At 41.8% G+C, this 130,816-nt stretch overlaps 4 protein-coding genes and 1 long non-coding RNA gene across 9 annotated transcripts in view; 3 read left to right on the forward strand and 2 right to left on the reverse strand.

Annotated features, from left to right (window-relative positions):
• Window positions 1-19,633, forward strand: part of thrap3a (thyroid hormone receptor associated protein 3a) — a 21,459-nt gene extending 1,826 nt beyond the window's left edge. The window contains exons 1-11 of one of the 3 annotated variants that reach the window (XM_050046680.1): window positions 4,170-4,369; window positions 4,464-4,608; window positions 7,310-8,224; window positions 10,048-10,731; window positions 10,973-11,142; window positions 13,319-13,430; window positions 13,743-13,827; window positions 15,196-15,377; window positions 15,503-15,683; window positions 16,940-17,086; window positions 17,223-19,633. In XM_050046680.1, coding sequence (XP_049902637.1) covers window positions 4,487-4,608; window positions 7,310-8,224; window positions 10,048-10,731; window positions 10,973-11,142; window positions 13,319-13,430; window positions 13,743-13,827; window positions 15,196-15,377; window positions 15,503-15,683; window positions 16,940-17,086; window positions 17,223-17,462 — 2,838 coding nt within the window. In that variant the 5' untranslated portion in view covers window positions 4,170-4,369; window positions 4,464-4,486 and the 3' untranslated portion in view covers window positions 17,463-19,633. Of the gene's footprint in view, window positions 1-4,169; window positions 4,370-4,463; window positions 4,609-7,309; window positions 8,225-10,047; window positions 10,732-10,972; window positions 11,143-13,318; window positions 13,431-13,742; window positions 13,828-15,195; window positions 15,378-15,502; window positions 15,684-16,939; window positions 17,087-17,222 lie in introns of those variants that run through there. The other 2 variants (XM_050046681.1, XM_050046682.1) reach the window with 2 other exon arrangements.
• A 5,505-nt stretch (window positions 19,634-25,138) lies between these two features.
• Window positions 25,139-43,831, forward strand: sh3d21 (SH3 domain containing 21). Its single transcript, XM_050046690.1, has 17 exons — window positions 25,139-25,317; window positions 25,920-26,077; window positions 26,183-26,240; window positions 27,167-27,276; window positions 27,770-27,860; window positions 27,942-28,003; window positions 28,083-28,122; window positions 28,583-28,677; window positions 29,062-29,163; window positions 29,529-29,580; window positions 35,025-35,075; window positions 35,181-35,298; window positions 36,240-36,405; window positions 38,817-38,897; window positions 39,022-39,218; window positions 41,907-41,970; window positions 42,106-43,831. Exons 1-17 carry the CDS (start codon window positions 25,314-25,316, stop codon window positions 42,136-42,138), a joined length of 1,482 nt encoding a protein of 493 aa, XP_049902647.1. The 5' UTR covers window positions 25,139-25,313; the 3' UTR covers window positions 42,139-43,831.
• Window positions 43,832-51,865: 8,034 nt separating this feature from the next.
• On the reverse strand, window positions 51,866-67,511 carry eva1ba (eva-1 homolog Ba (C. elegans)). Of its 2 annotated transcripts, XM_050046695.1 has the most exons (4): window positions 67,226-67,511; window positions 54,569-54,732; window positions 53,006-53,100; window positions 51,866-52,899 (listed from the first exon to the last, which is right to left on the reverse strand). In XM_050046695.1, the coding sequence occupies exons 3-4, from the start codon at window positions 53,070-53,072 to the stop codon at window positions 52,475-52,477; spliced, it is 492 nt and encodes a 163-aa protein (XP_049902652.1). In that variant the 5' UTR covers window positions 53,073-53,100; window positions 54,569-54,732; window positions 67,226-67,511; the 3' UTR covers window positions 51,866-52,474. The 2 variants fall into 2 exon arrangements, with proteins under 2 accessions (XP_049902652.1, XP_049902654.1); XM_050046697.1 differs by lacking the exons at window positions 54,569-54,732; window positions 67,226-67,511 and adding an exon at window positions 53,262-53,919.
• On the forward strand, window positions 58,416-64,490 carry LOC126391766 (uncharacterized). Its single transcript, XR_007570114.1, has 3 exons — window positions 58,416-60,245; window positions 60,350-60,513; window positions 63,099-64,490. It is a non-coding gene; the product is annotated as an uncharacterized LOC126391766 (long non-coding RNA).
• A 44,396-nt stretch (window positions 67,512-111,907) lies between the features above and the next one.
• stk40 (serine/threonine kinase 40) lies at window positions 111,908-129,273 on the reverse strand. 2 transcript variants are annotated; one of them, XM_050046691.1, is made up of 11 exons: window positions 129,048-129,273; window positions 125,487-125,613; window positions 124,903-124,988; window positions 124,111-124,254; window positions 122,802-123,026; window positions 122,439-122,491; window positions 118,276-118,391; window positions 116,671-116,815; window positions 116,282-116,401; window positions 115,843-115,927; window positions 111,908-115,521 (listed from the first exon to the last, which is right to left on the reverse strand). In XM_050046691.1, the coding sequence occupies exons 2-11, from the start codon at window positions 125,602-125,604 to the stop codon at window positions 115,303-115,305; spliced, it is 1,311 nt and encodes a 436-aa protein (XP_049902648.1). In that variant the 5' UTR covers window positions 125,605-125,613; window positions 129,048-129,273; the 3' UTR covers window positions 111,908-115,302. The 2 variants fall into 2 exon arrangements, with proteins under 2 accessions (XP_049902648.1, XP_049902649.1); XM_050046692.1 differs by lacking the exon at window positions 129,048-129,273 and adding an exon at window positions 125,788-125,806.
• Window positions 129,274-130,816: the final 1,543 nt, after the last annotated feature.

Raw genomic sequence — 130,816 nt, forward strand, 5'->3', positions numbered from 1 at the left:
AGTTGGCTGCAAGTGGGATCGTGTTATCATTAAACTTGTGGCCGAGTTCAATGCCAGCCTGAGTGGTGTTCTGGTCTGTCACTGTAGGCAATTAACAAAGAAAAATGATGCAGGAAATCTGTGCATGAGGTCATCCATTTGTCTCTCTGGCAGCTACAGTAGCTCCCTTGGGACAAACAAAAGTCAGCTAATACTCATTCAGACATAACTGAATCAATCAGGCTGTTCAGAGGAAGTTTTTTTTTTTCACTTAATGGCGACGGAGGAAGCTGAGAGGTTTATCTGGTCTTGAACAGCTCTTCCAGTGGCTATCCATTAACTGCCACAGCATGTAAAGTATCTTGTGGGAACACTATGAGCGAATGCAGCATTTCAATAACCAAAGATTGTGCCAATGACAGTTGCTGTGGCTTTTCTGAAATAGCGAGCGGGGTGTCTCAGGGGCACATATAGATAGCAAATGTGATTCCAGCTGCCCCTGCGGCATCCAAGTCTTAATGATAGGGCTGTTGATTGAGCGGAGCGTTTCTTCACGTACGCTTTCAGCTATGTATCGAGTTGCCGGACCATTGTTGATCAGAGCTACTTTTGCTGTTACATGAAATAAACAGCTGATGAGGATTACACAGCTGTCACTCCCTACTCCAAGGGGGGCTCTTAATCATATGTGTGTGTGTGTGTGTGTGCCAGTGCTTGATCTTCTATCGATGTGAGGACCATTGTCAGTTTAACTCTGTTTCACTATTTAAAACAGATCTTCTCACCACACTCTGATTTGTTTTCTATTGCACAACCTGCTTTTCTGGTTCTGCATGCTGTTCCTGTAATACTGTGTTGTTCCGGGTAAAACTAGCACCAAGATTGTCCATTGAGAGACCAGTCAGAGAAGTTCAAGTTAATATTTTGTGAGGGACATTTGTCTTTGGTTGGTATAAATACTAATATCATCTATTTTAGGATGAGTCTGTTCATCTCTAAATCTTACACCGGATGATACAAGCATTAGATAATCAATAACAAGGAGATCCAGTGATAAAATTCCAGGAAAGATGTTGGTTTTCCTTGTGCTGCTGTGTAAGTACAGGATTTGGTACAGGGTTGACGAGTGTAATGATATTAATAGTTACGTAATTTCAGTGGTTAGTTCTCTGTTAGGATGTGGTAAAGGTGAGAAACCGAAGATGATTGTCATGTCGAAACGTAGGTAAATTATTAAAACATTTTTGTGTGTGTGTGGCTGCAACTGTGCGACTATCTCCCTCCACACAAATGTGTGTAAGCAGACATTAGGGCAAAGTGTTGGGCAGGCCACCCTAGGGGGCTCATGGTGGGGCATGGATGACCAGGGGCAAATACAGAGTGAAATGAAGGGGTGCTGATGCTATTTTGCTTACCTTTTTTATTCATTGCTTACCCAATTATTGATGAGGCGAGGGAGCATGAACTTTATTTGGCTTCTGAGGGTGGGCGTGACAGAAGATGTTTGAGAACCAGGTCCTCACAAGTATTCAAAGATAGGTGTGTGTGTGTGTCAGTAACTGCATTTGTGTGTGATTAAAGGCAGAGCTCAGCCCTGCCTTTTAGAGAGGCTGAAATCTCAGCGATTAGGCTGCCGACCACACAGTGTGGAGCCAGGACAGCTGCAGCTGGTTATCAATTGAGTGTTCAAAGAAAAGCTATCGAAACAGATCTCTTGCTAGTTTTCATAGTGAATACTAAACGCATACACACACTGTACTTTCAGACCTACTGCAACACTGTTTGGCTTGGAAACCTTGCTTTGCATACACTTTCTGCTGAAACTCAAAAGTTTCATAGAAACTGTTTCCAGCTATACAAAGACATCTGAAACACAGATTTGTTGGGTTTAATAAGTGCATTGCAGCTTTTACAACAAATGTAGAATAATCCATTACAATTAAAGTTTTCCAACCTCAAGGCCAAATTCCCAGAGCAAAATTAAGACGTTTGTTACAGTTTATTCATTTTACTGTTTGGCTACCACGTGCTGGAAAGGGCCACATGCCATTCTTGAAATGTGCCGAGTAAGCTAAATTGACGGTCTGTTGAGGCTGGACCTTCAGGAAATTATCCCCTGAAAGCCAAAAACAACATGCTGCCAGGAGTGAGGAGAGTGGGAAGTTCATAGAGCATGAGGAGGCGGCGGTGGGAAGATGGATCCATTTCAAACCTCTCCAAAATAGTAGCAAGGATGCACACTGGGACCACCGTGTGATAGCGTGCGCTGTTTTTGAAATCCCTGTCATGTGTAGTCGGCAATTTCCTCCTCGCAAAGTCCCTGAAGATGACTCTCATAACGAAAGATCAATTATTTGATCCCTGGCATTTACTGTGCTCCGAGGATCATATGTCGTAGATAATGCCTTGTGGACTTTGGAAAGAACTAGATGCTCCTACTATAGAGAGGAGTCGAGACGAAACTTTGAGGTGAAAAATATACTGAGTTTGAGTGGACTGAGCGCGCAGTCTAAAGTGAGCATCTCTCTGTTAACAGATCATTAACCACATGCAAATGTGAATGGTGAAGTGGCTACAGAGGAAATGCACTGTTTTCCCTTCTAGTGGGGTGAACTTAAAGTATTTAACTTTGTCAGATTAGTCAGGGGTGAGTTTAACAGTAGCCAAAGCTTTGCATCATTAATGCCAAGATATATGAAAACAATCAACCGACTAGATGAGACTAGTCTAAAATTTTCTATAAAGACTCGCTGGGGGGAGGCCCGCTCTGTCCGACAAGCAAATTGTGGTCTTCCATTACTTCCCTAAAATGATCAGCTCAGTCAGTTGTGCTAAATATATTATGTCAGATCTGTTCATACATTTACCTCTGACTTGTTGTAACAGTTGTTGGTGAATTTCACAAGTTTTAACTAAAGGGAATGTACTTACTTATACTTTTTTAAGTGCATGGGTGGGTTCACACTGAGAAGTATGGCAAAATACAGCAGACTATGAGCGCCCGCATGGTATATTCAGTCAAATAGCTGAGTGTGGAAAGTTGGACACTTCTCACCATCAGTGGTCGCCATCATTGCCAACATAACGAAAGGGGCAGGGTCCACTAGCACTTCTCAAACTTGTGAAATGAACACTAAAGCAATGTACAGTTATACATGTGTATTTTTCATTACTACTATGCTGTTGTTGGATATAAGCCATCCTTTTGCTTTTTGGGTTAATTATGCAATAATTTGGTACCTCAAACAATAATGCAGATACTAGCGTTAGCTTGCTAGCTAGCTAACAGCGGCAGATTTTATTATCAGGCACTGATGTGTTGTGGAGTAAGCTATACGACCAAAGCGTGACCAAGTTACGTCGCATGATCATGCATGATTAATTGTCATCTTCACTGTAGAAGATTGTAGTATTAGATTTGTGGTCAGATGCTTGACGGGCTGTATAATATTCGCAAAATGTGGCAGCTATCATTAACTCAGTAGATCAGTTGGTGAGAGGGCCAGCCAGTATCGGCCACGGACGTTCATAGAAACATGCCATGAAAGACTGTTCATTATACATAAATAAATAAATAGATAAGACACCAAGTGAGTAAGCAAGCAGATATAGCAAGCATACCTTGGCGAGTGGCAATCATTCGTCAAATGTTGGCATAAATGCTCCGCCCCAAAGCTGCCAGGTCATGCAATCATCATTTCCATTAAGTGTGCAATGTCCGTGATTGATTTGAGACAACACTACCTGGTCAGAATTCATGCACTACACAAGTTAGCACATAGTGTATGCAGCGTAAGCGTGCTAACAAAGGCATTCGATTTAAGACACAGCAATAGTGTAGATATTAAAGATACTGAATGTGTGGACAGGTGGTGAGGCTTAGAGAAGACATGCTGGCTCTCCCTTTTTTTGACCTTATTTGAAAACTGTCTTCTCTTGTGAGTAAAGTGACAGAACAACCATTTTTGCCACCATTTTTTTTATGGTTTTAGCTGATTAACTGTGTTCTGTAGTGGGAGTAAAGTACTGTATGGTATATCTTACTGATGAGTGTCTCTTGTATTTGTATTTTATGGTGGGCTCAACAGTAAAGTAGTCAGATGACTAACGTAAGCCTGCCCTCTATGCAAATGATCAGTGACTAAATAAAACTGGTTGTGTTTGGATGCCCTACTCTATTGCCTTCTTCCTTTTTCACAGCTGTTCTGTTTCTTCACTCAGCTTTTGTGTTAAGGCGGCTTTTGAAGTGACTCTCGGATGACTCATCTGTCGGATATTGTATTTCGTGGGTTTTTAAGTCTTGGCTCTTTTTAAATTTAGTTTTCCTATGTTCATTCAGTTGTTCGCTGAGATGACTAATATTCACTCTATGCATCCAGTGCCTGAACAGGTGATTGAATTGCCAATCATTTTTTATGGGCACTGTTTACCGTGTCAGATTTACCACAATCCTTACTCGGCTGTTCGACTCTTTTGTTTGGCAGTTTGAGGTGGGCTGGCCGCAGTGATGTCCAGATCCACGAAATCAGCCTCAAGGTCTCGGAGCCGCTCGAGGTCCCGGTCAAGATCCCGCTCCACCTCTCGCTCCAGGAGTCGCTCCAGATCCCGGTCCAGGAAGCGTCACTACCGGTACAGTCCCATGTTATAAACAATCCTCCTTTCCTTTCTGTTGGCTGTTTATTTTTGTGGTCTTGAGATCCACTGCCTCTATTGTTGAAGAGGCCTCTTTGTTGCCAGGCCAGACTTATCATAATTAGGTTTAATTGATTACTGAAAGTTAATATTCAGTTCATATGAATGGAGAATGCATTGACCCACTGCATGATTAAAGTATGAGTGATTGTGACCCAAGAAAGTCGGTTGTCATGACAAAAGAAAAAGTAGCAGCAGGTGCAGCAGGCAAAGTGTTGCCACGATATACACAGTCAGTTTTGATCATCCTGTGTTTCCTGGGAGGCTCCTTTTCCACTCAAACTCTATCTGGTGAATCTTATCTGAAAGGACTGACCATGCAATGTGCTGCTAAGATCTGACATGTAGAAAATATATATGCTAATGATTGTGCAGTGGGGATGTCAGGAAGCAGCTCTGTGTTCTGTTATAACCTGTGTCTCAGTTACATATTCGTTGGTTTCCATCTGCAAGACCTTGTCTTGTCTTGGACTTTTTGACTTTGGTTCTCATGAATTCACAAAGCTGGTGCAGTATTAATGGATTTGGGTCTGACTCAAGCTCTGGATTCGGCTTCTGTATCAAGAGGAAATTGATGTTTGGGAAAGAGTTCAGCTGCCGGTTTGAGAATTTACTTAAGTTAGCGTGAATGTTATTGCAGTTTGCACTCCCTGCGAAAATTTCCATATTAGTCGACTTCAGCGGGAGATGAAAATATTTTATCAAGTCTTAATAAAGAAGGCAGCGTTTTTTTTTGTTGGTTGCTTTGCTTAAATAGAAACGCCCTGGTTGTGGGGTTATCTGCTGGCCACGATGTGAAGAAAAAGTGAGGCTTCACTGTGATGGCTCTGCTTTTTCTGGCAAAATGACTGTGGCATGGCAATAAAAATGGCAGGGCAGCTCATTTCCTGGCAGTGTCGCAGCACGAATTAAAATTGGCTTAAAGAAGAGACATGGAAGGAATCTAATGGTGTGCTCTTCCTGAGTCCACCTTGCATGTGTGCAAATGGGGTTGTGGTCACACAGCCTGAACACACACATTTGCACAAGTTGTGTATAAACACAGATTCAAATTAAAAAAACCAAAAGACCAACACACACAGTTTATTTTATGTCTGTGCAAAACACCTTCAACATGTTGACAAGCCTGACGAATAAAAACAGACTAACTGTTCCAAGTTGGAGCTTATTTCTTCACCTCAGTTGTAAAAGGAGCCACAGATGCAGTAAAACACTCCCTCTGGATTTTCCTCAGTGACTAATCTCATGTTAAATAAGAGAGGTTATCGTGTATCTTGCTGAAATATTATGTTAAGACCACATTAAAATGTGGATATCTGCAGTATTTTAATGATAAAGTCAGAATATAGAGGTTGAACAGCCAGTGTAGCTGGCAAACATAGAGTCAAAGGATTGAAGTAGAAGTTTTTTTCCCCCTTCACACTGGTCCATGTGACTCCCTGCTCCAACAGAGTTGGCTAGAGGAGATGTAGTATCTGTAGCTCGCACTGTGAGTGTGCAGTGCTGCTCAGTGCGCTGCTTTCTTTACTCACTCTGTATTCCAATGCAAAAACACACTAGGTGAGTCCTGTGCTTTTTATTTGGCTTTAGCATGTTGTTGCATGTAGCGTGGAACTGCTTTGCTCGGTCCGTTTAGGACATTGTTCTGCAAGATACTGTAAGCTTTGTATGCATTTGAAAAAAATACTTCCACAATTCAGCCGTCTTTATATTATACATCACTAAAATTCTAACAGGGAACCTAGCGAAGCGGCTACTTTGCATTGACTGATAGTTGTAGAGATCTTGCTGTAGAGAAAACAGACCATTACAGAGACAATAAAGGACTTGTTTGATGTCTTACAGTAGATTTGCTACAATCACAATCTCAAAGCTGTCCGTGGAAAGCTGCAGATGCGTTGACATGTGGTTAGGCTTAAAAGGAGCATGTTGGGCTGATTAAAGCACTGTTCTGAAGAGGAGAACATATTGTATCATGCTTATGATCTTAAGACTGTGGACTGTGTTTAAGGTTCAGGCAAGAGAACTCAAGGCTTTGTATCAGAAGTGCAGCAGGGCCACCATGTGGCCTGATCCGACCCTGCAGCCTGGCCCGGCATCACACTGTGAAATCTCTGCTCCTCTCCCATGCAGTACACCTCCTGTGGCCTCCTTTATACTACCATATGTTTTGTCTATTCCAAATGATAAATGCATAACGGATGCAACTGCACGTCTATATATATCATGTGTTTTAGGGTTGTATGCATTTTCCATATGTTAGGTCAAATGGTTGAAGTCTGTTAAAGGAAATTGAGCAGACAGGTTTAAGTGGAAGTATATTGTTCCTGTAGTACTGGTATCATGATTATCTCTTCAGCTATAGAAGCATACAGTGCTCTACAATGTTCATTAACCTTTATTCCAGTAATAGCCAACATCACATCCTTTAAATACTATACAGGTTGTACTATATTCGTCTAGTGTCAGAAATGTTAAGTTTTAAATGTTGAGGCTGTGATTTGCAGTTTTAGCTAGTGTTCTATTAGATTCCATGTCATTCCTTGAAAACTCCCCAAAACTACATTTTAGTTTTGTGTATCAATGAGTTTTTGGAAGTGAAGCAATGTGCTTTCTTTCCCCTCGCTTTCATCTACAGCTCTAGGTCTCGGTCATGGTCAAGATCTCGTTCTCCACCTCATAACCGGGAGAAGAAATATCCAAGGGGATACCAGCAGAACAATCGTGAGTTCCGGGGCTGGCACCGCGGCTTCCGGAGGCCGTACAACTTTAGGGGCCGAGGGCGGGGCTACTTCCCACGTGGACGCTTCCAGCGTGGTGGTGGGGGTGGTGGCTATAACAACAACAACAACAACAACAACTTCCGCCCCAACTGGAAGAATTACAAGCAGTACCCTCAAAAACAGCAACAGCAGCAGAATTATTCACGAGGACGCTCTCACAACGTCCAGCAACGCTCAGGAAGTCCCCCTTGTGGTCACGCTCACCACTCTGACAGATCCTCCTCACCATTATCCAGACACTCGCAGCATTCTTCCTCTTCCTCACACTCCTCCTCTCCCAAATGCACGCCAGCCTTGTTGCTGACTAACCAAAACTCCAAAGATGTAAAAGAGGAGCTCTCAGCCTCCAAGGAGGTCCAAAAGGGAGGAGGAGGAGGAGGAGGAGGAGGAGGAGGGGGAGATGGAGAGGCAGTTGAGCTTGTCGGGGTGTTGGCAGGAGATGCCAAAGAAGCCACAAGCAGTGGGAAAACTGAAGGGAACTGGCAGGGCCTGACAGACTGCAGCAGCAGTCCAAAGAGAGCGAGTCCTCTGGCAAGCTCTGCTGTTACTGTTAATCAGAACAGCCAAACTACTAACCAGTCTAAAGAGTCCCCTAAAATCACAAATGACATCAGCAATGGCGCCCCCTCCTGGAAGACGGTGTCTAGTTCATCCACAACAAAAAAATCCTCACACGAAGGTCTAAATCCAATGCTGTCCAGCTTTGACTTCTTCTCCAACGAGGAATACCTGGATGGAGATAAAACAGCAATCTCCATCGCCTTCAGACAGTAAGACTGACTTTACTCTTTTTTTCTCAAATTAATTCTGACATTGTTTCAGCAAACTATGAAAGTTTTATAGCCAAACAGATAAAATGTTATGAATTATAGCCTGAATGCCTTTTTATTATTTTATTCTGGCATTTCCTTGGCTCTGTAATCGTTGGGTAGTCAAGTGTGGTTGTCATAACAGACTAAAACAATAATGTTGTCATTTAGGGGCATTCAAAATGTTTGCCCTGTCAAATAGCATTGTTTTATAGGTCCAGTGTGTAGGATTTAGTGGCATCTAGCAGTAAGGTTGCAGAACTGAAACTTTTCCTGCAGGAGAGCTACAGTGGCCGACAAGAGAAATTGATGCAAATGGCCTTATCTAGAGCCAGTTTAGCCCCGTTACCACCAAACACTTTCAGTATGGTACCTTTGGAACCAAAAGTGACCCTTCAGACATGGTACCTAGACCCTAGTGTTTCCACTGCAAACAGTACTCTTACATGTGGGCAGGGTTGTTGTCACTCACAGGTCCGCCCAGCACTATTGTCTATATTTCCTAGATTTCCATTACCAGTGACACAGATGGAAGTCTGCACCTTGTTTATCGTCCACAGAACGAGGCTGCACATTAACATTTTCAGGACAGAATAGAACAGGCTGCAGTGAGAGTCTCTCTCCATGGGATATTTAAAAATAGTGGGTTCATGCATTCAGTCCTTCTCAGTCAAGCTCAGGGGTTTAGTGTTGCTGGAGCCCGCAGGAACAATGCTCCACAATGCTCCACAATGCTTTTTTTCCCCTCCAAGTGAGGACTGGAATACCCCTGGTCGAAATAAATATATAAATACTTGAGGATCCACTCATTACCAAAAGTGTATGTCAAATAAAAACTAAAGTAATGGTCAAAGTTATCACAGTGAAATTTAAGGTGTGTTGATTAATTCACGTTGTGATCTCATGCATTGACTAACATTACAAGTTAGAATTCCACCAGTTTCTATGGGGTCAGATCAGTTTCATAATGAATGAACTCACGCAGGGTTTTTCACAAATGCACATGCTCTGGTTCGCAGTTGTATTTCGGACTCACTAATGCACATGATCTGTTTCGCAAATGCACACGCTCTGGTTCAAAAATATAATTTTTATGCAAACTTGTAATATAAATTCAGAAATGCACACACTATGCTTCACAAATATTATTTTGAGGCACACTTGTAATATAAATTCACAGATCATGCGAATCGCTGAATGTGCATTTACAAAATGCTTCTCATTTGTGAACCTCTCTACATTTGTGAGAGAAATCTGTGTGGTGAATTTTGAGACTCCCCTGACGTCGCAGGTCAACGAACGTCACCATTGGCTGATAAATCTGTCAATCAAATTTATGATTCTGATTGACAGATTCATCAGTTAATCAGGTGTGTTCGCTTTCAGCCAATCGTATGACTCCTTACATTTTCTCCACACTTTTAAACCAATCGCAGAGCTACTGTCATTCTAAATGAACAAAAACACCATGCATCAGATTTTCAGGTTAATATATACTCTCATGAAAACAATCTAGTTAGGAATATAATACCATTTCTGCCAACAGATACCCATAATCCTACGCACTGGAACTTAAATTGAAATTCCTTATGCTTTTATGTCTAATTTGGTTTTATAGATGAAATACTAATCTGACTCAATTGTTTTTTCTGTTTTAGAAAATCTTATTTGTCGAGGCTCTAATATGACATCTTGTCAGATAGTCTGTTGGCTTCATTACCGCAGTTGTCTCACAAGTTGCATGCCCAGTTAGATGCAGCTCTTTATCTCTTGTCATTGTTTAGGTTTTTGGAGGAGCAGCAAAATAAAAAAGCTAAAGCTTTGGAAAATGGCAAGAACACAGAAGCCAATGATGTGGATATGGAACAAGGAAAAGTGAATGGCAAAGCACCAGTGAATCACTCTGACTCGGTGTCAAGAAAGCACAAAGAGGACATTGATGGTGAAGTGTCTCTGAACAGCTTTTTGAAAGCGTCCCCTTTTCTGTCTGCTGACGGGGAGGAAGAGGAGGAGATGGTAATCAAGCCTCAGTCAAAGTCACTTCACAAAGACTGGCACAATGGAGACGAGTCCTTTAAGCCAAAGATCAAGGTCACTAACTCAGCCCGGGAACTGTTTGATGAACGTTTTGGCAAATGGCAGAATGTGTCTTACTCCCAGGTAGCTAACTGTGACCTTGACGCCATGGCAGAGGACATGTATCTCAGTCGTAAGCAGGATAAAGCAGCGGCCATTGCTGCTGCCCTCGCCAAGAGGGAGTTAGCAGGAAAATGTGAGGAACTGTCTCCAGACATGGGTGGTAAAGCCAGGAAGATTGCAAAATCTCCTTCCATCCCATCTGCTACACCACCACCAAGAAGGAACTCTGACAGAGAGCTCAGGGGAGAGGACTCGCCTTTCATGTCCTCAAGAAAACAGGAAACTAAATTAAATGTCAGAATGGATTTCCTCGGAGATAGCCTGATAAGGTGAGCATCATATAACGATTTCTGGTCCCAAACTGGGTCTTTCCTCATTTAGCAAGGAGTCATATCTGTACATCCAGCTGGAGACTTTGCAATAGTAGCTAACATATATAATGTGTTTCTGCAACAGTTTCCTTGTTTGAATGTTTGTTTCCTGTGATTAAAGAATATGTCTTTTGCTTTTATCCTTTTTCGATTTAAAAAGAAAGCAACAGACTAAAGATTTTGTTTTTGTCATTTTCAGCTCTGATATTTTAGCTGAGGAGCGACAGTTGTCTCAGGATCTTGTGCAGGCCTCTAAAAAGGATCAGGAGTTCCGCTCCATCTTTGATCATGTTAAGGCTGCTCAGATACAGAGGAGTCCCTCTGAGCTGTTTGCTCAGCACATTGTCACCATCGTTCACCACATTAAAGGTGAGTCTGCACCTCTTTGCTGTCCTCACATTATTAACAGCAGAGTGGAGTGATCTAGTAACAGCTTGTTTACAATCACATGATTATTATGACGTGTGAAGTTCAGATTGAGGGAAGGTAGTAGGCTTGATAAAGCCACATACTGTGGTGTTGGATGAACCTGCAGGCAGCAGGTATCATCAGAAAATTGAAACTCATGTTGAATGTGATCTATACAAAATGAAGAAAAGTGATTTTTCCCAGTAATGGACCAATTGGCACAGTGTGGACATGATCGTCATTACAAATGACCACGTCCTTCAGACCTCCGAACAATACTTATGTTTTACGGTGAGCCAATGAAAGCGTTCAAGAGTCTGGTGGACTTTGAGTATTTTGTGTGACAACTGAAACAACTGCCATCTTATTTTTATTTATTTTTTGGTCATGTGAGTGTGCTTGAGTATAATTGTCTTTTATTTTCAAATCTGTACATGGATGCACCGCTGGCTGATGTTACGAGCTAAGGTTAGCTAACTTCAGCTACCATTTTCTACCTACTAGGTCAACCGTTCTCAGAGGTCTGGTGAAAGAAGTTGTCACAGCACACTGTAATTGCATCCAACTCTTGCATGTTGGATGTTTAACGTGCATTATGCCGGGTTCACACTACATGACATTTTTGTCTGTTCTGACAGTCACTATGTCAGATTAGGCGACTATGGAGACCTAAAATCTTGCTGTGACACGGCTGACTGACATGAAAGACTACACCATTGGTCCACAACCAATCATCGCTGGTCGTCTTTCACATGCGTGACGTCATCACATTATTCTTGTCCTATTTTTATTGTTACTATTATTTCAGTCACTGTGGCTATTCATGATCCAGCCGAACTGTGATTGTAGTAATATAAAAAAGTGCCACCAGATGTCAGGAGCTACATTTGAAGTACCGCATGCAAACTACGCAAATCACTGAATCCTCCACAACAAGTTCCTGCAAATGTTTCACAATAAAAGCCTGTTCAATAAATGAAGGGATTCTCTCAACCACAGTTATAAGGGGCTTTTAATTTACGATACAAGTACTGAGTTTGAAATGACGGCGCAATGCATTAATTTTATCAAGGCAAACAGGAATGGATAAAAAGTAAAAATATAAAAATACAGAGAGAATGATAAATAACGGCCCGTTTCTAATGTAGTCTGTTTCACATGAAGCTGGTAGCCTCTGCAGTTGTGGTAAGTAAAAGCCCCGCCACTATTTTGTAATTTTCTTACTTTATGTCCGTCTCCATTCTAGAGATGTACCATTGTTTGCTAGCTTGATGCTAATGGAAGTACTCAGCAGGTTGACAAAGTGCCTCTGCTGTTTCACACCATCATTTCCCCCTTTTACTCTGTTGTGGTAACATCCCTAGAGGAAATTTCTAAAAGCCTGGGGTTTGTTTACATACAGTTGTCTACGGCAGCAGATCGCTCTGTGTTTCTATTGGTCAAAGTGACAGCAGTGACGGGAGAAGTCGTGAACGACAAAAAGAAAATCAGACATGCTGGACTTTATGTCAGGAAGTCGTGAGGCGTCCCAGGCACAGCGTCGATTGTCGTTTACTATGACACAGTACAAGAGATGAAACGATGGATTATCTCATTGCCGTTCACGATCCATGCCGACGCTGCGTCGATCTACAATCGGGCTGATATGGTGTAGTGTGTACCTGGCATTAATGTTAATCTTTGACTTTAGCCAATTTTGCTCCCACAGAGTGAAGAGGTTTTTGATCCACATCTTCTGGAGTTTTTTTTTTTCTTTTTCACATCTCCCCTTTCCGTACTATCCTTTTTTTAGGACTTAAAGTGGAAGTTGGAACATCTGTAAACAGGACAAATCATAGACATTAGTGAGGTGTTGTCAGTCTTTGCCTCCAGTTGCCTGCCCTCCATCTGGACAGTGCACCAATGTGTGACATCATATGCAAAGAAGCTGCAGTTTCTCTGCAAAAACATCATTATGTTTTTGAGGCGACTGTAAAACAAGCGAGGACTCACTCATGTTTTACCTCCTATATAAAATACAGGAATATGGCACATGGGAATATTCAGTTCAATGCAGCATCAGAGTGGGATGGAAAAATGACAAGACACCAGAAGCACTAACAACTTGAACAGCTGTTTTTCCTGTTTCCCTGCACAGCTCAGCACTTTCCGTCCTGTGGAATGACTCTAAACGAGCGATTCACCATGTACCAAAGACGAGCTGCTGAGAAGGAAATGATGAAGCCAAGAAAAAGCCCAGAGATACACAGGTAGAGTCGCCTATTGAGTGACCCTCTCACCTTCAGTGTGCTGTGGCTTCACCTCCTCTTTTAACAGCTTTCAGGTATTTTTCTCACCTTTCCTACCTGAAAATCAACAACAGACTATCTTGGCTTATTTGTTCTCATGCTCGGTGGAGGTCAGTTTTAATTTCCCACCATTTTTTTCTTTTCTTTTGTCTGTGTTGTGTCGTGCTCGCAGCTCAATGTAGCTCACAGTTTGTCGTTGTGGCACCTGTAACCGTGGTTGTTGCTGTACTCTGCATTTAATCATCTTGTCTTAACTGTGATTCTTTCTCACAGGCGAATTGATGTTTCACCAAGAGCTTTTAAGAAACACTCTCAACTTTTTGAGGCGATGAAAAGCTCAGAGGATGGCACTTACAAGGTGACTGAACATTTTGCAGTATGAAGTATGTGGGAAAAACAAACAACAGCAGACGAGTGAGCGAGCCAGATGCCTTTACACTGCACTCTCTGGAAGCCTTTGGCTTTCCTTGAAGGGAGATGCACAGTCTAAGAAATGAAAATGCAAAATAAGGCACTTTGACTTTGTTGTTTGTTATATATCGCCTTCACACATGGTGAATTGCTTAGACTGTGGGCACAAGCCTGACCAAGGCTAATGAATCATATAAGTTCAGAAATGGAAGCCACTGTGCCAAAGCTGTTCAAGGGACTCTAAACAAATGTCTTCGTAAGTATTCTTTACAAAAATAAGGAACGGAAATAACCAACAGCAAGCACTTTATGCACTTGTGCTTATATTTATGTGCTTAACTTTCTTAGTAAACCCTCATAGTGTTTCTTTATTGATGCGCATGGACACATATGGTCAAGCATTTGTAAAAAATGAGGCGCAAATACTACTTAAGTACATCAAACTGAGTAAATTAGCATGAACAGTCCTATCTTCTCTTTCTTCACTACTGTTAAAGAACCATACTAGTCGTTTTGCCAGTAGCTCCACAACTACGAAATGTGTTTACTGTATAGTAGGTACCAGCAACTATTCGCCCAAGCATACCTCACAGATTTTAGACAATATGATAATCAGCTTAGAGTGACTTGAAACTTGTTTGACATAGGAAATACATCACTGTGTACATTTAGGGATTGTTTCGAAAACACTTTAAGAGCCTGAAAGCACCACGTCTCTGACGCTCTGATGTTTGAAATGTGGGAATTGGCTGCTGGATGTCATGTGACATATGGAAGCCAATGTGAAATATGCTGGTGCTGTTTGTTGCTGTGGTGCAGCAGATTCTTGAAGCCCTGGAATGCTGGACTTTCCCACAAGCATTTGAACGCACCTGTGAGGAGGTTTTCAAAATGCAGCCTTCTGACCGCTGACCATGAAATCACACAAAATACAGCTAACATAATACTGACGGTGATGGATTGCCTATCTGAAACAAATTTTAAGTCGTTTCAAGTTGATTTTCTGAACATGTTTCAATAGCTGCTTTGAAGGCATCTAAAAACATATGCTTTGGAGAATGGTTCACATTTGAAGTTAATCCTAAAACATGCAAAACTACTGGTTTGGCCCTTTAAGTGCACTGGAAAATTCACTCCAGAATGGCTTGGTTTTATTCATGCCAGCTGGCTGTTACCTGGGCCCCCCCCCCCCTTTTTCATCCATGGACCTCGCTGTTTAATTTAAAGATCAGCTTGGCTGAAAGCAGACTGATAGCATCTTCATGCTAATCCAAAGTCTGTCCACGACGCTGTGTTCTGTTTTTGATTTGCTCAGGACGGCGGGGAAAAAATGAAGGGTGACCCAATGGACCTTCGTTTGGATATTGAGCGCCGTAAAAAATACTCCACCCATGACAGAGAATATGATCAAGATCGGGGAAGAGACATGGGAGATTCCCCAGATTGTAGTAGAGAGAGAACTGAGGAAAAGTTCTCCAAATGCCGTGAGAGATCAAAGTACGTGCAACTCCCCTGTGCTTGTTTCAAACTACCCACAAATGTGTTTGATGCTGTTGTTCATTTACCCTGCATGATTAACAGCTGTCCATGATGGATTCTGCATATACTCTTTCTCCTTTTAGGAAACATAAGAAAAAGCGCTCTCGCTCAACTTCGTCCTCATCTTCTTCGTCCTCTAAGTCCCAAAAAGAAGATTTGCCCCATGGCAAGTCTGATCCCAAAGATAAAGGCTTTAACAAGGCCCGACTGGGTCAGAGAGAGTCACCAGGACCGCCTGAAAGAGGAAGGCCACGTGGAGGATTTGTAAGTTAACACATGATGTTGGATTGACAGGGGAGCATAGTGTGGAGCAATGACTGTGTCAAGTTACGCTGAACAATTGAATTTCACAGTTTGTTGTGTGTCAGTGATTTCGCTGCTTTTTAGGGCCCGAAAGCGCCAGGGCCCATTGGTCGTAGGAATTTTTAAGAACATATATAAGATGGGGTTTTTTTTGTTTTGTTTTGTTTTAAAATCACCTGACAGGAAATCAGCCATCTTGAACTTTGTGAATTATTTTCATTGTACGAATATGTTTAAAGACTTAAAGATGCATACAGACTCACAAAACTTTGCAGCCATGTTCAAATGAAATAATTATATTAATTTGATGGTGCAAGGCTTGGGTGTGGCATGTCAGCTCTATAGAGCCCACCATTACTTTTAGCCTTTGAACACATTTTTGACACCCTCTGTATACATGAAATGCACAAAACTTGGCGCAAACATCAAAAGCTGTGAACATTGTGACAATATACAGTCATTAGGTTCACATGTGTAGCAGGAAGCAAAACGCCCCCTAAAGTGTGGGAGGCCTCAGTTGGGACAAAGTTGCTCTGTTAGTCACAAAATTTGGTATGCACATTATTCTCATTATTTTAGACATATTTCTCATTAGGTTTAATGAGCTCTGCCCAACCAGAAGTCGGCCATTTTAAATTATGTGAATTTTCCCTGTATTTTTGCGAACTTTTTCAAACACGTCCTACAAAGTTGGTCAGATTTGATTCAAATTTGGGTGGTGTAACACTCGCTAAAATACTTGATAGCTTGGCGGTCATTTCAGGTCATGTGATTTTTCTAAGAGGATTCAGTGGGTCCATTTAAAATTTGGGCAACAGAATCCTAAGAACTTCATAATGCCAAATTGTGAAGCTCTTGTGTTTTCGTGAAAACAAATCGAGAGGTGGGCAATTTGCATGTTGAGCCATGATTCACATAGCTGTTGTAACGTGACTTTACATAGTCTAACCTGTCCCAGTTTCACATGTTGGATAGGAGTCCAGCTCTGTAGACATCGACATGCCCATATTGACTCATAGTCACAGTGCCACCCACTGACAACAGGAAGTCAGCCATATGTGACAGAGATGATCTGACATTAAAATTACATGGTGTGGTTTCCACATGAAGGACAGCAAGATGACGTATGATTAGTGTGGACACAGGAAGAAGGTGCAAGGGCCCGTCCATTGCTGCTTGCAGCTTTAATTTTTTTCATGTCTTATGTCTAATTACAGCAAGTCCGAATTCGGGGAAGGGGCTGGAACAGAGGCAATTATCAGGGAAACTGCTCACAAAGTAACAACATGGCAAACATGGCAGTGCACCCAAAAAATGAGGACTGGGACCCAGAGTACACACCCAAAAGCAGAAAATACTACTTGGTAGGGTCGATCTATTTCCCATTTATGCCTCCCATCTCTGTTTGAATTAGCCTCATGTTGTCGTTCAGTCTAATCTAGCTCAAGTTAGTACTTCTGAAGTTGTTCTCTTGACACACCTCTGTCCTTTGTCTCTTAGCACGATGACAGAGAACGGGAGGTGGAGCACAAGTGGGTGGACAACCGAGGGCGAGGACGGGGAGGCTTCTCGCGTGGAAGGGCGCGATTCATGATCCGCAAAGCCACTGGGTGCCCCAACACCAATAGCCCCAAATGGGCGCATGACAAGTTCCAAATCAACGGGGAGCAAGGTGACGCCCGGGAAGAGGAGACAGAACAGGACCATAAAGACGGAGAAATGGATGGGGAGAATACTTGAGCAGTGAAGCAGTGAAATCTTAATATTCTTCTGTGTTGTTATGGCATCTGACTCAGTGATTTTATCCGCCACAGTGGATTCATAAATGCAGATTAAAACGTTTGAAGACTCTCATTATGCTTTACTTTCAGTGTAGGATACTCACTCTGACTTGACACAACTATTTTCCAATCAGGATAGAACCTATAACCAGTAGAAGCACTGTTTGAGGGTGAATTGCTGTTTCTCGTAAGAATTCAGATTTACGTCACATGCTTGTTTTGCTTTTTATGGTTAAGGGAAATTTTACACTTTTGTCACAGGAATGATCAAAAAAAATATTCACTTGTATTTTTAAGTAGTAACAAAAAAAAAATCACATCATAGATCAAATCAGCTTGTGCCTTATACTTGTGCAAATGAAGAAATATTGTGTGTGCAGGCTTGTTTTGAGCCTTTTCTTGTCTAGATTTAAAGCAATAAGTACACTGTAGTTCATGTTGACATAAAACGTCACTGTTTAACTAGTCCTACAAATGACCCTGATGTGACATGGGACCAAACTGTATGGGGTCAAAGCTTATTATGCTCTGCAGTCTTTCATTATACACCATCCAACAGATCTAAGATACTAGCTGGCAGCATAGGAGACTGTTATTATAAGGATAACTACCTGTACATTTAGTATGTTGCTCATTAAATATTTTGCCGTCAAAGATTTTTCTATGTTACAGTAGCTCTTTGCTTGATCTTGGTACCACTAATCAATATATAATATTGATAGTGATTGTATTCTGTTTTCTCCAGAGACATTCATTGAAGTTTTTGTACCTGGCTGGGCAGGATTTTGACTTTGTTTGTAAAGGACTTGCCATAGTTTTTGATGTGTTTTTTAATTGCTGTTCGCAAACTTGTCTCCTGTCAATGAGAATATAACCTCCTGAGACCCGAGCTTTTGTTTGGTGCGCATTTTTAATTTTTCTTAGCTATTTGGGATTAGATGGACATGGCGAGTGTAAAATACTCATCTTTAAACAGTAAGCAGTTTTGGAATAAAATCCTGTCCTCATATGGGGAAGATGGATTTTTGAAACTGTTTATTTCAATGCCTGAACGTTGTTGTGCAAAAAGAAAATTGCAGACAATGCAACATATGTTCAATGTTTTGTATTTCAATGGGTTAGGGGTCACTGTTCATGTCTGAAACTGTTCAAACCTGCTTATTTCAATGTCTGAACAAGTGCAAAAGTAAAATTGCAAATAACGCAGCATAAAAGCCTTGTGATTTGTTTGTCTTGTACCTCTATGAATTTTACTTGCTCCATACTCCAAGTTAGGACTGTCCTTTTTGTCTGTAGGAACAGTCTGTCACACTTAATTGGCCGATGTAAAATGCTGTGATAATATAATAATAAAGTCCCAATGTCCTCAAACGAGTACTTCCAAATTTACAGCATTTTAGCTCATTACTATTGCTACAACTGGTCAAACGTGTTGCCATATCAAACTACAAACATTATTAAGCATAAAAAAAAGTTTCAACCATTACATTTGATCAGGTGTTGTACCATGTCCACTCCTGTGTTGGGATCAGCTGCAGACTGACTCAGCAGAGATTGCTGCCATGTTGTTGTTGTTGTTTTTTTTTAACCAGGATTAGGATATGCCCTTACCACCACTAGATGGCACACTAAAGCGCCCAGGATTGAGCACAACAGGTCTAAGTTAAGCGAAATAAAATATAAGGTGGCGCAAACCTAATATGCAATGTCCACATATGAGGACACAAGGTCACAGGAGGTTAATCTGTTGCGTAAGCTGTGTTCAACTGTATCAAAAGGCTCAAAGTTACTATTTGTTTAGTCTGTAGTTGTAAGACAGAAATACAAGGCAGTTTGTAGAGCACGAATTACATATGTGTAAATCTAGAATAAGATTATAATGTCAGTGCATAGCTGGAACTATTTCAAGTCTAGGATTAGACATGTCTGTTTGACTAACCGCCAGTACAACTGAAAAACAATTGTTGTGCCTTGCTGTGCATCCGCTCGTCTTATTTGTACAATACAGACTGAGATTCACATTTGATTGTTTAAAGGTTACCTGCTTGGGACTGGGGAGTACTTTTTTTAAATAGGTGTTGTTACTGTTTTTTTCTTAGACTGTAAATTAAAGAGACACTGATTACCATACCAGTCGCCTTGATGTGTTCTTTTTATTGTAAGTTCTATTAAGGTATAAGAGCATTTCAGGTTTATCATTTGAAAAGCCACTTCATGGTAATGAATGTAGTTTTTCTTTTTATTTATTTTTTTATTTTTATGTGACACATGAGCTTCATTTATGTCCACAGCTAGCTGGACAGCTATGTCCAGTATAAAGATGGACGACATGACAGCTCTCCAAGACTAATGCCAAGACATTTGAATGTCCCCCTGGTGGCTGACTGCAGTATAGGTCATAAATCCCAACCCCTCCATGTTAAATGATGGGACAAGAGCCAAACTAAGAAATAGGGATGTCCTGATCTGATCTCAAGCATCAGAATCAGGCCTATCAAGGCATTTTTTAACTAATTGGGATCAGGTGTACTGAGTTATATAGAGGATCCAATCCTGTAACGTCAGCTGTCACACAGGTGTTTATATTCGCAGAGTGCAGTCATCTCCAACTCTCCGCTTTCTTTTTCTTCACTACTCAGCTAATGTGTGTGTTAGAGCAGGAGCTAAGCCCCACCTGCGGCAAAACACAACACAACATATACGACAGCAAAAAATCAGTATGACACTGTTTTTTTTTTGGTTTTTTTCTATCAAAAACTCGTTTGATTTCAGCTTACTGTAAAGGTCTCGTGTTTGTGGCGCATTGTGTTCATCCGCAGGTGGAGGAGAGACAGACAGTTGTGCAGAACAGAGGACAACCACACTCACCACGCCACTGCAAGTGCAACAAAAGCCCCCCGTTTTACATTTATGTAGCCTAATCTGCAAAAAAAGATGCACAGATAATAAAAATGAATACTAAATGAAATACTATTCATTCCGGTAACTCATGTAAAGGCTGCACTGAAGCAACAAACACTGGAGAATAGGCTACTCTCTTCAAGGGACAGATACATTCCCTCGAGACAGTGACAAGGCCAAAAGATTCAAGGGAGGGTTTGTTGTTGTTTTAGACTTACTTACTTAGTTTTGTCAAATAAATAAATAGATAAATAAACATTAGGGAACAGCTTGGATGCAAAGATTTTTTTCTTAATGCATTGGACAGCTTTTCAATTGTCAAGCATAGGCTCTACATTGGACTGGTTTATTAACTTGAATGTACTTGCAGTGTGCACTGTGCAGCTGTACTATCTAGGAACATAGAAGTATAGGATCGGGACTCAGTGTTGGCAGATACTCAGTGTTAAATTAACTGGATCCGGGGCAAAAACACTTGAGCAGGACATCCCTACTTTGTACTACATGAATGCGTCCCAGCTGCACAGCAAACACTACATGGTTAAGTCTTCTGATGATACTGCCATCTTGTTTTTCAGGACTAAAAAATCATTCACGCAGTTGCATATGCAACTATAAGATTCAGACCATTTTTGTTGGCCCTAATCAGTATTTTCTTAACCCTGCAGGATCACTCACCACAGCTGTGTTAAACATGTTACAGCTTAGGTTCATTCATGTACATAACTGTGCATGAGACAACAGCAAGAAGAGCCAAATGTCTGCACAGAGCTTGCTAGAGACTTCGACAAAGGTATTCAGAAGCATGCACACTGTGCAGCTCCTCTTTTTTTAATGCTGTAGTTCAGAGCATGTTGGGGTGTGGCGACTGATCCTGATTTGGTTACCACTCTGTTCAACAGAAGGCCAAGTTCACCTGCTTCAGAGCCTTGAAAGTCGTTGGAGTCTCCAGGTAGTCTTTAATTAAACGATTATCAGACAGATGATCTCAGAACCTGTGCATGTCCTCCACCCTGATTTGCAGTTTCCGCCCTCCCACATTTTTGGGCTACCTACTGTAAACATAAATTATATTGAAGAAAAAAAAAACTTTCTTACTCTGTCCACCAAGCCTCTAGTCCACAATGTCTTATTCTGTAAAAGCATTTTTATTGCATTGTACAATTTTGATTAGGAAATGGGGCAGTTTGGACCTAGCTCATACATATATATGTCTTTTATTAACAGCGGTAACTTAATGTATTATTTATGTATTTAATGTTTATTTGTATATAGGACAAGTATGTAGTATACATAAATGCCACACACCACATCATTTATGGCCTAAGCAAATTTGCAATGCCCGTCCCTAGTTGAGCCTTAGGATACAAAAGACTCAGCAACAAGAATAAAAGTAACAGTGCAAAGTACAGCCAACAATAAAAGTACAGACTGAACACATTAAACTGAAGACATAAAACTGCAATACATAATTAGCAACACAGAATAGGAAGCACTACATTATTCATGACTGCATTACTGAGTCCTCTTTTAAAGAGTTTAAAGTGATCTGAATCAGGATCCAATTTGAGCTCTGTAGGTGAAGAATTCCACGTGTTAAAGCTATTTATCCAAATGAGGATTTACACATGTGAACCTCACAATTCCCATCGGCTGCTCCACGTGTTACTGAGCCAGAAATTCTAAGTGGAACCATGAGGTCACTGAGCACCTGGGGAGCCTGATTGTGTGGGCCTTTATGGATAAGTCTGAAACTGGCAAAATTAATGAAACTATCAAAACTTTATTTAGTTTCTGAAGAACATGGCAATGATGTGCTGTTATCTGTTTCCTGTCCAAAATTTTAATTGTTTGATTGCATATCATCATAAGAGGCTTAGTTATTGTAGATGCTGCTGGTGACTAAGAGGTTACACAGAAACTTAAATGTGGAAAAAATCATAGCGTGCATGAAACTGTTTGTAGCGTGAAATGGGAGACGGCCTCTGATAAGTCTAAAAGTATGCAAATTTGTTTTTGCAACCCTGCTCACCATCTTAACATGTTTCTCAAACTTAAGTTGTGAATCTAATATGAGGCCGAGGTGTTTGACTTCTGAGACCCGTTTGATATGCTGTCCATTAATATTTAGTTTAACACAATAGCTTCTGTTGATGACCGAGCCCTGGCAGAAAAGCAAACTGACACCGTTTTCTAACATGTGAGATATGATTTTTCAAACCATGCTGATATGGACTGAAAGTGACATGATGGAAGCTGCCAGAGCAGTTTTAGCAGATACATGTATGACTGTTTTGTCCGCATACATCTTAAAACCTGCTCCAACACATGATTGTAGTAAGTCATTAATGTACAAGCTAAAAAGAAGCAGATCAAGAACAGAACCCTGAGGTACTGTTCTCATCTGTAAAAGAGAAGACTCCTCATTATTGATGATAACACACTGTTCTCGGTCAGACAGATACAACTGAAACCACTGTAACGTTTTGTTTGGAGAGTTTATGAATGAGGATATCATGATTTAAAGTATCAAAAGCTTTTTAAGGCCCAGAAAGACTGTTCCAACTACTTCAACTTTATCAAATTATAATTTGAGCTGTTCTATAAGAAAGCAGTTAGCAGTCTCTGTCCACAAAAAAACTTTTACATGACAAAAGGTCAACGTCCTATTCTACACAATGTTACAGAGTAGACTGAGAGCACTCCCTAACATTTATTAAGGAGTATGAGGAAGTACTTGAGTAATGTCTTGGCCTAGTGACCTAACATATTAACTTGAGCAATGGGAAGCAGGACAGAGCCTGAGTCAGGGGAAATCCAGTAAGGTCGTGACACATTTTGTCTCAGCACTTAAGACTCGCTGACTTTTTGTGTAAGAACAAAAGTAATTTAATAGTAAGTAACAGTAATTTTTACACAAAGTAACCTTATTTGTTTACTACCAATAGCAATGTTTCTAACTTCTCCAACTTGTATTAATGTCAGTACAAGCAGCTCCATTGTTACAAGCTGCCACAATACCAGGGTAAGTTACACACTAATAACCAGCTCCTACCAAGACCTAACTCACTAACCTGTAACGGTCAGATGTTTAGTGCGATAATACAAGTCTGATGTCTGAGCCAAGTGAGGATACATCTGAGACTCGAACTTTTGTTTAGTATGCATTTTTAATTTCTCCTAGCTATTTGGGATCAGTAGGACCCGATAAGTATAAAAAACTAAACATTGTCAATAATAATAAAGTCCCAATGTCCTTAAACAAAACGATAATAAAGTCCAAATGTCCCCAAATGAGACGACATTAGAGTCCCAATGTCCTCAACGAGACAATAATTAAGTGTCTTAGCTTGTTACAGTTGCAAAAATTGTTCAAATTTGTTGCCGTATCAAACTACAAACATTATTAACCACAAATTAACAAGTTTCAACCATAAAATGCAATCAGGTTTTGAATCTTGTCCACTTTTGTGTCAGGATCAGCTGCAGACTGACTTGGCAGAGATGGCTGCCATCTTATTTTTACAAGGACTAGTGTATTGTGCTCATACTACAACTAGATGGAACAAAAAAGTGTCCACGAGCGAGGACAACAGGTCTAAATTAAGTAGAATGAAGCATAAGGTCAAGTAAACCCAAAATGTGATGTCGTCATACGAGGACACAGGGTCTCAGGAGGATGTAATGCACCTACGTTTTGTCTTCTTTCCATGTTTATGTTCATGTTTTCCTGCATCTGTGAACTTATTATGTCAAACTCATCTATGTAAAATGGAATGAGTGCTGATACTGATGTGTCATTTAATCTTTAGCTCAACAAAAATACTTGGATTTTGAACTGAATGAAGATAAACTGCCTCACATTTTACCCAAGGACTACTCGCTAATCTAATACAAATTAAAAATAAAATAACTTTAACAGTATCCGGTACTGATCAAAATATAAACTTGCTTCCATACATGACTTTGATACCTGACAATCAGTCTTTTAGTGGTAACATCTGCACACTTCTTCACACAGCTATGTATGAAGGTTCATACAAGAACATTTGGTACAGGACAATTAGTTCATTCCTTCATGGTGAGAGTGGTGCTGTTATAACCACAGTCAGTCTCCCCTACAACAACTTCTGTCTCTATGTAAAAAATAAAATAAAAAAATAAAAACGGATGTTGTTACTGTTTTTGGCCACGTGTTATTTTGGTTTGTGAAATTCAGTCTTGCACTCCCTGGTTCTGCTTTCTATAACTGGCCAGCCACTCTGCCTCAAGGGGTGTACAGAAACAACATTACATACACACACACACACACACACACACACACACACATACATGCGTGCACACACACTAACACACACAAACAAACTCCTCCCAACAAACACACACACACACACACACACACACAAGGTACTGTGTTTGAATTTTTCAGTCTGTAGCTGTTTCACACCACACAGCATCAATGTGTATGACAGAGCGCAGCAGATCTGGGTTTAATATCATTGTTGCGCTTGTGAATACTGACTTTTATCTTTTATTATTTTTGTGATAAGCTACGTCGTCAGGCTCCGTTCTAAGTCTTACTCATTATATGCTTTGTTCTTTCACTATAAACCTGTCTTACCTGTTCTTCTCCCCCATTCCCTCCCCTCTCTCCTCGTCTCTCCTCCTCTCTCTCTCTCTCCACTGTATGACCCATCCTACTCCTTGCTGTCGACTTGCCGTGACTAGCCTCAGGAAAAGTTGCCCAATGTTAATGTTTGACAAGTAGGAAGAAGGGCCTTGGCTGCCATATCTCACTCAGTCTTAGACAACACAACCACACTCTTTCAGTTCTCTTTCTGCTCGGGAGCTTGTTGCTGCTTTGTGAAGGAATTACATCAAATCCGAGGGAGAAAGACAGAAAGACACCATGGGTGAGTCGGTGTTATTGCTGTTTCTTGTACACTGGTGGAATTTAAAAAAAAAAATGCTCTTGGTTGTCTGTTTGCTGAGATTCTGGAGATTTGATGGTAAAACAAAGTGTAAAGGTGAAATATCGAAAAGATTGAGTTGTTATGTGTCTTCCCAAAATGCTATTTATTTGATTTTAAGTATTTTAATGTGGCATGCATTTGAAAGTAAAGCATTGGTATGTGGATACCATTGCATGACTTAGCATCAATATGCATTTGCGTTTGCTGAAACATGAGGGTAATCTTATTTTTTCTATGTACCCAGAGATCTACTTCTATACTTTTCTGTACATTTGTTGATTTTTCTCCTCTGTTAAGCTCTTGAAACACTGCAGGACAACACTGACTTAAAAAACATATTTCTCCACTTGTAAGAAATGATTAAGGACAGAATAAGACTGTATGGTTTATCTGTCATACTGTACTGTACATTCGCACAGGGCACAGCCTCCACAACATAGAGGTTTGTCTTGGTTTTGAAATGTCAGGACACATCACTTGCAAACACTCCAGCCTTTGTGCAAAGAATTTAATTTTCTGCCCCATTTACATCGCCACTGCAGAGGTGCTGGTGCTGATCGACTTCGAGGGCACCATGGGAGACGAGATCACAGTGAGGACGGGGGATGTGGTCAAAAACGTCACCAAAGCCAGCGAGGAGGGATGGCTGGAGGGGGAGCTGAGGGGAAAGAGAGGCATCTTCCCTGCCAACTTTGTCAAGGTCTGCTAACACTTTATAGCCCAAAGCAGTGTGCTCTTACTATACTGTGTGTTTATGTTCATCCACGTGTGCTAAAATATGCCTCGTTTTGGCTTTTCATCACAGGAGGTGCCGGTGTATCTGATGGGAGACAGCAATAGGGAACCACGGAGCATTAGAAAAAGTACGATGCTAAGTATAAAGTCTCAGCACTTTGTCTTTTCTTCTCTGTTATCAGCCTCGGAAGCAGAAAATAGCCGAATAGCATGTGTAAGATTTCATTTTGGCACTCTGTCAAGTCCTGTAAATGTTGTTTTATTATTGCAGCATTATTGTAGCATTTTGGATCCAATATATCAGCCAATTATTCAAAACAAATTAACATTACAAAAACACAACAACCTAACTGTAACTCTAACCCTTACCCACAATGGAGTGAACTTTTGATTCATATCAGTTTCTTGGGAAATGGTACCAATTACTTCAAATGGTCCATACCTCAATTTGGATTGATGCTCCTTATTTGCATATAATTACACTATTTAAACTTGTATGTGTAAAAGATCCTGAGGTAATTGCCCTCTGGCGCTGTATGAGGCACATTATGTCAGTCAAGCAGATACAAAGAGTGATCATCCTACTGAAACATCTGCACATATTGCAACATGTGGCCCTTATCTCAGCTTGCAGCTTGAGCTGACTCAAAATAAACCATGAAAATATTTGACATTCAAAACAGGTAGTTTTTTTTTATTTTCATTCTCTTGGTCTGAAAACAGAAGTGTTAAACGTTGAGGCTGGTGTGGTGCATGCACTCAGCAAGACAGTGCAGCGAGCGAGCCGACTGTAAATGTATGTTTACCACATCCTCGCTGCACAAATCCTAATTACAATGTATGAAAAGGGAGCGGATAAAAACAAACTGCGTCTTTGAGGGATTAGACTTGTTAGAAGCGTCAAGTGCTTTGCAGTGTCAGCACTATCCTGTTGAGACTTGACCACTTCTGCCTCCGTATCAAGCTAAACACACTACTACTGAGCTCTGGCTTCTCAAAGTAGATTATAAACTTTACATCTTCGTGTTGATGTGGTGATTCTTTGTCTTTCCAGCGAAGAGGATGAAACAGACAAGGAAATGCGAGGTGGCGTACGCCTACAGCGCCATGAATGAAGATGAGCTGAGTCTGGTTGTTGGGGAGACGATAGAGATCATCAGAGAGGTAGAGTCCCCTCTTACCAAACAGTGACACTCTGCAAACGAGCTGTGATACCCTACTGTTCAGGCATCTTCCTGCTGGCTGATAAAGCTGCTCAGTAGCCAAAACCTTAGTATTGTATGTAAATCTGGGCGTTGGTTAAATGTTTGCTCTGCCAGTCTGCCCTCAGTAAACAAAGATTCTTTTTCATAAGTTATTCATTGATTGTTCGGGTCTTTCTCTCTCTTTATATCACGCTGCCAGGCTGACAAAGCATGTGTCCCAGACATATTACAGCTTGTGAACTGATCTGACTAGTTCTGAGAGTTCTCGCAGACGTTCATGCCAACATGTGATCACAGATCTGAAACAGATTAATTGTAATCTCTGGAATGTATACTGGGTGTTAAATGTTTTAGCTCGAGTGTTAATAAGCACAGTGTGTCTGTACTTTTTCTCTTAAATGTTTTCTCACATACTTTTTTGCCATCTCTCCTTGACATAATCTACATGACAGATTGAAGATGGATGGTGGATGGGGGTGAAATGTGGCAAAGTGGGAGCATTTCCGTCGAATTTCGTCAAAGAAATTTTTGTTTCGCCTAAAGGTCGGTGAAGCCAAATCCTTTTTCTGTTCATTTATTCTTAAAAAAACAGTTGTCGATAACACTCTTTTACTGCTTTTACAGAAGGCAAGTACAACGAGAGCAAGGCAAGACCCAAGCTGACTGACGCAGTCTTCAACAAGGAGGTACGTCATGCATAAATAACGTTTCTGAAACCTACGAATTGTTGACCTTTGACTTAATGTACTTTCTGTCCTCAAAAAGATATCTCAAAGGGCAAGTGTGAGGAACAAAGCAAAAAACGGTAAGTCATATAACAACCTGCTATAAAGCTTTGTTACTTCTCAAACTGTTTGCACATTTATGGACTGAACGCTTGAGTCGTTTCAGACACTTTCGCTTTTTGAACAGCATTTCAAAGGCAACTAGACGGGTTTATTTATACCCAGACATGCGGTTATTCCTGTAATTTTACCTGAAAGGTTCATGGGTGGAGTTTACTTTAAATACTTACATTAATGTGGCTTGATTAATCACTTCACAAAGGATTACATCAGAGTGAAATATCCCACAGGGATCAAGGTTTACAGCCTTTATCTCCAGTTCGTCACAACCTCCATCCGATTAGTATTGTAAAGGGTGTATACAAGGCTGATAAGATGAGTCATCATTGTTGAAACCTCTTAATCCCGTCACACTGTTCTGTAATACTCAGTTTCTATAAGGTTAGTAACCCTCTTATCTCTGAAACTATGTCTCCTCAGTGGCTGAGTGCTGCCAAGTCATGTTTGACTACAAGGCCAAAGCAGCAGATGAGCTGGATATGAAAAAAGGAGACGTTGTTGTGATACTGAACAAGGTCTGAGCACATTTTATTGTTATTTTTCTGGCATTGTTTCCAACATGTTTTCCCATGACGTAATGCTTTTAAAAGACTCCTTCGGATGCAGTTGCTTCTCTCACAAAGTGGTTGCAGGTGTATTATGGTGTTCTTCCAGCCAAACCAGTTGTGTCACTTTCAAGGAAATCATGTGTGCAAGGTGACGCGCATGTTTTAGTGACGTACATGTGGCAGTTGGCCAAATTATATTGTATCATAGAGGAGGAAAAAAAAAAAGATTTCCGAGATTGATAATAAGGCAGTCACGTCTTGCTTGACCGTTGGGTAACCTCTTGTGCAGCAATTTGCCGTCCCAGAGGACACTGGCATGTTTGAATGTGACTCTTTAATCTCCATCTGAAGGAAACAGAAGATGAAGGCTGGTGGGAGGGAGAGCTAAACGGACGCTGTGGCTTCTTTCCTGATAACTTTGTCATGGTGATACCACCAATGGACGGCCTGCAAGTGAGTGGACTAACACACAGTCTCAAGAATATCCTTGTTGGACTGCAACTTCTCCATATTCAAGATCTGACAACTGCATTTTGCTGCCATGAAACCATGGACGTGCTTTATAGTAATTAATATCTTCTATACTTTTTATTATTTTAAAATGCAAAGTAAACACTGCCACTTTATCTGTAGCTGGCTGGTATTTGTGTTACTTTAGCAGCCCGCGTGCAGTGAGTCAGGATCCTCTTTAACATCCTCTGTTTTGGAATTACTCACTGAAAATTCCCTGAGTGGAAAGAGTGTATAATTGAGATGCCTTTAATTCACAAGAGGACGTACTTGCCAATCTGTTGAGTTTTCCATTTCTCCTCCTCTAGTCTGGGACCGCAAACCAACGGCCTGCACGGACCATTAGGAAGAAACTGTCAGGTAAGAGAACAGCACGTTCAAAACAGATCAGACACAGCAGCACAGGAACAAGCACTGTTTGACATTTGAGCTAGACTTCATGTTTTAGAGCTTCTCTACTGACTCATGGCTTGTGGCTGCTGTTGTGTTCAGCCTGGCAGTGTGTTGACAGTTTGGACCGCGATGGATACTTTTTTGTTAGCAGCTGGAGAAATTGGCTGCAACGTTGGTTGGGTCATTTTCAGCATGTGGTGTAAAAGCAGCCAAAATGGTCCCCTGATCAGTGTCATTACTTCTGCTGAAGCAACTTGAAGCTGTTTCAGTATGATTCAGTGTGTCAGTTCACACCGTTGGCTAATGATACTTATGTTTGTGCCATTTTCATCAACTGCACTTGCATAACAGTTCTGACGTCTTAGTACTTGAGTTATTCCATTTTATGCTACTTTATATTTGTGCTCCATTAACTTAGGGGCCAATATTGTACTTTAACAGCTTTAGTTACTCTGCAGATTCAACTTATTATTACAAAATATTATCAACAAACAAAATATGACAACCTATTATAGATTCAGCTGGGGGGAAAAATAGATACAGCATAGTATCGCGATATTTTTGTGTGGCAATATCGGATCGTCACAGTGCCAAGTATCAATTTTTTATATTTTGTTATATAAATAATTAATATGGCAAATACAAATTATACTTTAAGTAGCCTACTAGAATAATTTAATCAATTGCTCTTTCAGTCCACTACATACATTTTACTGCAAAAAAAAAAAGGTGAATGGTGAACTGAAGTGAGATGAACTAAGTGAAAACTTTATCTTATTAGATAAAACAGATGTTGACAAAGTTTCCCTTCAGTGATATAATTTACAGTTTAAAAAAAAAGGTAATAAATCCCAATAGATTTTATCGCAACATTTCACAACAAATTTAAAATCGCAATAATATTGTATCGTGACTTAAGTATAATGATAATATTGTATCGTGGATCCTCTGGTGATTCCCACCCCTGATATTTAGTAGTAGGGCTGCAACTAACGATTATTTTCATTGTCGACTAATCTGTCGATTATTTCTTTGATTAGTCAACTAGTCATTTCATCGAAAAATTTGTTAAAATGTTGAAAAATGTCGGTCTGTCTCTCTCAAACTCCAAAATGATATCATCTAATGTCTTGTTTCGTACTCACGCCAAAGGGTTTTAGTTCATCGTCATGGGAGAGTGTGTAAAGCTGCCAATATTTGAACTTAAGAAGCTGCAGTAAGAGTATATTGGGGTACTTTTATAGTACTTTTATATGAAAAATGACTCCGATTAGTCGACTACTAAAACAGTCACCGATTATTTTAATAGTCGATTAGTCATCAATAGTCAACTAATCATTGCAGCCCTATTTAGTAGTTACAATTAACCCCACTTTCACCAGAAGCTACATTAAAGTAATGCTGACACATCAATGGGTCATTCTGCATGAGCGCTTTTTTTTTAAGTACACTTTGATTAACATAATACATATGTATTTTTACTTTACTGATTTTTTAAGACTTTTATTTGTGACAGAATATTTCCACACTGTTGTATTGCTAATAATATTTTAGTAGAAGATCTGAGTACTTCTCTCACCACTGCATCTAGTCAATGACACGTAACAGTTTGAAAATGAACTTTCTTAATGACTAGTGTGGAATCCACTGAGTTTGGCCTAAATAACTGAGTTTTTACACCCTGTTTATTCTTCATTACATGTAAGAAAAGACTATTTTTAATGTTTCCCATTCCTTACAAAACTTTAATCATAAATAAATGAATTTGAATTTCATATTTCAAGCTTGTTTGACACCAAACTGGTGTCCAAACTGTACCTTGTGTGATCTGAATCAGTTGGGGACTTTCTTACATATCATGTGGAGTGTCCATCAGTTAAAAGGTCCTGGGAGCAAATAACTAATAATGTCTATCTGAGATTTTGGGTGTAAAGATTGACTGCTCTCCAGCATGTATGCTACTTAATGATGATTCAGGGCAGAACTTTAATCACACTCAAAGGCAGCAGTGGTTATAAGCATGCAGTGCTGCTAAAAGATGTTATGTGGAAGCAACCACACTGTCTTTCTTTTCGCAGTGGAAACACTCTTTAATAGAGATTTTATCTGTGGAGCTCTCTGTTGCTAGGATTAAGGGGGCAGGTTACATTGTGCTTAAGGCACTCAATTTAGCTAGAAAATTAATTTCTTTTGTCTTTATTTTTACCCTATAGTGCACATTTGAAAACTTTTATAGTAGAATTTAGAGAAAGAGCCGTTGGGACAGGGACGGTCAGGGTTGAGGAATGATCAAAAGGTGCAGGTGTATATGTAGTGCCCCTTCTTTATGTGTGTTACTGTCTTTGACATGACAGTAGAGCTGTGTTTTATGAGGTATGATGTTATTGAGAGACGGACAGACAATTTTGTTTCAAATTTTCTCAAATTATTTGACTGTGTGTCATTGTCCTGATATCGACATGTGTTGTGATATTGACAGCAGGTATTGGTTAATGTGTACCTGCAAGTTGTGTCGAAAACAAAATTATGCAAACGCAAAAAAAAAATTAAATAGGAAAGACGATTTTCACCAAACATGCGGATGATCCGAACTCAAGAGTTGCGCCAACATGTCTCTGACTAAGAAAGCAAGCTGTCTGTGATATTGCCCGTTCAGATGTTATGACTACAAGTATTCACCCAGTCACCATGTTAGGTCGGCAGACGTTCTCTGTCCTGCAGTGCACGATGCACGACATCAGGTGCTGCCTCTCCGAGAATTCTCACAGAAAAACTGAACAGTTGAAAACACAATTCTGTTTTTAATCAAACCAGATAGACAGTATCGTCGAGCCCACAGTTTTAATTTAAAAAGAATTTGATCCACTTAAACAAACTTAATAAAATCTTACTATACTGCGTAAATGGAGATATGACCCACAATAACAAATTGTTGTTGTAATTATTGATACAGTATATTCTCAGTTATTGCAGCCAGTATGTTACTTTTTTTTAATTTGGTGATAAAAAAAGAGTGAAGGAACATTAATAGCATGTATAGCAAGAAGATGTAGAGGTTAAATCTGTGAGACACAAAGCAGGATGTGGCTTCCTGTCAAGTTTCAGCTGAGGAGTGTTGCGGGTCATGCAAATTGCAAATTCTGCAAATTTTTTTTTTACCATCAAATTCAGATTACAATATAAATTTAGATGTCTAACTCAGTTGGAAACTGAAAATGCATGCTTATCAAAACATCTGCTGTCAGTGAAACAGTCTTGTACAACATGCTCAGCTTTTCACAGATGTCACCTGAACTAACCGAACATCAACGCAGTCTCATGATTTGTGCTGCCACCACATTAAAGTCATTACAGTGTGTTTTTTTTTTTCCACACTATCGCACAGAAGAATTTCACAGGAAGTCTCAGACTATAGTGAGATGGGGGATGGTTAGACTGGTCATGTGACACAGTTCAGGAGTCTTGGAGGAAACAAGGGGGTGGAGGGGGGGGAGGTGGAGGAGAGCTCTGTCACAGGGATTTTCACAACCAGCACAAGAAGCAGCACTTGAGCTACTACTGCTGTGTGGATGGTTTGGCTGAGAGGGAATGTTGCACAATGCTTTGAACACTCAAGGTAGGCTTCCTGTGTTCGTTACTCATCTCTGGGTCTGAGCGTTATGCAAAGTATTGTGCTTGTTTTGGTGCTGTGCATTAGAGCAGTTTTACGTCTCAGATTTGTGTTTATATTTATTCAGCAGAGCTGTAACCAGGTCCCTCAGCCTCCTGTGTTTGAGATAAACACTTGACTTGCATGGCAAACAGGAGTCTCTCACATTAACTTCAGTTCACTGAGGATCATAATTCAAGCATCTATTCTTGCAGTCTCCACAGCAGAGTCCTCTCGAGGGCTGTCTTTCTTTTATTTTCTATGAGCTGAGGCAGAGTGACTGTCCCTGCTGAACTTGTTGAGACCCCTGGGAGCTGCAGTGCTGCTGGATACAGCTGTGACTGGGTCTGCTCCAGTGATGTGCACATCTTTGCCTTCCCATCCAACTGCTCATGAAATAGATAACGACTTAATTAAAAGACTAGTCGTATTTTTTCTCCGCCACATTTCTGGGGTAAACAAATACAATTCTTTGACTACTATAATACATCAGCTGCGTTATAGTTCACTCATGACAATGAAGACAATACTACATTAACACTAGTGTTGATGTCTATAGAAGGAGAATGAGTAGTGTGTTCCAGTGCTTACAGGAGATATAGACATATATTACAGGAGACGCTACACCTGCATTAGGTGCGAAAGCTATGTTGTATTTATCCAAGGCAGATTTGCTGAGTGTGCATGCTCTATTTTAGCAACAGCCTGCTCTATATTCATGCTGTTACACACAATGACAGCTGGGACTCGGCAGATTGAGAGTACCTTCAAAGTAGATGCTTAGGGAAACATTTTTTAAGCTGGCGGATGGACTCAAAGTGACAATATTTGCCTGATGGTGCAAAAGTGAGCACCAAAATCCGGAAACGAGTTAACATTTTCGCACCTCATCTTGGAGTCACTGGGTTTTTTTGAATGGTTAGATGCTTGAAATAAGGTCTGTGGTTGACACAAGCTTAAGAGACTTTCCCGTTTTGTTCTATAACATAAAATACATCAGTAAATACCTCACATTTTGAAGCTTTAATGCGTCTTTAAAAGGTGGTTGCTAACAAGTTGCCAAATGAGACTACAGAACGTAATCATCACATCAAACATGGCTTTACACCCTTGTTGTGGTGGCAATGTTAAGTCATGCGAGGGTGGCGTAGTTTCACACATAAACACACATTCAACATAAACTCTTCTTTGCCCCAGATTTTATTTTCTGTGAGTCCAAAATCGAGAGGAAATCTTTGGCTTTTTGGTGAGGGAACCAGAGCGACACAAACTTCCGCGTCAACCTACAAAAAATGTCATCCCTGCAGCACTCCATGGGATGCCACTGCTTTCTGTGTGCAGCAAATGAAATAAATGAATAAAGCAATATTGGGCAAATGTCCGGCCTACCTCTGCATCCTTCTGTTTGTCAGCTCGGGTAGTTACCAGCTACGCTCCTCCTAGTGGTTGCTTTTAATGTACCCCGGGTTTTAACAGATGCTTGGAGATGGAACAATCTTCAAAAAGATCTAAAATTAGAAACACTTATATCCATTGATGATTTTATTTGTATTTTTATTTGTTGCCTTGTAATTGGCTGCTCCCTTGGCCGGATCTCTCTTGTAAAAGAGATTTTCAATTTCCACGAGGCTTCCTGGTTAAATAAAGGTTAAATAGAAAATAAAAAATACTACTACTTTATATTTTGTCCAAAGTGCAGCTGTGCTATTTACACATCAAATGCAACTTTGTGGTAACAGTTCACTCACTGCTGCTTTTTCAGTAAAGACAGAAGTCTCAGCGATGGAGAAAGGTGGTCCAGCAAAGACAAAAGGTACAAACAGCAATCGCTTTCATCATAAATCAGAACATTATTATATAACACTCCTTTGGAAAGATAAATAGTGTTGTGGAGTAACATTCTGAATTTGCTTTACAGATGATAAACCAGAGGTTAAGGACCTGAGAAGCAACCCCCCAACCAAAGTCAAGTTGCCAACACTCAACAAGCCCACCCCGCCTCCAGTCAAAGACAAACCCACCAAGGTTTTACCCAAGTGAGTGATGCCAAAGCACCTCTGATGTCGTGCCTCGCGACTAATCTCCATGCAAAGCCACCAAAGACTTACCAGGGGAATATGTCTTCCAAGTCAGAGACTTGAATAGTGATTCATTTGCAAGCTTTCTAAAGAAAAAGGACTTTAGGAAATGTCAGGAACACTTTCTCCTCTTTGGTCTGGCACCGAGAGCGGAGCCTTTAGATGTTAAAGGTTTTGGTTGCCGCCACCGGTTGCCATAGTGTCCTTAAAGAAGAATGCCAGGATGCCCGACCTTTAGCAGCTCAGTGGAAACTCTGGGATGAGTCAGATCGGGCCTAAACAGACGAGAGCAGCCCATTTCCTGTTTCCTGAGCACATACACACAAATAGGCACACACACTCACACAAAATGGGGAAAACAAAAACAGCCCTGTCTTGAGGGGGCTGCTAATGGAGAGCAAGCTTTTTTCTGAAAATTGTTTCCAAGTAAATAGCTCTTAACAGGACAACTATCCAGCTTCCCTCTTAATGTTTTTTAAAAGCTCAATCTTCGAGGCCTTTACCTCAAGGCTGATTATTTATAAACCTCATATCAGATTTAAACAATGCATAAAAGCTGACTGATGTTGAGCTGTGACTCTGGGGATCTGCCATAACTGCATATAAGCTGTGAAAGTGAAACATGTGCCAGTACAAACTAAGACATACAGAGAGACTTCAAACCTTCAGCTGCCATGCTTTGCACCTGCACCCAGTTGAGTTTAGGAAATTGGAAACCGCATTCAAAGTGTTTTTTTTCCACTTTTCAAAACGTGAACTGCAGCCTGTGCACCACTTTTCTTCCACCAAGAGAGAATTCTTGAGAGAACTTCCCCCCTTATGTTCCCCACTTTCCATTTACTTCAATAACAAGTCAACAAAAATTAAATCTTTTAACATTAAACTCTTATTTTCACCAGAACCAATGGTGATGTGGCTCCTGTTGCCCCAAAACAAGCGGAGGAGAAAGAAACCAACAGCTTTGACGGAGTGGACGTGCAGACAGAGAAGCTGTGCCATCCTACAGCAAACAGAGCCAAACCGCCGCAGAGGAGACCGCCATCAGGCCTCGTTTCAGCAACACAAGTATGTTCACATTAGTGAAAGACTAATATTGATTTATCACTTTTAATTTGGCAACTTTTGCCTGAGGTATAAACAATATAGAGGTGAGGAGTTACACAATAAAAGCCTGAGTGAGGCAGGAACTGCCGACAACCAGTTAAACCACATTGGTGGTGCTAACCGTCATTTCTGTAGATGACCTTTGCAACTTAAGATTATCACTGCAGCAATGAGGCAACTCCCTACTTTATCTTGTGCATACTTGCAAGGTAAAGGCACTTACTTTATTCAAATGGAACTGAACACATTTTGTGGTTCTTTTTTCTCTGTGGTGACATATTTCTGTGTCAACTTATTGCAAGCACAACTTCAATAACTGAGTATAATTTCCAAACTATGCCACTAGTAGTAAATGCTATAGAAGGAGCTTTTCTTCAACCATTTTGCACAAAGGTTCAGCAGAGAAATCAATCAATCAGAGAGATAACAATGTCTGCACTTGCACTTTCAGTAGATCATAGAGCAATGTAGCCACAAGATGTGTTTGTGCAAGAGAAGAGGCCCTAGTGATAGACACGTCCCAAGTTTTCATGAGCTGCCCCAAAGGTCATTTTTACACTGGAAGCAACAAGTTTGGGCCTGATCTCTAGGGGTTTATCAAAAGTCATTCTGGGAAATGAAAGGATTCATTCCCAAAAGTCTCCTTTTATGGTTTGTACTTGGCTGCCCCAGAAGACAGAGCCAGATGTTAAGTTTGTATAGTTGGAGAAGGAAAGTATTTAAGGCAGGCTGTGAGGGATGATTATTAGCAATTAGGCTTGGGCGGTATATATTTTTTCATAGCTTCCTGAAACTTCCCTGGGATACTTGGTATATAAATATGGTATTTATTAGTGTGGCTATGCTACCCCCACTCTCTTAGCTTTTTCAGTGTAATAAATAGACAATATAAGCTCACATAATGACAAGAAAGTTAACATTCTTACACTTACGGTTCTTACAAACAAAGAAATACAACAGTACACCTTCTGATATAACATTTCTCCCTTTCACCAAACCAAGATTAATGTTAGCTTCACTGCCTCATTAACTTATTGTGAAAAACACTTCACTAAAACCACACAAAGACAAAATAAAACTCAACAAAACCTTCTTAGTTAGTCTTGTGAATCATCTAGTTAATGAAGCCCCATTTCCACCAAACAGTCCAGCACAGTGCAGTTCAGTTCGGTACGCTGTGAAAAGTTGTGGATGGTACCAATGGAAACGTTCCTTACTGTCCCCATTTTTGGTCCCCACTCTGTTGGGCACACAGATCTGGTACTAAAAGGTGGAGCTGTGAACACTGCAGTCTGTTCACTGGCGGATGGTCACTCTGCTCAGGGCTGAGTTGTGGCTGGTTTTGAGGCTCATGTAACCACTGTTCATACTGTGGAGAGTTTTATTAGTAAACTGTAACTATAAAATGAAAGGATGTTTTGCTGCCTCTTACAGCAGCTGGAGTCTGAGAAAAATTAACTTAATTCACTGGGCTGACTGCCGGCAACTTTTAAGGTGGAACGTTTACTTGTAATGTTACTCAATGCCTGAGTTGACGATGCAACAACTTTGACTATAACTTTCGTTTTTACTGTCTCTCTTGGATGACATACACTTTTACTAATGAGTGGATCTCTACAAAAAGCTGTCGGCTCCGGCAACACTAAACCCCTGAGCTTGCCTGAGAAGGACTAAATTCACAAACCTGCTATATTTAAATATCCCATGGAGAGAGACTGTCACTGCAGCCTGATTTATTTTGTTATGAAAATGTCGGTGTGTAACCTCGCTCTGTGGACAATAAACAATGTGCAGACTGAAAAAGGAGGAAACACTGAGTGCTGGACGGAGCAGTGAGTGATAACAACACCGCCCTCATGAAAGAGTAGTGTTTGCAGTGGAAACACTAAACGGACCTATGGTCTAGGTACCATGTTTGAAGGGTTACTTTTGGTTCCAAAGGTACCATCCTGAAAGTGTTTGGTGGAAACGGGGCTTAAGTCCTCTGTTCCAACGATCACCAACTCTGATTTGATCAAAATAAACCTTTAATTCACAGAGGCAGATGTGAAGATATGCTGTTTTTTCCTTGTGGTTTCTCTTTCTCTGCTGTTGCTGAGTGGCTGTTTACAGTCCTGTGACGTTATTGCCACCGCTCAGTGTCAGTCAGCACCTGCCTGTTCCACCAGCAAAGACCAGAGATTGACTTCTGGTGGCACCTGATGTGCACTACACAATGAGTTTCATAGAGAAATCGGCACCTATATTTTTGACCGTACTAAAAATCATAAGCTTTGGGATTTCTAAATACCCAGGTATACTGTAGTTCTGTGATACCATCCAAACCTTTTAGCGATAATTGCCATTAAGGTATGTCTTATGCTCCTTTGCAGGCCCAGGGCGCCACTGACCAGAAAGAACCAGAACTATCGCCAAAAAAGTTCCAGACAGAGAAATTACCTGGACTGCAAAAGGTTTGTGACATCGACTTTCTAGATAGAACACAGCACACGTGTTGTTTATTCGATAAAAAAAAAAAAACATACAAGATATAAAAGGTCTGTGCAACGTCATGGAAAACCTCCCGATTTATTGCAGGGTACAGAAAATCTTCTGCCATCGCCTGCAAGGCCTGACCCTCAACCCAAAACACCACCTCCGGTTCGACCAACACCACCCAAAGTAGTTGTGGATGGCAGGACTGTGACCCATAAAGGAGAAGCAACTATGGAAAGCCTGCAAGCTGAGATCAAAGAGCTGAGGATGGCTCTGGAGCTGCTACAGACAAGACACGAGTGAGTATTACTCATTTTTAAAGTGAGCATTTGAGAACATTAACGGTATGAATAAAACTGTCTTGTCCTTTTGAACTCTTACGAAGGACGTGTAGACAGACCCTCTATCCTAAATAAATTCTGGGTGTTGTTTGTGGCCCCCAGCACACACAGGAAGTGACTAATCAAACCTAAGACAGAAATACAAACTGTGTACCAAACATAAGTGCTCCATCCAGAAAAAAACTGTGTTAGATCTTTTGCATCTCTTTGATTTGCTTTGATACGACACATCACAGAGGCCTGATTGCTAAACATGAGCCGTGCTGTGTGAAGTTGTAGACGTATGATTCACTGGCAACTGAACTTCTGAGGCTATTCAGAGAGTCAACATGTGATTACAACCAGAGGAGCTTTTAAAGTGAATCCACAGGCTCATATATTTTGAAAAAGCTTATCGGGCCTGAGTGACTTCCCCCTTACTCTCTTGTTGCCGTTGTGTCACAACCAAGGGTACGGTCACACATGAGTGAATGCAGGCCAGTGACCATCACATGCTGAGCTGATAGTCGTACTGAATGTGGGCAGTGCCAGATGTGACTCACACGGAAGGCTAGCTTGCTAGCTAACAAATGAATGGTAGCTAGCTTGCTCATGAATACCCCACAATATGATGTTATTGGTACATTCACCATTTTTACACTCCATGCCTGTCTCTCTAATGTGGAGCAGTTTGTAATTTTGCTGACCAATATCATACAATACTGTCTGGTTAGACACGTCAACAATTAATGTCTCCTCCATCTTGGCTCTCTCTGAACCTTCAGCCAGTGACAGTCAAGTGGGATCATCCACACAGACTTCTTTGCTATTGGTTGAGGCTGCAATGTCACTGGTCAAAGGTCACCAAAGTTGGACCCCACGCAATGTGAAGATGCCAATTTGCTTTTCCAATCGAAAGCTAATGTTTTATTCGCCCCTTCCCTCGCATGAAATGCAAGTGAATGGGAGGCGAATATTCGCTAATGCTAATTTGCACGTGTGAACGTACCCTTACATTCTTATTGGCCCGTAGAGTTTTGGAACAGCATGTAATCCTCATTACAGCATGTTCAACCTCAAAACAATGTGCATCGTTTTGCTAGAGTTTCTAGGTTGAACGACATATTTCCTCAAAACGGTGTGCAACTGGCTTTGAGGTACATTTCCTCTCGTTTGGTAGGTGTGTTAGAGGTGTTACCCAATCGGCAGAGACGTGTATAAAATGAATTATAGTAAATCTTCACTCATTCTACGTACAGTTTTGGTTCTACTTCATGTGAAGCCCTTCTGAATTCAATTTAACCCTGTTATATTAAAAGGCAGTGCGCTTGTGTAACACAACAGGGTTTTCAATGCACCATCGTTCCCATTTAAATACACGTTTCGTTGGGGCTGAACAAAGCTCTACTAAGGTCTAATCAGTTACTCTAATCAAGAGTAACCAAAACACCTGTGATGATGTGTGCACTCTGCAGGGCCTTAAGGGCTTTTACATAAAAAGGTATGGACGTAGCTATTTGCTCATGTCAATGTTTTGTGAGGACATCCATTTATACATGCTGATATGTTCTATGTGTCCTATTTTCAAACATATTTTAACATTTTGGAGATGAACTGTAATTTTATCTTATTGAAAAAACAAAATGAATCCAATCTTAGCCTCTTGTACCCTGTTTTGGTTGCCTGGGAACCAGACGAGTCTGCAAGCTCACATTTTATTTGCTCGATTAGGATTTGTGATTCAGTCTGGAGATGTCAATCTTCTGTTTTTGTGCCTTAATAAAGCTTCTGAGATGCCACATGACCCAAAACACAAACCTAATGTCCTCTCTGCACTGCTGAAGCGCACTATTTCTAATGTCTGGAACAGACAGTCTGCTGATGTTAATCAAGCTAGAGACCCTTATAAATGTATCATCTGATTTTGTAGCTGGTCAAGGCACAATGCTTTATATGTTTTGGCAAGGTATTTGTAAAACAATCGTTCATTTCTCACAGTGATACCCAGTGTAGTCCGGTGCATTTTTCTATGTTGTGAGTGTCTGCATATGCCACATCAGGCCTGAATGTTTGTATTTGAACTTGAAATAACTGATTTTCTTTGGCCACTTGGGGCATCAGCAACAAGTTGTAAACACATGATGACATATCTTTACCTTTTAAGATGATATGGTAAACTGCTGTTATTATAACTACTTATTTACAAATGAGGCACTTACAGAACAAAATTATCATTCATTTGGAGTCATGTTTCTGGCCACCTGATGAAGTTAAGTCCATTATAACTCTTGTGTGATGTTAACATCTACTAAATCCTGAGGGAAATATCTGGCTCTTTAGCTGCTCAATGCTCCAGTATAGTGAGTACAGCCTGATGCAGCTGAAAACTGAGCTACAAGACTGGTGACACTGAATCAAAACAGAAAAGTTGCGGGCTAAACAATGAGCTGAAATGAGCAGCAGATTGCAGAGAGATATATATTTTCTATTTCAGGTGTTTCATTAGAGCTATCAATATCAAGGTCATTTCAGTTTTGATCTCATTTATCCCCACAACTAAAGCAACAATCTACATTAATAAACCTTCATTTTACAGGAAGTGTGCATCTTGACCTATTTAGACATGTCTGCAAACTCATCGTCTCTGTCTCTCTGTCTTTTGATCAGCCGAGACATGCAGGAAGTGAAAGAAGAACTGAGGGAGGAGAGAAGCAAACGAGAGGCACTGCAGGTCAGAGAGTTTTGCATGCATTCGTGATTTACGCCTGCCGCATATCGCCACAAGAAAAGAATAGAGAAGCTGTGGTTCAGATCATGATCATGACCGTGGTATAATTGATTGTTGAAAAATGTCTTTCCCATACAGGAGGAAGTTCACAGTTTGAGGATGAAGCATTAATCCAACCGCAGACAGCTGTCCATCTGTCTGTCTGTCTGTCTGACACTGTGCCATGCAGGCTCTCGCTCTGCAATTTTAAACAAGATGAACATTTTTCTGACGTGGAATGGGGATGGAGAAAACAAGCGAGCTCTCCCACCGCAGACTCCAAAGCGAGGGCTGAATTAGAAAGTATAGTTGGATCAAGCTCATCCTGCACTCGACCGGAGAAACTTGATTCTTCAAAAGACTTTTTAATGTACTGTTAAAGTTTTTACATATTTGAATGCTGGAAATCACAAATATTGGTCCTAAGTGGGTTGTTTTAAATTGTTTTGTTTCAAATGTCTAATTTGTTACTTTTATCATTACTGTACTTTTAACATTTACACAGTTAATGCCTCAGCAGAGTGTGTAATATATGCAGCTGTACATAGGAGGATATATTGTGATGTCATTTGCAAAGAACTAAAATATAATTATAAGTCATCCAAAGGGGCATTGTTACATGAATGTTCATACCTGAGATACTACTGTCAAAAACATGGGCTGACATGCAGGTGATTTTCTACACCAGAATGTAATGCTGCATAAATCCACTGGGGGGCAGTGTATGACTATGATACATAAAGAGAAGTGCTTAACTTTTCAGTCAATGTTGGTGGAAGTAACCAGGCAATAGTGACCTCACATTAGTAAAACATATTTCATTCAACAGAGTGAATGTGTTGAGATATACAGAAATGGCTGATGTTAATGGACTGTGCTTTTATAAAACAAAATCTTGAAAACACTTCGTGGGTTAAACAGAGTTTGTGGTCAGCTGCGTTTTTTTGCCGTTAAGTGGAAAAGGCATCCTGTGTCACTCTGAGAAAAACTGACTCACACTGAAAACTCTGAACACAGTGAGTCATCGCGATGGATGCAGAGAACGTGGGAAGAGAACTAATAACAAATTCTTTACACCCACCAGAGGGAGGGCTATTTAATTTGACCACGCCGTCTTTACAGTAAGAATCCGGTTTTGGCTCCAAGTGGTATAGCGGCGGCGGTGGTAGTGCGCTCCTGTCTAAGCCTACTAGTGTTGCCCACTGTAGAGCACATCTGGACAACATCTGGAGCTCATCAGGGACCGGGTGCTTCTGAAACTTCCATGGGAACATACTATTTTTAAAAACTGTGTTGAATAACGGTCATTACAGGCACATTCCCTCTCGGACGAGGGTTGAAATAAATGAAACTAAACAAACAAAAGGGTCAGTTTATATTGCACAATTTTTGCAAGATATGAAGTGTCAATGTCCTTTTCTGCACAGACCTGCACACTAAAGCAAAGATTTTTTTCACTGAAGGGCCTCTAAAATATTTAATAATGTCAGTAATGATGAAGGAGCTTAACAGAAATGGTGCTATAAAGTACCCCAAAGTGATTCTTTGGCTTGTAATCATGTTTTGGTGCTATATGGCACACATCTTTTACAGGTGCTACACGGTGCCTTTGTCAAATAGTGCTACATAGACCCTTGAGAGATACCAAATAGCAGTATAATGCTTTAAAATTTTACGCCTTCGGGCTCTTAAATGATGTCAGATAATACCTTGGACGAGTCAATATTCCTCTACATCTGTGGTTCCCAACTGGTCCAGCCACGGGGTCCAGATTTCTTTTTAGTCATTAGTTCAAGGTCCACACAGGTTGGTACATTTAGCAGCATAGGTCTGTTTGGCCATGTCATCAAGCTAGTTTGCTGTCTCTGTCAAGTAGCTTCAAAATAAAAGCTCTGTGCTGGAAATTCACTGTACTTAAAAATAAAGTGTGGTTTTTACAAACTACATCACATGGGGTCCCCTTTCAGAATGGGCCCGAGACCCACTTTTGGACCGCGAACCACCAGTTGGGAACCACTGCTCTACATGACACTCTTAAAAAGTGAATGATCATTAGTAATTTCTTTAGAAATCTTGACCCAGAACCAGAATGGTGCACTAAAGCACAACATGATTTAGCCATGAACTTCAACATTGCGATCAACCAATCACAGCCCTATGACATCATCAGTGTGCTGCTCCTGTAAAAAAATTCCTTCGTGCTAATTGAGAGCTAAGCTGCGTTTTCCAAATTTAAGTTAGTACAATTTAACAAAATTCTCAGTGACACTGAACGAAATCTTTATGAGCCACTGCAGCATTCACAAGTTACGTAGGTAGGCTATGCTAACAAGTTAGCTTGCTAATAGGCTAGAATATTGTTCACTAATATTAAAGACTAAAGATAATAACATTTTTCAATTGCAAAGACTGGTTGGTGATTTGCACTTTTTGTGTTTTAGTTTTTGCAAGATTGCAGTGCTAGTGTTGATCCATGATCCCTGCCATTTTGATTGGTTAGTCGCAACGTTGGTCAGGGATCGGAATGTGGGATGTTGATCTAGGATCATGTCCTACTTGTCTCCGTCGTGCTTGTACGAAAGACTTACTGAAAAACACAATACATTACCTTTTAAATCCTGAAATATTTCTGTGCACATGAGGGCAAACAGGTTGACAGCCACTGCATTAATGTAGTATACACTGTTTGTAGGCTACTTTGATGTGGCATTTTTATTCTTTCCCCAGTAAACTAAACTAAACTAAGCTGAAGAACCTGTAGAGAACATTTTAAGCGCCTGTATTGTTCTTTAGAGGTTCTCTACTGGAGAAACCTTTAAAGAACCATACAGAGGCTTAAACAGTTCTTTGTGTGCCAGCAGTGCTATAAAGCACCTCAACCCATGCCCAAGAACTGCTAAGGAACCAACATTTTTGTAGACACTACAGGCTCTCCTATAAAATATAACACAGTGCTTGCATAAGTATTAGACTCAGTGTACTGTGATATGGGAGGAATGTAAGACAAGTAACATGGAACTGTTGGGAACACTGAGTGTTGAGAACTGAAGCATTTTGGAGCTCAGAGGTCAAATACAAAAAAAACCCTCTGAGCTAAAAATAGAAAGAGAGAAAAAGGAGCTGAACTGGCGAAGAACAGTTCGCCTCTGTCAAAGAAAAGAGCTGGGCAGATGCAGAAACAAATCATGTGTGTGACCTCATCGGAAATGGCAATAAATCTGCCGCATATCTAAAATGCTTTTTAAGAAGGAGCCTTTCACTTAGGGGAATCATAACCCTTAGAACTGTATGGTTTGTGCAATGTTAGACTCAAAAAGGTTTGATTTTGGCCATTTCAACAAAATGTGATTAATTAAAGAGGTAGTTCAGCGGCATGAATGTAGCCAATAGATGTTATTATCTGTAAAGGCTGGTTTCTGGAATCAGCCAAAGAACCACAAAAGACAGTCTGAAGTACTATGTTCGTCTTTCCCACGCTGTGTTGTGGTTCAGATTTATGGCTTTCCATAACTGGATTTTCCTCATGATGATGTTCACTTAATTTTATTGATGTATTGTTTCATAACTGTAATTACCATAAGGCTGAGATATGTGCTTCTAATTACATCCTGATTACATCCTGTAAAATGAAAAAGACACTATTAGTGAATCGTGGGTCTAGCGAAACATATTTTGGGTCCTACGATTTTGGAGGTAGATGCCATTCACAAGAGGTTTATACAAATGTAATTACTCAGTTGCTTCAAAGAGTCCACGCCATCAGCGCCACTGATTTCTGAAAACCCATGACCACATGAGAGGCTTTTCCAAGACCTCAACAGAGAAGACTTCAGTGTGGGCTCCATCTGAAAACAGAGCGGGGCCCAAGGCAAACCTGAAGCCTGTCTGCTCCTCCAGCACAGTTTGTACTTTGAGGACGACTCTAGCGGAAGTTCTTGGCCTGCCTCCATCTCCAACCAAGACCTTCCTTTGAGCAACGCTACACCAGCCGTTTCTGACTCCACATTGGCCAACATGCAGAATGTGAACACATGCCAGACACTGATGAGTATTAAGTATATTTTCTGCTTTGTAAGGCTTTATTGACACGCCAAGAATTCATACTTTTATAACTTGTAAATCCTCAAACCACTAAAAGACTGACATGTGATAATGTCCAGCACAAACATTCACCCAGTGTGGGCAAATCATCATTGTTCTGTGAGTCTTTATTGGCAGCCAAACAGTATTTCCATCCTCCATCTCACATGGAAGTGGAACAGAAATATTATGTGAATGCAGAGTTGATATTGGCCACCTAAGCTGTGACCCTGTCACCAAAGTCAGAATAGCAGAATTGTGGATGTGAGGATAATACACTCCCCATAAAACCATATTAGACACAGAGCCTGACACCGGCTATTATGTGGACTCTATTATGTGTGGTCCATTCCCCTGCAAGACACCACACACAATGAAGGGAATGTACTATCTAGTGAGCACCTGGTTCCTGTGTGGCCATTAATCAACAAAGCACCTCCAAGCCGTGAATAAACTGAGACAGCATTCTTTTGAAATGTTATGAAGCAGAGGCTAACAGCAGATTACCATCAGTATCATGACTGTAGCTGAGTGTAGCAGCATTGACTATGTTTACATGCATCATTTAGTTTTCATTTGTGCGTACATATGGTCTGAGGAAGTTCTAAATCTGTTTGCAGAGCAGAACAAATTCAGCAAAGAAAATATTGATGAACCCCAGAATTCTACTAAAACGTTTGTACACATGGTTTAGGCACAGATTTGTGCATACACACTGTTGGTGAATGAAGTCCATTTGCAGACGAGAAGCAGCCAGTCTCAAGTCCTGGCACCCCTTTGCCACACACGCCCAACAACTGCTCCGTACAACACCATCTGATACCTCTAAGGTCAAGGCAAGAAGGTGGGACCAGTGGAAGTTAGCAGGACTATCAAGGCTCAACCACTACATTGAAGACCCCACAGATGTTCCTGGCCAGCACCTGCCCCGAAAGCGATGGACAAGCCTTGCTTGACTGAGGACAGGTGAAGGACGCCTCAGGGCAGCAATGCAAAAATGTGGTCTCTTGGATAATGCAGGGATCTACTACAAACTCTCTGAAACTAAGAGCTCACGTGACCCCTACGACTCTGCAAGGGTTCCCACCCACACAGGGTTTAAAGACTGCAACTTCGTACCAGTCAGTTAGAACTGAAGAAGCGTCTTGGGTGAGAGGCCAAACGTCTACAAGAAACGCAAGCAAGTCCAGTTGCCTACGATTTTATGATTACCATGACCTGGATGACTGAGAATCTTCACCGACGCTACAAACTGTGGAACACATAATAGCCAGTTGCCCCAAACACCAGCCACCGAATGGCGATCATAGTCTAATTGACCTGGATGATGAAACAAACACAAACCCCACTGAAACATTACTTTAAGCCAGATATGACGAAAATGTGAAAATGGCTGTCTTGTGCGTGATAAAGCCATGCTGTGTTTCTCATGAAGTCAGTGAAATTATTATATAAATAGGCTGTGTGCAAAACAACAGTTACATGTACAAGCCAGAAGGCACCATACAAAAATAATGTCAACAACACAGGAGGAAATATGCCACAAAAGCAATTAAGCCCCTATAAAAAGCATCAAAGCCTCGCAGTGCACATGCCAACTAAGAGCAAAAACCAACTGAGTCACAACAGGGAAGAGGTTCAGTTATTCACAACTACTACCAGTGCAAACACACTGCACATAGTTATCAGACATTGACAGCCAGCACATATCAAAAGCATAAGAGCATTCATTAACAACCAGCACATTTCAGCAGGATAAAGATGAAATTAAAAGCCAGCGTACAGCAGTATAAGAGACAATTCAGTCAGCAGACGAATACACACAGCATAAGACAAGAAAGCAGGCATACACAGTTTGAACAAGACAAGAGCAAATTCAGCCAGCAGACAAATATCAACAGCATAGCAGAAGTTAGCAGCCAGCAGACTCAAAAACATGCCAAACAGACAGCAGGGTCAAAAGACAGACAGCTTGGCAAGGCGTAAAGTTTACTGGGTCATGGCTCAATGGTAACACTAGATTTGCAGAACTCTCGCAAGCTGCTTCAAAACATTCTTGTCTTATTGTTTTATGGTGTTATAAAGCTACAGTTTTTGGTCTGGTTAGGTTCAGGCACCTAAAGCACTTGGTTAGGGTTCGCAAATCTGTGGTTACCATCTACACACAACCAGTTTATAGCCACGCTATCAACTCTACTTAAATGCTAATTGCTAATGTCAGCAAACTAATATCCTCACATTGTGAACAGGAATAATAATTTCCATGGTTGTTCATCTGCTTATCTGGAGCCGGGTCATGGGGGTAGCATGCCAAGCAAAGCACCCCAGACGTCCCTCTCCACAGCAATGCTTTCCAGCTCCTCCTTAGGGACACCAAGGGGACCAGAACACCTCTAACGACACAAGTAATATTCATACTGGTTTAAATTAACAATTTGATTGTTATTCCCAGTTTTTGCTGAGCAGTTTTGCATCAAAGAAATTAAAGGCCTGTCCCATATCCTCCTGAGACCCAAATTTTCCTTTGGTATGCACTTTTAATTTCTCCTAGCTATTTGTTATCAGTAGGACCCAATAAGTATAAAAAACTAAACACTGTCAACAATAATCAAGTCCCAACGTCCTCAGACGAAACGATAATGAAGTCCCAATGTCCTTAAACAAGACAATAATAAAGTCCTACTGTCTTCATACGAGTACTTCCTAATTAACAGCGTCTAAGCTTGTTATTGTTGCTTAAATTGGTCAAATGTGTTGCCATATCAAACTACAAACACTATTAATCACAAATAAACAAGTTCCAACCATAGAATGTGATCAGGTTTTGGACCTTGTTCACTTTTGTGTTGGTATCGGCTGCAGACTGACTTGGCAGAGATGGCAGCCATTTTGTTTTTACAAAGATTAGTGTATTGTGCTCTTACTGCCACTAGATGGCACAAAAAGTGTCTATGAACGAGGACAACAGGTCTAAGTTAAGTAGAATGAAGTATAAGGGCAAGTAAACCTAAAATGTGATGTGCTCATATGAAGACACAGGGTCTCGGAAGGATTTTGACGCCTGTCCCAAATACAGGCCTGTTGAGTTCAGCGATTTAAGCAAATAATAGCCCGGGCTATTAATTTAAGTTTTACAGGTATCGTCTGACTGAGTAGACTTTTTTACCTCTGTATGCTTGTACTCCTGTTTATCGTCTTCTTCTTTTTTTATTGCTGTTGTTGTTGTTTTGTATGTTAATCTCATGTAATTCTCTTGACATTCTGTCGCATACACTCTTCAGATTAACTTTTGTCATACTTAATTGGTTTCATATTTTTATGAATTTTATGGTTTCTGGTTTTCAGAGAGACTAACTCATGTTCACAGATATTGATTGAACTTTCCTGGGCCACGTTAATAACACACTGGAATTCTTAAATTAGGTGGTGCCCCCCTTTAATATGTGTACGAAATGTCATGGCAATCAATGACATAGTTGTTAAGATACTGACCAAGCACTATGATGAGTCTCGGTCGCTGCTAGCGTGGCTAAAAACATTTGCCAAGCACATAAACGATAACTTAACACATGCGAGACATCTTTCACAATACACACGTTGGAATGAGCAGCAACTTATCTTACGGGGAACCAGGGAGGCGTTGCGGTCCTCAGTTGGTGAAGAAAAACTCAGGCTTGAAGTGGTGTGTTGACAGCTGATGTTCATGGCATTTGCTTTACTTCATTTTTAATCCATAAAACCGTTTTAAAGTGACAATACTGGACTTGTAGTGGGAAACACTACATAAGTTGCAGTAGAGGCTGTGAACCTGTGAGCAGGTGTTGCAGATTAGATGGGCCGACGTCATGCAGAGGGTGCGCGTCATAGACTGTCGGGGTGCGTTCCGAATATCTTACTTTGTCTTTTTTACTTCGAGTAGGTACCACAGCTGCCCTTAAAATGTATACTGTTGCACGCAGGATGCACACGATCGGGACATGCTACTGTCTCATAACATTACGCCCTGAAATGTGACCCTCTTGCTTTTATATCCGTTACCATGGTGATAAAACAAACGCCACTTACAGAGTTGCAGAGGCTGGAGATGAACCTGGAGACCTCTGCTGTTGATACTTTGTGATGTATTTAGTTTAACTTTAAAGTTATAACTGCACAGACTCTAGATTCTAACATATTATAATTGCAGCAGTCAAATTACATCTGTCATTTTTGTTTTCATAGTTAAATCCTGTTGTTGTTTGTAATATTTATGATTATTTTGTTCACTCAAACAATTAATATTTCCATTGTAACCATCATTACTGCACACACTATGTTTTGGGGTTATTTTTATTACACAAGTTACATTATTTATATTTAGACAGTAATGAATTCAGCATTATTGAGTCGGTGGTAAATTATTATTTCATTGTCACTTATAGCACTTTATATATTGTTTCATTTGCATTTTCATGTGCAGTGGGATGGCTCCTACCTGCCCTTGTTTTGTGGGGACAGGTATGAGTGAGACATGAGAGAGAGTGGGTGCCTTGTGCTTAACAGTGAAGTGAAGTGAAGTTGCTGTACCCCTAAGTTGGGATGTGTTAGTACTGTCTTGCCATGTTGGTAAAAATTAAACAAAGAGAAAGACACAAATGTTGTAGCCTGCTTATTACCCACTGTTACTTAAATGTCCTGTCATCCATCACTGGGACTTCTGACAGCTGTCAATCAGCTGTCATATGTTTGCAGCTCAGTCGATGTGACGTAACGTTCGCTGTGCAGAGGATTGTGCGTCAGACCTGAACTGACCCTGAAGAGACCTGAACTTTTGTTTGGTATGCATTTTTAATTTCTCCTAGCTATTTGGGATCAGTAGGACTCAATAAGTACAAAATGCTACACATTGTCAACAATAATAAAGCCCCAATGTCCTCAAATGAGTACTTCCTAATTAACATCGTCTTAGCTTGTTACTGTTGCTAAAATTGGTCAAATTTGTTGCCGTATGAAACTACAAACGTTATTTATCATAAATAAACAAGTTTCAACCATAAAATGTGATCAGGGTTTGGACCTTGTCCACTTTTGTGTCAAGATCGGCTGCAGACTGACTTGGCAGAGATGGCTTCCATCTTGTTTTTAGTGTATTGTGGTCTTACTACCACTAGATGGCACAAAAAGTGTCCACGAATGAGGACAATGGGTCTAAGTTAAGTAAAATGAAGTAGAAGGTCAAGTAAACCCAAAATGTGATGTCTTCAATTGAGGACACAGGGTCTCAGGAGGATATAGTATGGTATGGGTATTGGAACACACAGTAGAGTACATCACAGCCAGTGTTACGCCAAAATCTGTGACAGAAACAGAAATTTCAGCCATATGTTTTATCATGATATGTCAGAGAATCTGATTTGTCTACCTGAAGCAGACTTTTTTAGAGAGGAAATTAATTTCACTCTAAGTTATCCCATCCTCTCTGTTATCAACACATCTGTAACAACCCTAATGTCCGACTCCACCAGAGCCTTGTAAAAACATTTGCTGTCATTTTGGAGTTCCCAGAAATTTTATTAGAAAACTGTATTTCTAACCTTTTAAGGCACACATGGGAGACATTAAGCAGTAATAACAAATGACAAAGAATGACCTTTCCATTAATCTTATTAGCAAAATTTCCCCCGTCTCCCTCTGTCTTTATCTTGATTATAAATCCATGGCCCAAAGATAGACAGAAAATGAGCTCTGCTGTATATTTGTCTGACATCTGGGCGTTACGAAGAGAAACAACAGCAAACGGTTTCGTCGTAATGCTTTAATTCGGTCATTTCCTTTGGTGGAATAATCCCTGAAAACACAGACATGGGTTAATGTACTCATAAATTAAAGACTCCGATTTTAATTGTCTTTATGTTAGACTATGTAATCTGACCCTTGTTCAAATAGTGTAATTTCCTTTAACAGTACACCTGAAAGTGTTTTCTCTTCCCCGCAAACTCAAATAATCTTCATGGCAAAATACAGTACATACATTGTCCAAATATATGCTTTCTTTTTCCACTTATACATAAACAGATGTGTGCATTTTTGTCATAAGCGCCATACATTTCAATAGACTTCAAGTGTCCATCAGCTCCCACATTCATACTGCATCTTTTCCATACGCATTAATCAGGCTTTAAGACACCACTTGGTTTCATTTCATGTAGTCAGTTGGACATGTTGCTACACAGGAAGTGCAATATCACATAGTTCAGCTCTGTCTGAGCTGTTGGCACATCATTGCCGTCCATGATGTTGCTTTGTATCTAACACAAGTCTCACAGGCCTCAGGGACATCGAGCCCACCCAGAAGTCTATGTCCGTCCTTCACAGAGCCCACAGTGTTTCCCTTGAAGCCTCGTTTATCTTAGTAGTAATGCACTCTTCCAATAGTCCCTGTCCCTGACCCCAGGATGTCCGGCTGGCCGTTCCTCCAGATCTCACGTATGATACGTTCCCTCTCCTCCAGACGCTGCGCCCGCTCCAGCTCCTCCGCTGAAGTAAATACGTTCACACTCAGTGTCCCGTCTGATTGGCTGGTGTGATTACCAACAGGGATTTCTGTGCTGGGCAAAGTGATAGGTGCCTCGACATCGTCCCCGTCTTCGTCCTCATCGTCCTCGCTCTCCTCGTCCTCCTCACTGATGTCCTTTAATTGTTTTTTCTCAGGCGTGGAGGGGGCCATGTTGGTCCGCGGCTTGCAGGAGATGCGGATGACCAGGAGGCAGAGCGTCAGCACCAGGCCGAAACACACTCCCAGCACAAAGTAAAGGCCGAAGCTCTCTGGGTTTGCTGAGGAAAGGATAAAATGAGCAACTTCAGAAACAGTAAAATGTTGTTACTTGATTTGTTTGGGTAGAAATCCTGAACACAGGTTGACGTACTGGGTGTGACTTACCCTTGATATGAGCATATGCAGCTATGCTGTTGCTCAGGAGGTCCATTTCTTTTTTCTTCACATCCATGGTGATCTTACGTTTGATTTCTTCAGACCTGAAAAACAACAAACATATGACTCATCTGACTTTGGTGTATAATGCAACCAGACAGCGTATCAATACTCTTCAAGGTGCTGAAAGTCTTTGAAATATTTCCCGAGCAGTCTTCCCCCAGTGTCACATTCTGTGCAGCGCCTGCATGTCAAACCCACTGACCACGGTACTTCTTCATATGCCCTCGGGTGGGTGGGATGAGGCCTCCAAGTGTCAGACAAAAGCTCCTCTGTATCCTCCTAAAGTACTGGCTTCATCTGGGATCATCATAACGCATTTGGCACATGGCACTCTGCCTCCGCCATTCTCTCTGAACCATGACAGCCCCTCCATAAAGGAGGTCAAGAGTCAATTTTCCAAGTAGCCACAAAGGACTCCTTCCTGCCTGATGGGACTCCCAGATCAATTTGTGGAGCACGGAGGTAAAGAGCAGTGTGTTGTTGACATGTATTGTTTGGACTTTGTGTCCCTGACATTTAAGCTGTCTGTCCTCCTGGCATCCTGCCAGTCTGAGGAGCTCCATTGTGTTTTTGAGCCATTCCGTGTGTGGCCGTGGCTCCAAACACTCCCAAGGAAGTCTTTCTTAAAGTAAAAATCCGTGGGGCCGTGCACCAGATGAGATACAAGAACAGTCATTCTCCTTATTATCTACATTGGCTGTGTTTCTTTCATGCTGCCTCCTCGCTCACTAGCTTTTGTCTTCAAAAGAAGCAAGTCTGTTTCTCATCTAAAAATAAATTATTATTGGATTTGCCTGCATGAAATACCAAATCAGGGTCGTGTTGCTGCTGGGTTTCTCTGTATTTCCTCCGTCAACCTTTTCTTAGCTCCCCTCCTCCTCCTCCTCCTCCTCCTCCACCCTGCAGCCCTTTCCTGCTGACTCGTGCTTTTCCCCTCTGCTTTGCCATTTTGTGAACATTTTCCATCTCCCTGGCTTGATGACATCACGGTGTTGCACCCTGAGACACATAAGAGAGTGTTGATGGCAACAGAGGAGAGACCGCTTCAAAATAAAAAGGAGGTGCCTTTAATCCTTCCAGCTAAGTGTTAGCGCTGTTCCCCTCTAACATGTGCTTTGTGTTGTGGCTGGCCGTTCATGTGAGATGATGAACTCTGAAGCCGTCCCACTCTTACGTGTACGCACTTTTCGCTAAGTCGAACCACATGTCACTAAGCCTACACACAGATCGTATGGATGTCCTCAAATTGCACAATTCGCATGTTTGTGTTTGCGTTTACCTCCAAATTGCACCCACTGATAACCTCAGTGCCCGATTTGTATCATGATGTGATTTATGCAACAGTTGTGCGTATTTGTTGATGTTGCCTTTAGTAAAATTCAAGCATAAAACCACACATGTAAGCCATATGTATTGTGGCGCACTAATGAACTTTACAACACAACAAACATTCTCCTGTAAAAGCAGAAGTAAACAAAAAGTGGAGCCAAGATCAAGTATGAAACTTACCACAAAATGAAACTATGAAGCCCGTCCTCAGTCCCGGCTCATAGTGTAATGAGAAGTTGGAGAATGGATGCGAAATGATCACACTCCTCTCCCTTTCTCTCCCTCGCTGTTGAATCAGGGCCTGTGATCTTTGGTCCTCAGGCTAAACAGTTCATTTGGCCACCCTGAGACAAGAGCAAACACACACACAGACAGACACACACACACACAGACAGACGTCAAGCCACATTAGATCCAAACTCGGTGAGGCGTCTGCAATGCAAACAGCGACAGGCCTATTGCAGGATACACGGTCCAGCTAGAGACTAGAGGCAGGCTTTTCAGTTTTCACTGGTTTGACTGTGATGTCTTGAGGGTAAAATGCACATACCGCAAAAAACACAGGAATGTGCACTCCATGGCCACTTTATTAGGTACACCTATACAATTCACTGCAATCTAATACAAATGATCTGCCAGTTAGGACACTGTCAGAACATGTTTAACATTGAGGCTGTAGTTAGTGTTGTTGTGCTGGACTGCATTATGCCACAATCAGTAGCATATCACTGAAGATGACAGCGCCAGAACAGTTTTGTCCTCTTTTAACAATTTGGAAAAATATGCCCAGTAGCTGCTGTTTCATTGTGGTTTGTATGTTCTCATGGAAAAAGTTAATTTCAGTGAGACTTTTAAAAAATGCTGTTTGCGGCAGGATTGGAAATTAAAGGTCCAGTGTGTGAGATTTAGGGGGATTAATTGGCAGAAATGGAATACAAGTATAATTTCTTTGGTGTTTAATCACCTGAGTATAAGAATTGTTGTGTTTTCGTTGAAGAGCCGAGTCGTAGAATGAGCCGTTTATATCTACATATGGAGCGGGTTATTGTCCACAGAGTCTGCCATGTTGCAACACCATGTTTCTACAGTAGCCCAGAACAGACAAACCGAGCACTGGCGCTAGATAGGGCCATTCACGTTTTTGTTTTCGACTTTTTGCGTTCGACACCATAGTCAGCAGCCTCTCTGTGATGGGCCAAACAGCACTGGAAAAACAATTATTTTCATTGTAAAATTGCTTTGTTTGGTGTTTGTACTGGTTTAAATCACCGGGTCCATTTGTTTGGGAGGAGGAGACTACTGCGGAGAATTCGGCTCCTGGTAAAGCTCTCCTGATCTGGTTCTTAAGTTATCAGAGATAAAATGGTAGCAACACATTAGCAGGTGCTGGGCTAGCAGCCCGTCTGCAATGAACCAAACAGCATAGGAGAAACACAGAATTGTAACATGAAACTGCTTTATTCAGTGGTTTTAGCAGTTTTAATCACTTGTTCGGTTTGTTTTGGAGAGGAAGAGACCTCTGCAGATAATTCAGCTCCCGGTAAAGATCTCCTGAACGTCTGGGTCTTTAGTTATCAGAGATAAAAAGCAAATTGGGTCCAGTTAGCACACATAAGCTGGTGTTGGGCTAGCAGCCCATCTGCAATGAGCCAAACAGTGTATAGGAGAAACACTGTAATGTGAAACTGCTTCATTCAGTGGTTTTACCAGTTTTAATCACCTGGTCCGTTTGTTTCAGAGAGGAAGAGACCTCTGTGGATAATGTACCTCCCTTTAACGGGAGGAAAACATCCCTGGTTTAAAATGACAAAATCTGAAGTTTCCCTGCTACGCCAAAGTTCCTTCACATCTCTAGCAGCTCAAAGCACAACAATCTGCCAAAAATCCGACAACACAAGCCCCAGAATCACTTTCCTTTACTCAATAAAGGGCCTATAATGTGCTGGGGGTTAGCGCTTTACATGCCAGGTGGGGGATCGAGGGCTGCGAGAAATGCTGCGCTGTGAAGTTCTCTGACTTGTAGCCCTGTTTAGGAAAAAGCTCCTCTGCCAGCTGTAGTTGGTTTAACTGAGCCTCTGTGCTTTCCAGGGCTGATTTTGATCTTGCTGACTCTTGGCAGATCCTATGTACACTACAGAGTGCCTGACCGAGACAGTGCTCGGAGCTAAGTGACAGAGCGCTCACCATGGCAACGTGCTTTCCAGGCCACCTCCTCGGTCCCCACGGGAGCGAGACGATGGGCCTTTTGTTTCTGCAGTTGCACCGTAGGGATGAACCTACATGCTGTTTTCCCGTCGAGCTTCCTTCCTTTTCAATTACGGACAAGTTCATCTCCACCCTCCCGCAGAGCCTGATCCCTCCCTACAAATGGAATCTATTCATCATTATCCAAGCAGACCTGGGCTTTCAATGAGATATTTTGTTTTTGTCTCGAGGGTAATAAAGTGAACGGCTCAAATGACTACAGTTCTTCCTCAAGCCAAGGTCAAAGCTAATGACTGGACACCTACAGTACAGGAACGGGCCTCTTCTCACACTGGAATGCAGCAAACTTGAGCTTCCTCAGAGCTCAGGCATCTGTTACTGGTGGTACATGACAACTGGAGACCTGTTTAAAGCCTACCTAAACATTAATTACCCTGCCCTGTTGTTTTGTTGTGTTTTTGTTTTACCTCCAGAAGGAAATTATTAACAGACCTTCTCCTCCCCGGCTCTGTACTGATCCCATGACTCAACTTTCAGTCATTTTCTCGAAGTGACCCAATTTGCTTTTCTACTGCAGATGTTGCCCTGCCCTACAGCCTTGAATATGAGCCCCTAATTATAACAAAAGAGTCATGCATTAGCAATTTGACGTATCATTTTGTCCCATCGTGTTTTCCTCAAACTTGAGTTGCATTAGAAACTGCCTAGTGGTAAATATTATGAATGAGACACAAATAATGGCTCAAAAAAGCAAACAGAACAAACCAAACTCCAAATGATATTTTCGTCACTTTGGCTAAGACCATGCACTTTGGCATAAATCAAATAAACAAACAAACAAAGAAACAAAGCTTCTCACTTCACTTCTCACACTCTAAACTGTAATTTTTTTGAGGAGTGCTGACTGGTGGGAGCGTTCACACCAACTGCTCTGTGTTAAATGTGAGAATATTCAAGAAGCAAGGCACCATATGGTGTTATTGTGTGGCAAACCTGCACAAATTTTAAATAAAAAAAAATAAAATTCAAATGCAAGGTTATTGGAGTGAACTAAAACTAAACTAACAGCTAAAATAAGGTGTTAAGTTAACTGAAATAAAAATAAAATAAATTAAAAAATATTTATAAAAATAAATAAATAAAATAAAATACAATACATGAAAATAAAAAGTGGACTTAGAAAAAACAAAAATTAACTTGAACAAGATTGCAAAACTGACTAAAATTAAATAGAAAATATACAGGAAATATCACATCTTTTAGTGAGACTGGATGTCTACATGAATTGGAGTTAAGTGCCTTCACAGAATATTGTATTTGTATTGTAATACCTGTTCTGAGCTTCTGAAATCTTGCCCCAGACAATCATACACTTGCAACATCCCCTCCATGAGTTTCAGATGCTTCCATCAGGGCGGAGGTTTTGCCTCCCTAAATGCAGCACTAAGCGCTACAGATCGTTCTTTGTCCTGTCTGCTATCGCTTATCTTAACCTGCAGTGACCCCTAATTGTCCTTGATTTACCCCTGATAGAGTGGGATACTGGATTCTGTGTGTTATGTACTGTACTGTCTGTTTTGTTGTACTCATGACTACAGTCTGTATCTCAAATTGCCCCTCGAGGACATTAAAGTTTTACCTCACCTTACCTCACCTCACCTCAACTCACCTCACCTCACCCTACCTTACCCCCTATATTATTAAAAAGAAAACCCTCATACTAAACAAACTCATACTGAAACTGAAACATCTTTAAAAAATAAACTAAAATGAGCAAACCCACTCTAAAAAATACCAAACTATAATAACTCTGGTTGGAACTCGTCATGTACGGTGTTAAATACAAGCTTTCCGCAGCCTTTTATTATTTAGTTACAAATAGTAATTGCATATCTAGAGTCAAATGCATGAAACGAAAGATAAAAGACAGCTAAAATGTTATTTTCCAATGACCCAGCCAAACCAGTAGCAGCACGTGTCTTTGCGCCACATCTGAGCTCCTGTGACATTAATGTTTGGTGCTATTTTTTAACCTTGCTATCTCATCATTTGTTCTTTCCTGGCCGCATATCCTGAGGTCAAACATTCAGGAATCCCCTTCCTCTGTCCTTTGCACGCTGCTGACTATCTAATAATCATTTAACCCATCCTGATGTAGCTAAATCTGTGTGGGAAACGTATGTCTACATCTCTTTATCTTGTATTAAATCAAAACAAAATATAATACCAGTTACAAGTGATAAAGGTTAGCACAACAAAGTCTTCCCAAAAACCTGTCAGTCAGCGAGGTTATTTATATAAGGTCACAGCAGAAAATGTGTTCAGACAGACTCCAGCACAAACACATTATGGTGTGGTGGCCTGAGAAGAGGTCAAACACTATTTCTGACTGAGCATTGTTTACTTTGGTTTGGACTGAGGAGCTGAGAGGAAGCAAAGCTCCAAACTATCATGTAGTGTGATATTTTCGTTATCAACTTAGAGATAACCACAATGGCCCTTCCTTCCCACACGGTTTGTCCCTTTCCGCAGAGACAGCATCCAGGTCAGAGCATTCCTTCAGCATCACCGCCATTGTCTAAGATAAGTGTGACAGAATGACTGAGCTGGCTTCTGTACACAGATGTCAGCTGGCCAATTCATCAGCTGCCTCCTAACAGGGCCAGACCTCCAAAGCGAGAGTCCGTCGCAGAATAGAAGCACTTTTCCCCAGATACTTCACCAGTAATACTTGTTTCATAAACCGTCCGACCACACTACTCCTCTTCCACGATGAAGAAATCAAAGTCATAACCCTTCAGTGGAATTTATGCGGGGAGTCAAGCCACATTTGATTTATACACAGAAGATGAAAAGGTCAGATTACACAAGGGAGCGAGTCGGTGTTATTTCCTCATTGTAATGACACACGCCGAACCGCAGAGGGAAAGAAATGTTTTTAATACTTAGAATTTCAGCGTAGCTGCAACAATTGCTGGCACAACGGATGGTCTTTTTGTGGTTCGCCTAGGACAAAGCTTCACAGAATGAAAATAGCCAGATTTGAATGTAATCACATTTCATTGTTTTCATACTTAAGTCCACACACAGACTCTGGTGAGGGAGATCACAGAGGCTACCGTTAGGATTTATGGCATCTTACATAGTGTCTTTGCTCTTGATTGTGTTCATTAAATGTCTCTGCTTTGATTCTGTGGCTGCTACTGAAAAAAAGTCTGGACTTAATGATGCACAACATCAAACAAGCCAATCTGGGTAGTTTAGACACTATTTTCAGCTCACAGAGCACATTCTGAAACTCTCTGTGCTCCCCTTAAATAAATATACTGTATCAAAGCTCAGTCTTGGCTCAGTTATTCTCTCACTGATGAAGAAATTCTTTCAGTAGCTGATGAAAGGTTAACAGTAACCTCCAAACAGCCAAAGAGTTTGAAACTGTATGACAAAAGTATCTGCAGCTATCTATCACATACCTGTAATCAAGCCAGAAAACAGTCTCCAAGTACTAAAACATAATGGAACTTCAAGCTCCCCCCCAAAACAGCAGAGGTGCAGGCGATTACTTTCCACTCGGTAAACAGAAACACTGTCCAAACCGAGATCTGTGTTCGCAGTGTCTGTGAAAGCATTCACGAAGCTCCACAGGATGAAGGTAATTTCTTGCTGAAGCTGCAGCAATTTCTTTTCTTCACATCCAAGAAGGTTGCAAAGGACATGTCACATTTCTGGAGAAAGTAAGAGTGTATTTCTCCCCAGGTTCCTCTTGACATGAAGATCTTGGGTTTCAAGCTGTGCGGACCGTTAGTGCTGCTTCCTCCCTTGTCAAGGCCTGCCAGAGTATCTGACTGAGAGGAAAACTGTTGCATTTGGACACAAGACAGGCATGTGGTTGCCATCAGGACAGAGGCATGGAGCACCAGGTGAGGGTGACCTTGAGCAGACCTGGGTCAGAGAGTATTTGGAATACCTTCAGAGTTTGTTTGATTTTGTAAAAAGAGTCAAGTTAGATTGAGGACTAAAGGTGGGATGAGAAGCAGAAGAAAAAACACTCAGAGCAGATTTTTGCCAAGTATTTTCCAGATCTTGATGCAGATTTCAGTTGTGTTTCTCCCCTCTTCGGCGAAAGGTCATAAAAATTGGGTGACGCAGATCGTGCCTGTTCAAATACTTAAAAACAGCAGTTGAAAAAACAATCTCAAACAAAGGTCCGGGCGCTCGTTCTGGTGCTTTCAAACATATCAAACTGTGTTCGTCAGCAGATGAAGTTTGCTCACTTGTTGTAGAGCTCGGAGACATCTGCTAATGAAGACAAGCACAGAACAGATAACAAGACATCCTAGAGTGCAGATGTTTTCGTGAACTGCTGTTTCCAAGTTCAACAATCAACTGTCAGCCTCAACTGTTACGCATAACGAGGACACAAAGTCTGGAGATGTTCATAATCGTGATTAAGTTTGATCATCTGCAGTCTCACAAGAAGAAGATTGTCTCGTCAGTGCCTCAAAGAAGCTATTCATTACTCTCAGATTGCCCAAAAAGAACTCTAGAGACAGTGTATTGGTTTCTTGTTTAGGAGACTGTGATACTGAATATCCTGATGTGAAAAACATGCACCCATGTAATGCTCTCTGCAGGTAAACACTAACAAACATTTGAAATCACATTTGACCCTCATCTGAACTATAGTGTTTTGCCAGCAGCGGAGACAAACAGCTCCAACGAATGCAAAGTCAGAACTTGCCCAACTTTTATTAAGTTTCCTCTCAAGTGGGTCTTAACTGGGAATAAATTCAGAACTAAACCTGTGGTGTTTGTTCGGCATTCAAACTTCAACATTTTTTTCCCATTAGACGACTCGATCTTATCCAAATGCCTTGAATATGGTTTAGTGTTTGATATAGAGCTGAAAGAGAGCTTTGTTTAGTCATGTGTTGATGTATTTGGCTTTGGGCATGCACTTTATTTGACATAGACTCAATGAACAACAGCTTTTCTTTCAAAGACAAAAAAAAAAAAAACTTTTCCAGGAGTAAACACAGAATCAAACCAGTCAGGCATTGTCAGCGAGTTATTATTTGACTTTACATGCTGCACTTTTCAACAAGGGCTGTAAATTCAACATGACTCAGTATGCCAATCTGACGCCAGCTTGGCTCAGAGTAACTACAACCCTTGCCCTGATGAATCCTTGTGTATCCTCATGTTATAAAACGTGAACCGCAGTGCACTGCTTGCCCTGTGAAGAGCATGGTTTGTGGGTTCTGGCAGGTAATGGGAGGGTAATGGAGATACGGGACCAGGTTGGGGGTTAGGGCAAGTGGTTAATAGCACCCAGATGTGCTCCTGATGTGAGGCAGAGTCCGAATGCTTTACTATGTAAATTAAGAGGAGATATCCCATGTACCATCTTCCTACTGGCTTTATCACGGCTTCAATCAAGCAAATCCAGAAGCGCTCATGGCAGTAGGAAGCCACATTGGAACCACAGCTGTGTGTGTTTGCTGGAAGGGTTTGTTTGTGTGTGTCTGTGTGTTGGTAGTTACTGATTGTCTGTGTATGTTCCTATATGTTGGTATTGATTTGTATGAACATTCCTCTATGATTCTCTAAAGCACAGAGGGCTTTAGATCATTCTAAACTAAGAGCTCCAGAAATAGAGTCATGATCTCACCCTTCTCATCGATCTGGGCCACCATCCAGCAGCACACCAACGCCGCATACTGTATCAATTACATGGACCCTACGGATTACTCTGTGACACAAAACATGTGTTTGCCCTTTGTATGATTGGCTCCGTAGCATTTACTCTATACAGCTCAAGAACGTGGTGGCTCCACGAGACTTAGGAGATGTTGTCGTGACAGGAACTAAGCTTGTGCTGGAAAAGGGAAAGCTGGTGTATCTTTATAGCTATTTAAAAGGCCTTTGAGTGGCCTGTATGACTTCTACCGACCTCTGCTAGTGACCAGTAGTAATTACAAACACATCAGCAGTGTTGTCATCTGTAATAGTACCCTTTGAATTACAATGTCATCATATTTTTTATAGTAGAGAGAAGTAAATACACTCTTCAGAGCAGATCCAAATGTCTACTGAAAAGTTCTTTATCACATGGGAAGATCATACTGTCGTTTGGTTTTTGTGGCTGCGAGTGAAATGTCGTGTGATGGCTGTTAGCTTGTGGAGCTGGGGGTTGGAGAGATTTTGTTCCAAAACAAGAGTACAGTCTGGAAAAATGAGATCTCTTTGCTGTTTTGTCTATCTTTGAGGACATTAAATTAGAGTAGATTGTAGATTTTTTTTTCTGATCGTCTATTTAATATTACCACCAGACTGTGACTAACTCACTCTTGGGTCAACTCTCTTTTGCTAATATAATTTTAAACAATGAATGTACCAAACACATGGAGTTCTGGTCCATTTGACCTTCACCCCCCAAAAATGACTTGTTATATATAACAATTACTCATGCTATCAGTCCATCCATTTTCATCCGATTACCCAGGCCAGCAGTCCAAGCAAAGCACCCCAGATGTCCCTCTCCCAAGCAACGCCTTCCAGCTCTTCCTGGAGGACCCCAAGGTGTTTCCAGGCCAGGCAAAGAACCATGGCCTCAGATTTGGAGGTGCTGACTCCTGCCTGCTTTTAACACACTATTAGTGCCATGTTACTTTGAATTAATAAAGAGAACTTTATTTCAATCACATGCATCCATGGTGAACAAGAATCCAAAAACAGAAAATATCGCTGATAAATTGAAGTCAATGGGGACCATTATGAACAACGGCAAAAACTGAATCAAAACATCTGTTTTCAAACTCTCAAACAACTCGTACAGTATAATCCAGGTCTCATTTATTCAGTCGCTTGCTTAGTGCTTCCCAAACATGTTGCTTTACCTTGCCTTAAGCCCTTTCTGACTTAAAGTGAAACCTTTCAGTGCTTTCACTTCTAGTTTGCCACTTCTGGATTCTTTATTCACCAGAGGCATGCAAGAAAAACAAAGTTTTCTTCACAAACTCAACGGTAACACGGCATGACTAATTGATATATACATGATCATTTTGTGGGCAAAGTATTCCCTTAAACAAAATAAATGGCAACCACTTCTGTGCATGCTCAAGCGCATTTTTGTGTGTGTTTTAGTTTCTGTTGCCCCTCTTTATATGTGTGTGCATGTGTGTAGCCCAGATAGGACTGTAAGCTTAGGCAAACCCACTGGACTTAGCATGTCAAACATCTGCCCGAGCCTAAACAGGGGGGTGTCTGGACCAGTGAAGCTCCTAAAAGAGAGCAATAAGCCCTGAGCTCTGTAAGGCATCAGTGGTTGACGGGAGCTTTGCTAAACACAGTTCCTGAGACAAGTCATTCATCAAACTCCCTTTTTCGCTATTACTCTAAAATAGTATCCTGGTTACTTAATGTGAGTGAGATTAGAGCTGCGGTGAGCAGAACATAAGTTCTTGTCATTTATTTCTTGTATTGGCGTTGTCAGATTCATAACGTCACCATTCATATTTGAACAATACATTTATGAACAGGGAAGTGCACTGAGTAAATCTTTTGCTATCTATAAACTCTCTGATGACCGTGGGACTGTATATTTACAAGGGTTTGAAAAAGGCATGAATAAAGCCCAACTGCTGCATGATGGAAGCCAGTGCCATGAGCAAATACCTTTTGTTTTAAGACACTTGGTTCAAAAGATAAGGAATCCCCTTAACTGAGCAGTGTTTTAAGGGGATTTAGTGGCCTCTAGTGGCGAGGATTGCATATTGCAACCAGCTGAAACTTCTGGTTAGGATTCCTTCAATGTTCATTGTTCAAGAGGTTTTTACTGAGAGCTGAATTAATCATAGAGGTTTTTACTCTCCAAAACAAACAGACCCAGTGATTTGAACCGTTAAAAACATAGAATAAAGCACATAAAAAAATCAGTGTGGCTCTGATGGTGGGGCTGCTTACTACTATGGCCGACGTGAAAACACAAACCAAATACTAAAGGCAGTGTTTGGTTTGTCCCCACTCCCTATGTGAATATAAAATGGTTTATTCCAAGGTAACAGAAACACAACAATTCTTGTTTTCAGGTGATTATATACTAAAGAAAACATATTTATTGTATTATATGCCATTTCCGCCAATATATCCCCTTAAATCCTACACACTGGAGCTTTAAAGAAAAGAATACGAGGATGCCCTTTTAGTTTGCAGTTCATCGCAGGAAGAGATAACAGTCAGCAGCACCAGTAGTAAACCTGCAGGGTCAATTAGATGTGTTTGAATGGATCCCTCTGTTGTAGGAAGATGCTTCAAAGAGATCAGCTGATGATAAGCTGAGCTGATGTTATTGCCTGAGTTTGCACCACGAAATCTATTATCACTGTATTTTAACTTCTCATGCTTTAATTGCTCACAGTCTGTTTGCGATGCGCATTTGATCGTTCTTGTATGACCTGTCATGACTGTCCTTTGTCTCCAGTAGAGGCCAATCAGAGTCAGAGGACAGTTAAGGTCAGTGTGATGTGGTGAAAACTGAGCCATTACATTCTGCAAAAGCACAAATTGCTGGGGTGTGTAAGTGAGCCTGGTTACAGTGTTGCAAATAGCCCAGCTGAACTGTAAGTAATACTGTAGCTAGCCTTGAAGAGTTTCGGTGAAAGGGAGTAAACATTAAATCATTTTAATTTATGTATGGCGAAGCTTTTCCATCTACTCTGTTTGCACTAGCTTTCTGCACAATGCTGCAACACAGAATCTGACCTACCAGCGGTGAACTCTAGATGCAGAATTTTCTGCGTGTCCAAGTACATAAGAGACACATTATACTGTATATATATATACATTAAAACCTAAATTGCTGAACTGACACTTTAGTCTCAAATAACCTTGTTGTTATTACTGTTCTGTGGTCAATAACAATCCAAGATGATTGATTTTTTAATAAAGTATTCCTCTCGTTAAGCCAGACACTAAATGAGAAACTGAAGAATTAAAGGAGCCGCTGTATGAGTGTGAGTATGAGGACCTCCTGTGGAACTAACTTATGATAAGACAGCACTGCTACAGAATAAAACTCATTTGAAAGCCTTCAAAAGTCATTGTCTGTGGTGCTGCTCCAGGACTTCTACAATATGGCATCACTGTGTACCAATTTTTTTTTTCATTATTCTTGTGATAAGAGCACATTCACTTCTTTTCTTGCGAGCAATTGTGTTCATTCCTTGTCACTGTGTAAATCTGTCTACAGGGGTTCTTTTCTCTTGACTTATCTCCGCTTTGCGTAGGCTGAAACTTTCTGTATCTCCCCTCTGCAAACAGATTGGTACCCTGGGAGTTTAGACAAGCAGCTCAAATCACAGTCTGACCTCTGACTCCTGGGTAAATAGAGTAAGTTAACAACCATCCTCAGGACAGATAAGACAGGCCGACTGATAAGTGAGTTCAGTGGAAGAAGGAAAGTCTGCTGGTATGAATAGTTCAGAGAGGTCACACAGGAGTCAGCTCTTTCCAGCCGCACTTGAAGGGGTTACTTAACCAAGCATTCACACTCATCCTATGGAAGGTTATCTGATGAGCGGAGGAGGCATAGCTAAAGTGCTGCCAGCCCACTCAGAGTGTGTAAATTAAAGGAGACCCCTGAGAGCAACCCAGCCTTATCCTGCCTCCACCCATCACCTCGCTTTCTCCCTGATAAGCGGTGTTAACCACAAATGTCCAGCTGACAGAGAGAGAGATAGAGAGCTATGGGAGCTGGAGCATATGGCCAGCTGCTGTCCTGCAGCGTTTCTATGAGCTCATGCAAAAAAAGGGGGAACAGCTGAAAAAGAAACAGAGCCATATGCAACATGTGTGCACTTTTCATGCCTCTTTTTGAGATCATGTGACGTCTCCCACCTCAGTTCTCTTTGATTATGTGACGTCTGCTCTTTTTGGCCGCACGAAAAAATACAAAAAGCGACAGGATGTTTGCTTTGATTGTAGCAAGGTGACAACTAATTCATCACCACAAGGTTAGCCAATAATGTGCAGCTGCAGAGGAAAGCCATACCCGTGCTGTCCTGTCCTGTATCAACTATAAGTGCTGCATCAGCTCCTATTTGGCAGCAGTTCACTAAAAACATGATAAACACACACTGTTAGCAGGACTACAGTGTGATGCACTGACTCTGCTTAGATGTATGCGGACTGAGTGGCAAAAACATAGTGCTTTTGCTGCAATAAGACAGGGTTTTTAAAGAAAGTCAACATCATGCATAAAACAGCTTTATCAATGTGTTAACTCTGCTGTGACCAAAACTCATTCACCTCTCTGCAATATTTCACCACACATGGTTATTTAATAATATAAACACTTACACAAGAAGCTCACGTGGAGTAAAAACTTACTAGAGCGGCTGTGATGGAAACCAGATATCAAAGTTTATAGCACATGGAAGTTTTCCCAAACACACGCACCTCTAAACAAGCCTGCCAAACTAATGATTTTGTTCACTTCAGATGCAGAGCATTAAAACTGCAGACACACAACAACAAAGTTCCTCTGTTGTAAAAGTACAGTGACAGAGAAGCTGCGGTTCACTGGAGTTTCTATGGCACTGCACACACACTGAAACAAACTGTCAAACTCACCGGTCTGTGATGACAAGAAACGTCTCTCTCAAAGTGCTCAGTCCACACAGAAAGCTTCAGGCAAACTGCCCTTCTTTCCCTCCAAATTTTGAAAAGAGACACAGCATTACAAGCAGTCCTGACTGTTTCAGTTGATTCCCTGTTTCTGCTGTGGTCAAGTCCCGAAGAGCGTGTGTGAGTGTGTGTGTGTGTCTGCCTGAACGTGTGTGTGTGTGTACAGAGTCTGGGGAAGAGGTGGTAACTTCCTCTCAAAGTTGGAGACGGAGTGAGTAACAGAGTTTTCTCTCTCCCGGCTCCAATCCACAAGGAGCAGGAAAAGCTGTCATACTATCCCCCTTTTCAGATGGAAAAAAAGAGGAACAGCCTAAAAAGGGCAAGCTCGGGGAAGAGGGGAGGGAGGAAGGCAGGGGTTTTGTGTGTGTGTGTGTGTGTGTGGTGGGTGGGGGGGCTTTTTCTCTGTTGTTAAGGAAACGGAGGAAAGCAACTCCTGGCAAATTAGCTCAAGTTTTTTCCATGCACAGTTCAGCGTGACAGGAAAATAACATCAACGACTAACTGACCAGTATTGTGAAAGTGTAGCTGATGTGTAGCTGTGCATCTCTTTACAACAAGTGAGATGCTTTGTCTTTATGCTAAGCTACGTTAACTGCTGGATATAGCCTTAGATTTACTGGACAGATGTGAGAATGATATCAATCTCCTCATAAAACTCTTGGCAAGAAAGCATTGTATTCCCCAAAATGTCAATCTATCCTTTTAAAATGGATATTTTATCATGTATAAACTTTAAAAAATACATGGTTCTGTTAAATGTGGATTAAAAATGCAATCATTTTAAGAAAGAGAACATATTTATCCTCCTGCTGACGTGATGTTAACTGCACGGATTCTGTCACTGTTGGAAATGTTTTATGTTCAGCTACAGTAAAAAGGTCTGTTATGGCAGTTACTGAGCTTTCCATAATGTCAGTGAACGTGTCACTCCCAGCGAAGTTGTGTGTTTTTAGACGCTACAAAGCCTGTCGGTCAATTCTAGCACCTATGACAGTGATCTGTGTGAGATACTACCTGTGATTGGCAGAGGCTTTGGGGGGGGGGGGGGGGGGGGAGTTGTTGAGGTAGCCGCTAACGCAGAGAACACTTTCTAAAGCTGACAGGTTTCTTGTATTACCGTTGGCTATGGCCCACATTCTAGATATTTCACATACAGTCTCATGCAAGTGTGTTCCTGCAGTATAAACTACAATGTGCTGACAGAGGAGTTTTCCCAGAATGTCTGAAGTTGCAAGTAGTAGTCTTATGCTGCCCTGACGCAAACAATACCATGAAGATTCTCTTACGTTTCATGTCACTTTATATTTTGAATCTAAGCTCAGAAATGTTAGGAGCATTTTACTTATTACCAGAGTCACGTTCCTCCAAGAACTAGAGTGTGCAGCTGTAATGAGAGGCCAATATGGCTTTGGTGAAAGCAGCCTCGCACAAAACATGGTAAACATGTAATCACAATAATATGTCAAACTCCCATGCTGGAGGAGATGACATGCTAATTGCTAACAGCTGCGAGTTGAAAAAACTCCTCTAGATTGCATCAATGATCGACCACACAGCTGACTCAACGCTGACGATAATGATCTTTTGCTCGTTTCTGGATGCTGTATATGTCTCATATGTTTGAATTCATTGTCATATTTTGCAACCAGCTTTACAACCAAAGTTTCTTGCGAGAGCTGTATACCATCTCAGTGGGCTTAGTCGTAAATCTCGGTGGCCACTAAACCCCGTTTCGACCAAATTTTATTAAAGCCATACTCCTTGGAGGGCACAGTGACACTTTCCATTAGCGTTGCCCCTACTCTTCATGGGAAAATAGGGAAGAAAAGCCGAGAGCAGTGAAATCAAGGGTTCATTTTTTTCTCCGAGAGGGTCAACGTTAGAGCAGAGCCGTTATTGTGCTACACCCTGCTGGGACGTGAAAGAACATCTTGGTCTCTATCCCACATATTTCACTCATAAACCCGCTCGCTAACCTGAGCAGATTCTCTTCAGTTGAAATTGTATTGCATATTGGACCCATTGGACTTCAGGGCTCATCACTCCAAATCAAACATCCTCCCACTGCCTCTTTCTCAAATTTCTGCTTTTCCCTATCCCCTCACTAAAAAAAAATCCTGGATGCAAACAAAACAAAAGCAAAAGGCATCTCTCCAATATCTCCCCCTTTCAACTCAATCAATGAGGATGAGGTGTAGGGGATGGAGCAGGGGTTTTGGGAGAAGCTGAGTCCCTTTAGTGCCAGAGTTTAAATGTTTCTCCAAACTGCATCAGTGATCACATTCCTGCCTGGATCTCCTCATGGCTGGCAGATGTCCACCTGTCCCTGGGGCTGATTTATACTCAAGCACTGGGTTGGTCTGATGAGGGTGGATAAGTAAGGGATAGGGGAATGGAGAGAGACTGAGAGAAGAAGAAAGAAAATGCAAGCAAGAGAGAGGAGGTGAAAATGAGGCTTAAAAAGAAATGAGAGCGGTCTAATTACAGGGCACCTACTGCTTTCAAGGCACACTTTTCTTGGATCATGTCAGACAGACCTGAGCATGTGCGCTGCTCGATGTAAATACACAGTATATCATGATAAGCCGTTGCGGAGGTGGAAGCAGGGGGGAGATATGCAGCTGATGGCCGGGGAGGGTCTGTCTGCAGGTGGGAAAGGATGAAACAAGCAGTGAAGGTGTGTGTGTGTGTGGAGATGGAGGGGGATGGTAGGGAAATTTTAAACAAGATAGCACTCGTTTACAAAGCTCGCTGCCAGGGTGAAGCGAGGGGATACGCTCCAAGCTGGTTTCATAGGAACAAAAGCTAACTACCGCCGTTAACCTAGATTAATATTTGCAGTGCGTTTCATGACAGTCGCCTCACCCACTCATTTTCCAAAGGTTGCCACACAGAGCCTTTGTTGGTACTGTAGGGATGCCGTGTGAATGAATGGTGCATGGAGACCTTTGATGTGAGGCTGGTAAGGACACATCACAAAGCACGGAGATCCAAGAATAGAAATGCTCAGGCTAAAAAATAAAAAAAAAACTTAAGTGCAAACAGCAGACAATCCACTTAGAGGAAACCAGTGATTTTGCTTTCTCAAGAAAGCTAATAATCTGATAATTGACATGGAAAAATAATAATTAAAGTTTTATCTTGCTTGCTCAATCTCAGAGAGAGAAAAAAAACACCACCCATAGATGACTCATCTGTACTCTGCACACCGAAATTAATATCCACGGAGGGCGCCCTGGGAGAATTAGCATTGTTCTTTCTTAAATCAAAAACATACTGAAATATCAAAGTGCAAACACATGTTGCTAAGGAGATATCTTACGTCAAGTGACAATGTTGTCAAAAGGAGAGAGGAGGGAAAACATTTTCCTTGTCACTCTTTAATGTAGGTTATCAACAAGCTTGTCAAAGTACAAACACTTTGGCCTTCTCTAACTGCTCATTAAAACTTCCTCTGCAAACCTGTAGATGGATCCTGTCTCGGTCTTCACCTTCAGGTAGTCTCCACTCCCTCTTTCCAGTGCATGAAAACACATGTCTCTTTGGCCCCTGGTGCCCCCACATAAAAACGCTCACTGGAGGCATCTGCCAGCAGTAGCTTCTTTATGGGACAGATGGGATCCCAGAGCGGGGAGCTCCTGTGCACGGGGCTTGTTTTGTGATCATGAGTCTGATATCCTTCCTGCTGTGATTTTCCACTCACTCTGCATGTATGAATAATAAATCACATGCACATATGAAGGCTCATAGAAACACACCAGCATGCATGTATAGAGACTTCAAAGCACACACGATGTGCTGTACATACAGACTGACTCAGTGTGATCCCTGCTGTACCCACATCCCCCTTAATGACAAGCTTAAATTACAAAAATACATATTTTCTTACTTACCTCTAGTGGCCATTCAGATAGTTTTGGTTTATTTGCTCAGATTTGGGGATAGTGGTCTCTGAGCGTTTTGCTACCAGCCCTATAATATAATAGTTAAGTGACGTTAAGACTGCTCATAAAAGCCCTGACACACCAAGCCAAAGGTTGGCCATTGGTGACCATGCAACACCCTAGTTTCCCGCACCATTGGCCCTTGTCAGCTCTTATTAGCTTCTATTTCAGCAAATTTAGCCTGCCAAATCAGCATCAGATTGGGCGGAGCCCATTGGTGAATGAAATCACTCTGATTGGCAGTTCAGCTCAGTGCAGGAGAAGAGAAATGAGGGAAGCAAACAAATGGCTAAAGTCAAGAGGGCGTTCAAAGCAAACAAAACAAACTTTTTATATTAGGTAAGATTACTTTGGTAAGCCATTGAGCTCTTCCTAATTGTGTTGTTATTCGTTAGCGCATTGTAAATATTAATCCATCCTGTTGGTCTTCCGGTTTCCTGTATTGAATGAGGAATACAGACTACTGCCGCCTGCTGGTATGAAGAATTATTGTCTCTCATGCAGGCACAGAATGCAAGTGCTAGTAGGCCATTGGCTCTAGTCTTTATGAGGTGTTCAGGTACAACTTTTGGCTTAGACACGAGCCCAGTGTCATTTCGAAGTCATCGAAATCTGGCGCTTGGGCAGTGACTTGCGGCATCAGAAACCAATGACAAAAAGGCGTCCTTTAATGTTGGCATGATACATGGCCAGGTGCCGTTATAGTATAACGGTGGCTGGCGGCGTCAGGGGGAAACACAGCAGGACAAGGACGAAAGTTAAGATGGCTAAAGTCCAACTGGGTTGGGCAGGATTGGTGGTGGATGGGTCCAACAAAAACTGACTTTCACCCGAGAGAGTGGTGTTCATGTCCCGTAAGATTCTAAAGCCAAACCCTGTTCTTTTTTCCTAAACCTAACCATGTGTGTGTTAGCTGGCGAGCTGACTGCTAAAATACTAGGCAACCAGAACATGCTCATCAGCCACAATATCTCCCCAAATTTTTATCCAACCCCCCCAGCATTTTGTTCTTGGAATTATACATTATTTCATTTGATTAAGAGATTTGTTTCGAAGTGGAGAAAAGCTTTCCAAACTAAAAAGCTTGCTATCTGCTGAAGTTCACTAGCTTGGCTGCCAACAGAACAATGAAATCAGGTAGTTTACTCTAATGCTTTTGTATCATTGACTCCTGTCTTGTCACAGTCTGCAAACCACAGATACGTTACATTTTTAAAGGGTTCATAAATATCCTATCACCCCTTTCGTGAGATGGCTGACAAGCTGCAGACCACTGTTCTAGACTAAAACAACAAAAATTATTGTGTTTTAGTGATACATTGCATCATTTCCAGCTGTGACTGCATGTGGCACCAAACCCAAGTATTTTAAGCCAAAACATGATCTTTTCTTAACCATATCCAACTGGTTAGGAACCAAGTGGCAATTAGGTTGTCAACGTCTCTCCAAGCATTTGACTTGTGAAGCCTGGCAGTACAGTATATCATATTGTCCACTATCTGCTTTTGGAATCATGTCAAGAAAAAGTTTAATACCTCACTTCCGGCACACCCATGCAGTGTGCTGAATAGAAAGGAGACTGAGGGAGAGGTCTGTTTGGTATTAGGTGGGAAGCCTGGGACAGGAAATGGTCGAGGGTTTCACAGAGGCGGTCCATCCACCATGAGGGCCAGGATAAGGCTCTAGTGTTCGCCCTCACCCAAACCCCACTCTCTGTCACTCCACACAGAGGGGCTGACAGAGATTAAATGAGTGGAGGAGGAACGGAGGGATTGCAAAAACTGAGGAGGGGTGAGATTACATAAACATCTCAACACCTTGGCAACTCATCGTGGCTCTCCCTGCCTCCTCACTTACATAGTTTCCCTTCCTCGCTGCCTCCTCTCCAACTCTTTTGCCTCAGTGCGTGACAGTGAGTTGCCAAAAGTCATGAGGATCCAAGCACTTTAGCTGAACCTCTCACATTCCTCCTGCTCAGCTTATCATGATGATGATCCCGGTGTCAAGTTAGGTGCTATTAAATTAAATCAAAATAGTGAAGTTTTATGTTTTTTAATGCTGAGCATTCCTTGCAAAATAGGAGACAGTGTAAGGCAGTGTCATGTTGCATATGAAGATGAATTTCTGAAAGTCCGTACTCTGCTATTAAACGCTTGTGGAGGTGATAATGGAGGAATGTAAGCTTTTTCTACCATAGTCTTGCTAGCGCCGTTGCTCGAGGGATAGAGATGGCTGGTGGTTTTGTTGAGCCACCACTTTAGACTAGACTAAAATATCTTAAAAACAATTAAACTGACTGTCATTAAATTTTCTACAGGTATTCATGGTCCCCAGAGGGCGATTCCTTTTCCTCAAGCGCTAACAACAGGTTGACATTTGTGGTTAACAGTGAAATGTCTCAGCAACTGGATGTATTACAGTGCAGACATACATGATCTTTGATAACTTGAGAAATCTCTGATTTATGTGCGACTTTGTATGCTATCTAGTGGTAACATACTAACAAGCTAAATGAAAGACTGAAATTAGGTATAATGATAATGATAAACAAAAAGTTTACATAAAAAATAATAGTTCCTCACATAATATTGAGAAATAGGGATTTACTATTAACCTCCTGGGACCTGAGCTTTTGTTAGGTATGCATTTTTAAACTTCCAGCTATTTGGCATCAGTTAGACCTGATATGTATGAAAAACTAAGCATAGTACTTGAACAGTAAGCTATTAATGAAAAAAAAATGTCCTCATATGGGAACAGCTGGTTTATCTTAAATAGTCACCAGTGTGTAAATATGTATAAAGCTGTTCATTTCAATACCTGTTGTCCTTTATGTCTGTAGGACCTGGCTGTCACACCTAACTGGCCTGTCTGCAATGCTGCGATAATACAATAATAAAGTCCCACTGTCCTCAAATGAGTGCTTCCTAATTAACAGCATTATAGCTTTTTACTGATGCTGAAATTTGTCAGATCTGTATGAAAAGGGTACATCTCTTTTAATTGATTACTTTTAAGGCTCCAGATGATGTTTCAGACCTATTAATCCCTTATGAACCTTTGCGTAGTTTGAGATCCTCAGGCAGAGGTCTTTGTCTGTTTGTTCCAGAGTCCAGGCTGAAGACTAAAGGCCCTGACACACCAAGCCAACAGTCAGCCGTCGACCAAAGTCGGGCCATCAGCATCCATCGGCCTAGTTTTTGCGATGTGTCCCGCACCGTCTGCCCTTTGGTGTCGGCGGCTTTTTGGCCGATTGACCATGTTGAATCGGCGGCGGAGTCAGTGAAAGAGATCACTCTGATTGGCTGTTTATTCCCTCGCCCCTGTAGTGAGTGAATCTGCCTGTAGTGAAACCGGGGCTAACCGGTGCTTCTCCTCAGGCTCCACTTCACTCAGCTGCCCGACAGATCCGCTGCCTCTCCCACTTTAACCTGAATAACAAACTGGAGCTAGCTGGGACCGGAGGGAAGCACAGCCAGTTAGCCTCCGCTAGCTTCCCAGCTAGCCCCGGCTCTCAGTTTGAATCCAAACGGAGAGCCGGGGCTAGCTGGGAGCGGCAGCATGACGGAGGGACGCACAGCCAGTTAGCCTCCGCTAGTCTCTGAGCTAGCCCTGGCTCTCCGTTTGGATCCAACTGGAGCACCGAGCCCTGGTTTGTTATTCAGGTTAAAGTGGGAAGAAGCAGCGGGTTTATCGGGCAGCTGAGTGAAGCTGAGTGAAGTGGAGCCTGGGGAGGAAACACTGGGACCGTCTGAATGTAATAGTCCGTGGAGGTGCTGCGGTACTTGGCTGCACAGCTACTGACAGGATGTACCACTCTATCACTCCGCTCTCTCTCACACAGGCGCAGAACATACGTGCCACTTGGCCATCGGATGTAGTCTGTGTAGTGTGTTCAAATGCAACTGACACAGGGCGACATGAGGCGACGTAGACGACCCAACAGTTGGCTTTCGTCGCCACTAGTTCTTTGATGTCGGTTTGGTGTGTCCGCACCTTAAGGGTGCATTCACACCAGAATAGTCCGGGGGACTCGGTTCAATTGGGCGTCAAATGCTGAAAAATTTCATAATTTTTTGATAAAGTTCACTTTCACACTGCACAACGTCACGCACTTACAACAGCTGTTCGTTTGGGGGCGGTATTGCCCGAAACGACCACTGACAAGGAAGAAACAAAGCATGAGGAAAAAGAAAACCCCGCTCAATGATTGGCCAGGACCGAAAACAGATATCCATCCCCTTCAGCTGGCAGCCAGCAACTGCGATATATAGTCCTCTGACCAAATATCAATAAGCACATGCACCTCCTCACTAGTCCACGTCTTCCCACGTGACGTTTTCCAACTTTTTTTTTTTTTTTTTTTACCTCTGCTTCTCCCAGTTTACGCTGTTGGCTTTGTTTTTTTTTCTACCCAAAATGCACTGTGCTATACGTCACTTCTTCTCTGTGGTTCACCGGATAGTCCGTTTGCATTTCCCACTGTAAGCGAACCGCACCAGGGTTCACTTGCAAGTGAACCGAGACCCCCAGTTTTCAAGCTGACCAGGGTTCGCTCGTTTGGTCCGAATGAGCATTCACACCACTCCAAACGAACCAAACTATCCATGGAAGCGGACCAGTGTTTGTTTAAAGCAGACCAAATAGCGCCAGTGTGAATGCGTCCTAAGGGGGACAGAGCTTTTGCAACCAGGGCCCCCGAGGCTCTGGAAAGACCTGCCTGAGGATATAAGGCTGTCTGAGTCACCGTCTTTGTTTAAGTCTCCCCTAAAAACACACTTCTTTCAGAAAGTATATCCTGATTTTATCTGAGCTGTCTATTTTATTGCTCTCTTACTGATTTAAATTCTATTTAGTATCTTTGAAGACTTATTCAACAGTAGAAGCACATGACCTGGACCTTTTCCGTTTTTTACTGTGACACCACACTCTGGCCAATTATAAATTAGAATTGATTTCACCACAACTGCTTTCCTAAACAAATTTCTCCTTAACTTTCATCTGTCACAGTTTAGCATTCTTTGCAATGACTATTATAGTCTCACAGTCACTTACGTTCAGATTGACTGTTAAAGAAATACAGCCCCTTGCACTGATTTAACACAGGTCTGTTTTGACTTGCTAAATGTAGTGAAACATAAATGCAATTTGCAAATGTTATATAAGTGCATATGTTGATTCAAAAGAGGACTGGCATTCCTCTCAAACAATGTTTCTATTGCTGAAGCTATGCACATCTGAACAACCTCACGACTGCGCAGGAGGCCACAGCTGAAATGGCTCTTTTACAAACCCGTCTCCTTCTTTGCATATTTAAGAAAAGCTCTTTGTGTGCATGCGACTACAGTACGTACTACGTGGAAACTATGTGACTGACCAGCTTCCTCTGGCCGCCTTGAAGTGGTGGATATAGCGGATATAGTGGTAAAGCCCTGCAGTGGATTCCTCTATAAGCTCGGATTAGGTCCCGAACAACAGGTTTATTAACGGCCAGTCACATTAACTCACTGTCAGCCTGCGTGGAGCGGAGAGAGAGTCACATCCAGAGAAGAGAAAAACGGTCAGCTGCAGTCTGAGACAATGAATAATTATTTCCACCTCTGGCCACTTCTGCCAGCAGCACCACTCCTAGCAACACCGAAAATCCCCATCTGTTTACACATGAGGCATAATGACTGGCTTTCTTTTACAAGGCACTGTAAGTGATGCTAAGTATATGCCCCAAAATAAGCATGAACAATGTTGCACTGTGTTTATGTCTTCCTTCATAAAATTGCTCAAACTTGACTGGTGACGCTCGGTTACTGAAACACTACTTTCCATTTTTAGGTGGAAACAAAAACAGTGGAGCTTTTTAAAATATATTAGTTACACTTTTTCAGTCATAAAAGAAAACCAGCAACAATATAAAACACTGTACGCACATTATAACAATGGATTATTGTTTCAAAAAGAGATGAAAGCGTTGTGGTTATCTTTTCTAAAGGCTTAGAAAATGACAAGGGAACTTTACGTACTCTGAACTCCCTTTGCAGAACTCTCTTTTTTTGACATTTCTTGTGACACACGACACTTTTCAGTAGCTCCATTTGACGTCACTGAAATCAAACGTTGAGCTGCCATGGCAGGAAAATCGCAGCCTGCCTGTTTCCAAAGATTACAGCTGTTTTAACAGAATGGCAGAGAATATTATGAGGCATAACCACGGCCACTAACACCTTTACAGTATCAGATTTGAGGCTGACACTAAAAACGGCGAGAGTAGTGATTATGGTTTGATAAAGGCATCAGTCCCAGAGCAAGCTGGAGCCAGTTTGCTTGTCTGTCCTACACACACACACACACACACACACACACACACACACACATATACAGCAATGGAGAGAGAGACAGAGGAAATGAGCGAGCAGCTGTTGACTGTCAAAATGACACTGCTGTTGTTTGGCTGCCACTTTCAGAGCATTCTGCTACTTCGGCCCCAGTCTATCATCTGTAACCCTGCCTCCACCCTTGACCTGACCTCCAGCCCACCATTGCCTCCCCGTTCTCTCCGGCATTACAAAAGCAGACACTTTCTAAACACTTTGACGGATGGATTCGTAAGAAAAATAGAAACACAATGACAAATCTCTCGGTGTAAGAACTGGCTGAGCAGGAATAACAACAGGGACACAAAGAAAAATGGACAAGAGCTCGGATTACTCTGCTGACCTTTGACATCATGTGTCTTAATTCAGTTAACTTCATGTAACATCAGATGACACAGACACAGAAGAAGCAGAAGTGTTACATTAACAATGTCTACATGGTTGACTGAATTCCCAGGTCAAGACATTTGAGACATGAGAATCTGCTGTAGATTTTAGATACAGCCTAAAAAAATGGCCTCCTCAGTTTCTACATGCTGTCACCCTCCTGTCCCTGCTAATGTCCAGGCACTGCTGAACACCACCCATGCTGCAAGTGGAAGCTCCACTCCGCAGTGTAGGTGCCGCAGGGCTTTTCAGAGGTACCAATTTAGTTTACACATAAACAATTCAGGCCAATTTACAAGACTGCAACTGCAGCCTGTTTCGAACACTTAACTGTTTCTGCGCCACAATGTAACACCTTTTAAAAGGAAAAGTAGAAAAACAAAGGAGATTAGTTTAAAGACCCCTCGTAACTTAATGTGTATGGAAATGATTTGTTGATGTGAGCAAATGGTACTTAAACGCTTCAAAACTCATTTCTGAATGTTAAACTATTACATTGGACTGCCTTACACGTTTCACCAATTTATTATAAATGAGGTGTTCACACATTTGTTACACATCTGGTAAACATTTGTACAAATGAAGCAGCTCTTCCAAAAGTTGCAACTGCACGCTGCTCCAACAGAAGGTTTTTCTTATCCATTTATGCCTTTAGTCTTTCTGATTCTTTTTAATACATTATTGTACATATTGCAACTTGAGTCAACCTCATACTGTACAAAACATAAACATCTGTAAACCAACTTAAATTCGACTTCAGTGACAGCATTAACTACCTATTCTTTAAGTATAGGCAGAAAGTTTATTTGTCAAAGACTTGGATTGGCATTCAACACATCAAAACCTAGAATATGGCTGGACCTTTAATGAAATGCCAGAGGGCTGAATCTGAAATGCAGGCTTTTAATTTGAAACAGGAAGTAGCAGCTGTCCAGCCAAACAAATTAATGTAAATTTAAACCTCCTTTTTGCTCGATTTAACAGTCCTCCCCTCTTCAGCTCCAGTCAGTGTGACTTGTGGAGGCTGCGCAGGTATTAGCCACTATCATACGGTGTAGACCCGCTATCCTCCTGAGACCCTGTGTCCTAATATGAGGACATCACAACATCACATCTTGGGTTTACTGAACCTTATACTTCATTCTACTTAACTCAGACCTGTTGTCTTTGTTCATGGACACTTTTTTATACCATCTAGTGGTAGTAAGAGCACTGTACACTAATGCATGTAAAAACAAGATGGCGACCATCTCTGCAAAGTCAGCCTGCAGCCGATCCAGACACAAAAGTCGACAAGGTCCAAAACCTGATCACATGTTATGGTTGAAAGGCACTGTTAGGAGGTACTTATTTGAAGACATTGGGACTTTATTATCGTCCTGTTTGAGGACACTGGGACATAATTATGATTGACGATGTTTTGTTTTTTATACTTATCAGGTCCTGCTGATCCCAAATAGCTAGGAGAAATTAAAAATGCATATCAAACAAAAGTTCAGGTCGGGGCGTCGGCGGCTTAGTGGATAGAGCGGGTGCCCCATGTACAAGGCTGTTTCCGCAACGGCCCGGGTTCGACTCCAGCCTGTGGCCCTTTGCTGCATGTCTCTCCCTCTCTCTCTCCCCTTTTCACACTTTACTATCCTATCAATTAAAGGCAAAATGCCCTAAATATATCTTTAAAAAGTGCAGGTCTCAGGTGGCTATACATGACTAATTCGCCTTAACTCACCCCCGCCATGCCAAATGGGTTGCTTTAGGCTGCAGTTTGATTGACTGCCTTGATTTGAGCACCGCTTGAATATTTCAAGTTGTTGTGCCCTCTTGTCGCACTTCCAGCTTGGTCTTGGATGTATCAAGAGAACTGGATACAGTGTCACTGTCAATCCTATGAAAGTTGCTCAGTGGCACATGAAGCCACCAAAGTTCAACTGCTGTGTATAAAAGTGCCTGGATGATCAACACTGCATCCGAACTGTGTGGCCCAGAGAGCAGGTACACTGAAGACTAAAGCTATAGACATCCAATTTAGCATTCCACTTACTTTGATCGGCAAAAATTATTCAATCGTGCAGCTCCCTTAGACTTTCCAAATGTTATCAGACCAAATGGATCAAATTCTAATCGCAAAACAAGTCATTTCGCAGAGGTAGTAAAGCTCAAAAAAGATTACCAATTGATTTACAGACGTCTCTTAGGCCAAGTAAATTAATGGGAAAAAGTATTTTTGGACCTTAAAGGGATAGTGCACCCAAAAATGAAAATATAGCCATTATCTACTCACCCATATGCCAACGGAGGCTCAGGTGAAGTTTTAGAGTCCTCACAATGTCATTACACTGTTTGGCCACTAGAAAAACTGGCTGGGGACCTGAGCTCACAGCATGCTTTGTGCAGCAAATTAGTCGTTTCAAATACACAGTGAATGAGAGTGAATTTCTGGTTGCATGTAGTGCGGCTGCACCGATAGAGTGCAAAATATTTGGAATGAAAGAACTGCACAGCCATCAGCCACCACTGTAGCATGTGGTAGATTCTGAATGAACGGACTCACAGAACAGCTGTATACTCCCCATGAGGACATACTAAACAATAACAGCTGTAAACAGACACCCCGTTAAGGACATAATACAGGACTGTCAATGCCCACAGCTCTGTCAACGCCTAATTGTTATGAAAGAGCGACGGCCAATGGAGAAAAACCTTTACTTACTTAATCACTCACGCTGACCAATTGTGTAACTTCATCACTCATGGACAGACTTTTGCATTCGTAGGGCTAACACCGCATGCTGTAGTCCAGCCAAAAACAGATGGCACCGTACAGAACTGCCTCAATAATGTTACGGTACAGAAGAAGAAGGAGCTGGGATTGGACAGACAGGTGATCTAATTTATGGATGGCTGTATGTCTCTGTTGACAATGCCTGTAAATATTCGTGGCATGCTGATTGAAGCTGAAGTTATTGTCCAGTGTAACGCTACAGTGTCTTAGAAACTCTCCCCTTTGATGGTGAGACCAGGGGGGTGGACCAGTGCTTTGAGGGGGCTACAGCGCAGTTCTTAAATTTTTTTAGATGTTCAGGTGGAGTATGATGTATGAAGCATGACTAAGATGCGACAGTTTGTCTCATAGATTTGTACTTGACAGTATCAGGTAGACAAAACAAAACTTTGTGATCACTTCCCACTAATTAGACCGGACCAATTAGCAACAACATGAAACCAGTCACTGCTACACTACAATATTAAACTGTCCTATAGTGTGATATAATATTATATAATATGAATCTCCTGCTATAGCTTTTCATTTTAATTTTAGGCTACTTTCACTTACTAAATGGTGGTATGGGTGGTAGGTAACAGGAGCCAATTACCCTACATCATGTTAGCAACATTATTTATTTTAACTCATAGTTGGGTCAAAGCATTACAAGCAAAAAATACAAAAACACAGTGTTACATTGTGCCATTAGACTGTGCCTTGGTTAACTGTGTCAGATCTTGTGCCGCCATCCAAATTTTCACACTGGGACCACTGTCTTACATTATTGATTGTTATCATCAAAGGATTTTGTATTTTATGGGGCCCAGTGTCTCCCTGTTGACAAGTTCTCTGAAAAAGAAATTAAAGAGTCCCTTGTTGGAGTGCAACGATCCTCCTCAAGGCTCTGGCTCAGACACATGCAACTGTGTCATCAATTCATCCTGGCTAAAGTATTTTCTAGCTGTGAGGATCTCGTGATGACAAAGTGCTAATGGCACAAACAGACTACTAATGATGATTCTGTTTTTCTTGCATAACGAAAGAGGTATCGATTTTCTTTCTTTTGCATAGCTACAGTATGTGCACGACGAGGTCGCTGGGTTCATTTTGAAGCGAGCTATCACAGACGGAAAAACGATGGCAGGGAGATTTAAAAATGCCTGACTGTGAAAACAGACAATATTTGTACCCTCATTCACCCTGCCAGTCTTCCCCTCTGACCAATCGTCGCACTCCTGGGATTCAACCTGCCAATCAGGTGCCAAATAAACCCACACAGCCCCTTCTCCTGTGAGCCTGTGCCTCCATGATATACATCCTGAAACCCCACATTTCCCAAAGGATGCCTAGCCTCACAGTCATCCACTTTATAAAAACAGCCACTCCTATCCTTACATGCACTGTACACACACACACACGCGCGTGCGCAGTGATAGATAGACTTTTCAGAATTGAGCTTGAACTATCCCACAGGCATGAACTAAAAATACAAGCCCTTACTGGTATTTATGACTGCTGAGAACAAGTTGAAGTGAAACATCAAGCAGAAATGTGGGGTCGGTCGGCTCTTTCTGTAAACCACGAGCAATTGTACAGCTTTGGGAGCATAGCACTCTCAAAAGCCTGCACATAATGACATAGAAACTGGCACTGATAATATGTCAACAAACAATCTGTTTCCATTCATGCTTTTCCCACAGTGAGGGGTCTAACATTAACTGGAGCTGCTATGAATTTGTACCACACGCACCGGCCTGCACGGTGAGCACATGCTTTGTACGACAAAGATGGGTATTAAAAAAACACCTAAGTCAAATGTGAGTGTCTGTGTGTGTCTTAATTTGTGTGTTTATGCACATGTATAAGTGTATATCATCTACATACATGCAAGTATGTGTCCTGGATGTGTGTATGCAAAGTATGTGTGCTGGAGCCATTAGATGCTGTCTTTTTTGCCTCCCTCTCATTAAGGTGGAGCCTGGAGGAGTGTGCTGGAGGAGTGTAATCTAGATAATAACACAGTTGCACACACAGCTGCTGATGGGGACTGCAGAGCTGAGACAGGTTGGAAGTCGACACCGCTGAAAGTCAGAGTGCAGCTTTATTTGACAGCACATTCTGAGGACAGGACCCAACAGGCCGGGAAACAGGAGAGTGAAAGAGCAGATGTGAAAGGTGGATGATGGCGGTGCACGAATAAAAGAAAGATATCCAAAAATATTCACTGCCTGTTAGGTTTTACATTGGTTCTGAAAGGACTGCAGCTTTTCTCTTCGCTGAGAATGGCAGCCATGGTTAGCTTGGATTTACAACAGTTACAAAGAATCCCAACAAAGAAGTACAGAAGTACAGCAAAATCACGTTAAAACTTCCATTGGAACATTTTGAAGCCATTCTTGCAGCATAATCCTCTTCCCCACCATTCATCCATATCTTCAGTGTGTTCTCCAACATAGTTTCAACTATAGCTGTTAAATGATTAATTTTTAAAATCATGATTAACTGCTGAATTTTAGTAATCAGTCGGGGTTAATCACATTTCAGTCAGGAACACTTTAGTCAAAGAAAACTTAATTTCCATTTGCAGTATTATATTTGAAGGTATGGCTCTGTTCTGGGGCCCCTCTGCTTTTCCTTGGGCCTATGCAGAAAGCCTCTTCCACACGCCTAGGTGGAAAGCCTAAGGCGGAGAGAGCACACCTCTCTGCCCTTCTGTGTGCAAATAAGGAAAGCTTGAGGCAGAGAGAGCAGATCTCCCTGCCCTTCCATGCGCCTACATGGAAAGCCCAAAGCAGGGAGAGCAGCAGCAAAGACCCCCCAGGAACAGAACAGAGCAGCATCACTGACAAACAGAAATGACTTTGATAAGTCAGACACAACACGAAAAGGAGGAAGTGGCTTGTAGAGGAAGCAGCGACAGTAGGCAGACCAGAGCAGTTTAAATAGGGCGCCCTGAATGAGTTGAATTGAATTGGTTGCATTGAAAGGAATCATGTGATCTATCAGTTGACTCCCTTCCATCAATCAGCTGCTCCATCAGTTTATTGGGCTGTTTAACGCTATGCCCAGCACAGGTTTAAAATTTCATTATTTTGAATTTCAAACCGTTTTGAAGTCCATAGTTACACAGTGAGGCAATTCTTAACAGAGTGTCTTGATTGGGAATCAAATAAATGCAAAGAAATTTACTTTATGATCTTGACTTTAAGATTTATTTATTTAAAATCAATGCGGCCAGCTGTATTTTTCTATGAAGATTTGAGCGATCTCCTGCGTCCCATGTGCAGAACATAATGACACTGCATAGACTCGACTCAGCAGTGCCTTGCACTGTGTGTAAGTTTCTACACACTTTAGACTTACCGATTGAGTTGCCTAGGTGTTATGAAAGTTAGATAAGACACTCAGAAGCTCAGAGATGTTGCTATTTTCAATACATTCTCACTCCGACTTCATCAAATATCAACGTTTGGTCATGGAGTTTCCACATCCAGATACGACGTGCAAGGTACCCTGGGTGTGTTGGTTGATGACGTTCTGGAACACAAGTTCTGCCTGTTACATGCCTTGCAGAGGTGCACATGCAGAAGTATAAATCCCGCTTACGCCCACCTCTGACACTATCATCTCTTCATAGCTTCAAAGTTTTGCCTGAAGTCAGACACCCCTCAATCTGTCGGCAATGTGAAGGCTTATTTGGAAAATGCAGTTGACAAAAACATTTTGGTCAACTGCAAGAGGTGTCTAAGAAGTTTCTATGGGAGCTCATTATACCTTAAAAATATCGAACTGTTTAAACATAAAGTTATGAGTGTTCAGACTGCCATGACATTTTAAGCTGACTGAGTATTTGTTCAATTTATTCATAAACTAATTTCTAAAGAGCAGGCTATAAACTTTGCAAGCCTGCAGGCTGCATATTTGGTAGATTTTAAGTGAAGTATTCCTTCCTATGTGCACAAGCACTTGCGCACACAGTCATAATCCTGCACACACACAGAAATAACCACCAACACCATGGTAATTACAGCAGTCCACACCAACATCAGTTGGTCGCTTTTTTGCCTCTGAATCACTCAGGCATCCGCTTCCTGTTGGCCCCCACCCCAGGAGCTTAAGCCCCATGTAATCGTTCATCACCATTGCACTTCCTTTCCTCTGTCCCCTCCATCCTGTCGTCCCCCTCTGCTGGGAACTGTTGACTCATGGTTGGCTAAATCAACAGTTTCGGGTTAGAGGCATCCATCTGGACTGTGGTCACCGCTGTGGCCTGCTGGTCATTTACCTCTTCACCGGAACAAACCCCTGCAGCTACAGTCAACACACACTGACACTTGTGATAACAAGCTGAGCTGCTTTTCATTGGAAAACAAGCACTTTGACACCGACGCTCAGTCGGTGGAGCAAAATGGTGTCAAAAAGTGAATGAACAGCTTGTAAATGTGCCAGAACAAGTTTGTCACAAGTTCTGTTTTCAAGCCCAAGAGGGTTTTGGGAAGCAGGTGTCCGTCCTTGCTCTGTTCTCTGAGAACATATTTACCCTGCAGATAAGTGTGACCTTCCTTTCTTTGAAAGGAAATAAAAGAGCAGCAGGAAATTTGTTTTGTTGCAAGCCGATGGCTGCATGTTAAAATGAAAGAGCTCTGAAAACTGTTCATCCGTCAGCATCTAGTCGTGATCTTCAGCAGAGCTGTGCACACCTTTCCAGTTAGCAGCTGAAGTACTTAATGACTTACTCCTCCCTGTGAGGGGCGAGAGCAAGAGCTGACATGTACAGGACAAATCTCATCTTTTTGTGCACAGTCAGACCATATCAAAGCACCATAATCTATTGCTTCCTTCAGGCGCAGCCGAGAATATATTACTGTCATTCAAAATGAAGAGCCACAGAGTTCATGAACCATTTGTTCTAAGCATGATAGCATGTCTGTCGCACAGACAGGTCAGAGTAAGATGATATATTTACAGAGAATGTAGAGACTCATCTTCAAGGCTCAGATTTGAACCTTGGTGATTTATGGTAAAGGATTCAAATCTCTGCACACCCAACACTTTGTGAACGCCCAAAAAAATCCGCCCTGGCAATCTCTTTTCGCAGCTATTATTTTTTAATATAAAGTCCCCTCAAGCACACTGACGACAGCAACACCTGAGAGTCCAGGTAGTGTAAGGAAGTGTGAGTCTGTGCTCACATCCTTATGAATGCACTGTGTGTCCGTGCGTGCGTGTGCGCTGCATGGCATTTTTCAGCTCTCCCATGACAGGGGAATGCAAAAACATGACTCCCTTGGAGTGGAAACCATCTGCCTCACTTGTAATCAGCTTGTGCAGTGTCAGGGTGTTTACATTGAGGCTGCATGCTTGGAAGAAAACTAACGGGCAAGACTTCATAAATCAGTTTCCTGTTCAATCCCCCAGAGCCTGCGCAGCCACAGCATAGTGTGATGCTTATCGCTCATGTAATGAGTGACCTGCAATCTGGGGAACGGCCAAAAAAAATGTTTTGCCCACATTGAAAAGCTGCTCACATCACTTATACTGGTTCTTTTAGGTGCTTTTGTGTCCTCCGGATGTTTGTAGAAAGAAATAAAATGGTGAGCCCTGACAGGTCGACGATTTGTTAGTGTGTTTAACAGTATAGTATTGTAACAGTGTGACAGATTTATGAAAAATGCAGATGTTTTTCGCACTCAATCTAAGGATATCGCTTTTTTGCCTCATTTCTTGAAATGTAATAAACATCTCCTCAGAGAGAATGACATTCCAGCGCTGCAGCTGTGGCGATCGACTACAAAGCAAGCAGGGCAAGACTGCATGATTCCCCCCCAGACGATTCACCTCTCTCACAGCACGGACTCCACTCACTCTAAGATCTGAATTCTCCTGGATCCAATCTGAGTAGCTGCAGCTTTGGCTGTAACGTGAGTATGAAGCCGGTATATTAACGGGAAATTAAATGGGTGGAGTGAAATGTGCCTTCAGCGTCCAAGAATAATGACTATACCTTGAGCATGCCTTCATATGGATTCCAAAGCAAACAGTTTCCTCTGATTAGGTTTCATTGAATCTTAATTGGATAAAAAAGACCTTCCATTTAATACAATGTGTGTGGGTTTTGTTCCCAATGCCAGCTTCCTTTTCAGCTTCCAAATGTACTTCTATGGGCTCAAAAATACTTCTTACATTAACCTAAAATCGAAAGCGCGTTCTTGGTCGACGCCAGTGTGTATTTTGAGCATTCTTAGCTCAGGTTGACTCACCGTCGCATCATTTTCAGCATCCAGAAATAGACTCAACGACTGTTTGGTTGGACAGTACAGTATAGGAGGTAATGTTTAGCCTGGAGGCTCAGTGAAGCCAGACGTGCAATCTGCAGAGCTCGACTGCTGAGTTCACCCCAGGACATATGAGGGGAGAAAATAAACCATTACAGGCTCACAAAGTATTCACTGGAAGCACTGGGGCAGTTTGTGTGTGTGTGTGTGTGTGTGTGTGTGTGTGTGTGTGTGTGTGTGTGTGAGGGTGAGAGGGATGATGCATGCAAGTGTGTAGTGGGAACAATAAACACAGCTTGAAGCCTTGAACTCTAAACCACAGAGTGTTGTGCCAGTTTTAATAGATATTGAGGCATAAACACAGCTGACACCTTGTCAGAGTTGGAAAAAAATTCAACTAATTTGCCAGCACATCACTCACCCTGTGAATATAAACATGTCGATTGAGGGGTCCACCAGTTAAGCAGTTAAAATACATTATTATCCTGCAAATATTTAGCCCAGTAGCCAGGAGAAAATGTTGCCATTGTGTGTTATGTGTTACATCATATCAATGTTTCTAAAGTGACGTAGTATACGAGCTGACACCTGGGTGAGATGCCTGCCAAGCTGCAGACCACTGTTTGAGACCAATAAACACCAAAACCGGTTCTGATTTAGTGAGTCATGGGTGTGTTTTCAGCAGCGTTTTTGGCACAAAAAGCTGTTGCTTTTTACTGAGACATTGCTGTTTTTCCTGCCTGGATAGTGGCACAAAAAGCCTTTGTTTTTTTACCTAGACATTGTTGCGTTTCCTGCCTGGATAGCAGCCTAAACCAGGTATTAAAAGCCAAAATGTGATCTCCTCCTAGCCATACCCAAGTGGTTTTTTAAGCCCAAACCCGCACACATTAACCAAAGCATTGTTGAAATGCAAAGTTTCAGTGTATCAGTTACATAATAATGTGCAAATTTAACACATCTGCATTTTGCAGAAACATACAACCCCTTTGATACAACATTTTTTCTGGCAAAAGGGTTGAAATATGAATGCCTAAATGCATACACCAGTACAGAAACCATTCAACTGATCTTCAGAGAGACGCTTGAGTTGTTGCCCATTGAGTTATTCCTTCTCTCCTCTCTGTGTAACTGAACCAACACCACCCTCCCTGGACGCTAATCTCTCCCGGTCCCTGCTGCTCCTCCTGATGCTCCAGGTATCTGGAATAAAGGCCTCTTAACCTGCTGCTGCGGTGGCGAGTGTGTAGATGATGGAGGAGTGGGATCAGTGGGAGCCTATAATAAATAACAGTCAGGCCCTCTTAAAGCTTATTTTACAGCACTGGGGATCATTTACAACAAGAACGCTGCAGGAAAAATGTACTCTAGGCTTTAGTGCAAAGCATTTTCACAGATGGAGGAGACGTTACTATTGAGGTCAAAATGGGAGTCCAAGTTTCATTAGGACTGTGTGGAGAGACTTCAGATATTACAGTTTCTGATTTATTGATGCATTCTTTACCAATCAAGGCAAGGAAGTTGAAGTGGAATAAAACATACAAAATAATAATAGAACAACTTGGCTTGGCTTTACATTCATATGGGAAGTGAACACCAACCTCCCAGGTGAAAGTCGGTGATTGTTGGACCTGTCCACCAACTCGGACTTTCCACCCTCTGAACGTACTTTGTTTTCCCACTGCATTTCTCCCTGGCACCTTCAGGCACACTGATCTCACCCAGCCACGCATCATGCCGACATGAAAGGACGGCTTTTTTCGTCAGTGTGACGACTTCGGAATGAGACCGCGCTGAGAGAAACCGAATGCTTCTCTGCCTCTGGGGATAGACAGCAATCCTGTCTCAGATGACCTGAGAGGTCTGTACAGTTTGTGATGCAGGAGCGGAAACATATTTCAGCCCTAAACTATTCAGTGATTTATGTCACAACAGTAATGTTTTAAAAGCACACAGGAAGCCGCTGCAAACTGGACTGATGTGATGAATTTTCTTGCTCAATGTAAGAACTCTAGCGGCAGCTGAGTGATGGGGTTTTTAGAGAGACTTGTAAAGACACATACTGTAGTCAAGCCTACTGCTGAGACATCAGTCCTTTCTTGGCATATTCTTAAGATGATAGTAGGCCAATTTTGTAATGGTCTAAATGTGAACATTTAGGTCTGACTCCATGAGTACACTGAGACTTCTAGCTCGGAAGACGAGTGAAGTGGAGCTCTTTGGCAGTTATCTCTGTTTAATCTTAGTTTAACTCACATAGTTTATATTTGCACATTATTATGTAGTTTATAGATTAAAACTTTTCCACGATGTAGTGGTTAACATGTGGTTAGGTTTAGGCACAAAACCCACTTGGTTACGGTTAGGAAAAATCATGTTTTGGCTTAAAATACCCAGTTTTGGAGGCACAAACTTGGCAGGAAATGCAGTGATGTCTTAAAAGCCACTAAAGAAAAAATAATGACAAAACTACCCACGTTTGGGACCTAAAAAGCTGGTGGAAATACACCCACAGGTTGCTACAAAACACCCACATCTGAAGCCCAAAAACAAGCTGACAAAACACTGATGGGTGGCTACAAAAAACCCACTTGAGCTTAAAAAGCCACTGAAAACAATGACTTGCTAAACCCAACTGGTTTTATTGTTTGTTGGTTTTGAACAGTGGTCTGCAGAGGTTTGCAGCTTGGCAGGGGTCTCACTTATGCGGGATTTATACTTGCTACTGTGTTGAATCAATGCCTTACCAGTATTTTCCAAATAAGCCTTTGCATTGCCGACAAATTTAGCAGTGCATGACTTCAGGCAAAACTCTGAGGCTATGAAGAAACGACAGTGTCAAAGGTGGGCATAAAGCGGGATTTATACTTGTGTGTTGAATCAATGCCGTACCCTATGCTGTAGCCTGACATGCACCTCCCGAGAAGTGTAACAACACGCTGTGGCGACGCAGACCTCTATTTTTGTAAGCTGAAACCATTTCCCTCAGTGGAGACAAAGCTTTTGTTGACTTTAATTTCACGGATAAGAAACAATAAATTGTGAAGACAATAAAGCCTCCACAAAATAGCATTTAAGTCTTGTGCGTGATTTATCCTGGCAGCATACAAGCAGAGGAAATCTCCACTCACTGCTAGGCTAATTTATACAATGTAAAATGCCATAGGCTTGTGCTAATAACATTAGCATATCATATGTGTTTGGAAAATATGTTTAGTATAAGACAGTTGTTTTGTCAGTGAACCTTGTGAGTTGTAATGGAGCCAAATTTTGTAACGTTACCTTTGTTAAATGTTGCCGTTGTCCCTGGCTTCATATGAGTAGAGGAAAAGTCTGCTAGCTGCTAGGCTAATTTATACAATGTAAAATGCCATAGGCTTGAGCTAAAAACATTAGCATGTTGTATTTGTGGGGAAAATGTGTCCAGCAGAAGTCTGTGAATGCTGCAAATTATAGTGAAGTCGATTTGTGTACTTGTGTTTTAAATAGTCTCTATTAAGCCATGTGTAATGTGTGTTTTGAATCAACTAAACTTGACGGCACTTCACAGAAACCCCAACGCCAATCAGTGTTTTGGAGGTGTAACTGCAGAGTGACACAGACACACCACAAGTATAAATGCTCACAATGGCATAGGCCACGTGCGTACGCTACCACGCATTGTGCTGACGCACACGTATAAATCCTGTTTAAAGTGACACGCCATCCTACATCCCCTCCACCCCCAAAGTCAGCTCACATACTACATCACTTTATAAATGTTGATATCATATACATGAAACATGTGAATGTTAAGTATTTGTTGTTTGCAGAAACATATCTAGGCAACTGGGTTGTTGAAGTTTTGGACGTCCAATCATTGTTCTATACACTTACTCAGTAATTGTATGAGACTATAGTCACTTGGTGACATCAGTGTTTACAACATTAAAGTGTTTGCATCTAGACTAAATACACAAAGAAGGGGCACATTAGAGTTTAAAGTGTTCCCAGAGTTGAAATGGTTCTGCTGGTATCTGAATTCAATTAACACAGGAAGAGATGTTATCTGTGTAATATTCAGGCTTCTGAAACTACTCCTTTATCCGTGTTATTTCAGTGTACATTACACAGAACACTGTGCGTCACTTCCAGAAATGATATAGCTTTGCTGCCACATTTCTCAAATACATTCATTTTCTCAAGGGAAATGATAGCCTGTCAGGACCTTCAGCCGCTGCTGCCTTTAAAAGAGTGTGCAAAAGGCAGAGCCCATTTTTATAAAGGCACGAAAAGAGCAGGTCTTAATTTTCTGAATCTAAACAGAGCCAAAGTACACACCCTGTGTGTGCTGTAATTCATGCTGTCAGCTATTTCTGTCAAAATGTTAAATGATTTTCAAACAGCGACTGTGTCTTATGAATAATACATGTAACACAGCTTGATGCATGTAAGGGAAGTGTTAACACAACCGTGATGTTAGCAAAGTTTGACAGGAAAGATTATGTTTTATTACATCTTCTAGATAAAGCAGCACAACGTAAACACACTGTTTGCTTCTTAGAGACTCCAGACTGATCTCTAACTAACCAAACCTCCAGGATGACTGACAGCAACCACGTGACCAAAAACCCAAACAGTCTGTAAGAACAGCCAGGTAGCAGACACAGTGCACCTCCAAACATGGACATAATCTGCCCTGACGACAGACATCTGGAGACTTCAGTCCTGTTTCCTACATCCATCCTACCACTGTTAACAGCCCAGCACAAAATTATGGAACTGCAAAGCAAACCAGCGGACAGGATGGGACCGATCCCAAACCAAACCCCTCAGGAATTTACATTGGGGCCAGCATGTAGCCAGAGTATGGTCCAGACTTGTTTCTACTCCATGGGTGCCTGGCACCACTTGGGAAATCCTGGTTTGGTGTTTGTAAGTGGCACTCCACCCATGCTTCATTGGGGTTGAAGACACAACCGCGGGAATTACACCCTATATGAATGTTTGTCACCCAGTGTCTACTATAAGAACCACTGTGCACCCACTTCACCCTGACTGAGCAAGAATAGACCTGAGCAGTCATTCAAGCATTACCCTGGGAAGCCTATAATGACTACCTCCGGCTCTATTTGGCTTTCTGTGGGAAGAGTGATGGCTCAGAGAGAAACAGAAACGCTAGGTATAAACAGTACTGTTGTAGGTGGGTTGTGTTTTCTGTTCTTGAATTTCACTTGTTTTTTGTTCTCATGCAACAAAGTCAAAGAATGTGATGCGGTTGTCAGCGCAGTTTGTAATCCAACGGCTGAAAATAAAAGTATGCATACCAAAGAAAGGAAGGAATGATGGGCTAATTTAAAGATTGACACATCTGAAAGGCTTGAATTAAAGGACCATACCAAGTTTTATCTTCTTACCAACAATTCAAGCATGCTTTCAGTAACTGCTGGCTGTTCTTCAAATTCATGCCGTCGAGCTTTGGATTTATAAAGTGTTTCTTTGCTATCCACTTTTTCTGTATGATAAGTAATCAGCTGACTCTTGAAACATGCAGGTAGGTAATTCATTCATATATTTTTGTCAGTAATATTTTGTCATTTAGAGCCAGTGTAGCTCTAGATACAGATTGATTTGGAACATCTGCACTACTACCTGATTTTCGTTCTGTGCAGAAAACTTCTTAAATTGGGCTGCGTTAATCTGCATCTTTATTATTATCAGCGAACCCCAAGAATTGAGAAAAATCAATATTTAAGTCTGTTTCCTGAAATACTTTTTGATTTGCTACCATGTGTGGCTTTATGATCTTACAGGACGCAAACACCACTCCCGCCCACTGCAGTCGGACTTTCGCCGCCCTAACTTTCGTCGTTGTCCCGCCCATGTTTCCCCCTGACGCCGCCGGGCATCGTTACACTACAACAGCAACTGGCAGTTCAGGATGCCTTTTTTTGTTGGTTTCCGACACCGCAAGTCACCGCCCAAGCGCTGGACTTCGACACTGGAGTGAGACCGGGCTCAGGAATAAGCTAAAAATGAATTGTTGATGTTTATTTTTTCCTGAGAGGTGATGACAATAACAAAATATATAATAACACTACGTTTGTCCTTTACAGGAACAGCTCACCCCAAATCAAAAATAGGCTACAGATTTTTCCTCTTACCTGTAGTGCTGTTTATCAAGAGGTGTCAACCGTCTCCCCGATATAATGGAACTGCCCGGAGGAAAGGAAAATTCAAAATAAGATTTCTTTTATGTCCAGCCTGTTTCTCCTCGACTTAAATGAGCTCAATATAACATAAGATTTTGACAGTTTTTTAATTCTTCTTAAAATCAGCCCGCTCCTTATTAAAGATCTTAAAAATGCTCTTTTCTTCTCTCTCACTGCAGTCATCTTTATTTGGCTGAAATAATCAGCTCTTATGAGAACAGTAAAATGTATAAATGGGTCTGTGTAACTGCTTAGTACTCTTGCCTTGTGTAGATTAAGGGATGACTCATTCTCAGTCACTGTTCGGCTTGGACCCACATTTATTTCGGCACTGGTGAATATAAAACAAGAAAATCAGCCTCCGCAGCCAGCTCTCATTAACAATGTAGCTCAGCATACACTGAAACAAAATGAAACAAAACAGGTAAGACTTGCTGCAAATCAATTAGCCACACCACCTGGATTAGCTGCAGCTAACGGCTAACAAGCTAATATAGTTACCATAACCTGCACAGCTACTTGCTCCAAATACATCTCTCACCACCCAACATCATCACAGAACAATAATAATTAGTGTTTTCAGGAGCTTTATGGCACATTTATGGCAAATAAAATACACTTTTAACCATATAAAGAAAAGTAGTTTTGGCAGAGCTCAGCCAAAGTCAACTTACCACAAGTCCAGAGACAGCAGGTTGTAACTGTAAGGGCGCACGGGTTCGCCTCCGTCAAGTCCGCAGGGGCTCGTCAGTGTGGCGTTCAAGTACACACACAAAAAAAAGGTGTCGCTGTGGTATCTAGTACATCACAACAAACAACAAAATAAGGTAAGTTTGTAACAATAAATTAATCTTAACGCTGTGTATTTTATCTGTTGTCAGAGTTGAGAAATTTCTGAGAGAAACAGGAGAACCAGATCAGAATTTAGTAATCTCCGAATAAGAAGTTGATTTATTTCTGATGGGACAAAGAAAAGACTTGGACATGAGGCTCATGCTTGTGAGAGCTTGAGCAGCTTGGGCTCACTCGAAAGACATGGCGGCGCTTGGGCAATGACTTGCAGCATCAGACACGCAGACAAAAAAGCCGTCCTTTAACATTGGCATGACACACAGCCGGTCGTCATTATAGTTTAACTGCGCTTGGTGGTGTCAGGGGGAAACACGACGGGACAAGAATAAAAGTTAAGGCAGCAAAAGTCCGAGTAGGTCTGGTGGGAGGGGTGGTCCAACAAACACTGACTTTCACCCGGGAGAGCAGCGTTCGCGTCCCCCACGATTGTAACGCCAAAAACTGTTCTTTTTTCCTAAACCTAACAATGTGTGTTTGTTGTTGGAGGGGGCACAAAAAGTCAATTTACAGTGTTTATTTTGAAAAAGACTGCATGTAAATGGTAAATTACTTGTGAAAATGGAAGTGTATTTTGAAAGAAGACGAAGCATGTAACAGGCAGAACTTGACACAGCGTCTCAGAACATCTGCAATCAACACACCCAGAGTACCATTCACATCATATATGGACGTGGAAATACCAAACGTAGATATGTGATGTCAGATTGAGGACGCAGTAGATACACACTCCCTTCTGTGTTGTGATACAGTTCACAGGTGTAGTTCAGTGGAAAGAAAATAGTTCCTACATCAAACTGCTCGCAAGGTCTGTGGATTATCTTGAGTAACCATGTCATGATTTCTGGAAAGAGACATTGCTGTCATGTTTTTCAAATTTGTTTTTTGGCACTTTGAGCACCACAAGCTGAGTGCCATCTCCTTCCATCATACTGGAGAGGGGGCAGACATCTCTACGGCCGATATCTCCAACACTCTGCAACTCACACCCCAACAATCTAGATTAATAAATAACCTGAAAACCTGAAGTATCAGGCTCTGTTAACTTTTTCTGACCAGAGGCATCTGTGGTCGGAAGTGGTGGTTCATTGCATTTTCATTTATTTTCACAAGACACTGAATTAGTTGCCTTAAAGACCTGAGTCATTAGGCGACCTGATGACCTGCTAACAGTAATGTTGCAGTGGTGCTTAAGACTTAAGCTTTTCATTTGTATGAGCAACAAACTGTGTTACTTCATATTTCTAAACTCAGTCTTGCTTCAAAGCCTGTGTACATGTAGAGAAATGTCATGCAATACAGTGTAACCCATATTTGTTTATCTGCAAATTGCATAAATTAAATCATAAACTTCTTACAACAAAGACGATACTCTAAGTGGAAGAGGCGCACACTCCCTCCCTTTCTGACTTTACTCATCTGCTCCATCCTGCTCTTTGATGTGTGTCTCACAGATTAGACCGAGCTCTGAAGTTTGACTCTTTGATTGGAGAAAATATTTACAGCGTACACAAAGAGAAAGAGACGTGTCTCAACCGCCCACACCAAAGCTGGCTTTTGAAGGGGCAGCGAGAGGAAATCCAAGAGCTGTTTGCCACCAGCAGATACAGGATGAAGGAGTGGGAGGCACCAGAGAGGAAGAGGAGGAGGATGTGAGAGTCAGAATTTGTTCAACATTTTGGTAAATCTGGTATCTTTACTGGCACGGTGACAACCACAAAGCCTTGTGGTTTCTCGGCACAGTGCTGGTGGGCTTTGTTTTCCTCCACATTCTCATGTGTCAAGTAAAATCACTTGATTTCTGTAAATGATTCAGCTGCTGAACGCCCACGTGACTGACGCCAAAACGCATTGCCTCCTGAATATATTCAGCTGACTAAATGTTGTGATATGAAAAGACTTTTTTTAAGGTGCTGAAAGCAGTGCATACAAGTCCAATTACAAACCCTGAGGCAAAGTCAGATCTAGTGTTTCTTTTTTTAATAAAAACTCCTCTGCCTTCTGGTCCACAGCTGTCTGCCACTAATGTTAAACAAACCGCTGGTTTTGGGACAAATTGCATTGTTTGCAGAAAAGATGTCTGGAAGAAGAAGGTCCTAACATTCATAATAACATTTCACAATTTATTCTATACAGTGGCCGACGAGGGCAAACATGCTACAACAGCCCAGCACATTTCCATTAGGACAAACATGCTGCAGCTTCAGAAACTATGTCAACTCAAAAACACATGCTAAAATCCAAAACTAATAAAACAACGGAAACACGCTGCAAATGAAAAACCTGCTGTAGAAAGTCAAAACAAATTCATTAACAGCAAACACAGTTCAAATATAGAAACAATGCAAAATCAAAACCACACAGACCCCCAAAACACGCTGCATATGCAGCCAACGCTCGATAGATCACTGAGTGGAACCATAGGTTTTAATAATAACTAGATACCAGACACCAAGATGGCGCCTGTTTATTCCAATGGAGCTGCTCAAGTTTTATAGCTTGCAGGTTTACTTCCAGGTTATGCAGCCCACTGAAAATATGAAATAGTGTCTCTCCTGCTGGGCCTGCCTGCCTGTTACATTGTGATGATGTCACAGATTTAAATTGCTTTTCTCAGCTTGAGGAAAGTTTTACAAATGTAAAACTACCATGGCTCAAAAAAATTCAGAATAGAAACAGTAATAATTTGACTTTGTTTACAGTTCGAGGTGTCAACACTTCTGTTGAGGTGTCTCTCTTACAATGCTGGCATAGCCATAGGGACTTGGGTTGGGAACCGGAGGGTCGCCTGTTCGAGTCCCCGTCCGGACCAAAATATGGAGCGTGGACTGGTCGCTGGAGAGGGGCCAGTTCACCTCCTGGGCACTGCCGAGGTGCCCTTGAGCAAGGCATCAAACCCCCCAACCGCTCGGGGTGCCTCACCAAGGGCAGCCCCCTCACTCTGACATCTCTCCACTTTGTGCATGTATAGGTCCTGTTTGTGCATGTGTGTCTTTCGGACCTGTGTGTAATTGACAAGCAAGAGTGAAAACATTGAATTTCTCCTCAGGGGGATTAATAAAGTAAATAAACTTAAACTTAACTTAAACTTAAACTTATTGGGAAAATGCTTTTTGGGCTGCAGGGGATTTTTTCGCTGCAATCACGAGTGGCCACTGTGAAAATTTGCTGCAAGGCTGATCTGCTTTCCTGCGGGCCTGAGTGGGACAGCTTGATTTTTGACCTGAGAGAAGGACCAGACAAAACCAAAGGATTTCTGAAACGAAGGGAAAAGTGGAATAAAAAGGTGAAATAAAAAGATAAATGTTACTTTTTACATTTGGCCTCAATCTTTAACAAGAGTGGTTCCCAACTGGTGGGTTGCAGTCCAAAAGTGGGTCACGGATCCATTCTGAATGGACCGCAAGTGACTCACAAATGTGTCAAGTTTGTAAAAAAAACCATTTTATTTTTAAGTACAATAACTTTCCAGCCCAGAGCTTTTATTGTGATGTGCTGTTTCCTGCTTTAGAATGAGTGACTAACTGACAACTACAGACTACAGACTACAGACAGAGAAAGCACACTAGCCCAACAACATGGCCAAACACAAGTATGACGCTGAATGTATTGGACCTTGAACTGGACCCTGAGGCTGGACCAGTTGGGAACCACTGTTATACATAAAAGAGCCACTGGTCTAAATAGCTAGCATTAGCATAATGCTACTTACGCTCCCATTTGAAGCGTGGAGAACTTATGTTGTGTTGACTGGATATTGTTACAACCCTGCCCTTAGGCTGCAACAATGATGGGAGACGAGATGAATTTACAAAAAGTTAAAAGCTTATTTATTTACATAATAATGATGAATCACCGAATAAACATGACAGTCAATAATCAGTCACATCTGCGTGTGTGGGTGTGTGGATATGTCTGTAGACAAAGCAAAAGAACAGCAGCTGTGCTGTGAGGGAAGAGAAGTCTGATGGAAGGTGATGAGCTTTATATCATGAAGCAAACCAGATCCTCTGCCTTAACCCACATCCTGTGACAAAAGAGAAAGGCCAGGAAAACAGGCACACCTAGTGGAGCGGAGGGGTTGTCACAATATGCAGTGTTTTTCTCTTGCATTTTTGCGTTTTTGACTTTGCATCATTTTTGTATTTGCACCATGTTTACTGTTAATGTATTTGTTTTGGCTTTTCTTTTTTTTTTTTAAATTGGCATTGTTTCCGAAGCTGCAGCAAATGGCAATGTTTTGGGCCATTATAGTGCATTTGCCCTTTCTGGCCATCATAATTCTATAGCACAGAGGGGGAAGAACAAAAAGTATGAAGTACAAAAAAAGCATAGACCATAACTACTAAATTATTATGGCATTAAATCGAAAGTATAACAAGACCAAGAGTTTACAGCCATGTAAGCAGCTGTGAGGCAGTACTTAGGCTCAGTGGCGCTTGAAGCCAAATGCTAACATCAGCATGCTAACATGCTTGTAATGTTTGCCATGTTCACCATTTTAGTTTAGCATGTTAGCATCCATTTGCTAATTAGCATAAAACACAGTACGGCTGATGAAGCCAAATATTAGAGAAATTAACATTTTGACCTCACGATGGCGCTAAAGATGAAAAGTAGAGGGTTCACCAAAGCTGCTACAATTCATCCTGAGGGGAACACAACTGCGTGTACCAAATTTAATGGCTATTCATCCAACAGAGTGCTCATGGGATGATGTTTCTTTGTAGGCCGGTGCGGAAAGTTAGCTTTGCTGTGGTTACCTTGACAAAAAGCCAGTGGGAAATAAGCTCCATGGCAAAGAAACATTTATGACACTTAAACGTTTTCTTCAGCAAGATAATCTTCACAAATGAACACCACTTTTATGACTTTTGAAACCCAAATGCAATTGCCAGAGAAAAGCTATCATTACGCTATAAACAAACTACTCATAGTTGCATGACATGATGATGCTCTGTAATCTCATTTAGCCACTTGTTAGCAACCCCCTTTTTTTAAGACGTAAAAGCTTCAAAATTCATGAGTGAGATATGTGCTGATATGTTTTATGTTGTAGAACAAAACATGAAAGTCTCTTAAGCTTGTGTCAACCACAGACCGTATTTCAGGCATCTAACCAAAACCCACTGACTTTAAGAAGAGGGAGTCGAGTGCTAAAATGCTAACTCATTTGCGGGTTTTGGGACTCATGGGTCACTCTATAGCTGTTGAGATATTTCCGTGGTCCAACCGACTCACAGATCCAAAATTTTACATTAGAGGCAAGAGAAACTTAAATAGTCCAAATGAGGTTATGGATTTTATGCGTAACTGTAAATTCATCCAGTTAAACGACACAGTTTTTTCCCCAATATAGTCATCACTCTCAAACTTCTCTACGCCTGCAGCAGCAGCAGCTGCCATCAAGAGAGTCTGGTATCTGATTCTTTAATAAAGTGTCTCTGATGTTTATGTCTCTATGTCAGAGAGAGAATGTGGTGTGAGCCCAAACATCATTAGAAACAGAGAGGTGAAGACAGACAGCTAAGTTTTCCACAGCTCACATTAGAAGAGCTCCTGCAGTTTTCTCTGCGCTGACCGTGCTGAGTGGGGACAGCTGCGAGAGTCGTAATCACCGTCGATGGACAGCAGTGCTTTTCCCAAGCTAATGCTCCCTCAGCCCGCAATGGTCAGTGTGGGATTGGCTTGAGTGTGAGCATATTTGGGAATGTGCACATTAACTGTCATGTTAATTTGGAAGTCAGGTACAGTAGAGGGAACAAAAATATATTAGACTGTACAGCACAGTTAAATGTTCCTTCATAAAAGTGTCCCAGAGGCCAGGACCTGATTCTGTCATAATTCAACATTTGGACTTTGGATAAAACCAAACAGCTTTTCTCATTCAGCCCATGTCAGACTGAGATCTGTTATTCTCAGCTGACTTTACATTGATTGAGCTGTTTTAATGATAAAGAATACATTAAGTCATCGGCATAGAGCGGAGGAGGGGTGTCCTATTTCACGTAATGGTGACCCAGAGGTGTACAATCAGATTTTTCTCTCTAACAGGAAATCTTCCAACACAAGGAGTGAGGATTTTAAATCATTGTAAAAGCAGCAAAGTGCTAAAGAAAAATATTTTCATTATAATCTCCATATCTAACAGTCAAAGTAGAAGAAATTGAGGTTTTCAGACTTCTTGTAGGAACCTGAAAGGTCTTTATTGCAAGGCCAAGTTCTTCTTCTGCATGCTTAATGTCAGACCCCAGTCCACATGTAAGAGGAGTGTGCTGTCGCTACGTCACCAGCCAACTTGGTGCTCAAGTAACAAAGCACCACATGTGAAAAACTAAACAAACAACTGAGCAACACAAGCTGACCAACTGGAAGAAATGACTTAATTTCAGCAGGATGGATCACATCAGGGGGTTTACGTCTCATCAGGGTAATTTAAATCACCCAGCTAGTGTTGCTGACTCGTTTTTGAGACAGAGTTCTCTCACAGGTGGCAGCAATAAATAGGCAGAGCATTAATTAGTCAACAAGATGCATCTGGTGCAAGATCAGGGGTGAATGTTTAAAAAGGAGCACGTTGGCATCCCAACATAAAGGAAAGGATCCGTACACATCAGAAACCAATTCATGTCACTTCCTTTATGTTAGTAAATCTAAGAGAGCATTTAAGATGCATGTTTGTATGTTTAAATGTACTTTTCATAACCATAACAATTCAATTTAAGTATTTTAAGTACCTTAAACATGATTTGTGTAATCTCAAAACACACCACCTTCACTTGCCCCATGGTTTTTATACAGTAGGTACACTTTGTCATACACAGTTCTGTCTCTGTACTGGGGAGAATTAAAACATGGAGGCATTAAGAGATCAAGTTCCAGTAACATGTCAAGCTTAAATAGGGGTACACGGTTAAGCAGGTTCTATCAATCAGGGCTGTAATCACCGATTTAACACTGGGAGGGGCTGTATTCAATCTGTAGCTTCTGTGACCCAATCATTGAGGGGGTTTGGGGAGAAACCTCTAGAAACTTAACAGCTAAACAGACAACGAACAAAGTCTTGATCACTGAGTGCCATTTTAGGAAGCCAGCATGTGACTGAGGGCAGGAAACGTGCAGACACTATGACATGACCTATTATACTAGGATTTTTATCATGACATTTTTTACGACTGACTAACCCTTCACAAAAACATTCAACACTAATATAGTCCATGTAGCAATCATATTAAATTTGGACACTTGTATATTAGGCTACTGACTTCTTATAGCCACTTTTATGTAGTCTTTATGTTGTCATATACATATGTGAATGCACATTTGTATGTATGTGTCATAGCGCTATGGTGAAACAAAAGGAAAATGTCCACATTGTGGACAATAAAGTTTTCACATTTGTATTTTTAATTGTATTTTTCCACTTTGTAGTACATTTGAAGGACAGTGCAGTGTTTGACATTGATGGTACCAAACCACAGCAGTTGAACAACAGCTTCTGGTGGCATACCACAACACCACTTGGACTAACAACACAGAGAACTGCAGTACACCATAACATTAGAACTCGTAGTAATAACAATGCCAGTGTGTTAAGTATATAAATGATTATAATTTATGTGCTAATGATTATTTCAGACTGCGGTGCATGGTTTCCTAGCATTGCATTTTTTTCTTTATCAGGGTTCCTACAGTTCATGGCAAGTTGGACTTAAAGACTTTTTTTTTTTTTTTTTTTTTTTTTTTTTTAACAATAACCAAAACTAAAGGAAAAAAACAGAACTGACATCTGTTGTTTTGGTTTGGTAACAATTCAGCCCAAATGTTTAATGTAACATAAAATATGACTTTGTCTTATAGCGGAGACATGGATAGAACAGAAATATGAAATACCTGCCATTTGTTGGGAAGTTTTCTTAGTGATTTTGTCTCTCAGTTAGCTAGTTTGGTTTTACAGTAGACACACAGTGCAGAGTTTAGTTTTGTTTCAGCCTGAATCCCAAACTTTGGTCACTTGTTGTTTGCTCCAATCCATCTTCTCTTTGCCACTTGATATTTTCTCTCTTGTCCATCATTTTATAGTCGGTGCTATTAAATCACGTCCTCTGTTCTGATAACGGGTGCATGATTTTGATGCATAAATCTCATGTCCACAGCCTAAGAACGTTGTGCCGCAGTTATAATCATACGTGCCAAACAGGGTGCAGTGGAAATTATGTGGATTAAACAAAGCTCTGATGCAGATAATTTGCATTGATGATTTTCAGTTTCAGTCCTAAATGCAACGTCAAAACAAAAAACTTTTTCTAAAATCCTACGGCCCATGCCTGAGCATTTTTAATACTTTACAAGATTGATTAGGTCATTAAGACCTAATGTTTAGATTTATGAATTTAAAGACTTTAAGGATCTGTGGGAACCCTGTTTATATTTTTTATCAGCATTTTGGGGGTTGGGTAAATTTGAATATGATTATATATTATTGTAATCACTGCCTTGCTACAAATCAAACACTTTGTATTATTTTAAACCTGTTGTAGAGAGGCTATTGCAGGACTTTATATGTAAAGAGGAGGGTTCAAAGACAGCCTTCATTTTTCACAAAATTAAAATAGAACGTTCACACCCTCTCACCACTCTGATCATTTTCATACGGTCCTTAAACACTGTCACACTTAATATCTTGGATGGATGACTTTTTTATTAATGATTTTTTTCATGTTCCCAGTAAGATCTAGGACACATTTTACATATTGAATATTTAGCTGATTCCTATTCTTGTCTTGATGTCCTGATCTTGTTGCAACAGATGTGTCTTGTCGATTAATTACTTCAGTGTCTTTTTATTGCTCCCAAGAAGGGCCTAAAACATCACTATGCACTAAAAAGGTTTAGTTTTTTCAGTTGCCTTTTTCTGTTTTTAAAGTCCAAGCCAAGCCATAAACAGGTTATTTTACCAGTTAGACATTGTCAAGCTACACGAACATCTATGAAACACAATTTTCGCTGCTTATTTTGAGTGCAGATTGAAGAGAAATTCAAATTACAGTAGCTCCCTCCACAAATTTGAGAGTCTTAACGATGCCTGTTAAACATCATTCCAGTACGAACAGCGTCGGCCCATAAACACACATTTTGAAACACACACATGCCTCCTTGTTCACCTTGTGGCGGGCTGTTCTAGTGGTGCTGACAGGGGAGACAAGGGCTCCCATTGACAGAGTCGCCCTCCTCCCCGAAGGACCAGATGTTCAGAGTTAGCGGGCAGTTTGAAAATGACACACTCATTCTTGCGCCATTTTGGATTTCCCACTTTGCTCCTGATGGACGAGTTGAAGAGGTGAAGAAAGATAGAAGTTCAGTCAGGAGTTAGTTTGCATAGAGGATGAAGAAAAGTCCAGGATGAAGACAAAAGGTGTCTCCACCATCAGCAGTCTTCCTCCAGAGATTTATGCAACACCATTTTACTCAACACCAAATAAAGCCATGTGTAGGCAAAAAATGCACAGACTGAACGGACCATCGCAGCCCTTCTGCATCACATCACACGCAAACACACTGAATACTGATTGCACAGTATGTAAAAGTTGCAAGATGTCGTCTCAAAAGAGACAATAAACAGAAGTGTTTCATTCTCTCACAGAAATGGGACAAGGTCAGCAGGAGACGCAGAGCAGCTGTAAACAATCCTCCGCTACTCGCTGATGGGTTTCAGATGATTATGAGTAAGAGGGGTTATACTCCATGTCTGCATGAGGCTAATACCTTCTGTAAGAGTCATAGCCACTTTATACATCAGACTGTTGATTGATAAAGAACAATAAAATAAGTATGATGCATTTTGGGAAATACATTTTTTCTTTTCAAAGAGTTAGATGGAGAGATTACAATATGACTGAGGGGCTGGAGCCAGGCGATTAGCTTAGCTTAGCATAGGCTGCTTTTACGTCATATCACTTGGATCATAATTACGAGCAGCCACTTAGCAAAACCTGTTCATGTCAGCCTCCTAGCTGTAATTCCAAGCTGGAGATGTCAGGAATTTCTAACAGCAAAATTAAACTAATGCTATCGATATGGCCAACTTAAAGTACACAAAAAAAGCTTAGTAGTCACACACATCCAAAAACCATCTAAAGCAGGTGCTGCACCCAAAAAAGACAGCAATAAAAAAGCGTGAAGAACAGCATTAGCTCAAAACATCTCTCATGGATGTGCTAATAAATTGCACTTAGAGGCCCAGACACACCAAACCGACTTCAGCGGCTACTAGTGGCAACAAAGGCCTCTGCTGTGTCACCGCATGTGCTGTGTTTTGGCCAAAACAAGTTGACGATGCATAACCACCACCGCCCCACCCGGCATGGTTTTGGCAAGGTGCTGGAAACATCAGTAAGTCCAAACTGGTAGAAAAAGGTTTCTGCATACTCACATCTGTGCAGTGCACTTCATTGTTGAGCTTGAGCGTACCACAGAGGATCAGGAAACGCAACAAAAGTAGGCTACTGGTCAAGATACAAGTGTCATAGAGAGGAGAGAGTGAAACACCATAACCTCCTGTTATTAACTCTGGGGTCCGGGTTGTGTGGGAAGCTCTCCGCGGCTCTGCCTTGACGGTGCGCCGCTACCGACTCTGGGTCAGCTGGGAAAGGCTTGAGGCAAAGCAGGCTCACGGCTTNTGAAACACCATAACCTCCTGTTATTAACTCTGGGGTCCGGGTTGTGTGGGAAGCTCTCCGCGGTGCTGAACGGCTCCCGGCGGGTGTATTTCTACCTTGATGGTGCGCCGCTACCGACTCTGGGTCAGCTGGGAAAGGCTTGAGGCAAAGCAGGCTCACGGCTTATGTGTTTGCCACTTTCTTTTTCATTTTAACCCACACCATGATCTTTTCCTGACCCTAACCAAGTGGTTTTTGTGCCTAAACCTAACCAGACCTTAACCACAGGGCATCATCATGATTTCGGAACAACGGGACTTCGGAACAATGGGTTTAATATGGTCGGAACAATGGGTTTAATATACCAGTGGGCTATCGGACCAATGGGCAGTTCCTGGCAGATGCTCACCAACGGTCCAACTTTGACCGACAGCCGACCTTACGGGAGCTACTGTGTGCAAAGCTAACTTATAGTAGTAGCCTAAAAGTTTGAAGTTTTGGGAAATACACGTGTTTGCTTTCATGTCAAGAGTTAGAAGATTGTATTTGTTATGATAAATTTTGAAGCTATCTTGAGCAGGTGGTTAGCTTAGCTTAGCATAAAGGCTCAACACAGAGGAAACCAGCTAGCCTGACTCGCTCCAGAATGCAATGTCTCTTTCAAAAAATCATGACCTGCTGACTCAATATGAATCACAAACCTTGTGAGCAGTTTGATGCAGGAACTATTTTCTTCTCCAGTAAATACACCAGCCAACCATATGACTACACAGAAGGAAGCATACCATCGCACTTAAGTTGAAGCTACGCGACACTTGACTGCTTTTGGTCAAGAAGTAATTGCAGAACGTGACTCTTTCTTATTGAAGATTATTGTAATTGTCCTTCATTGAACATAGTTTGAATACAGATAAAACAAAACTGACAGCAACATGTTAGCTAGCTTAGAAGGTGTTGGCATTTAGCTGTTTAGGCTAGCTGTTGTCTCCAGCCTTTATGTTAGCTAAGCTAACGGGCTCCTGGTTGGATCTTCTCATCCAACTCTGAAAAAGAACGTAGACAAGCATATGTGACCAAATCAGGTAGATTATTTAAGACCGTTAAGGACTCAAACCAGAGACTGTTATACCAACAATATTTAGTATTTTTAATTCATAGCATAAAATACATTTTGATTCAACTGAGGTGCAACAAAAGTTTAAACATGAATTCAAATGAAACCATATTAAACTAACAGCAATAATGTAATTAAATAATTGATTGATGTGATTAATCAACTAAACAAACAAGAAAACCAAACAATGGGAGGACCATGCTGTACCATGAGGGAGGCTGAGGGAGGGCTATGCAAAGAACAATGAAAAAAGTACGCAAATCACAAATTATGTAGGCAAACTATGGATTAAACATGCAAATTAGTCAGTATAGGTCAAAATAATCCACAACACTCATAATTCAAACCACACAAAGCACAAAAAGGTTTGCTGCCCTCACACAACACAACAAAATAAATGGCCCAGGAAATAAATGAACTAAAGGTGCAATAAAATCAACTAACTGTGGGAAAAACAGTGGTTGGCTCCTCCATTTAGGCGTTTTAACTAAAATTAAAAAAAAGCAAATTGATTTAACAGAAAAAAATTAAACATTTCAAAAAATATATAATGTTTTTTAAAAATGATATACATTGTAAAATAAGAGGAAAGGCATCCCTGTCAGTCAGAGGCTTGCAGGTGATTGGATTCTAAATTTACAAGGACCTAAGTTAACCTTTGAATAAAATAAATAAAATTTGTTTTATTAAAAACTGTATTGTTTGGCATACCTGGCATGCTTTGGCAACCACTCCAAGGTTTTACCTCAAACAGACCGACCCTAGTCAAACATTTTTATCCATTATTTTAAAAGATTTTTTTTAAAGAATCTTTATCTCAATGAACTAACAACTATTTTATCTCTTAACAATCATGGTTTTAAAATATGTTTTATCAAACAAAAACCCTACCAAATTAAGCAGCAAACAATTGCAGGCCTCAGCTCTCCTCTCAGGTGTGTGTCTCAGAGCAAGCAGAAAGGCCCAGGTGTGCTCCCCTCCCACTTGCCTGGGTCCTAGTGCTGGGCCTGTTGCCGTTCCCTGCTGCACATATTGTCAGTAATGTTTAACTAATTAAGTCCATTAATTAGATCAAACTTTGTGGTTGCTGTTTAAGTTATTAATGAGGTCCATAAAATTGTTTTTACCCAAACATTTAAAACATTTAGCATCATATTTAGCTGTGTTTTTAGCTAAGTACTGAGAGAAACAGCCAGTTCATCACAGGACAACAGTTATTATTGTCTGTATTAGATTTGAACAGCTCTCTGATCACATCGCTGTAGGGCACCCCATATGCAAAGTGCCACAACAAAGTCTTTGATTCTGCTGGCACCAGTTTTACACCCACATCTAAAGTGACTGTCTGTTACTGAATTAGACTGTGCTCTAATGTGGGAGGAATAAGAGGACTGGTGGTTTTCTTACCTCGTTTGTTTTATTGTCTCAAATGAAGGTATCATGTTAAAGGATGTTTACTGGTGTAACGAAACATGAGCAGTGATCATAAAGTCACACGGCATTGGTGTACAAGAACACGGCAACATGTGACTTTAATCTGCTGAACTGTAAAGTAAATGAAAATGAGGATTAAAGGAGGATATCTGTTCACTTCAGATGATTTATATGTTTCGTGGTCGCCACTTTACTGGTTGATGATGCTGTAACTGCATTTGTCATTTTCAGATCTTCTGTTTTATCATGTGTGTAACTACACTCAAATATGAGGAGCATAACTAAAGACAGAGTAACTTAAAATGAGTAAAGAAAGACCTTTAACAGATGTTTTCCCTCTGTGCTGCTCATATGGGGACCGTATGCACATTCTGTTTTGAGGCCTGTTTTGTGGCCATGACGGCTTGCCAACAAAAATGAACTTAGTACAGCATGTCTGTAAGTACAAATCATAATGCTGCTAATCTCATCTTCTCATCTCGTTTATGAGATTTTAAAGGTGGAAACAAATGGAAGCGTTTTGCCTCCAGGATATAGTGCACTGGATATTAGTTTTAGAAATGTGGCTTTTTATCCCAGTAGCACTGGGAGCTAAGAATAATAATCAGGTGGTTGTTTGATTAATCTGTTCAACACTCAAGAACAGGATATCTTGGCAGTCACGAGCCAGACTGACACAAATGTATTCTGTATATTTGTTGTCCCCACAGGATAAACCCTAAACTTTCCTGCTGCACCTCCATCGCATCAGGCCAAATCTGGACATTTGCAGAAAATTTAAAGCAGAGAAGAAGCAGAGAGGGATGGGGAGGCTTCTGGGACTCAAGCCCTGAATGTTTTTTGAAAAGCCCTGAATCTCTGTGTCATTCAGATAATAATATACGTCGATGGTTTTTATCATATACTACTCTCTAAAGAAATCTAATTATGTGAATGTTTTTCTGTTGGCCTATATTCGACTTAGAGCAGTCATTCCCAACTGATCCAGTCATGAGGTCCAGATTTCTCTGTAGTCATTAGTTCAAGGTCCACACAGTTGATATATTCAGCATCACACTTGCCTTTGGCCAGGTTGTCGAGCTACTTTGCTGTCTCTCAGTGCTTCTCAAAGTCAAGAATGCTTCCTTGGTAGGACAGGTCCCTCCAAGTCAGGTCCTACAGAGGCTAAGCAAGACTCCCTCCTAGCATTCGGTGAGCACACATTTGAGTAGGCTAATGAGTTCCCAGGTGTGTGTGTCATTGACGAGGCCCTGCCTTTAATTCCAGCAAATTGTGCACAAAGAATTGTGGGTACTTCATGCCCACTGAGGATACACACATGCACCCTTGAAAATTCTCTGAAGGAAGGACTCGGCCCTTGGTAGAATTCGAAGGATCCTTGACATTGGAGCAGTCCTTTGACGGGATTCGATGATAAAGCTTCCTGTAAATTCAGCCATTTAAGGGGCCGTACACATGCCTCGTCTTTAACCGCCTGGAAAATGCGAGGTCGGGCACCGGACGCTACTTTTGTACCTTTTTTGAGCCAGCTTTCAAGAGCACAGTGGCAGGTTGCGTCTAACAAGCACCATATCATAGCTTATTTACCTGAAATCCTGAGTGCAGAGCTGATCTTCTTCCAGGCGCTGTTTATAAATGTGTAGGCTTATCGTCTGTGGGACGGATGTAAAGCTCTAGCAGCCCTGCCCTAACATGATCAACTTTTCCATAACCATAATAATATTTACAGAAGAAGGGAACGATATCTGTCGGCTGTGATTGGTCGGTCCTCGTCACATGACATGCGGTGTGCACTGCTTTGCTCCAAATGTTGAACTTGGTTTATCTCAGAGCGCAGCCATCAAGCCCTGAAAAAAGGTTGCACAGTGTGCGCCGCAGCGACATTGCTCTGGTGTTTGAGAGCACCTGCCCTGTGTCTACACTGAAAAAAATGAATTTGAGGGCGCAAAAAATGCGGCACATGTACGGCCCCTGAGGATCCTTTCTCAACTTTGAGAAGCGCCATCTGTCATGTAGCTGTCTGTTAGTCATTCACTCTACAGTTTTTTTTTACAAACTTGACATGTTCAGGAGTCGCTTTTGGACCCACTTATGGACCACGACCCACCAGCTGGGAACCACAGATTTAGAGTACTGAAAACCACATTTAGTTGGTATTGTTGAGGACCCTTGATTTGCAATCAGAGCAGCCCAGATTACTATGGGATGGATTCAAATATAGATCTGCCAGCTGAACATTCATTCTGTGAAATCCACTCCAACATTGTATAACAAGTGGGTTTCAAGATTAGTAATGCTGCTCACGCCAAGTTCTTACACTTCCTATGTTATGTAACTTAAAAATAGTGACATCAGACTATCTTTGCCTCTTTTTAGGTGGCAGGAGTGAAAATTAGTCACTCAACATTTGTTGTGCTGTGGTTTCAGAATGATGAAGACAGTTGGAGAGCGGTTAGATACAAATAGGATGTAGCCTCTCATGTTTTTTCCAAATGATGTACAGATTTTTAGGCACTCTTGTATCTCAAATGGCAAAAAAAAAAAAAAGCATATAGTTGCCATAAATGGGGAAAAAACTCCTCCCCTGACCCCAAAGGTTTGGACTGAGCCCCAAATGTTTATAAGGTCTGGCTCCGCCCCTGATCCAATGGATAAATATCTAGTTTCTATGTTCACTCTTGCTCATCTGAGGTTGAACCCTTTCTGCTTTGACAAAAAGTTTCCCTGTCACACTTCTCTCAGGGCAAAGTGTCAACGCTGCATGTACAATATCTCATGGTCTAACAGGGACTACGTTACGAGATGTGCTAAGCAAATTAATGCTATTGAGGGGTCAAACTCCTTTGATTCTGATGATTAAAATGACATATTTTGCACTTTTGGTACGGCCCCAAAGACCCCAACTGGTCTGCAAGGTGTCCAAAATGAGAACAGCGTACACAGTAGAGACCAGACAAAGAAACTGTGCGATCATTACACAGTAGAGGCACATGTTCAGAGGTGAGACCTCCACCACCTGCTATCCACTTGTCAGCAGGAAATCTGATGTTCAGCCCTTTTAGGTAGATCATCTGATTTCATGTGATCGTGAGAGCATTATATCTGTTATCTAATGTTGTAATTTGTCACATGTTTTGTTGTTTGCTTTAATACAGAGTACATTTGGTTTTGTGTTTGCTGGAATGTCTTGTCAGGGGGGTAATAAAGCCTGGGCCTGCTGGATGCAGCTGGAGACACATTCACACGCTCTGACAGACAAACGCGGAGTAATAACCACAAAGCAGATGCAGCTGTGCACTAAGATCAAGTATATCTAATACATTTTTACAGTTTAATACACTGCTACCAGTTAAGTCCACACACACACAAAGCTGTGACAACACTGCTGCATACATACATCTGGAAATGTGGATCCCTGGTTATCCTCTGTCATATCCTTTGTCCAACTGGATAAAGCCCGCTCTTTTCTAATGAAATGAATACGCAGTGCTCTCCAAGGTAATTAAGCAAGCGCATCGCAGATGTCTGACGTCGTCTTTGTTGAACAATCGTTTGTTTGAGACACCCATGAATCCAGGATGGACCTCCTCGAGGCCAGCTGGTTGTAGTTTATGGGGACAAAGCATATGTGCAACTTTGACCCTTGAGACTTTTCCGCCCAGCTTGACATGTTGGGATAAGGGTGTAATGATCCAGAGAAGAGAGAGAGGGACCCACTTGGGACTAAATCTGTTGCGAGGATCTTAGAAAGGTGGGAAAGGTTACCAGAACGCTGTTATTCTTCTGCTGAGTGATTCAGCAGCACAGCATTTTGCTTTTCGTAACTGCTTATTGACTGAAAATGACCTATAATGAGGAGGTCAAAAGTCTGATCTCCTAATTTGTCCTTCAATGCCACAGTGATTGTGGGCTTAAGATTTAATTCCCCTCAGTGGAAGCCACTTTTTTATATAGAGTCTAAGTATGCACGCATCAAGGGTGTATAAAAAGGACCAAAAAGTGTTGCATAGTGAGCGTTCATGAAACATTTGCACATGCCATTATCACAGATTTAATCCAATATGTCTGTCAGGGCTGCGCATGATGAGCTTTCCATGTGTATCTGTGTGTATTTTTTGGCAGGCATGGCATGATTTCTAGTGGAATTAGTGCTCCACTCAAGAGGGTGTGTGTGCGTTCAAAAGCCTGAGGTGAGGTGGGAGATCGTCAGAGCGGCCCACAGGGTCCTGCAGTGCTGTCAGAGTCAGCAGGCGGCTTCCTGTTTGACCACCTCTGCCTCAGTTTGGGTCCAAAACCCAGCTCACCGCAAGACCGAGGTGGTATAGACGCACAGAGACTCATTTATTCTATATTCTGTTCGTTCTTCACACAGGTCCAACCCTCAGAGGAACAAGACCACATCATGTAAAAGCACATACAGATGGCTGGCAGTGTGCAGCTGAGCCTTTTCTGTAGCTTGTATTGTCCACATATGGTAGAGAAATAAGTGAACACCAACAAAGAAGAACATTCAATATAATGTTCTACAAGTGCCAATGTTAATTACACTGGTCCTAGTGCTGGCTTTGGTTTCATTTTTTAAGAAAGTGCTCCACCTACTGGCAACAAAAGGAAGCGTCAGAATACAGAGACAGGACAAAGATAAATGTTTCCATATCAAAGTTTATTGCTGACATGCATGTAGAGATCTGATGAAGTAGAAAAATATGTTTTTTATACAAACGTGTTTTTCATCTGTACAATTACGCAGTTTTCTGTATCTAGATGCCCGTGTCCGACCAAGCAGCTTACAACACATTGTCCCATTGGGTTTAAACTTACACCACATTTCATATCCTACACCGAGTTTCCAGTTGAGACAGTCAGCAATATATCGGATGTATACTGAAGACTTTAGAAGCAGGGTGAAAATCATCACAAAAACTCAAATTTTTGAAAATCAACAACCAAATTTCACAACTCATTAATCAAGGGGTCTATCTATTTTTGCTTTGTAGTTTCTCGTAGAACCCAAAGGAGCAACTTATCTTCAAATTGTTAATCAGTTGCACCGGCACACCTTGCAAGTTCAAAATCATGCAACAGTCACGTGTTTTACACAGAGCTGAACCTCACACTACGTTCATGCTTTTTCAGTCCACACTGCAGTCTATCAATACAACTCTGTAAAACAAACATTGAATGTGTACAATCCACTAGCTAGAAGGTGAAACACTTTTTGATTAGAGGGGGGAGAGACAAAATAACATCTACGTCACGGGTCTATTGAACCTGTAGTTACTAATCTGTAGTCGAGCGTCATGGAAGATGGTGTAAGACACTTTCCACAGACGGATCACTTGATGTCAGCATTCGGCGATGGCTACGGTGTTCATGGAAACACCCTTTTCTGATGAACGACCTAGACTACTACAATACTGCTGTATACCCATGGAATTCACATTGAGGTGGGAGAGAGCCGACAGCTGTCTTTACATGTGATTTTCACCTCTGGATGTGGTGGCTGGTGGCCAACGTGGCCTATAATGCACGTCAATCGGCATGTGTTGAAACAGTTAGTATCACACTGGGTGGAACTACATACAATGTGACTGGCGCAGTCATGATGGTACATATTTACATACTGACCGGAGAGTGCAGCCTTGTGTGGGGACTTTTGGGGTGAATGAAAGAAGAAAAAAAAAATTAATTTAAAAAAAGAAAAACTCCCGTAAATCAACATAATGTGCCAGTATTTTGTTTTTTTTGTAAAAAATATAACTATGCAGAGTCAGTCTTGTTATTAGTGTAGCTTAAGTTGACCACAGACTGTGTGGTAAAATGGCAAGAAAATGATTTAGGAAACCAAAAACACAAAAACAGATGCTACTCTTCATGAGTGTGGCTGAAAAGGATCAAAATGAGAACGACTGTTGGAGTTAACAACACTTCTTAAAGCTGAGAGAGGAAAAGAGATTTGGGGCCTGTTTCACTGACATAAAACTGCTCCTAGTCTGTGACACAAGCCCCAGTAGTTTAGGGGGGTTTCGGGGGGAGTCTACACAAGTGAATAAATAAATCAACATGAAATTACAAGGAAAAAAAAAAAGAAGTAAAGACATTTGAAAATATTCCAGAGCCTATGTTCATGCAATCAGTTTGAATATAAATAGGAAGAGGTCTAGATAGCCTAAAGCAGGTACCAATACGCAAAGGCAAGTTGCAGTGTACAGATGCCTAACAGTCACTGGTTAGTAGCTTTGCCATGGTTTGAAGAAAGCGTTTGATAAAAAGACGAGAACGCATCGATAGCCAAGAAGACCCAGCAATTAAACTTAAAACTTACGAGTCTGTATTTTCATTTCTCTATGAAATATTACAGTATCGATTACCGGCCACCAGTTAGCCTCTCTGTGCGGAGAACCTACATGGTGAGATAATACAAGCATGTACAAGTTGTGCTCAAGAGAGGGCTTGAGAATGTCGATAGATGTGTGACATTTTACAAATGACGATCGCTAAAGCATTCAGTCAAGCCCCGTCTCAGCAAAGCCTGCTCGGGTTTTCACAGTGTCTGCCACTGAGGCAGGCCAGATAACAGAACACAATGATTGGAGGATAGCTTAAAAGGGTCTGAGGCTGTTAGAGGTGAACAGCTCGACAGCTCTGCAGACTCTTGATTTCGCCTGGCCCGAAACACACACACACGTGCACACTCACGGATACTGCAGACATCAAAGCGTTGAATGACAGTTCACATTCATACTGAAAAACACTTGATCAACCCATGATCTGTCTTGATAAAGAGAAACAGGGAAGTTGGAATACCTGGAAGCCATTTGATTCTGAATGAGGCTGTGGGTACCAGTTTCCTTGGCTTAGAGTAAATTTAAGACATGATTTTTGGCAATAGAAACGTGACAGTGCCTGATCTCCACTATAATGGCACTGAGGAAGCGTTACCATCAATATGCCTTGGCAGGGAGGATCCAACAGTGTTTCCCATTCAGTTCTTGGCATTGTGACTTCCAGGTACCTCACACTAGCTGCCTAGATGCTTAAAATAGATTTCCACAGGGATGAGCAAAAGCAGGAGACAATGCATTTTGCAAATATCAAAGGATGTATGTACACACTTTGATATTCTGTATCTTCAATCCAAAGGTAGGGGTGAAATGCTACTTATTAAGGTAATATATGATAAAAAGCTTATTCAGATTTTTTGAAACCACTGAAACGGTTTCAAAGCATTATCACTCTGACAGAAAACATTAATGCTTTATGTCACTGGTGGCATCAAGACTCCATTGTTACAATCCCTTGTCTCAGAACAGTGAGCATGGTTTACCAACAGAGAAGAGAGACAGAGAGGTAGATTGATTTGAAGTCAGAGTTACAGACAGAACCAGTCTGGATCATTTTCGATACAGGAAAACAGTAGAGAGGAAGAGGAAGGAGTGAGAGGAGGAGGGTGGAATGGAGGTATAGAGAAGTGACATCTGTGATCAGGTGATCTGACTTGAGGCAATACCATTAACCACTAGGAAGAAAGGGGGTTGCTACATGATTCTGGTCCTGTATTGCTCAGGGGATCCAGAGTTGATGGGGAAAGTGTTACAGTAGGGAGATCTCGGAAGAGGAGGAGGAGGAGGAATATGGGGTTAATCGTCTCTTCAATGCTCCAGGCAGAGCCTTGTGTTAGCCCCATATGTGACAGTGCCATCAGGTTGGTTGCACAGTGAGATCTGACTGTGGGTGACCTGAGGGCAAGGAACCTTTGGTTCAGATCTTCCTCCGGGGCTTTCCATGTTTCACTGGAGGATCCAGACACTAGGAGTGAAGTTTTCAATTGGCAGTTTGTTCTGGTGCTCTCCTCACACCTGCTCTACCTAGCTTGCCCGAAACCCACCTAGGAATGGGGCCGTCTGTACCTGGGTCAGGGTGGGCCTCCTGTACGTGAGTTCAATTTTGGGGGCTCATCCTTCTCAGTCCTCTCTGGACTCCACAGGTCTCTGGACTCCCCCGGGGAGATCAGGGAGGCTGACATGGGTGGTTGGGGACTACTTCCGGAGGAAACGTTGTGCCAGGATGGCAGCATCTAACGGGCTGACAGGCTGGGCGTCGTGGCCCAGACGCCTTACAGGCGGGATGCTGCCAAACTGGCGCTTGGTGAGAAAGCTCTTGGCCTCGTGGATAGTGTTCTTCTCTTCAGCCAGCAGCAGCTGCTGGCGCATGTAGTTCTCAAACTCGTACTGTGAAGACTCTTCTATCACCTTGGCCTGAGGGAAGAAAATGTATTCTGTTCAATGTGCTGCAACATCTGAGCTGAAATAAACAAGTTTTCTGCCGAAATAAACACGTTCTCTGAGTGTACCCAAGAAGTAATGTCAACATGAGGCACGACCAACTAAAACAGGTGAATTACATTCATAAGTTAGAGGCTATACTTTGTCCCCCTATACTTTATTCATTTCTATCGGCACCTTTTTTATTGTTGTTGAGCCGTTCTGTGAGCTACTAAACCCTAACCCCCTAAAGTATCCATCCATCCATCTATCCATCTATCCGATCTGTGATGTCATGTTTCTACAATAATTTACCTCTTGCAGATGTTCTGGGTGATTGACCTGATCGTCAATATCCGGCACCACCTGCAGAGGGCCACTCAACGATGAAACAGACTGCCTGTGACGAGGGAAATACAACAAAGATCAGCAACAGTCAGCTTGTTAAATTACCCATGTTAAATTGGCTAACATTAGGATATTCATACACAATGTTGGGAAGGTTAATTTGAAATGTAATGGGTTCCAGATTACTAGTTACCCTGTTGATGTAAATGTAATAAGTAAAGTAACTATTTTAATTACTTCAAAAAAAGAAAACCAGTGGAAACCTTTAACACTCATGGCAGCCAGAAGTAGCCATTTTACACAAGTTCATTACAATTATTTCTCAGCTCTTCAACAATAAAATCATGACTTGAGACTCAACACATCTGATGCATTTTTCCAAACATCCAGCAGGGGGAGCACTTACCATGAGGCAATGATGGCACTGAGAGACTCCAGCACCTCTCCTGCAGTAAGCCTCTGCTGAGGGTCCAACACCAGCAGCTTTCTGATCAGGCACACCGTGCTCTCAGACACGCGACCGTCCCTGTGAGGAGGTGGAAGTGAACAGGAATGCGATTAAGTCACAAAGCCACTTCTGAAAGATTATAGTGCCGTATCTTCAGGATCAAACTGAATATGATAATGTGGATAATTCTTAGTAATGTTCAGCATGAAAGAAAAACCTCTTAATTAAATATGGAGTATGCAAAATTATGTAGTTATATAAAGTTTTTCATGTTTATGTGCTGTAACTGTTGGATACAGCTGCTTTGAATACATCTGAAATGTCACATGGACAGGACAGGTACTCACTCTGGGATGGAGTACTCAGCAGCCTTGATCTTGCGGAAGAGCTCTTGAGGTATGCTGTCATAAAAGGGGAACTGGCCATACAGCATGGTGAAGAGGACCACGCCAAGAGCCCACATGTCACTGGGTTTACCACGGTATGGCCGACCTGGAGACAGAAAGGAGGAGGGGATCAGGATCAGTGATTGATATAAACAAATGTGGCAATTGACACAGAGACAGTGAAGTGCTTTGCAAACTGCAAAATCAGATAAGCCACAGAGATTGAAATCAATATTTGTTTGTTGACAGTTTCGACCCTGTGTGACTCAGGGGTGATCAACCCTTTCACAAGTTCAATTCCTGATCAGTCACCAGGTCTAATGATTAACAAGATGAACAAACACAAACACAAGCTATGACTCCACATCAATCATATTTCCTAGAAATGTCCAGTACACTGCCGACTTTGAAAATGGGAGCTGGGAAATGTTTTTATAGACAACCCTGAGCCATTAAATCAGACATGGATCGGCGGTGAATATAATGGAACTGGTGAGGGTGGAGCATCATGGCTGTGCATGACCATAGGCAGTGTTGTTACAGCCAGGCAGGCGGTAGCAACAGCAGCAGGCAATTATGTTAAAGCTTGTGACACACACACACACACACACAGAGGCGGGGGATGGGAGGGGAAGGGGGTAGATGGGAGTAGTTTCCCTCCAGTGAGTCATCAGTGTGTGAGTCACTGAAGCTCTGTTTAATTGTGTGCCTGTCACGTTATGCTGATATACACGCCCGGGTTTTATCTACAGTTTTTGAGTGGTTGGAGCTGAAAGATTTCTGTTTGAGATTCTCAATCTTGTTCACTGTCCACGACAATGCTCTGGAAATCAATGTTTGAATGGATGGTACTGGGATCTACCATGGAAGTGTGTGCTCAAGCATCAACCTGATATGTGTGTGGCGCTCAGGTCTGCACAAATGAGCATTGTGAAGCCAAACAATAAAAACTGATTTCTGCTTTTTAGTTTTCACACAAAGAGGAAAGAAGCTTCTTCTGCAGACACATACCATGAGAAAATGCAACATCACCGTGATTACACAAACAAAGACCACAAAAAAAGCTATTCCTAGCATTTTGCCAGTCCCAGATTGCAACATAACCCCTTTTTTGTTGCTTAATAACCAGAAAACCAAACATAAGACTGACTGCTTAATGTTACACAACGCTCTTTAAAAGAATCCCAGAACCCCGTCTGGTCCTGGATCAAAGGGTCTCTCTTCAGACCAGAACCAGGTCTGGAAATGTATGCATGTTAATACATTCGACACTTGCAGTTAATACACTTCACAACCCTATTTCACAACCTAAAATGGACGGTGGCAAATCAAAGACAGCGAGGACGGTTTTCACACCTGTGCACACACGATCAGTTGCTGCAAAAACAGGTGTAACTGTTGGATTGTCAGTTTTTGAAAGTGACAAAAACTGGGTGATGCTGACCCCCCCGTGACCGAATGACAGAAAGCAGCTTTTCAATACGTCTCTGTCTGAAAGAAACCTCGCTTGACACACATACTGTGCTATAAATGAAAGCGCATGCAACGTATCTGTTTTGCACTCACCACTTAATACATCAGGGCTGATGTAGGCCGGACTTCCTCTCTGGTCTTTCAGCAGGTCGTCCTCACTCACCAGGTGCTTTCCGAGGCAGAAGTTGGTGATGGTGATTCGGTGAGTCCTGTAAGCACACAAACATGCAAACACACCTCATAAATAACCTTCATACATCTTATTCTTCAGCAAATTTGCATCAAACAATGACCTAAATATCCCCACTTCTTATGTGCACTCCCCCTTCTAGTATTCTCCTCTTTAACTTGATCAAACCGTGGCAAAACAGTCTTACTCATCATAACAAATGTTAAGTTTAGAATGTGAAACACTGCACACTCATAGCTCAAAGCATGAGGCAAACCCAGGCCGACAGAGACAGAGAGAACTTGCTGTTGTTTTAATAATCTCATGGTTCACTGGGCCTTAAAAATACATCAGTATCTCATGACTGCCAGATGCAAAACAGAGTATGCATGCCCAGTCTTATTAAAAGACAGTCTCCCATCTCTCTGCGTTATACCTGCGTTTAAAATATTGGTTTTCCTTTTTATTAAAGAATTTAACAAGATTGAGGAGGACTGTCCGGAGGGGCCCTTCCCAAACGATGTTCCCAAGATAGCTTTAAAAAATGTCTCAGATTCAGTAGATCGTTGTACGTTATCTGTTGCATTGTTGCTCTGTAGCAGCCGTTATATTCTCCATTTTTAAGCATGCATGTTTATCTTCTTTAAAAAAGAAATCTGCTTTACACCTATCCCAAATCAAACAATCAAAATCAAAAGATCAAGTTGAAGACAGGCACATGTGAGAACATTTTTAAGACTTCAAGACAACTGTTAAGTAAATTGTGCAAAACTGGTTGAATCAGGAAGATGTCCTGCATATCTGGTACACATATATACTATGACATTTGCAAATACAGAATTGATTTTAAAATAAAGATTGCTCTTAAAGCATAGACTTCTCATGCAGCTTGACATCTGTGTGCAGAACCCTCGTATCTGTCGGTTAGTTTCAACTACAGAGGACTGCATTAGAGGTTTGATGTAGATAATTTTCTCTTTTATTTGCTTCATGTTCTTCTTTTGTCTCTTGTTCCTTTTTTGTACCTTCCCATTAAATGTTACGTCAACTTTAATGCTCTACTTAAAGTATCAACATCACTGTTTTAGCTGAAAGCCATCTTCCTACATCAGGCCAGAGACGTATCAAGAACAAGACCACTCCAGACACACTGGCGCTTCCAAGTCTGAGAAGACCCGCTGATGTTACCAGCGATGTTTGATTAATTTGGTTTCTGTGGAAACTACGTGGCACTATAAGGTTTTTTCTCTGAGTCATCAAAGGTAAATTTATTTTGCTTGTGGCGGAATGAAACCTAACAGTATTAAAACCCAGGGACTATGGACTGCTCTATATCGCTGTGTTCTCTCAGCAGAGAAAGAGAAAATAAAAAGCCGCACTTTGACAAACATATGAGTCAACTTGTGGCTTGGGATAATTGTCTCGATGACTAAGCCTGCATGGTGATGGGTTGGCAAACGAGTATATGAAGCTCACGAAGATTTAAAATATGTACACAAACACACAACTTCAAGTGCACCCACACGATCGCTCCCATGGCGAGCACGCACACGCGAAAATGCACTCAGAGGCACATGAGCACACACAAAAGCGGCCACGGTCTAGAGCCTGGGTCCTCTCTGGATCACGCTCCTCACCCACATCCGCTTTCTAAAAAGCCTGAGGTCAACAGCTTCCCCTATTCTCTCTCACTTTCACACTCTGCTCCATCACACACACACACACACTCACTGCTCCCAGTGCAGCGTCTGGAGCCAATTCCTGTCAAACACTCAATTTTCAAGCAAATGCTCCAATCTCAATCTTCCCTTAGAACACTCGATTCACATCATTTCCAGCTACTTATGTGATCCAGCCCTTTAACAGCTTTTGTGATCCAAGTCTCTATAACCATACAGTGGCTTTGTGATGTGCACAAGGATGGGCCAGAACAGAGTGCAATGCTTCAAGGACCCTCGACATAAAAGCTTCCTTTATAGAGGAGTCTGTTCTTTTGTCTGTGCGCATCACGACCCAGGCTTCTATTCTTGCACCGGAGATTGGGTAAATGAAATTGCATGTTTGCCTCGTGAGGCAAGGGTCCCTGAGGACTGAAGAGAGACCACACCATCTCTGCTTCCTGGTCATGTGACCCCAGGGGTAAGCCAGGAAACCAGAAACCTAAACAGCCCCTGTGATTTCGCCTCCCTTCCCGCAACATTTTGCTGGAAATGCACCAGCTGACAAGGGCGGAGGTTAAACGCAGGGCAGCTTCTGCAGATCATTTCCTCAGAACTGTGATTTGCGCAAAACAGCATAAAAAACAAAAAGCATTCCCCTAACTTCTATTTCAATTGAAAGGGGTAATCCATCCTTGAGATAATACGGTGATGGAAACTAAGAGGAGCTCTCTGGAAGGAATAAAAACAATAATGACACCTTGCCGTGCTGTGTGTCTCTGTCTACGAATCTCCTCTTAAAAATGTACAATAAGGAAATCAGTTCAGCTCCAACGTACATTGTCATTGACCCTGCGGATTGATTTATGACATCCTGCTTTCATAACAGCTGGCCCTGCAAGAGGAAATCACATCATTCTTGCATAAACTGCTGAGCTTGTGGATGGCATCGGTGCATTTCCCAGAGTGGCGACAATCAGCAGGGGAGCATAGGGGATTTTGAGATCGGTCTGCATCTAAAATTGTCTTTCCCATACCGACTGTACATTCATACACATCCAGGAGGGTGGAGTGATGCAGGAAACATGCGAGTAAGCGAAGTATGAGGCATAAAGGAGATGGGAAGAGTGAAAAGAAAAAAGGGATGTGACAAAGGGCACAGAACACAAAGCCAATGAAAGCAGGAAAGGGATTGGTGTGTAAAAGAAAAACAGATAAAATGCAGAGTAGAGGGTAAATAAATGATGACTGTGTGCGCATGTGTTTGCGTGTGTGATGTGCATTGTGGTGTGAGTCAGCTCGGAGCTATGGGGCCTTTGGCAGGCCTCTCCTTTGTCTCCAGCTGGGACGGAGTGTTCCACTCGTCTGCTCCTCTCCCCTGGCCAAAACACACTCCTGTTTCATCACCAACACTACTACTACTGCTGTTGATGATGATGCTGGTGGGGGCTACACGCTCTGGTGCCTGTGATGCAGAGCGTGTCTGTGGTTTAAAGATAAGCCAGGAACGTGACATTGCGATGCACGCACTCATACTTACAGATCATGCATAAGAAATGACTAAGTAGAGTGTGAGACAACTCCATGATTACGCTCACTGATGTAAGCATGCTCCATGTTGGGATGTGAAGGTGTGTGCAACAAGCGTAGGAACAGAGTGTGTGTGTGTGTGTCGGTGTTAGTCACGTCCTTCCAAATGAAAAGGCCGGCTCTGTGGGACGATTATCAGTGTCTCCAAGAATGTGCGCGCAAACCTCCTCTGTTCAGACGCAGCCTTCCATAGGTTAAATGCAAAATCTAGCTGAATCATCTGAGCTTGGACAAATTCATATCAAAATGCATGTAGCAGAAAAAGTAGCAGGATTCAGCCGCTGATTATACACAAAATCTCTCTCATACTCTGTGCCTATGGTGTTTGGAGACAGCTTTACAGAGGAGTAGTTTTCCTTTCTGCAGGGTCTATCTGATCTGCAGCACCCTGTGACCCGAGGTGCACTCACCAGGGTCCCCTGTGCTGTACAACATTGCTCACTGCCCCACCTAGAACAAAGCAGTGGCATACTCTTTGCTCTGTTTTGCACCAGAGTCCAGTTCACCCTCCTCTTCCACAAATCTAACCACGGGGAATGAATCATCAGCCTTTACTCAACACACAGACACGGACCCAGAGTCAGGCATAAGAGAGCAGGGCTTTAGGTTCCTCCATCTGATCTCACTCTTAGTCTGAGAATGTGACCCCTGCTTGGGTTTAAAGCCAAATACGCACTGGATACAGGCTGCTGGGGCCGGCTGAGGCCTCTCTCACACACGTGAGCTGAGGCAGAATGACTAACTGGCAGGCTAAAATGACTGACCTGGTGTAATGTGGGGAGGTTACTGGCCAGCTAACTGATTGGCAAGGCCGAAAGAGAGGAGTAGTTTCATCTTACCGTTTATTCAGCACCATGTTTCCCAGCTTGAGGTCTCTGTGCACAATGTTTTTCTGCATGCAAGAAAGAAGAGGAAGAGAGGGAAAAAAATGTCTGGTCAGATCGTTCTTGGTGAATCACTGCTATCAAAACAATCACTTTGTTTTGGAGAGTGGCACACGAGTATAGGAGATGAGTAATCAGAAATGATGTGCAACTAGCTAACAATAACAAAGCAATTTCTCCTACAGTTGGCCAAAACAGTGGAGTGTCCAAACTCTCTTCATTGATGAAAAAAAAACATGCCTATATTTTCTTTTATGCAGTGTTTGGCAGTATGATGGATAACACCCTTTTCAGAGAAGTGCACCACCAAATTCTCACCTTATGAAGGGCTTCCACCACACGCACCACGTCATAGAAGATGACGATGGCCTCGCGCTCACTCAGTCGTTTCTCCTTTATAACATAATGCTGGAGGTTAATGAGATCTGCCGTCTTGTCGCTGAAGTCATGAGCACACAGGCAATCGAGCACGAGGCAGATCCGCTTCTTCATCTTGCGCACTTTGTTGGCCTCCATGTCCTCCACGATTTCATAGGCTCGATCCTGTAAAACAACAACAACAAACAGAAGTGTGAGCGGCTATCTTCAGGACTGACGTTATTCTATGGACAAAGTTGTTGATGCATTTTAGAAGCACTTTCTAACAGCGTCCAATCAATAGATGTTGATGCATTCACAAATGCATCAAACTGAATGGATTCCTGTACTACGCTGGCCGATCACGCTGCTTCACTCAGCTTAGAAAGACATATAGATTCAAGCAGGGTAGAGGCCATCAATCAGCCTGCATGTAGCCCATGAATAAGACACATCCACCCCTCCACACCAGGTGGTGGAGGACGAATAACAAAGGTCATTCCTCTTCTTCCAACTCCAGTCTTAGCGGAGTCACCACTTCTTATTGATTTCTGTATCAGGTTGTCAGTTTTTTTTTTTTAGATGCAGTCAGCACCTCTGAAAGCGTACATTATTAACTGGTTCTCTCACAGTGGAGATGCACTATAATAATCCAATCAATATTGCAGGCCTAAATGAATCAAGAGTGCACGGCTCAATGCTGCTATTCTGAGAACACCGGCAGAGTGGAATGGGCAGGATGTGAAAGAGAGACAAAGAAGAAAAACAGAGGGAGAGAAAGAAGGCAGATGGAACAATAACAAAGTTAGAGGAGGAGGCAGACGGGAAGACAGGTGAGGGAGGGGGGGGTTCATTGTGAATGGATGGGGCTGTGAATAGAGAACGACTGCAGATAAATATGGCTTTTAATGCTACTCCCACTTCTCTCTTGAAACAACCCTGATAAGGAAAATACAAGCAGCTGGCCCGACTAATGACAAGCTTACCTCTGCTAATACCGGCCTGATAAGAGCATGCTGTTACTTGTACTTACATGGTGACGTTGCATTCTGCACCAAACAGAAAGTTACAGACACTTCTCCATGGCAATGTTGGTGTATTTATTGTGTTCAACTATACAGAATGCTCGCCCACACAGTGCTGAGTAATACACCATAAACTAAAAGACACTTCTCTTTTTTTGTTCATTATATTAGTCATTCCACTGATCATATACGCTGCGCCTGCCAACAGAAACTTAATTGCTAATTGTGTGCAGGTTTCAGTCTACCTGGAAAAGGCCGTGGTGGTGGACCACCCCATCCTGGTTGTGCAGCAGAGACAGGAGGGAGTACTCTGTGTGCAGCAGCATTTTCCCCTGCCTCTCCTCCTGAGTCTCCCCTGCAGAGTCCACCCGCTCCTCCAGCGTGAGGATCTGCCGCACATGAGAACAGAGCAAACATTAGAGGTCACAAGACAAGAGCTCATACTGGATCAGACAGTGGAATGAGGGCTTTCACTGTTTCGCATGAGGCTAATCTTCGGTCCTGACTCTAAACCCTTTAAATGACTGAAGACATGATAGAAAGTTACATCTGCTTAGCATTTAAAAGAAGGTCTGTGCTGTAGAGGTGGTATACAAGGTCTGCAGCTTTAAAACTGGCTCATATACCAATGTGAGGCAAACAGGCTGCACAGCAGACACTGAGGTGCTGTAGTTATGGGTATGAGGGGAGGGTCACGCACTGACTCACTACGTGGTCATGGGGGTTAAAAGTCGACATTCCAGGTGGGGCGCCACCTTCCTCCCTTCCTTTCCCACCTTCTATAGCCCCGTCCCGTGTGTACAGGCATTAGATAGCCCCAATAAACTGATTGCCCGGCTGAGATTTTGTTTGCACCAGACTAAAACAGGGGGCCATAAAATGAACACCAACAAAGGAAGGTCAAAGGTTCAGATGTCTTCAGGGATATCATTGCTTTGTTTTGAATTACATGCTCACTTTTTAAAGTGTGTGCTTAACTCACTGAGTTTGCAAGAAAGAAAAAGAAACAAAAATTTGTCCGACTGCGACAGACTTACTTTGAGCTGATAGAAGTCATCGGTGCCGTCCTTTCTGGCCAGACACTGCACTATGCTGGGCACTGGTGAGTTGCCCAGGCGAGGCCCTGCAAGGATAAGCAAAAGAACAGCTGCATGACCAAAAGGCAGGCTACATGCCGGAGTGTGTGCTCTCGCTGCAACTCATTAAAGGCTGCATGTGCACGTACCCATTAACACCCAGAGTGTAATGTTTTCTTTGGCACTCTGCATTGCAAAAAGTGGAGGGGTTGTGTAGCTGAAAACATACAAGTTTAATACTATGGGAGAGTTGCATTTTCCAGAGGGAGGAAGTAATCTCGCTCTAGCACAGACTCAGACCTTTCTGGACGATGTCAGGGGGATCAGCAGAATTCTTCACATTCTTGTCTCAGGCGTGCGCTCACAGCGAGACACCCCACGACTCTCACACACACATTCACACATTAACTTTACTGATTTCCTGTGCAGATAGGTTGCACATGTTTACATACTTGCACACTAGGTGCAATCTCAGCCACACAGACATTTTTGCCTGCCATTTCCATACTTTTGGGGCTCGTGCAAAATGTGAGTAGCTTCCTTACCAAGGATGAAGGGCCCGGCTCTCTTGGCGTTATTGCCGGATATCCCAGGACATTGCAGCTTGCTGGCCCTGCCTGATGTCTCTCCAGCCCCCCTCTCCGACGAGCGCCGCTTGGACATACTGGAGCTCTACAGGGAAATAAATCAGATTAGTACACGAGATAAAGATAGTCAAGTTAAAGGGTAAGTGCATCCATGTGACTGCAAGGACACAAACTCTCAACTGGTGATTAAAAATAGCATCAGTAATCTGTAACCAAACAATGGTTTTATAAATAGTCCGTTTAAAAATAAAGAATATACCCTGGGCTTTAGCAGGAGTACTACTACAGGCTGGACAAGAGTGCACTGATTTGTGAACAGAGTAGAAAAGAGGTAAACTACAGGGCAGCTCCTCCCAGCCTATTTTAAATATCCCTCCCACACGTTTACCAACACCTCAGTGTGAATGTGAGGCCATTACAGCTCCATTCAGAATGATGGCTGCTGGCGTCAAAGGTGACACCTCAGATTCAATCTCCCCAACAAGCAATGCAAATGTGGCACAATCTGCAATTTAAATGGCCGATGCTGTCATGTAAACGCATCTCGCTCACTAGCACAAAATACTTTAAACAAATGCATTTTTAATTTGAGTCTCTCCACTGAGCCACATATCCATCTCCAGCTTTTCCTGCTGCAGTGGACGTGGGGTTTAGAAAAATCCTTCCACTCTTAATCTGCATGTTTTATCTCAAAATCTGTACAGCCGGCTTATCTGCGCAGACCTTCCTCTGAAAGGACATGCGTGTTCAAACAAGGCTGAAAAAAAAAAAGCCAAGCCCTTACGCTATGATAAGGAACTAGATTCACATGCCAGAAGAACCAGTGACACAGTGTGACACATCATCATTACACAAACTACTTTAACCGCCGCGGCAGATCTACCTCCCAGAATGCAGAGAGCAGGAGGTATGCTTTGTTTACTGATACTGAGTTCCTATGTGATGAAACCCCATCTGTTTCCCGTAACAGGGAAGTAGAGCCTTGAACCGAGAGGAATGATTCACCCTGCTGTCGTCCTGAGTTTCCATTGGATAGAAATGCCTAAATACCCAGGTGACAACACCAATAAGAGCGAGAAATATGTGCCCAAACTCCCTGGCGTGTTCGCCGTATCAACTTAAAAAAAATCCCTTAATAAGAGTTATGTTGACAAGAAAAGCAACACAAAGTGACATATATGAAGCATAAAATGTCACTGACTGATAAGTGGTGGCGTGCATGTTTTTGCCAGCTACAGAGGTGATTCAGACTAGTAAAATCCAAAGCACCTCATAAACTGCAAACTAGACATCGAGTGGAGAGAGCCCGAAAAACTTCTGAATATGTAACCAGGCTTGCAAGTGGAACAAACTACAGAAATGTAATATTTTTTAATGAATTAGGCCTTCTTCCTGTTTCAAAACTAATCGTGCGCCACTCGCCAGTTGGCGTTTTTGGGCAGAGAGAAGGCAGGACAGTTGGCAGTCAGTATGGGCTGGTATGAATTCTCACTTCCATGAGGCTTTTTGTGATCCCAGACAGCAGACAGTGTCATCATCATGTCTCTCGCCCATCTGTCTCCATCTCCACTAGTCATCACCCACTGAGTCTGATGAGCTGAGGTTTTCTGACAGCATTTATGGCACAAGCCAGAGTGACACCAAGTCACGCTGCCAATAGTAAGAGAGCATCTTACTCTAGAGCATGCAAAGCAAAGCAACGGATAATCATCTAGTGCAATTCATGAGGCTCCTGGGAAGGAAATTATTTAACTTTTTCATCTAGTGGCCAAAGTGGTTGGCGGAATCGACAATGTACATGCAGCTTTCAGTGCTGCCAGATTAATATATTTTAATTTGCTGGTTGAGAGCAAGAGAGGCTGCTAAATTTAGTTTCTACAAAACCAACAAGCAGCTCATTTGTTGCCATTCCCCACTTTTCTAACAAGGTGATCTGTGATTGTAACTTGCATGCATTACCTGTCCAGCTACATAGTTGTGGGCTGATGACACGAAACTGACCCAACTGATGCACAACACACAGCAAATGGACCCAAGGCAATTCATCTACCTACTAAACACCGGCTGTAGTGCTGCGGAGCCAACCCCTGACACATCTAAAAAGCAAAGGTCAACGCAACGACTAATGCACGCTGACCTAAATGACATCAGCACAATGACAGCACACAGCTATCCTTTTCTGACACTGCTGTGCCTTTCTGCACAGCCAGTGATCTGGTGAGAAAGACTGCCTCTGCCTCTGACTGTACCAGAGGGAGGACAAGAACAGATACAGCCTCTGAATCATATCACACAAAAGAAGGAGAGACACGCTGCCGGTGCCCACGAGAAATGTGGGCTCCTTAAATAGTATCTGAACAAAACAACCACGTAGGTGTCTGAAGATCCACCCACCCAGACTCCATGCCACTTGTCTGGCTCTGCAGGAACAGCTTGATTGCAAAATCAAGGTAGTATCAGGATGGACAAAGGAAGCATGGGAACACCGGGGCAGGTAGTAAACACGAGTGGATTACAAAATCTGGAGCCAGAAAGATAGAATGAAATCCACAAATAGATCAAACACAAGAGTCAGGACAAAAAGGTAAAGCAACTGGAAGGTCACACAGGCTTCAATCCTGCTGCTTGAATGAAATGTCAATCACTCATGTCAGCTCTAACACACGTCTACCGCCATCAAGCCCACTTCTCACTGCAGTTGTTGACTACATTATTGCAATAACAGCGTCCTTGACCGCACTGCACGTCTGTGTACACAAGGTCACATTACAAATCACAAGACGAATATAATTACAAATGCACGCAGACGGTCACACATTGATTGGTGCCATTTTGCGACCACAAGGTCTGGACACCGCTCAGTCCTGGCAGCGAGCACTGTAAGCAACACGAGCCGCGGAGTGAAACGCTGACGTTATGCCTTACAACTTGAGCAAAACCACTCCACAGACAGCTCACAACTTGAGCAGCCAGGTGCTAATGTGTTTCGCCCACAACAATTACAATTTGACCTCCTGGGGACGTTTAAAAATCACACATACTACACCGCATTACACGGCGTGCGTTAACGTAACAGGCAACGTTACAGTGAGTTGGGTCATTTAAATAAACACGACACACACACACGTTATTTTACGGTGTATATTTACACGGGGCGACATAAAACAAAAGCTTGAGTGCTCGTAAAAACTTACGGCAACAAAGCTGGGTGAATTACTAGGCTAAAGACGCTGCCACTGCTCCAGGCACACCGGCCACACAAAGGGGCACACAACACAACAAGGAGTTCGGCTTACGGTGCAAACTACACGGAGCAGCCGTTAGCTCGGTAACGGCTACTTTAGCGTGTATTTGAACGTGTCACGGATGTTTTAACACGATATATGGAGAGCGACGTTAGCTAAAGGCAACCCGGAGGCTACGGATCAGCCGGGAGGCCATTTAAACAAAGTAGGTAATATTACAGCTGGCTAGCTTCGCCTGAACGCTAGATAGCAATGTAGTCGCCACCTCGCTTACCTCGAGCCAAAACCGCCGGGTAAAGTCTGCGCTGTCTGCTTACAACATGGATATTTCTTGGGTTAAACGCTGCGGTGGATGTGCGGAGCTTCTCGCTTTATCAGGAGACACCACAGCGGGTTGGTTTCGGGCTGTTTAGCCTCTGTTACCGAAATGAGCAATTAAGGAAAAGCCTCCGCTCCTCGCTGATCGCATCTTTCCACAGCGACAGCACCACCTGACAACGGAAATGACGCACACGCTCGTTTGATTGACAGCCGCGCTCGACCAATGACAGCAGCCGCCTGTTTTTTTCCCAGTAAATGGTTGCGCACTGATGATGAAATTCTTTGCATAATAAAAGTTGCTGAATGAAACGCATTACATCATAGTTGCCTGTACGGGAAAAGTTGAAATTATTGTTCTATGAAACTACATCACTTGTAAACGTCAGTGTAGACGTCATTTATTATGTCAAACAAAAAATACTCAGCTCATATGGACTTAAAAGGCACTAAAAACACCATTGTAGTGGTGAAACATTTGTCAGACAGAACATAACTTACTATATTTAACACTGCATGACAAACTAAGACCTTGGGTGAGCTCTACAATTAAAATCTGCCACAGAAAGCTCTTAAAACACACGTTTTTACAATCATCCGTCAAGAAGAAGACATCAGAAATGATAGAGCATCTAATAATAAAAAAGTGTAGCCCTTAATTAAAAATATAATGAGCAATAAAACGTAAAATATAGACTTAATATTTAATCTCAGCCTTCTCTCTTCAGGGAAATCCCTAACGTTGTGTTGCTATGTCAAAAAGGTAATGCACCTGAATGTAACTTTGCACACACAGATCTCTGACTGTTAAAATTTTAGTTTCTACATTGCAATTTTTGTAACGAGGCACATATTGCACATCATTTATGTTCACCATATGACTCAGTGAAACTAATTATCACAGTTTAATTAGCACTTCATCTGATAAAGGCATTAGATTTTCAATATCTGAGACTGCCTGTGTGTTGAATTTGCAATACCTAACACACAACCACCAACTCAGCTCACTCAAAAGCTAGGAAATTTCTTACTCATTTACTCAGCACAGCACAGCTCTGAATGACTGTGACATTTAGAAAAAGCCCACCTATGTTCCCAATTTAGACTAACCTGATTAACCTTGTTTTCCACCCACAGCTACCAGTTTCAAACCAGTGGGCAGGTGCGACAGACAGAGAGGGCAACCTAAATGGCAAAGGCTCATTCGAGTTGCACTCATCTTCCTGCATTGACTCAGCAGAGCATATGCCCCCGGCCACATGAAACACTCGTCAGCCTGTGGCTTTACAGTGTCCTGCCCACAGCCTTTAGAGAGGAAACTGAATCATAAGTCAAAATGCAATGTCTGTGAAAGAAACATGTTTTAGTGGCTCTTTTGGCTTCTTTAGAGAAAGAAGAAATACCTTTTTTTTTGTTTTTAAATCCACATTTTTGTCATATTAGGCACACTTGAGGCCTTCATGGAACAAACAGTGCTAGTTCAAAACATAGTGAGGTAAGCATCTCTTTAAAATATGTGACTTTCGTTTACTATTTTAGAAATCACAGTGTTGTTTTTGAGTACGCCCCTGAAAAAGAATAATCCTTGCAATGCAACATATGAGCAATCCTACAAATCTTTATGGTGAGATGTTGTTTTGTAGTGAGCTTACTCCAGTGAGCAGTCTTGCAGGATGACTAGCATGAGCTCTGGTTTCTGTTTGTTTTGCAGGTAGGTTTTATCCT

This window comes from Epinephelus moara, chromosome 6 (genome assembly GCF_006386435.1).
Source record: "Epinephelus moara isolate mb chromosome 6, YSFRI_EMoa_1.0, whole genome shotgun sequence".
NCBI lineage: Eukaryota > Metazoa > Chordata > Actinopteri > Perciformes > Serranidae > Epinephelus > Epinephelus moara.

Coding starts and splice junctions, on each gene's coding strand:
- eva1ba (XM_050046695.1), bottom strand. CDS start 53,072: ATGGATGTGAAGAAAAAAGAAATGGACCTCCTGAGCAACAGCATAGCT. Junction 52,900..53,005: donor TGCATATGCTCATATCAAGG/GTAAGTCACACC, acceptor TCCTTTCCTCAG/CAAACCCAGAGAGCTTCGGC.
- stk40 (XM_050046691.1), bottom strand. CDS start 125,604: ATGTCCAAGCGGCGCTCGTCGGAGAGGGGGGCTGGAGAGACATCAGGC. Junction 124,989..125,486: donor AGCCGGGCCCTTCATCCTTG/GTAAGGAAGCTA, acceptor TTATCCTTGCAG/GGCCTCGCCTGGGCAACTCA. Junction 118,392..122,438: donor AACATGGTGCTGAATAAACG/GTAAGATGAAAC, acceptor GTGTGCTTACAG/GACTCACCGAATCACCATCA.
- sh3d21 (XM_050046690.1), top strand. Junction 26,241..27,166: donor ACCACGGAGCATTAGAAAAA/GTACGATGCTAA, acceptor TTGTCTTTCCAG/CGAAGAGGATGAAACAGACA. Junction 27,861..27,941: donor AATTTTTGTTTCGCCTAAAG/GTCGGTGAAGCC, acceptor CTGCTTTTACAG/AAGGCAAGTACAACGAGAGC.